Here is a 119,387-nt window from a genome sequence, read left to right as displayed (position 1 = left end):
AGCTCAGTAAGTGACAGCAGCACACAGCATGTGCAGTGAATCAACAGAAAAGAAGATGGGGAGCTACAGGATTATCTTTGTAGACACAGATCTTTACTGCTAAAGGACTGTGGTTGCCTTGGGCTGGTACAGAAGCACAAAACATAATGTACAACATTTCTAGTCTACTTCTTTAGTTAATCTTTAGTTCTTATTTAAAGAGAACTAAAGGTTCTCTTTAAATAAAGCCAAGTGTCCCTAAAGTCATACTTTTGTCTTATTATATAAATATTTTTTTTCTTTTAAATCTGGAATGTTAAACTGTACCTTGTACTTGAGGGTGATAAAGCTATGTTTACGTTTATGTAAATTTATGTTAGTGAGAAAAAAGGTTTTAATCTAAAGGACATGTAAAACCTGCACAAACAAAATTAATCAGTGAACAGCCTCTTTGAAATGTTTAAATACTGTACCTGCCACTGCAGTTGTTAAAAGGCTAATAGGAAGGCTGCAGCAACCACTTAATAAATTAGGATTTCTTTTCCTTTACCCAGCCATCGTGACTCTCTGCTCTGATCCCAGCCAAAGCCACTCCCACTCTGCTACTTACATCACTGTTAAAAATGTAAGATGGGATTGCGTTGCACAACAACAGAGCAGGGCCCGATAGCTGGTTTGAAAGAAGATGGCAGGGCCAACAGGGTTGGGGCCAACTGGGATTTTTTCTGGTGAGTTAGTTCAGCCCTGGATTGTAAGCTCTTTGGGATAAGGAACTTGACCCAATGGTGTATTGGAACACCTTAGCACTTAAGCATAGATTTATTTCTTTTTAATAATTTTTATAACTATACCCCTGTTTCTGTTTATTCCTTGTAAAGCACTATGCACATTTATGGTGCTATATAAATAAATACATGCATACATTTCAGACATCTGTCCCCATGTGCTGCATTTGTTACACAAAACTTTCATTGTTTGCACATACTGCAATTCACTTGCTGGGTAAACTGGAATAGAATATTACTAAGTCTATGCAGGTTTTCATCGATCATGTGCCTCTTATGAATGCCATTCATTGTTCGCTCGTCTCATAGCCTGCTTGCTTGGTAAAGCTTCTTAGTGTCTCCATTGGCATGCAGTGATAGAAGGATGCTACAAGGTATAGTAAATTGCAAATATTAAAAGAATCATAGACACCTCACATCTTCCCCTCTAGAGCCCCCCTAAACTTTTGCTCATCATAATTTCTCCCAGCAAATTTGCCCTTGCTTCACCCCCCCCCCCTGGCAGGTTCAAAGTGCAACAATTTCACAGAATCAAGTGCTGCGTGAATGAGCATTACTGCAGATAGTTGTCTATCATGTATACAGGGTCTAATTATGCATTAGACTTCAGTTTCTCATTAAACAGTGCTATCCATTTTTCATATCTATTCATCTAATGTATACAACTATTGGTTTTACACATTCAGATATTTGGAGGCATTGCTAAATGCAGTACCTTTTATATATTTCTTTCTTTGAACTTATGTCCAAATCTTGTTATGTGAGCGAAGTTGCCCTACAAAAAGAAAATTATTTATTATAATGTGATTTTCCTGGCAGACTGCATTAACTCCTCTGACAACCTCAAAAAGAACACTCCACCCAAATAAAAATGCCCCACCCAAGCAGCTGTGTCACATACCATGGCAATGTAGGCGGAGTATAATGAAGGCTTGGGGTGGTTCCTCAAAAACAGGCAAACTGTCATATGAAAGAGAATTCTCTCACAATTTCACCTACCTCCTCGGCCGGGAAAGCAAGTTAGCTAACATGTTTTCGAGGAAGAGACAATCACAGTAAGTATGAAGTAATTTTCTTTCTTTCATCTGACACTTCCATGGCAGCTGAAACCATGGGACTTCTATTTCTAAGTGAGCAAGAGAATTAAGATCATTTTTAAACTATTATATGCTCAACAAGTCAACAAAATGTATGTGGCTTCTAAAATCTGATGCGGCAACTCTTCTACTAAATGGCAGAGGAGGAGTCATTGTCAGATAAAAAAGTGATTACTAGATTTCTGTTCTGTGTACTGTCAGGACACTATAGTAGAGTGACTGCCTTATCCCATGAAATCCCATGATTTCATGCCTCTATTATAAGAGACTGAAGCTATCATCGGACTGCAAGAGAAAAGTTGGCTTTTATCTGAATTTTTGCTCTGAGGGGTGTTCATTTTAGAATTAATTTTTGACTTTAAATAGCAGTTTAAATTTCAGTATGATGTCGGAAAAGGGCACATGAAGGAGCACACCCTTAAAATGTTGTGTGTCATTTTTTACATAATAAAACAGAGAGGCTTGAACCTTTTGGGAAAGGCCTTTGTGTGCAATTAATCCTTGTATAACTACATATTAGGAGGGGGGCACTGGGTGAAAGGAACTGAGGCCTGGGTGTAAATTTGGGATATTCTGAAAATGGCAGACTTTCAGATTGTCTCAGAATATCAGTTGTCTACATCACACTAAAATTAAATTCTTCTTTATATATATTAAAACTGAGCACTGAGCATATGAGTTGACATACATGTGCAACCCTCTATGGAAGTTTCTGAGCTGCAGCATCATGGGAAAGCACTGCTAAATTGTTGTCCAGGAGCAAAATTCTCTGGTTGCATCGGCTGATTCTGTACAGAGATTTTCATTGCTTGATGTCAGGGGAGAGATTCTATAAGAGTGACTGTCCTGTAGTGACTAGACGCAGTGATCCCCAACCAGTAGCTTGTGAGCAATATGTTGCTCTCCAACCCCTTGGATGTTGCTCCCAGGTGCTTATTTTCAGGCCCGGACTGGCAATCTGTGGGTTCTGGCAAATGCCAGAGGGGCTGCTATAAGGTCCCATAGAAAGTCAGTATTTAGTGGGCTGGTGGGAGCTGTTTGGGCCTCTTTGTGGGCTGATTGGGCTTCTGTGTACCTGAAATGCCAGGGCCTATTTTAATTCTCAGTCCAGACCTGCTTATTTTTGAATTCCAGGCTTAGAGGCAAGTTTTGGTTGCATAAAAACCAGGTGTACTGCCACACAGAGCCTCAATGTAGGTTGACAATCCACATAGGGGCTACTAAATGGCCAATGACAGCCCTTATTTGGCACCTCAGAAACATTTTTCGTGTTGATCCCCAGCTCCTTTTACTTCTTACTTCTGAATGTTGCTCATGGGTTCTAAAGGTTGGAGATATCTGGACTAGAGAATAGAGTGGGCAAGTACAAGAACATTCTGCAGCAACGGGGGGGGCTTCTGGGACAGCGGTAAGGTTGAAGAATTTTTTGTATGTGAGGGTCAATGTGCTGAGTATACTTGGTAATGTGCACATCATAGGGCTGACAGTAGTGCCCTGCAGAGCAATGAGTATACTGAGTCCTTTACAGGGCATTGGGGTGACAACGCAGTATATTGGGTAATATGCATAAATATTAGCCTGGCAGTAGTTCTCTGCAGAGCACCAAGTATATTGGGTACTATGCAGAGCATTGGCCTGAAAGTGGTTCCCTGTAATGCACTGAGCATATGAGATACTGTTAGCCTTCCATTGGTGCCCAGCAGAGTACCGAGAATTAGCCCATGGCAGGCGGCAGGGGGTGCTGGGAGTTGTAGTGTAAGCATAGATGAATGGCTGTGGGCAGCTCAGAGGTTGCGAATTTGCGATGGTGCAAGGCGGAGTACAGAGGTTTTTGGGCGGGGCAGCACAAGACATCCCAGCAGACATATGAATATATTTATTAAATGTAAATAAAACACCACTGCTAAACAGGCTCTACATTTGTTAACCACTATGAAAACCAACTTTTGTTGAAAGGAGGAGAATCCCTGGCTTCTGATTGAGCGGCCCCCTACGTGATGATGAATTAACTAGACGCGAGAGTCAGCTGCTCTCCAATGGGTCACTCTTTCGGTGGGTCTTCCTTAGCAACGCAGCCTCCTCCTTAGCAACAGCTTCAGCAGCTGCCGGAAGCAGTGCCCGGATGTTTGGGACCGCCCCTCCAGGTACAGAGGAGGAGAGGGACTGGTAATGTCCTGTTAGTGGGGTCATGCGGATCCTCTAGCTGCGTGTGTGTGTGTACGTGAAGCGCAGGTCTGTGTAGGCCTGGAAGTGGGAACTGTAGCTTGTTTGGCAGTCGGCAGTGGAAAGACTCGAGGGAGGATGCAGCATTTAGCCCCCAGGGAATGGAAGCTGTTTCCGGCATCTGAGCTCAGGTAGGAGAGTGGAGGAGATGAGTCAGTGGTGTAGGGTTGGTTATTGGGATACTAATCATATGGGATACTAATCATATGGGATACTAATCATATGGGATACTAAAATCATATGGGATACTAATCATATGGGATACTACACTTGTGCGCAGCACAGAGTTCAGTCTTGCTTGCAAAGTGTATTTATCAGATACATTCCCACATTAGAGCTGTTTAGCAGTTGGGATGGAAGCCTTGTCTGAGACTATTCAGCTGTAGTCAAACTACATCTCGCAGCACCCCTTACAATCTGTACAGTGTGCACTACATCTATTCAACTTGCTGCCTTTTATTGGTACCAAATTATGGCTGTACAGCAGGCCTGGATTCTGAATCTGTGGGTTCTGGCAAATGCAGAGAGGCTGCAGTAAGATGCCATAAACAGTCACTATTTATTGTGCTGATCGGGGGAGGTTTTGGCATCTGCATACCTGGAATGCCAGGGCCTATTTTGATTCCCAGTCCGGGACAGCTGTACAGAGAAAAAAAAATGACACCTTAGTTAAATAGTAGGGAGGCGCGTAACGTTTTGTGAATGAGATAACCATACAGGTGTATGTGCCACCCTATTGCACATGTGAATGCTAGGACTGTATAGCAAACACAGCCATATGATTGATATACCTATCCTGCCTTTGTCTCTTGTGTCCAAATATATATATATATATCTATATATATATATATATATATATATATATATATATATATATATATATATATATATATTCTGCCATTCCCTCTAAATGGTACATGACACTATCATTCAATCTACTAGATGAGATGTTGCCTATTCCACCCTGATTGTCTCAAAAAATCCCATGTACTAAGCCTGGAAAATGCATAATAAGGATTTCATTTCCCTCCAACGACTTCAAGAGATAAAAGCAAAACCTGAAGTGCTTTTTTAAATGATTGTGTAGCCGATTTCTATTTTTCCAAGTCCTAACGAATTAGTAAGAGCAATAGACAGCACACACAGTACTTAAAATATCCATGCTCATACCCTTTACGTTGAAGAATTCATGGCGAGGGTGTTTGCAGAATACATTTATGCCCAAATCAGATCAGATGTGGAATTATTTTTATTTATTATTTAACTGCACATTCTCAGGATGTTTGAATAAAAGTGATATGGTTTCTGATGAATAGCTGATTTGATTCTTGGGGTTATAGTTTGCCCAGGAGCTGTAACTCATAGCAAACAATCAGCAGGTAGATTTTACTGGTCACCTGTTTAAAACAAACATCTTGTTGGTTGTTATGAATTACTGCTCCTGGGCAAATGTAATGCCTTTTATTACATATGGGAATTAGTCATTCTGCTTGCAATATTACTGTGTGCATTTATTGATTTTTTTAAACCTCCCCCCCCATGGAAAACAAAAAAAAAAAGCAGCAGTCATATATGAGTTCCACTGGTGGCATTGGGTCATTGTAACAGATAGGAAGACTTGCTCTATATCAGTGCTGTCCAATTTATATGGTACAGAGGGACGGAATTTTTCTAATCTACATGGTGGAGGGCCGATAATGGAAACCAGTGTTAGCCACTCCCTGTTTTTAGACCACACCACCTTTAAACCACACCCATGTTACCACAAGAGCATGCCGACATTAATAGCACACCAAAAAAACAGATGGTTGGTGCTCACTGCTGGGATCAGGGCCGGAACTAGGTGTAGGCAGAGTAGGCGGCTGTCTAGGACGCCATCATTGAGGGGTGCACTTTTAATGGGGTTTTTTTTCATTTTATTTAATAATTTGTTTCAGTAATCATGGTCACTCAGGCGGGTGTAATCTCCCTCCTTCACCTTCTCCCCAGCAAGTAATAGTAATAATGGGTGACAGAGAGAGGCAGAGAGCTGGCGGCCTGCTTGGTGTGGCTCGCGCTGCTCTCAGCCTTGCACAGTTGCACTGAACTGAAGACATTCTTTCTATTACTGTGAAAGTGTGAAGCTTCCTGCTAGCACAGCCAGATACAGATTTGGGCCTGGGCCCATATGTTTGCTGTTGCTTCTGGGCCCTGGCACAGGTACATAAATACTTGGGGGAGATATGATGTGATCTTTTTGGCTGCTGCTGGCACAGGTAAAGATTGGGTCAATATGATGGCTGCTGGAGGGCTGTATGATGGATGTCTGCTGAGCTTGCTGGTACAGGTATGGGGGCAGTATAATGGATGGCTACTGGTACAGGTATGGGGGCAGTATAATGGATGGCTACTGGCACAGGTATGGGGGGGCTGTATAATGGATGGCTACTGGCACAGGTATGGGGGGAGCAGTAAAATGATGGCTACTGGCACAGGTAAGGGGGGCTGTATTATGGATGGCTGCTGGGCCTGCTGGTACAGGTACAATGGGCAGTAATATAAATAAAAAAAGGGTTGTACATTTTCTTTGCTTTCTTTGTTTAAAAACCATCATGGTAAGGAGGGAAATGGTAATGCAGGACAGGGGGCGCTGATTGAAGCAGGGTGCAAAACTACCTTGGCCTGGCACCAGCAGGGATGCCACTCATATGTGAAAAAAGTTGTCATATTAAGACATACCCTTAAATCCATATGCCTCCTCCTCCCCTGTGTATGATACAGTACCCCAACATATAATTAAACACCTTAGGGGCCACTAACAATTATTTTCAAATGCTAACAAACCCCCAGAACAAATACCAGGCGTATGTTCCATAGAGATCATAGGTCAGGAAAAGTATGACACACGCAGGGAGCATAGGGAAGGCAGAACAGAGCAGGAGACAGAAAAATCAGGACCACTCTAATATGTGGTCCTGAGTGCCACAGTGCTGGTGCCCCATTAGCATTTTGAATAAGGTGTGAACTGTGGGCAGTTTCAGTCTGCCATATCCTTTTTTCAATTTCCACCATTGCTAGACAGCTGCTTGTTTATATGAACTATAGTAGTGTTCTGAAAAAAACATCCGTTTTACCAGTGCAGGACAACACTACATGATACATTGATGACTTTAAAACACTTTCATTTTTTGGTCTTACTGTTCCTTTAAGGCATGATGCCACATCATTCAATTATCCCTTATCCAGAGTCCAGGTCCCAAGCATTCTAAATAATAGATCTGGGCTGTCTGTACTTATTTCGTCAATATTTAGTACATATACACATACACTATATACATATAGATTTTTTTTCCATAACAGTGTGAAATCTAACTTGACATAAATGACACATCTCCATGCTGTGGATGACAATTGTGCCACTATGCTATTTGTACGTAGGAATTAATTGCAGAACATATATTTTGTTCGTAAAATTAATAAACATGAAAAGACCGTTATAAATTCATGAAAGCCTGTGCTCATTCATATGATCTGGAGCACATGTCTGAGTGTGTCATATGACTAAGAGAAAGCTTCTTTTTTTTTTTTTCCTTCTTTCCGCCCTCTCTGTATATATCTGTTAAAATTTGAGGCAATTTTTTTTTTTATTAAAAGCAGAGCAGGTTAAATCACAGTAAGGATTAAGAGGAAATCTCTTCTGGAAATGCTTTGCAGGATGCTTGTATGTGGTGCATTAATATGAAGAATTAAGCCAACGTGTTATGAGAAATAGTTATGAAACTGTGTTTAAATGTGTTACGAAAAAAAGAGTGCAGTATTTATACTTTTTTCCTATTTTTTCAAGTGTCTGTAATAATTGAAACCAGTATCTCTCATGAATGAGATTTAGTTAATATGAGAATAGTTGGACAAATGTAATTAACCCTTTTTTCCACCAACTTTTTATTTGATAGATTGACACTTTATGGCAGTTATTGTGACTGACAGCTAGAAGGGAGATCTGGCAGCTAGAAGGGAGATCTGACCGCTAGAAAGGAGGTCTGACCGCTAGAAGGGAGGTCTGACCGCTAGAAGGGAGGTCTGACCGCTAGAAGGGAGGTCTGACCGCTAGAAGGGAGGTCTGACAGGTAGAACTAAAGGCTAAAGGCTAATGTCACATGTTTGGTGTTATGTAATAAAAGGCCCATAACCCCAAAGTCTGCCCTGTTCTAGGTACCTGTCATTATTAACCGGTGAGAAGGTTAAAAAACCTATGGACCACTGTGCCTGAACAAACTTGTGACTTTTATTATGTATGGGTGAAAGTGATTTCTTTGTTGGTAGAGAAAGTGCCAATACCATCCTTTACCGCCCCATGCTTGCCCTAAGTTACATCAGTAGCATCAGCTTGTTTCTGTGAATTCTGTCTGCTGTCACAAACAGGCGCCATTAATGTCACTTACTGCAGACATAGGACACTTTTGCCCAATTAGAGTACTTGGTATTCAAAAGAGACATTTTGTTCTCCAGAAGGGCCATTGTCAAGACAAGAGTGGACATAAACATCCTCAGCAACACAGAGTTAATGTTGCTGGGGAAAGGCAGGCACATTTGTGCCATAACACAGGTTATACAGTAAGAAAAATGACTATTGAACCCAACAAAGTAATTCCATTTAGCAATTTGGCAAATAAGAAATGTTAAAGGGGTGAACCACCTTTACATTAACTTCACAATTGGTCTTCATAATTTATTCTTTTTGAATTATTTGCCTTTTTCAAGCTTTCAAATGGGGGTTGTCACTGACCCCAGAAGCCAAAAAAACAAACGATCTGTGATGTTACAATTTTTTCAGTGTCTCTCCTTTTCACATTTCAGTCTCTCATTCAAATCACTGCCTGGTTAGGGTAAAAAAGACCTAAATAACTGAAAACCACAAAAGAATTAAAAATGAGGACCATTTGTAAATTGTCTCAGACTAAAAGTGAATTTAAAGGTGAACTATTTTTAAGGGCTTCACAGGTCCTTTGTATACTCATTGTTGGAATATCTTGTACTATAGCCAGTGACAACGTTGTTAAATTTACATTTAGGTAGTTTGGCAGCTAAATGGAGTCTGAGCAGCTGTTTCAGAGGAGCTATTATCGCAACAGTTACAACAGTATTACTAGTGCAAGCAGTGACGAGGAGCTCTTGGATGGAGCTGGTGGCATGATGGACTTCCATACGCTGGAAGATGACAGTTTGTTGGATGGTGATGCATCTATCGGTGAGTCTTTTGATATGTTCATATAAAAGCAATTTTTTGTGTGGTTGAAAACTTGGTGTCTCGTGTTTTGCCTCAGGATTTTCCACTCATACACTATGCTGCATGTCTTTTCTTACAAGTTACTATTTTCAGATTCAGCTTGGAAAGCAGCTGGTTGGGAACTAGATACTTTAACCCTTCTGTGTACATGTACATATTTTACTTTGGAAGTTAGTGACTCTCTGATCTTATTAAGCACCCTGTTTTTAAAGGGGACCGGTCACCCAAAAAAAAAAAGATTCAAAATCCTATTTTATCACATTAGTCAAGCAAAATGAACTTGAATTACACAAAATAAATATAAATTACTTGAATCTTGCTTCCTTCAGTCTGGGAGTTCAAAATTATAGCAAGCAGGCAGGAGCCATTTTGTACACACTGTTATTCAGGCAAGCCTTGCATCATCTCAGAATCTTTTTTGTGCACCACAATTGCGGACCCAATGTCCATCCCCATGCCCTGGCTACACAATTAAAGGAACAGTAACGTCAAAAAATAAGTGTTTTAAAGTAATGAAAATATAATGCTGTGTTGCCTTTCACTGGTAAAACTGGTGTGTTTGCTTAAGAAACACTACTATTGTTAATATAAATAAGCTGCTGTGTAGCAAAGGGGCAGCCATTCAAATGAGAAAGGGCTTGGGTTCCACAGCAGATAGCAAATAAGCTCTGTCTGTCTATTGGTGTTATCCATTAGTTAACCTGTGCCATGTAGCCGTTTTTCAATTTCCGCCATTGCTCCACAGCAGCTTGTTTATATGAACTATAGTAGTGTTTCTGAAGCAAACAGATCAGTTTTACCAGTGCAGGGCAACAGTACATGATATTTTCATTACTTTAAAACACTTACTTTTTTTGGTGTTACTGTTCCATTAAACGGTGAAGAGAATGGGGGAATGTGTGGAGAGCAGTGACATCAAGGAAGTGCCCAGGGCATAGAGGAGGGGCAGACAATATTTGATTGACAGCTGAGATTTTTAAATGATCTTACAACAGCTATGAATGCTTTAATAAAAAATAGAAATTGGATTTCATGTTTTATTTGAAAGGGACTTTTATTATAGAGATTTTTGTGTCTGGGTGACAGATCCACTTTAAGGTGTCCTCCACCCAAAAAACTGTATTTGCATAATGAAAGAAAAAATAACCATTTAAATATAAAAGAAATAATAATAGTTTGAAAGCAGTATCTGATTGTGTGCACTTATGACTCCTGAACTTACTTGCTACATTGTATCAGTAGTCTGAACTCGAGAAAAGAAAGGTATAAACAAATTCTAATTTACTTACAAATTTACTTTACAAGTATTTTTTGTAAATTACCTCCTATGCATATTTATATAAACTGGTTGGCTTGAAATAGATTTCATTATAAGCTAAGGGGTATAACAAACAAGGGAACGTTAAACAGGAGCAGTGACCAGCTCCTTGTTGTTGCTCCCACCCTTCCCAGCTATAGTCAGGTGATCCCACTGGTGTCTAATAAAAGGGCAGCCAAGTTTGGGAGTTTTACTTTGAAAGCAGCTAGTAAGTTGCAGGTAAAACTTAGTCCCTTTGTAAAATGTATAATGAAGCAATAGAATTCTTAATGAATCAGATGAAAATTGAGCGTAGGACTGGCCAGATATGGAATGACTTTGACGTAATTGGCCAACTTAAATATATTGCAATATATGGACAAACAATCCCTGTTTTGTTTAAAGGGTAAGGCATTTTTTAGTAGCAGTATGCACAAAATGTCTCTGTCTTAAATATATTTATAATGGGTTGAGTGCAGAGGACCTCTTGTATTAAGCTATGGGGTAATCACATGGACTACAAACAGTAGTATGGTTTACTTGTTAGGACATAAAGTATAAATCCAAGTACAGGTATGAGTCCACTTATCCAGAAACCCTTTATCCAGAAATCTCCAAATTACTGAAAGGCTATCTCCCATATAGTTCATTTTAAGCAAATAATTCAAATTTTTAAAGATGATTATTTTATTCTGTAATAATACAACCGTATATTGTCCTTGATCCTAACAGAGCTGCATAGCTCCATATTGTGGCAAAACAATCCTATTGGATTTATTTAATGTTTAAATGATTTTTATCAGAGTTAAGTTATACAGATCCAAAATACAGAAAGATCTCTTATTCATAAAACCCCAGATAATAGATCCCATACCTGTATTATCAAATAGCATTCACACCAATATGCAACATGCTATCATTGTGAATATTTATTTGGAGATCTTACCTGAAGATGCTGTATTTCTATGTTGCCAGGATGCTAAGATCTCCAAAGAAATATTCACTAGTGTTGCACGTTGCATACATTTCTTATCTTTGTCCCTGCTGAGCAGAATCTCTGAGGCAGCTATTTAGGCCCCATACACGGGCAGATAAAAATAAGACAGATTAAGTCGGCAGTTTATAGGGCAGTGTGTGGGTCCCTCTGACTGGCTTCCCCAATCGATATCTGGCTGAAAGTCAGCCAGATGTCGATCGGGCGGGTCTAAAAATCCTGTCTGATTGAGGACCCCAACGGTTCGTTGATATGGCCCTCCAATTCTTGCTGGGAAACACATCAACTAATGTAGCTAATTGTAACATTATAGTTTACTAGGCTGCTAGTCTGTAACAGTAGGGGGTAGATAATCTATAAATTAACTTTTAGTATGTAATAGAATGTTCTATAATTCTTTGAGACTTGATCTTCTGTTTTTATTTATAGTTTTTTAATTATTTTCCTTAACCTTTTTTCCAGCTTCAAAAGGGGTTTACTGACTCAGAGAGCCAGAACAAGCATTGTTTTGTGAGGCTATAATTTTATTTTCAATATGTTTTATTACTTACTATTCAGGTCCTTTCCTTTTAATTTTACAGTCTCTCTTTTCCCAACCAGTGCATGGTTGCTACAGTGAATGGGACCCTAGAAACTCAATAAACTGCTTAAAATCCAAACAGAGAGCCATTGTACAAAAGGCTAAATAATTGAAATCTATAAAAATAAGAAATAAGGACCGATTACAGATTGTCTAAAGTATAACACACATCATACTAAAAGTTAATTTAAAAGTTGAACTACTCTTTTAATATCTCTTTAACCTAATTTCATTAAAGGATATGTAAGCCTTTCAAAAAAATGAATGTAAAATTGCTCAGGGTGCTTTTCGAAGCATTTTTGCAATTTACATGGTTTCCTTTCAAAGCCTTTGAGAAGTTTAAAAACTGTTAATATAATGAATTTTGTAACAACATCGCCATCTTCTGGTCAGTTTTTCCGACTGTACAGTCGATGAGACTATGTTCAGAAGGAAAACAGAAAACTTCTGGTATTGCTCAGGACATTTAGTTTTGTGATCCTTTCCTGAGCAAATCAACATCAGAAGAATTCTTTGTTTCCATTCTAAGCATATTTACTGACCAATAGGTGGCACTGAAGTTAAAAAAAAAATCAATATATTAGCAGTTTACATACAGCTTAAAGTGGTGGTTCATCTTTAAGTTAACATTTAGTATGTTATAGAATGGCTAATTCTAAGCAACTTTTCAATTGGCCTTCATTTTTTTTTCTATAGTGTTTGAATTATTTGCCTTCTCCTTCTTACTCTTTCCAGCCTTAAAGGAACAGTTCACTATAAAAATAAACTAGGTAAATAGATTGTTGCTGTGCAAAATAAAAAAAATGTTTCTAATATAGCTAGTTAGGCAAAAATGTATTGTATAAAGACTGTAGCTCCTAGGCTTTAGTGGTCAAATTTGAATTAGGTTTATAGATGTCTAGTCATTACTGTTAATTGCTTCATATTGCCTTTACACTAGAATTTGTAAATGATTCAACTAAAGTGATTAATCCTGCAGTTTCTTTATCCTATTGTACAGACACTTAGATTCAGTTGTTATTATGATGCAGAAGACAAAAGTGGGGGGTCATCAGGGTGGTTATCTATGACAAACAATGAGATGTCTGCATTCATTGTTTTACTTTCAGTCTGTTACACAAACCTGATTTCTATGGTTTATGGCCCAGCAAATTTCCCCAGGGTTAGAAAGTGAAACCCGCAAGATAGAGTCCATGAAGTAGTGGCAGTTGCTGCTTTGCGTGTAGAGCGAGGAATCCACTCTGTACTTGCCAGAACTGCATGTATGCCTCAGAAGTAAGACCAATCTCCATTAGAGGAGTACTGCCCTAGATTCCACCATTGTCCTATTTTTTATAATCCTCCCAATGTTCAGCCAAAGCCCAAATGTGTGCAGCAAAATGAACCCTTGCCCTAAATTTGCTCATAGACGAGTTTTCTACTGCTTGTGCAGGCTAAGCATAGTTATGCACAACATTTATCGGAAACGTGACTTGTTTTGTGCCCATTTGTTTTAAGAAATGGTATTAGACTTCCTATAATAACTTTACCTTTAAAATCACATTTTAAGTTCAAAGTTGAAAACAGACGTGAAGAAACTAGGACAGTTACGTTTATTTTAAACTTTGAGCATAAAACAGGATTTAAAGGGGTTGTTCACCTTCCAAACACTTTTTCAGTTCAGTTGTTCACCAGAAATAATGACTTTTTTCAATTGCTTTCCATTCTTTTTATTTTTTACCATTTAGTTCCAAAATCTAAGTTTAATGTTCCTGTCTCAGGTGTTTCAGTCTGGCAGCCGAGTGATCCAGGTAAGTGATGTGCGGGCCGGGCCGATACACGCGAGTTGTGGGCGGGTGCAGGTTTAGCTCTTCTGACTGCTCTCCCAGCTCGCGACCTTACGAATGCTGACTTCCGGGTTGAACTTTTATAGATGCACGCCTACGCGCCCTGCCCCTTTTATGACTTCATCTGCGTGGTGGCGCAGGTCTATAAAAGGAACCCAGAAGTCAGGCACGGGTGGCGGCTGGGTGCAAGTCAGGAAAAACCCGACCCGCACGTCACTAATCCAGGTGCAGATTCTGAACTGTTAAAATTTTGCAACATTTAGTTGATACATTTCTCAACAGCCTCTCTGGAGTATTAGCAACTATTGTATCAATTCTAACAGCTGCCTCTAATGAATCTCAGGGATTCTACTTAGCAGGGACAAAGATAAGAAATACATTAACTAAATGTATCAATTTAGAACGGTTTTGAAGGTCAGCGACCCCCCCCCAGCAGCTTTAGAAAGTAGAAAAATTAGACTTACACTTCAATATAAGAAAACCAGCTACACAAAGAAAATAGAAAGTAATTTGAAAAAGTCTTTATTTATGTGAACTATCTGAAAAACACCTGAACTGGAAAAAAGTGTTGGATAGTGAACAACCCCTTTAAAGGTAAAGTTACTGTGGGAAGTCTAATATGTGTCCATATGTTCTATATAAAGTATACAGTTATGATGGTAAATCTTTTCGAGATTGTTGACGTAGACGAAAACAAGTCAACTAAATGCCACGTTGCATTTACCTGTGTATATCCTTGATCCAGAGATGATGGTTAGGTCATTGCCTTTGTTGCCTGAGTGCTGCTTCTTGTAGGCAGTGTTTAAGTGCAAAGTGTTTATGTATTCTGGTGTGAGGCCAAAATCTCAGAGTGCTTAGTCACTGTTCAGTCTTTCATTTCAGACACGTTTCTTATGAGGTAAGCTCAATGTGTGCCATTTGTCCGGAGTCCAGAGGTTGATGAATAATGACTTTCCTGTTGGAAGGCTTTGCTTATCTTTAGTAAGGGTCTTGCATCAGCTAATTGGGCAGATCTCGTATCAGATTGGACATGCTAATCATAATTCAGATTGGACACGTTTCATTATTTTACCAACATTTCAATGATCAAAACTAAGCTTCGATTGTCTGCTATAGATTTCTGCATGGGTGCCCAATTGCCCAGTGTAAATTAGCCTCACTACTTTGTACCAGAGTCACATTATCCTGTGTTTTAATACAATAATCCTAGGTATCTCTTCTGTAAGATATCGGGGCAAATATGATATCTCTTTTGTGATGCAGCTCCATGTACATTAACAATTTAGCACTGCATCCGACATGTACTGCAGCTTTGTCCGTGAAATGCCAGCAGTGCTGTTCAGTTGTTTCCATGTAGTGGGCAGGTCCGGACTGAGAATTAAAATAGGCCCTGGCATTTCAGGTACCCAGAGGCCCAATCAGCCCACACAGAGGCCCAAACAGTCCCCACCAGCCCACTAAATAGTGACGTTCTATGGCACCTTATAGCAGCCCCTCTGGCATTTGCCAGAACCCACAGATTGCCAGTCCGGGCCTGGTAGTGGGTGCATTTTTTAGCTCAGTGTGTGTGTGTGTGTTTGTAGGCCAGATTATATTTAAAAAAAAAAATCACTTTGCTCATCTTTATTTAGATGTCCCCCTTTTGAAAGGCACCCCAATGTTGGTGAAAAGAATTTGAAACATTGGCCTATTGGGTAAAGGAAATTAAAAGTTCAGTGTATTAATGGGAGGACAGTTTATTTTAGTTTTCAGTAGTTCATGCTGCTATTTCTAGTCAGTGCACTGGTTTTGCTATTTTTTACATTATTCCAGTTAGACAAAAGAGATGGGACACTAATGAGCTTGTTATTCACTGATTAAGTATATTGTAGTAAAGAGCAGGTGAACATTGTTTTATATACTGTATTGAACTGGAGAATTCGATGATGTCCCAACAGTATGCATTGTATCAAACTTATTAACACTTTACTTATTGTGAAGAATATCTTTAAATATTTGGCTTATCAACAGCTATATCCATGTCTCTGAAATATTATGACCTATCTGAAGCACACCAGCCTTAAAGTGCACAAACTTTATTATGTGACATATCTGTGCTAAAACTTCACCTTCAGACACTATATTCAGATATTATATTAAAATGACACTTGCTTCCTTATATACCTGTATGTATATTGCCGTTATACTACTACCACCTAATGGTAAACATCCAACATTGGTGATATAAATAAAAATACCTTTACATATAAAAATTCTGACATATGCAACAGCAAAATATAAGGCACCTATAGTAATTTTCTAAAGCTGTCCATAAACTGGCAGATTTAAAGGGGTTGTTCACCTTCCAACACTTTTTTCGGTTCAGTTGGTTTCAGATTGTTCTCCAGAAATAAAGACTTTTTCCAAATTCTATGTGTGACTGTTTTTCTAATATTGATGTGTAAAGTTAAATTTTTTTTTTACCTTCTTTTGTCTTTCTAAAGCAGCTCTGGGGGGGGGTCGCCAACCCTGTAAACTGTTCTAAATTGATACATTTAGTTGATACATTTCTTATCTTTGTCCCTGCTGAGCAGAATCCCTGAGTTTCATTAAAGGCGGCTGTTAGAAGTGATACAATAGTTGCTAATACTCTACAGATGCTGCTGAGAAATGTATCAACTAAAAAAGTGTAACAGTTCAGTATCTGCATGGGAATTAATGAGCTGCCAGATTGAAACACCAGAGACAGGAACATGAAACTTTAAACCTAGATTTTGGAAAAACTGTTTAAAATAAAAAATGGAAAACAATTGAAAAAAAATCTTTATTTCTGGTGAACAATCTGAAAACAAGTAAACAGAAAAAGTGGTTTGAAGGTGAGCAACCCCTTTAAGTTGCCAATTTGGCTCTTTCAGATGGAGTCAGTATCTAATCTAAAGTATCTCTGCTTATAGGCCTGCATAGGCCTCAGTTATGATCTGTTTATTGGCCTGGAGCATATATAATGCAAGTTGGGCAAAGACCTGCTCGACTTCTCTAAATGAGCAGATCTTTATGCTTATCTTACTATCTAGTGCTCTGGGCCTCTTGTCAAGAGGAAGCTCCTGGTGCATGTTTCCAGGTTGTGGCCCATGTACTGCATAGTGAACAAGTGTCCCAAAGTGAATGCATGTGACTTAAATTGACCATCACGTTCCCCAATCCTGCATCGTATGCATGCGAGTGAGTTGTGGCACTTGTTCATTATGTGCATGTATTTTTTCCCCCAACTTGGCCATCTGTACTGGGAGCCAGACTACCTGATATGGGTTTTTTTTCTGTTACTATGCTTATATTTATATGGGTTTATTTTATAATACATAGAAATGTGAGTGATACATTTCTGGCCACACAGGGTGCTGTCTTATAGTAAACTATGGAATATGGCACATATTTTGCCCAGGTACAGTAACCCACAGCAGGCCTGGACTGGCAATCTGTGGGTTCTGGCAAATGCCAGAGGGGCTGCTATAAGATGAAAGTCAATATTTAGTGGTCTGGTGGCGGCTGGGTGGGCCTCTGTGTCGGCTTATTGGGCCTCTGTGTACCTGAAATGCCAGGGCCTATTTTAATTCTCAGTTCCGGACCTGACCCACATTTACTAATAAGATATATGTTTTTAACATGTGACCAGTAAATGCTACAAATTAAGTGGTTTCTATAGGTGAGTAGACCTTTTATTACATTACTCCACAGGCTATGCCATCCTAATGCTGTCTGGGAAGAATGTAAATCGATGAAAAAAAATCTACATTGTTTACATCTGTTGTGATACTTTGTATATCACTTAACCTTTTGTTTGCAGTTGTTTAGTGGCACTGGGGGAACTAATGGAGCTCCCATTGGCTTCATCCATTGCAAAAGGAAATCAGAGCATCAGCCAAGGTATGCACCCAGCTTTCTACATTGTCAGTCTCAAGGGTGATTCTGGCCCCTTATACTCCCCGAGGCAGCCATCCCAATGCCGCCCCATCTCCTCATCCATGCTTAAATTTCTTTGTGCTCTTACAAGGGCAGGATACCGCACAGAATTTCCAGTTTTAATATTGGAATTCTAGCTTTTAAAGTTAGCAGGAGTGGCTTTTTGCAGCCCCTGGTTACCTGAGATTTGAAGGAACCTTGTTTTATGGCAGGAGCACCCCTGGTCAGTCTCATTGCTGTTGTCATTTGTCTCTCTTAAGATGTGTCATTGGTGTCTCTTAAAGAAAACTATACCCCCAATGAATACTTGAGCAACAGATTTTATATAAAATTAAGTGGCATATTAAAGAATCTTATCAAACTGGAATATATATTTAAGTAAATATTGCCCTTTTACATCTCTTGCCTTGAACCACCATTTCGTGATGGTCTGTGTGCTGCCTCAGGGATCACCTGACCAGAAATACTACAACTCTAACTGTAACAGGAAGAAGTGTGGAAGCAAAAGACAGAACTCTGTTAAGTTGGCCATACACAGGGAGATCTGCTCGTTTGGTGATGTCGCCAAACGAGCGGATCTCTCCCCGATATGCCCATATTGAGGTGGTCAATATCGGCTGATCCGATCGTGGGCCCAATGGAGGCCAATAAAGGTGGTCTGATCATGGGACAGCATCAACAAAAAGATGCGGCCGCAATCCAACAGGATTTTTTACCCTGCCCGATCGGGATCTGGCCAACTTTTGGCCAGATATCGATCGGGGACGGCCATCAATAAACTGCGGACTCGGTCTGTCGATAGCTTTTATCATCCCGTGTATGGGGGCCTTTAATTGGCTTATGTATAATTTGTTTGGTATGTTTGAGTGCACCGTGAATCCTAGGATCCCAAAACGGCAATTTTCTATTTATGATTACCCAATGGCATATACTACGAAAAAAGTATATTATTATGAAAATGGTTTATTTATATGAATCAGGGTTATATACAACATATATATACACATATATATATATATATATATATATATATATATATATATATATATATATGTGTATATATATGTTGCTTTATGCAATATATTTTTATAGAGACCTACATTGTTTGAGGGGTATAGTTTTGATGATAGATGTACATGGCCAGGCAGCATGCATAGATATATACAAAGTTCAGATGCTGTCCATTATCTGAGAGGGATCACCCAACCTGATGGCGCTGGTTAGTGATGCAGCCAAAAACTTGACTCCCTGTTGAAAGGGATGAACTCATATAAAATAATTCAGTATTCCTATAAATGAAGCTACCACTGTATCTTAGCAACAGCAAGCAGTTCAAGAATGTATTGGTGGAATATACCCCCCCCCCCCTTTGGCACACATGGGTGCTCAGAGGCTGCACCCAAGTCCTTTTACTTGGATCCAATTTAATTCATGGTTGACTAGTCAAGTACAAATAGGATGAACTCTAATTATGTAAAAGTGTGACCCCCGTCCCTTAACGGGTTAATTCCGCTTGCCTAGCTATTTATAGGAGCCAGTCTCTTTATTGCTGAAGCAGTATATATCAGGGAAAAGGGATTACTTGTGCAATCGGCTTATGTAGGCTCTGCAGCAGTAGCATTCCCTGCAGAAGGAAGGGAACGGTGCTGTTTTGCTCAGTCACAGCTAGTCGGTAGCCACGAGCAACACAACTGCCTTCATTTCCCTCTGATGATGTCACTGAGTGTGGCAAGTGAAGGCAGTCCCTGCAAGGAGGCAGCATTCTCTCTCTCAGTGCTGATCAAACATGGCAGCTTCCCAGGCTGCTGCTCATACATGAGCTGCATGATTTGCTTTATTTGAGTTCAGTTTCTCCATTTCTGCTCGAAAATGGATATATCTTCAGATCCTTACCTGCCTTATGATGGAGGTGGAGACAATATTCCTCTCCGGGATCTGCATAAAAGAGGTAGGTTTACTGATTTCAATCTGCTCCTCCAGGTGTTTCCTCAAGGTTTTCCTTCACATTATAAACACACACACACATATAGTTTGATTTTGCTTCCCTGATTCAGTGTTAGAGAGACCTTAAAATAACAATGGCTACTGTTTATTTGCAGCTGCCTTTTTGTCTGTGGATTATAACGAATACTCTCCCATTAGCCTTGGGAATCCATTTTCATATAAAGCAGCAAGGCAATGTTTCTGTGCCCCTTCCCCCTCTGTTTCTCTCAATTGAATCTTCCAAATGCTTGTACTTTTATAGTCCCTGTTCCATTGCTTTAGCCCTGAGAAAATAGATTTTTTTAATGCAATGACCGGCATTAGCTAATAATGAAAATTTAAATTACGTTAAGTATGTGTTCTATTCAACGTTTATGCCAAACATATTTATCGTTTATAGGGTAAAATAAGTACAGGATCTATTGTACAGCTTTCTTGGGAGCTGCTATTTTCCAGACATGGGGGTTTCTTCCATAATTTGAGGCACTAAAAACATTTAGATATTTAAAAAAAAAAATCAGTATGGATTTATGCAGCTTAATTCAACTTGAGGATACAGGTATGGGATCCGTTATCCAGAAAGCTCAGAATTATGGAAAGACCGGCCTCCCATAGGCTCCATTTTATGCAAATACAAATTTTTAAAAATGATTTCCTTTTTTTCTGTAATAATAAAACTGTAGCTTGTACTTGATCCAAAATAAGATATAATTAATCCTTATTGGAAGCAAAACCAGCCTATTGGGTTTATTTAATGTTTACATGATTTTCTAGTAGTCTTAAGGTATGAAGATCCAAATTATGGTTCCATTATCCGGAAAACCCCAGGCCCCAAGCATTCTAGATAACAGTTCCCATATCTCATTATTAAAGCTGAATATCTGACTTGTTATGTAGGACTGCTTGGGAGATTAATGGATTTCTGGATAATAGATCCCATATCAACAATATCAGTTTTTTCAAGCTACTCCTGGGTATATTGGTACCTGCTGGGGTTGTCTGCCAGTCACAGGCTTAATGATGTAAATGACTCAGGAACGTCATGGTTTCTGTGCTTACGCTCTGCATTTAGTATTGGATGTTGCAAATGTGATGATGGCTGATCCTGACAACACCCCGAGACCAACTAGGATTGCAGTATTCAATGCTCCTACTTAACACTGCTGTATTTCAATCAGAAACATGTTGTTTCTTTCTTAAAGTGGCAGTTTTTATTGTGTATATTCAGATATAATGTGCGATAATGTAAATTCCACCTTTGTCCTTAAACAAGGAAACCAGAATCTCAACCTTGCTGCAACTGGGAACTGCTACTTTCAGATTTCCCTCCAGCTCCAACAACTGATGGGATTATTATATAGCCTATAGTAAACGGAGTATAGTAAACTACACCATGGTGTAGTTCACCTTTTTTTTCTTTTAAGATCCATCATAACTGTACAGATTAGCACAAGAGTGTGTGTTTAATGTAAGTAGAATAAGAATGAGGGAGTGGAGTGTGTGTTTGAAGGGTTTTGGAGAGATAGTAAGGAGGTACAATGAGGGTTTGGAAAAGGGGTAGGGCAGAATAGATAGAAAGATAACGAGAGAGCAGAGCGGGGTAGGTTGAGTACAGAACATTTACAATATTTGCTGTTAGCAGAATGTAGAATAAAAAGGTGTGGGGCTAGGTGTTACAAAGGGCAGAAATGTGTATCTGCCACAAAGTGTGCTGGTCATTGAGCAGGTTTCACACTAAGACAAAAAGACTGGCAACAAGATATGCGAGATTAGCTTGTTATCTAAATTCAACCGACTTTTCCTGTATTCTAATCATACATAGTTTTATAATGTATTCCTGCTGACAAGTCAGTGTGTGATCTTTGGTTTTATTGTGAAATTTTGTGGTAGTCCAATAATTGTGCTCAGTCCAGTTTACCTGGTTTTTTTTTTTATCACACTTGCTTAGTGGCTGAGAAACTGGTATCTTATTAGCTCATTAGCACTACTTGCTTTACACTGCGTTGTTCTATTATTCTCTCTAGTAATTCTCTTTTTAGTAAATAATAAACTAAACTAAAATTTTGTTCTCTGTGATACTTTTATTCTAAATCTCTAAACCACTGGGAGGGAGGAGGTTATTTTCCAGGGAAAAAAAAGATTTTTCTAGATTTATTATGCCCAAAGCCCAAATCCGAAAATACTCCAGCTAAAACCTGTTGGTCATGTAGAAGCCAACCATTTGAAGATGGATTTTGCCTTCATGATTTTTACGTTTTTTTTTTCAGTGGTTTGTGCTTGAAAATTCGAGCTATTCTAGCTTTTGTTCGCCAATAACTCTTATCAAGTTTTTCCCCCCAATTGCATTCATTCAAGTTTTTTTACATAAATAAGCCAACATTCGAATTGTGAGTTTATTCGAGGTTGAAAAAACCTCACAAACTCAACCTTTGATCAATAACCCTCTTAATGTCACATTGTTTTATCTTATAAAAATGTTTAACAATTATGTTTTGTACATAAGTCACCAATTCACACCCTTTAATATTCTGTACAACCACTTTTGGTGGCAATAACAGCGTTGTCATTTACGATAAGTACTGTATGTACCAAAATAAGACAGAGTGGCTCTCTTGAATTTTAAGACAAACATGTTACTATATTTCAGAGAACACAATTTCTGTGTATGTAGTGAATAAAGTACCCCTCTTGTAAAATATAAGGATATTATAAGTCACCGAGGAGTTTCATGACCACATAGAAGCACAAGGCCGAATTATTTTATACAGGTCATGGAACTCCAAGGTTACTTCTAATATCCTCATATTTTATAAGAGGGGGTACTACACAAGTTTTAGTGAGTCATTAAGTTCTTAGACTATGGATTACTGCTCCTGGGCAAACATAATGCCTTTTATTACATAACACCCTTGGAATCTAAACTTAGCTTCTTTGTGTAACGTTACTCTCTTGTGATATGAAATATATTAGTGTTTGTACTGTTCTTACTTTGCCTTATCACATATGACTAACAATGCTGCTTTTTTATATATATATATATATATATATATATATATATATATATATATATATATATATATATATATAGATATATATATATATCGCCATGACATTAGCCCATCTAGTAGATTTTTTCACTGCCCATTCATAGTATTCATGTAAAAGGGCAATTAATGTGAATATATAGACTTACTGTAAGGCTGGTCACATAAATTGTTTGTATTGATGCATTCAATTTGGCCAAGTACTTGCATGACCAAATGGATATGATTCAGGCAGGCACTTAGGCTGCAGGGTGAATGAGTAATCTCTGTTAAGCAGGACCCTAGCTACCTTCTGTAGCAATTAGTACCTGTATTTGTAAATTGGTATGTTTTATTATTATAATTAATAATAATAATAGTTATTATTATATGGACTTTTTTTTATAAAGATAATGCTGGATAACTAGAAAAATTAAATAGAAAAAGTAACTAGTTACTAGGATACTGAAATAGAAAAAAATAGAAATCTATTTTATAGAATTCACAGAGTTGATCATTGAGTCATATTTTACAGATTAACATAGTTAAAGTAAACACCTGCATTTTAAAACCAATCCAGTTTTGTTTAGCTGTGTCTAAAGCATTGTTGGATTTTGTATTGGCCATAAGAGATGTTATCCACCCCCAAGTGACTTAAAAGCACACTGAGGGCAGTGGCACATGTGGTGCCCAAAAATACCTTCTCATTGCCCGAATGTAAACTTTCACATGTCTTGTCAATCAAATTGCTTAAGAAGATACCTGGCAATACAGGATAGGGGCCTGCCTCCTTGCTTCTACAGATATGGGATCCGTTATCCGGAAACCCATTATCCAGAAAGCTCAGAATTACGAAAAGGCCATCTGCCATAGACATTTTATCCAAATAATCCAAATTTTAAAAATGATTTCATTTTTCTCTGCAATAACAAAACAGTATAAGAAAAAAATACCCCAAAGCTGCAGCTAGAGGTGCAACATTCATATATTTACCCAGGATATTTTATGGGAAAGTTCACCCAGAGCTCCCCCCCAAAGTAAAGTTAAAACACATTTAAGAAGAAAAGAATCTGTATAGCGGAGAATTACTTAAACAGGGGGTCTCCCTACTGGGAATATATTAGTTAAAACACACTTTATTCCAAATGTATGTGTATTTTAAATTTGGAATAAATAAAGTGTGTTTTACCTAATATATTCCCATTCGATAATCGAAGAACTGTCTCTTTAAAAAAACTTCGATTTCAATACATCGCCAAAATAAACCTGCCGAAGTGCTATGTTAGCCTATGGGGACCTTCTAGAGCATTTTTCTAAGTTTTTGGAAGTCAAAGTAAAATCGTTCGATCGATCCCTGAAATAGTTTGATTCGAAGGATTTTATTTCGACCGCAAATGGCCAAATCTGATGTAAAAAATTCGACTTCGATATTCGAACTCAAAGTATTTTAATTCGATGGTCGAATTTCAAAGTATTTTTATCTTCGAAATTCAACCCTTGATAAATCTGCCCCTTAACGTTCTATTTAAAATATGTACATCTTAAAAATGAATTTGTTTATTTCTCTACCTTCTGTTTCTCAGAAGCTTTCATTTGTTTTTTGCCTGACGAAGGGGCCTGTGTGCTCCAAAATCTTGCATTTTTTACTTATACAGTTAGCCAATAAAAGGTATCACCAAACTTTGCATTTTCAGAAGCTTAAAGAAATTGAAAATAAAAACTGGGTAAATAGGCTGTGCAAAATAAAAAATGTTTAGTTAGGCAAAAATGTAATGTATAAAGGCTGAAGTGACTGGTGACCAGGCAGTAACCAATCAGTGACATGAGGGGGGGCACATGGGACATAACTGTTGCTTTTGAATCTGAGCTGAATGCTGAGGATCAATTGCAAACTCACTGAACAGTTATGTCCCATGTGGCCCCCCTTCAAGTCGCTGACTAAAGGTGCAGATTAAAGCTGCCGATAATGGTCTTTTAAACCGATCGGCAGCTTATCTGCCCGTGTGTGGGGGCTCCCGATGGGTCCCCCCTATCAATATCAGGCCAAAAATCGGCCAGATATCGATCGGGCAAGTTTGATCCAGGACCACAATGGCTAGTTAATGTGGTCCTGCGACCTGTCTGCACCCGTTCGCAGCATTGTAATCCGGCCCCAGGGCCGAATGTTCGGCTTAACTCAATATCTCCCATCTGTCGGTGGGCATATCGGGTTAAGATCTGCTCGTTTGTCGAATAGTGTATGGCCACATTAACTCAGATTTACAGAGCTGAAAAGCAGAAAGTAGTGTTCTGGCTAATATATTACACTCCAGCCTTTATACATTACATTTTTGTCTAACTAACTATATCAGAAACATTTTTTATTTTGCACAGCCTATCTATTTACCCAGTTTTTATTTTTATACTGAACAATTCCTTTAATGTTTGCAATTCTTGAGATGGTACCTTCACGAAGGGAGGTTTCACAAGTTGACTGGAGTTCTTATAACTTACTATTGACAGCATAAGGCAAGACACATACATTATGTAAAACATGAGCGGTGTTAAAGCATACAGTATGTAGTGAAAAGCGTCCGCTTCTATATTAGACCATTCTATTAGGCAGCAAAGCATATTCTGTCACGAATGGAAGAGAGAGGCTAATCATTGTCCTATAGCAACATTGTTGTTTTTCTAGACACAAACTGTGTTGCTAGTAAAAGCATATCAGTGAAACTAGAGCTGAGCTTTGCGGCTGAGTGTATTGTTACAACATGTGACTATTACACAGTATAGCATTGTATGTGTGTGTGTGACAGTACAGCCAAGGGAGTCTGTACAGAGGGCACAGTGATAAGGAGCCACGTACATACTGTGTTATAGCAGAAACAATACTACCTTCAGACATGGCAGGTTTTGTGTAAATGTGTTTTCAGTCTTAAAATAATTATCTTTTTATGTTTTGGTGGAATATTGAAATTGTTCTTTTATTTGTCTCATTATATAGTTTCAACATCGATCCCATGTTAGCAAATGTCCGCAGGTTAATGCAGGGATGCTGCTTTTTAGTGTCCCTCATACTCCATCAAACAAACCCTTTTATCCTGAGCTTGCCCATAAAAACCTGCTTTGGGTGGGAAGTCCTTCACCCACTTTTGCCTTTAGATTGCATTTTGGAGCTTCTTGGTGCAGCTCTGCCTATACCAGCTTATACTTCGCATCTGACCGGATAGGGCGCTATTCAGCCAAATTGCATGGTAAGCATGGGCCTGTTAGCAAAAAGAGAATTTCAGATTTTTAACTAAATACAAGTTTGAAAAGTTTTGAAATTCTCTTTTAGCCAATCATAGGGTAAGCTTTGCTTGCCATAAAACCAGTCATTCCCCTGTTACAGAGATTTGTCCACCAACCCTGTGTTGCTAATCTGCCAAAAGACTCCACTTCTGGAGTACAGAGAAGTCACAGAGTGCACCAATCAGGTGCTGAGGCTGTGCAATGTATAAAATATACCAGACTTCCCAACATTATAGAAATAGAGAGAGGAAAATAAATATTTTGACTATACATATTTTTTTGACCACACCCTAATTACCATGTCCCTTTTACAAAATTTGTCAGGTTATGAAAGTTTGAACACATTTCTGTGTTTTTAATGTGTTATTACAGTTTTCATATGAAGGTGAATTGCCCTTTAAGCTGCAAGTCACAGTTTCCCCAAGAGACCTGCTTATCTTAAATTGTTACAATTGTTTCTTTGCTTATCTTAAATGGTTACAAAAGTATCTATAAGCACCTGCCACATATTCTTGGCCAAAAGCCAATTAAGTTTAAGAAACTTTGTATATTTTTCTGGCTGTTCATTGCAGGAGATCAAAGAGAAAGTGGGACATTAAAGTGACAATCCAGGACTTTGGGTTGAGCTGTTAAAATTGGAACTGTCCCGTGAAAAACGGGACAGTTGGGAGGTATGGTGTAAAACACAAAGTAGAGAAGGTCGGCTTTTAACCTGTAACACCTAAAAACTTATTCATTCCCTATGAAGAAATTGAGTGTATTATTGCAAATGCATGTTAAGAACTAGTGCTTTATACCCTGTATACAGTATGCAAACCTGACTATGCTCCAGTGTACTTTCTTAGTCTGCCAACTAAATGAATGAAAAGCAGCTAGGCAGGCTGTATTATAAAGATATTTTCTGCAATCATTGGAAGTTGTATAGTTTGTGAGTTTATATAAATATAGAAGTTTTATCCCTACATCTCATAGCTGTGGTACAACACAAGCCTTCAGACTTGGGCTGATTATCTGCTGTTCAAACGACATAAACTACAAAACACTTTGGGCTAGTAATGACTGTGTAAGAGCAAACTGAATTCACAGAAGATGGGAAGTGTTATTTTAAGTGTGTTTGTATTGCAACACAGTGGGGCTCATTTATAAACACTGGGCAAATTTGCACATGGGCAGTAACCCATAGCGGTGACTGGCTTTTTTGACATTTGGTTGCCATGGGTTACTGCCCAGGTGCAAATTTACCCAGTGTAAATGAGCCCCAATGCATGTGTTTTACTGCCCCCAGCAGTGTGACCATGTTACCATGTTGAAGCCCCAAACAAGGAGCAGTGCTATGGCAGCTCTGTTGAAAAGCCCTTAGTTAAATATGTTAAAAAATGTTTTTTTTTGTTTTTAAAACAAGATTTTTATAACCAGTTACTTAGCAAAGATAGATTGGAAAAAATATAATCTTAGACAGATGTACATAAAAACTATGATGGTTTTATGGGGCTTTTAAACTATTGGTCACCAGGTAGTTTGATGATAACTTTCCAATACAATTTTTTTCTTAAATTAAAATGTATTTTGCTTTGGTTTTGTTTCCACACTTGTATAAATGTCAAACAAAATCCAATGTGGCCCCAGTCTGAGGGATTAGATGTTGAAAAGGGCATCATTTGTTTAAGAGGCCTCTGATTATTATTATTATTTTCTCAAGCTAATCTCCCTCAGTCTGATTCCAAGAACTTTGCACTGTTTGCAAGTCTAGGTAATGATTAGACTTTTTCGATTTTATTGCCTATATCAAAGATTCTTGTTACCAGATATGAAGATAATCTTGTTCTCTTTTCTGACAAACTGCACACTTCTAATATTTCCACATAGCTCTACACAGCTGTGCCTATAAAGAGGCTTATCTGGATACTTTTAACCTGTGACCACTTTATATGTATTCATTTATACTCTGGCCTTCTTTTCATGCAGAATAATTAGCATATTTATTGTATATGCATGAAGACGTTCTGTTAATACACACAGTTTTTTTTTTTGTGCGTCACTCTGATCTCCCCTCCCCATTTCCCTTACCCAGTATCCCTCCACTACAGCACAGTAAACTCTTCACTCCATTTTGTACCTAAATTCAAGGTAAATCACCACCATTGATTGGAGGGAAGATGGAATGTAAATTTTCACTACATAAATAAAATTTGAAAGAGTTTAAGGGACAGATTTATTAAAGGGGTTGTTCGCCTTTTAACAACTAGTTGTTTTCCGATAGATCACCAGAAATAACGACTTTTTCCAATTACTTTCTATTTTCTATGTGTCGCTGTTTTTCTAATATTGAAGTGTAAAGTGTCATTTTTCACCTTCTAAAGCAGATCTGGGGAGGGGGGTCGCGACCCTGTAAACTGTTCTAAATTGATACATTTAGTTGACACATTTCTTATCTTTGTCCCTGCTGAGCAGAATCTCTGGGTTTCATTACAGGCAGCTATTAGACTTGATGCAGTAGTTGCTAATACTCCAGAGATGCTGCTGAGAAATCTATCAACTAAATGTTGCAAAATTGTAGAGATGCTGCTGAGAAATGTATCAACTAAATGTTGCAAAATTGTAGCAGTTTCGAATCTGCACCTGATTTACTGAGCTGACAGACTTAAATACCAGAGACAGGAACATTCAACTTTAAACTTAGATTTTGGAAAAACAGTAAAAAATAAATAATGGAAAATAATTGAAAAAGGTATTTTTTTCTGGGGAACAATCTGAAAACAACTGAACTGAAAAATTTGTTTGGAAGGTGAACAACCCCTTTAAGGGTCGAATTGAAAATTAGAATTTTTGAAAAATTATTATGGTCAAAACTGTCATTCGACTAGGGAATTATCCAAACCTGATTCGAGTTTTTTTTTTTTTTTTTTAAAAACTTGAATTTGATTTTCGAATTTGAATATTCGCCACCAAAAAACTGTTTAAGTCAATGGGAGAGGTCCAGAGATAATTTTTTTACAGAGAAAACACTCAAATCAAGTTTGATTGAATTTGACAAGAGTTTTCCGATAATTTAAATTTGTCAGAGTTTTAATAATTCTATTTTATTATTAAATTTCGCCAAGTTGAATTTAGAATTTATTCAAATTCAAGGGAGTTTAAACAAATTCGAAATTCGACCCTTGATAAATGTGCTTCTAAATCTCCTTTTAAGCTTCCATGCTTTGTATATTTCAAGGACTAAATAAATACGTTTACATTTGGTGGAATTTCAGTATTGGGTACTGGAAGGTTCCAACTCAGTGAGTATTTCTTCACAATGGGCACCACAATATACCTGTGCTCGACAATCATACAATCATAAACTGATTCTGTATACCTTCCAGCTGACTCTTTGTTTTTAAAAGGTATTGCTACCGAGTCCTTTGAATTTATGGGAAAATTGTATTTTTGCCTTTGATTGTAATAGGAAGTAAAAAGTGTCAGTTGCAGTGCAAAACCTTGCAGATCCAGTAATTTGTAATTTAAACATTTGAAAATGTGAATGATGGGATCCCAGATGAATTATTTGCTTTGAGTCATTGTCATGGGAAGCACACTATCCAAATGTAGTTCTAGCTAGCACACATTGGGCCTTATTGTGAGTCTTTCCTTCTAGAAGTAGTCTGTGGTTACCTATGGTAAATGCACCAGCAGTAGGGAGCTGTGGTTATTAGTAAACTAATATATGCAGTAAGCTGTACTCTTTGTATAGTTTTGGAACTAGGCATAGACTACAATATGAAATGGGTGTGTTTTCTTTATTTATTGCTTTACTTTCCAGGTACACATTACACAGTGACAAATGGAGGTGCAATTAGTAGCACTACTCACCTACTGGATCTCCTAGATGAACCTATCCCAGGAGTGGGGACCTATGATGATTTTCATACCATAGACTGGGTGCGGGAAAAATGCAAAGACAGAGAACGACACAGGCGGGTAAGTCACCAGACTGCAGTGTTTTCATATTACACAGTGTAGGTCAGGGATTCTCCAACCCGTGAGCCACATTCAAAAATAAAAAGAGTTGGGGAGCAACACAGACATGCAAAAAGTTCCTGGGGTGCCAAATAAGGGCTGTGATTGGCTATTTGATAGCCCCTATGTGGACTGGCAGCCTACAAGAGACTTTATTTGGCAGTACACCTGATTTTTATGCAACCAAAACTTGCCTCCAAGCCTGGAATTCAAAAATAAGCACTTGCTTTGAGGCAACTGAGAGCAACATCCAAGGGGTTGAGGAGCAACATGTTGCTCACGGGCTACTGGTTGGGGATCACCGGTGTAGGTAAAACAGGTACAATTTGCCTGCACAGTGTTGTTTCCTGTAGTAGGTGGATTAAGATTTGGCAAACGGCACGTGCTGCCATTTATTACACGTACATCCACAAAAAAGTGTATTGAGTAATGCATGCTTTCACTGGCTTCATGCTTTGTTGTTAATATCTCCTTGGGAAGTGCCTATGACCAGAACATTGCTAAGCCACTGTATGCACATCAGGGTGAACTGCATATGGCAGTCCTGTCTATTTTATATATTTTTCTTTGGCTGGCATCGCCTGTCTTGTTGCATGACTCCGCAATGTAATGACTGATCATCTGCTTCCTTAGGTTTTTATTGGGCAAAAAATGTTATGGTGTTATGTAATGTTAACGTTGACTATTGGCAGATATAGATTTACCAAGAATGTTGCTATTTAATGTTATCCCATGATCGCATCTTGATTTCAGTGTATCCTAAATTCTTATGTGGATGGTTCATCTTTCTGTTAACTTTTAGTATGTTATATGGCCCATTCGAAGTAATTTTTCAATTGGTCTTCATTATTTATTTTCTATCGTTTTTTAATTATTTGTCTTTTTCTTCTGACTCTTTCCAGCTTTCAAATGGGGGGTCACTGACCCCATCTAAAAACAAATGCTCCAGAAGACTACAAATTTAATGTTGTTGCTACTTTTTATTACTTGTCTTTCTAGTCAAGCCCTCTCTTGTCCATTTTCCAGTCTCTTATTCAAATCAGTGCATGGTTGCTAGGATAATGTGCACCCTAGCAGCCAGATTGCTGAAAATGCAAACTGGAGAGTTGCTGGATAAAAAGCTAAATAACTCAAAAACAACAAATAATTAAAAATGAAAACCAATTGCAAATTGTCAGAATGTCACTCTCTACATCATACCAAAAGTTAATTTGCAGATGAACAGCCCCTTGGAATTCTTTGAACATTTAAAGTTTATGGGTAACTTGAAACAGAAGGAATGAAACGGTTATGCTTCCATATTGCCTTAATATATTTTTGGTATGTTTTTGTACAGGGCAGACATATCTGTAAAGCACTTTTACATCAGTCTCTGTTCCAGTGAAGCTTACAGTGTAAGCTCTATAGCACATAAAAACACACACACGGGGTCAGAAGAATCCCCTGCAGACACAGGGAGAAGAAACGTGTTCCATACACATAGGGGTTATTTATCAAAGACCGAATTTATCTCAATATTTTCTGCTACAAATTCCGATCAAATCTGCTCTGGTTTTTTACACTTATTTATTATTACATTTTCCCGAAAATTGCTTTGCAAGTAAAAATCCAATTTTTAGGAGTTTAGTTTAGGAAATAACCCCCTTAGTCCCTTTATAAAAATCTGACTCACTAGCTAGTTTTGAAAAGCAGCAATGTTAAAGATTGCATCACAATTTAAATGCTGATGTGGTTTTCTATTGCTTAGCATATTTCACCGATTCTTATGTTCACCACTCAGCAGTTTACTAGGCTACTTTTTATCATTTGCAAATACTTGCTTCAATGGCTTGTCAAGTACTGTTTAATCAAGTCTCTATTGCATTTTAGTTGTAGTATAATCAAATCACTATATTCTGTTATCTCTCCAGATAAACAGCAAGAAGAAAGAATCGGCATGGGAACTAGCAAAAAGTCTGTACGATGCCTGGTCTGGATGGCTGGTAGTCACTCTTACTGGTTTAGCATCAGGTAACGAGGGATCTATATAATCTTGTAACTTGGAATGGTATAGAAGCTCTATAAACTCATACAGTATATCAGTGTTTGGAATGGCTCCAATGGGCTTTTAATAATTTGAAATAATGGTATCATGCTTCACTGATAAGACTTTTAATTACAGTAAGCCCTGTTTTTGCTTATAGGTGCCCTCGCAGGCTTTATAGACATTGCTGCAGACTGGATGGCAGATTTAAAAGAAGGTATTTGTATGACGGCATTTTGGTTTAACCATGAACAGTGCTGCTGGGACTCCAAAGAGGCAACATTTGAAGAGAGAGACAAGTGCCCTCAGTGGCAGACATGGGCAGATCTAATAATTGGCCAAGCAGAAGTAAGTCTTATCCAGAACGAGGGAGAAATTTGTTTGCTCTGTTTTCATTTTTAACTATCAATTTAGAGTGTGGGTTGTGTTACTAACATTGGAGATAAATTACCAATTTTTACTTTTTTGTTTAAATAGTGTAATTTCCAACTGTTTGTGCCAGGAGACCTCTGTAGATTCATCAGAGTGAAGTTAGAGATCACCGCAGTCCACTAGAGTGAAATCCCGCCACTATCCATTCATTTCTGTGGGATTTTTAAAGGCGTATTTATCAAAGGGTGAACTTTGACTTTCACCCATTGATAAATACTCTTTTAAAAATGGACTGCGGTGATCTCTAACTTCACTCTTTGATAAATATGCCCCTTTGTTTCTTGTAGGAAAGCACTGAATCCAGTTTTTTGGATTTGGCCCAATACCGAATATTCGACAAAGGATTTGGCCAAATTTAAACCATATCCACACTCTATTTTGTATACACAAATAAGTGAAATCCCGAAAGATAGTAAGTGTGGGCAATAAAAATTGTCACCTTCTACTGTCGTCATACGTTCTATATTTACGTGATTTTAAGGCTTCACACTCCAGAAACTGAATTCTGCTGAAAAAACCTCGGGTTCAAACGAATCCAAGATTTGGTGCATCGCTAGTTTCTTGGTGGTGTGGTTTTTATTCTTACAGGACACCTGTAGCCATATAATTCGTTGTTAGGCGGTTCAACGCATGTATGTTTTAATGGCTAGATTTTATTGAAAAGTTATGAGTAGGTAAATGAAAGGTTGAGCTTTGAGTTAGGAGTTATAGGAGTTAAAGCGCAACTAAAGGCCCAATTAAACAGTGGCTCGACTAGTCCTATACCACATAAATTGGATCATGCCACCTGAACTTCTGTGGTCCTTCAGTGCGGTGGTATAAACCTCCCCTTCTCATACATTAAAGGAAAACTATACCCCTCAAACAATGTAGGTCTCTATAAAAAGATATTGCATAAATATGCTCATATGTAAAACCCTGCTTTGTGTAAATAAACCATTTTCATAATAATATACTTTTTTAGAAGTATATGCCATTGGGTAATCATAAATAGAAAACTGCCATTACAAAAAATAAGGCCTGCCCCCTGGGATCCTAGGATTCACGGTGCACTCAAACATACCAGACAAACTATACATGTTAGGTCACATGAGCCAAATAACAGACAAAGTCTGTATTTTGCTTTCTCACTTCTTCCTGTTCCAGTTAGAGCTGCAGTACTTCTGGTCAGGTGATCTCTGAGGCAGCACACAGACCATCACAAAATGGTGGTTCAAGGCAAGAGATATAAAAGGACAATATTTACTTTTATTTATTTATATATATATATATATATATATATATATATATATATATATATATATATATATATATATATATATATAAAATATACCAGTTTGATAAGATTCTTTAATATGTCACTTAATTTGATATACACTATCTGTTGCTCAAGTATTCATTTTGGGGGTATAGTTTTCCTTTAAGCATTGCACAAAGCACTCTTGTGGCACAAGCTGCAGGTTAGTTGATGTGCACTGGTACATTGCACCCCTGGGGGCACAGTGTACATAATTAACATTCCACACAACATTAGGAGGATATTGCCAAAGGATTGTGGAAAGTAATATGTTTGCACTGGGGCTGCTGTCTATGAGAAAAGCAAACATAAGACTATGAAATATGGTTAATTAAATTTCTCCTGTATGGTTTATTGCAACTACAGCTTCTTACATTATCTCCCTAATTTTGCATGCCTGTGAATGCAGAGAATACCGCACATGCCCAGCAAATACACAGGCTGAACTTCACAAGAAAGTGTACATTTACAACCTACAAGCAGTCCTCTCACCCAACACTGCTATAGCAATGAAACACATTGCAATGCTAAATCTCCTGTAATAGAGAGGGTGCTTACGGCTCATTTTCAAAGTGAAGTCTGTGTAACCTTACTATGAAAATGCTGTTTACACACTTCTCAGCATTTCCTGAGCTTGTCCGAATTTGCTGAGTGTGCCACATTCACTAATACTAAGGTAGGATCCAGTAGCTGCCCAAAGATATTTAAAGGGGAACTATTGTGAAAATGAAAATGTAATACTGAAGTAAGAAACTTTCTAAATACAATCAATTAAAAACTAGGCATTGTTTCTGAAATAATTAAGTTTCAAGTCACTATTCCTCTCTCAGCAGATGTTCCTCTTCATTCTTCATGCAGCAGTTGGGTGTCAGATGAATGATCCAATATCTTATAGAGGGAGGCTTCCTCTCCTAGCAGATGTATTAAAGCTCACTCAAATAACAAAATCTAACAAAATAACTGCCTTTTGCACAAATTCTGCATGTACAGAGACATGATTAGAGTGAGCTCTAATACATCTTCTAGGCAAAAGGAGCCCCCTTATAAGATATATTGGATCATTCATCTGACACTCAACTCCTGAATTAAGACAGAATGAGGAGAAACAGATGCTGAGAGAGGAATAGTGAAGATAAACCTGAGTATTTCAGAAACCGTAAATAATTTTTATTTGATTGTATTTAGAAAGTTTCTTATTTCAGTATGCTGAAACTAATATTACATTTTCATTTTCGCAATAGTGTCCCTTTAACAATCAAAGATATTTTGAACAACCCTTAATAAATATTGGCTGTCCCAGATAAAGATACGTTTTCAGCAAGGTACATATCTGGCCAAGGTGCCGATATGCTTAGAAGGAAGCGATCAGCATAGTATATTTTCCTTGTGCAGAGGTAACTCAGATATATTCCATATGTTGAAGGGAGCAAATAAACAACAAGAACAAGTTATAGCACATTATGTGACACTCTCCAGTGTTTGTAACACAGAGGCTCCTATGGCAATAAAGGCTCTTATGTGGCAGTTTTTTTTTTGTCAAAACCAGTGCCCTCCAGCATCACATATAGTCTACTATAAACAAACCTGTCCTCCACTTTACCTTTTTCTCTTGGTTTTTCTAGTGTTCTTATTACCATCCCTGATAACATTTACCCCCCATAAGTAATAAAAGGCACAAAGTTTGTCCAGCTGCAGTAACCCATAGCAACCTTAATCAGTTGTACTGGCAGAAACATTAGATAGCTTTAAGAACGGGTTGGATGGCTTTTTAGCAAGTGAGGGTTATGGTAGAGAGCTCATAGTACAAGTTGATCCAGGGACTAGTCCGATTGCCATCTTGGAGTCAGGAAGGAATTTTTCCCCCTCCGATGCAAATTGGAGAGGCTTCAAATGGGCTTTTTAGCCTTCCTCTGTATCAACTAGCAGTTAGGCAGGTTAAAATAGACTTAAAAGGTTGAACTTGATGGACGTGTGTCTTTTTTCAACCGAACTTACTATGTTACTATGTAAAGGTGGCCATACATGGATAGATCCGCTCGTTTGGCGATGTCGCCAAACGAGCGGATCTCCCTCCGATATGCCCACCTTGAGGTGGGCAATATCGGGCTGATCCGATCGTGGGCACTAGGGCCCAACGATCGGATCCTAGCGAACACAAACGGGCGGTCGGATCGCGGGACCGCATCAATGAACAGATGCGGCCGCGATCCGACGGGATTTTTAATCCCATCCTATCGAGATCTGGCCGACTTTTGGACAGATCTCGATCAGGGAAGCCCGTCGGGGGCCCCCATACACGGGCCAATAAGCTGCCGACTCGGTCTGTCGGCAGCTTTTATCGGCCCGTGTATGGTCCCCTTTACCTGCTAATTGGTTGCTATAGGTAGCTAGACCTGTAGCAAATATTGCACCTTTTATTGCATAGCCCCAATATACTTTGTGGTACGGTAAACTAGAATCCAAGTTTCATATTGTACTTGCCCTGTCTTCAATATAAAACATTTGTCATGTTGGTGTTTAAGTTCCAGGTATCACATGGGTGTTGACTAATCAACTAAATCAGTGTTTTCTGTTTCTAGGGTCCTGGATCTTATATAATGAATTATATCATGTACATTTTTTGGGCACTCAGTTTTGCCTTTCTTGCTGTGTGTCTTGTGAAAGTATTTGCCCCTTATGCTTGTGGTTCAGGAATTCCAGAGGTAAGTAATTTATGTGAATGGAGGAATGCATTCCTTTTGCACCAGAGGAGGCGCTATATCAGTTGTGGCAGGCAATTTTGCAAACCGAATTACCCCCAGTTCATTCCTTAACAACTACAATTTGCTACTCTTATTGAAACGTTATCCCCCCCTCATAGTGGCTGACATACCACAAAATGAGATGGGCAGTAAGAAAAACTCCTAAAGCCTGTAATTTCCATCTAGCACACTAGTGTCAGAAGTGTTCAAGCAGGACCAATCTAGTCATAAAATCTCCTCCTTTTATAAAGCCTTATAGGACACCAATCTACAAATTGGTGAAAATTGATTGAAATCCAGAGAACACTGGTAGGCTGACATAACACCACTCACAGATAAGTAGTGGGATCAAGTGCTTCAAACCCCTCTAATGATCTCCCTTATTTACAAGTATAGAATTCTGCAACTATACTTGGTGCATATAGCTTATTACTCAAGAACCTTGCTGCAAATTAAATCCAGAAATACCACCCACATGCTTGAGATGTAAGTTAGAGGAGGGTATGATAATGCATTCTTTTTGGTCTTGCAACAAAATACAACCATATTGGTTAGCTATACAAGCTTGCATTACAAAACTATTAGGGTTAGAACTAACACTAGACCCTAAGTGATAATAATAATATGTTACACTAGACCCTAAGTGATAATTAATAATATGTTACTACAGTTTATTCAAGCTAGTTACGTAAATAAAACAATAAGAAATGTCGTGGTAAATCCGCTGTTAATGCATCTGATGGTAAGTTAAAATGGATATTTACCTAATCTGCGAATTGGGAACAAGTTTGCCTATGCTTTTATATACTCTGATGATTTGTGACTTCAAAACCTCACTTGAACCAAAAAAAATAAAAATATTCATATTGAACTCGGAGGCCACCAATCTATGCATTATTTATACAGAGCTTATATGAAGGTTAATGACACCCACCCCACTTTTAGGTTCTAGCAAGCCAAATCATGTTACCTGTATCTTATTAAGATGGAATACTTAACATGTAAAGACACATGAACTCTAGTTTGAGAGCGATGGAGGCATTGTTGTCTACTGTAGAAGAATGTCTACTGTAGACTTATTTTCAGCTTAGCTATTAAGTTTTATTGAAATACCAAACATGCTAAAGCTTTCAGCACAACAATAGCCACTATTGCGAGATTTATTATTCAGAGCTGTACAATGCTCCCATTCTTTGAAGCACCAGTCGTAGGAGTTCTACCATTTCATGTGCTACTGAGATCTGGCTAACTGGTTTCTCCTTTTTATTCTGGTGTTTATTTATTAAGAACATGTAGTCTGTTTAGAGCACTGAAGCTACAACACCAGGAGCATGGCTCATCGATCCCCCTCCTTTAAAGTAAATCAATCAGTTAATTAAATCAGTGTTGAATGGGATCATTGTGGGCACCAGCCTAGAACTTACCATGATTGTGTATGTTATGCAATCACACCAGTAAGATATTATCTGTCAGCCATAAGTGTATTTGTTCTGTAATAAGCACATATAATTTCCAGGGCCAGCATGCCATTTAAGTTCCTTAAAGGTATACTGTCATAGTCATGTTTTTTTCAAAATGCATCAGTTAATAGTGCTGCTCCAGCAGACTTCTGCACTGAAATCTTTTTTATTGTCAGTTTCCCTGATAAATTTCATTCACTTTTTACTGCTGTACTGCAAGTTGGAGTGATATCTTCCCCCCCCCCCAGCAGCCTTACAACAGCACAATGGGAAGGTAACCAGATAACCGCTCCCTGGTAGATCTATGAACAGCACCCAATAGTAGAAATCCAGGTCCCACTGTGATACATTCAGTTACATTGAGTAGGAGAAACAGCAGCCTGCCAGAAAGCAGTTCCATTCTAAAGTGGCTTTTTCTGAGATCACATGACCAGGCAAAATGACCTGAGATGGCTGCCTACACACCAATATTATAAATTAATAAAATACTTTCTGGTTCAGGAATGAAATTTTATATTGTAGAGTGAAATATTGGCAGTGTAAACAGTGTTATTTAGAAATAAAATGACACCATAAAAATTGTGACAGAATCCCTTTAAAGTGCTGTGTACCATTCCTCAGTGGTATGTGCTGTAACTAGGGTTGCCACCTTTTCTGGGAAAAAATACCGGCCTTCCTATATATTTATCTTTTTTCCCTATTAATAACATTGGAATTAGCCATAATTTTTACCGGCCAGGCCGGTAAAATACCGGCCAGGTGGCAACCCTAGCTGTAACCTGATGGCGCTTTCTGGAAGAGATGCAGCAAGCAGCTTTTTTCTCAGTAAATGATACACAGTTATTTTATGTCATCTACAGCAGTTAGGACCATGCAGACTGCCCTTGTTTCTTGGAAACCATTACCTTTATAAATATATATTTTTATAGCAGTGATGGTAGCTATACGGGATATTGCAGGATTTGGTGGTTGATTTATGGTTCAGTATACTATTATAGAATTAAATGCTGTCTCATAATACTTTATTGGCTTTCTGGAAAGACCTGTAGTCAATAATATGTATATCATGGTGGCACATGTTTGTTACTGGTCCTTTAAAGCCTGGTATGTCTGTAAGCAGAGGGTGTCGTTAAAAGCAACTACTTCTGTTGCTGTGGTTCATTGGAGCGGAACCGTAAGAAGTGGTGCTGCTACTGTAACTAACTAACTAACTCCTCCAGCTTTGCTGAGCTTGAGGCAGAAGATATTAACTTTAGTGAATCCAGTCCTGTCCACGAATGGTACCAGTGCCTTCTTTTCCTGTTTTATGTACTAAAAGGGTTAGATTTTGTTCAGTTTTTTTCCACATCCTTGTTTCAGTTTCTAAAATAACTGCATTTGTATAACTGATTTGCATTTGTTGAACTCATTGGCAAGGAGCCTGAAGGGGCAGCTGTAATGTGTCTTAACCCCCTGAAACAAGGTCATTTGAGTAGCAAAGCAGTAAAGCTCACTGGGGGTCATTTATCAACACTGGGCACATTTGCCCATGAGCAGTAACCCATGGTAACCAATCAAATTGCTGCATTCACTGTTCTGCTTGCAGCTGGTTTCAAAAAGCTAATCACTGATTGGTTGCTATAGGTAACTGCCCATGGGCAAATTTGCCCAGTGTTGATAAATGAGCCCCACTACTGTGTTTCCCTGCCATGTACAGATATGCAGTATCGCTCTGTATCAGTAACCAGCCACATGGGCATCTAGATTACCCAGCATAGCCCTTATCTAAACAAGCTATATCAGTGCTCCAGTAGAGAACAAGGGAATCCTATTCTTAAATACTTTAATAGTATTATTAATTTGTCAGGGAGACTGATCTGTGCTAGGGTCTTCTGGTTCAGGTTTAAAAGGTGTCTTGGGGTAAGGTCACACTGTGAGATTCGGGGAGATTTAGTCGCCCAGCGACTAATCACCTTTTCTTTGGGGCGCATAATCTCCCGGAACTGCTTCTCCCTGTATTCCGCCTACGGCATGGCACTCGCGGCTCTTCGTTTTCCGAAGTTGCCCGAAGTTTCCTCGCCAGCGCCAGATGACTAAATCTCCCCGAATCTCACAGTGTGACCTTACCCTTAGGGTGGTGGCACACAGAGATTTAGTCAGCAAGAATGCGAATCGCCGGTGGGATGTCATAAGCCTCGCTTCAGAAACCAGATCAAATATAATAATGGGTGCAACTGGTGCAGAACTTATTTAATAAAAGCTATTGTCCATACAACCTTTTTCTCTGGACAAAAGTTGTATGTGTTGCCATTTAAGAAACTTACTTTTCCAGAATATAATATATTCCAGAGGATGCCTTGTAAATATTATAAAAGGTGAACAGTGTAGTTGCTTTTAAATGGCATTTAAAGCCAACAAACAAAAATAATCAATGATGGCAGGTTATTGTGTGCGGAGTAAATGTACACACTGGTCAGTTACTGTGAATTCACTGCCTCCAATCTGACCCCCCCCCCCCCCCATAACGCTGACCCTGGGTAGAATCCTCTGCTTAAACAGCTTAAATTCTTGAAAGTGTTGCTTCCTCTTGTGCAGCGTTTGTCTTGTGGTACGGACTTCCTGTATGTTCTTTCCTGGATCTATGATTAAAAAGTATTTTTACAAGAGGACACAGCCTAGTTTTATTTTTATACCATAAAAATATATTGTAACTTAATTTGGGACACTGATCAGAAAACAATAAAGCCACTGGAAGCTTTCTGCTACTTTTTCTGCAGTAACCATTTATTTTTTTTGTTCCTAGATTAAAACTATTTTAAGTGGATTCATCATCCGAGGATACCTGGGAAAGTGGACATTAATGATAAAAACTGTCACACTGGTTCTTGCTGTGGCCTCAGGTTTAAGTTTAGGGAAAGAAGGACCATTAGTACATGTTGCATGCTGTTGTGGCAACATATTTTCCTACCTGTTTCCCAAGTACAGCACTAATGAGGCAAAGAAAAGAGAGGTAAGTCCATCTTTGGTACACACTTAAATGGCATAAATTCTTATGTACCCCTTGCTATTAAATATTAGGATAGTAGAAGTCAAGGGAGTCTCCTGACATTTATACAGATCATAGAACCGTATATTGACTTCATATATCCTTATATTTTGGAGAAAAGGGTGCATTATTCATTATAATACATAATGAGATGTATATGTTGAATAGTGGACTGAGATACGAGGAGCTGTTTATAGGCCTGCCTGTCATTCCCAAACTAGCTATATAAAGAAAAAGATGAAAGGTACACAGGCATATTTAAGATGCCGATTCACCCCCTTCAGACCGATTCAACAGCATATCTGCCTCTGTATGTAGCCCTTCAACGGGCTTACTCAACCGATATCTGGTCAAAAAGGGGACATATGTTGAGCAGGCAGGTTTGATTTTCCTGTTAGATGTAGGACCGCATCTTCACTTTGATGTGGTCCTCGATCCGACAGCTGGCATAGTGGAAATTGTAATCCAAGAGCCAAAAGATCAGATCAGTCTAATATTGCCCACCTCAAACTGGTCATATTGGTGAAATAACCTCTAGTTTTGCCAGTTTTACTCCTAGTCACTAGTTTGTGATCTGTTTATAGGTAAATAAACATCCAAACATTTGGCTACAGTGTTTGTATTATTCATTGTCGAACACTGTATAATTGCTATTATCTTCTACACTGCAGCCACTGGTGTCACATCACTGCATGTTCTGCATAAGGGGATTACCTGATCAGTCCATAAATTTAAGCATAGCTTCATCAGCAAAGTTTGTGAGGGGGGAAATGCAGCAGTAATTTGTATCTGTATATGTGTTGCTCTCTAACCTTACCCAGAGGCAAATAAAGGATACATTTATTGCTTGTAATGCTCATGCATTATGAAGGCCTAGGCAAGCGATCAAATAAAATACTGTCCTTAAAGCATAATGATTGCCTATAGATTTCTGTAAGTTGTTCCACTTTTAATTCACAGGTTCTATTTTATTCTTTCCACAGGTTTTGTCAGCAGCATCAGCTGCTGGTGTTTCTGTTGCTTTTGGAGCTCCCATAGGTGGTGTACTTTTTAGCCTGGAAGAGGTAAAATATAGTAATGTTTTTTTTTGGAAAATAGTTCAGATTTCATCCAGTCCAGTAGTAATATAGTATTACATTTCCTGGAGCAGATTGGTTAAATCTAATTCCTGACTGTCCCAGTGTTACTCACATGTTTTTGTAATTACTCCCACATTCCTGAAAAAACAAAAATAAAATAAAATAATAAATAATTAAAAAATAAATTAATAATAATAATAATAATAAAATATATATATATATATATATATATATATATATATATATATATACATACATACACACACACACACTCACAGGATTTGTACAAAAGCAGGATAAAAAAGAAAAAAAAAAGGTTTATGTGTATGGACGAATTGTACAAAGCCTGTGGATGCCATCACTTTATACGTTCTTACGTTCTACTAATTATTTACGCATGAGCAACTGTTTTCAGGTTGTGCAGCCCACACACGCTGTTATATATATATATATATATATATATATATATATATATATATATATATATACAGTATATATGTGTGTGTGTATATATATATATATATATATATATATATATATATACAAAAAAATTGTAGAACGCCTCCTGCACTCACTTATCTGGGTTTGTTGCCCTGGTGCTAACAGAATATATGTATAAAAATCGAATGAATGCTGTTGCACAACAGGGTCTTGCAAAAAAAGTAATTATTTATTGTTGCACAGATCGACGTTTCGACCCTCACTGGGGCCTTTGTCAAGATCTTGACAAAGGCCCCAGTGAGGGTCGAAACGTCGATCTGTGCAACAATAAATAATTACTTTTTTTTTTTTTTTTGCAAGACCCTGTTGTGCAACAGCATTCATTCGATTTTTATATATATATATATATATATATATATATATATATATATATATATATATATATATATATATATATATATATATATATATATATATATATATATATTGAATAACATTTGTCTTGTTTTAGCTGCTCTATCTCCAAAGTATCAAAGAGGTACCAACACTGGGCTGTATGTTTTAGTATATATATATTTAATTGAAGCTTTGTTGTTTTTCTGCTTATTACAGGTAAGCTACTACTTCCCTTTAAAGACATTGTGGAGATCATTCTTTGCAGCCTTAGTAGCAGCATTTGTTCTAAGGTCAATCAACCCTTTCGGGAACAGCCGTCTTGTCCTTTTCTATGTAGAGTATCACACCCCATGGTATTTGTTTGAACTCATCCCATTTATCCTATTGGGTGTATTTGGAGGACTTTGGGGAGCGTTCTTTATCCGTGCAAACATTGCCTGGTGCAGGAGGCGCAAAACAACCAGGTTTGGGAAGTATCCAGTATTGGAGGTTATCATCGTGGCAGCCATCACAGCAGTTATTGCTTTTCCCAATCCGTACACACGTTTTAACACCAGCCAGCTGATAAAGGAGTTATTCACAGATTGTGGGCCTCTAGAATCCTCTTCTTTGTGTGACTATAAAAACGATATGAACAGCAGCAAAATTGTGGACGATATACCTGACCGCCCTGCAGGGACTGGGGTGTACTCGGCAATCTGGCAGTTGTGCTTGGCTCTGGTGTTCAAGATTATTATGACCGTCTTCACTTTTGGCATTAAGGTAAATAATGTGTGAGTGGTTAATATCCTAATGCACACAGGTATTAAAACATTTCACATCATTACTCATTGCTAGCCACATAAAATGAATATGAATTAATTGTAAAGAATCTAGATACATGTTACCTCCATAATAAATTGACCCCAGGCAACAATATAGATTAGAAAAAGCCATAATACAGAGCACTTTAGCATATTTACTTTATCAAAGAGAAACACACATTAATAAATCCAACTGCTAGTGATAAACTGAAATCGAATCCAACTTTCATACAACTATTAGCGCAGCTGGTTGGATCAGACAGTGCCACAAGTGCCACAAGCCATTAACTTTATGTTTAGACAAATAAGAAAAATATGGATTTTTTTTTCAATTAAACAGACAGAATACATTTCTAATATGTTGTATTTATTTTGCTCAAACTAAACAGAGCTTATATGGGTATATACTGCACACAGATCGTGTGGTAAATACTGTGTATATATTTGACACTTGTAGTTGAATAGAGTAGATAAACCAAGCTGTAGGACTAGTACTGAAATGCTAATGTGATTAAATAGGAAGGTGGAGGATTAAACATTCCTTGCTGAGGACAATAGAGACTTGCGACCTGAATAATCATTTTGTAGACTTTATTGTTCTTCTTTTTTTCAAATAAATAAAATCTTGAGTGTAACACGTCATAGTGGCAAGCACTTGTGATTAGGTCAGTGAGCTGTTCTAGTGTTCTAGTGCTTATTAGGAAAGAAAACAGGGTAAAAAAATGGCACTTCAATTAAAACCATAACCTTTATTACTCAAATGAATACAGTGTTTAAAATAAAAAACCTTAGGGGGCACATTTACTAAGGGTCGAATATCCAGGGTTAATTAACCCTGGAAAGTAAAATCCTTCGACTTTGATATTTTGATATACCGCATTTACTTCAATCGAACGATTAAATCCTTCTAAACAACTAATCGAAAGGATTTTCCTTCGATCAGAAATTACTCAGAAAGCTTATGGGGAAGGTCCCCATAGGCTAACATTGGTGCTCGGTAGGTTGTAGGTGGCGAAGTTGGTAATCAAAGTTTTTTTTAAAGAGACAGTACTTCGACTATCGAATGGTCGAATAGTCCAACGTGTTTTAGTTTGAATCGTTCGATTCGAAGTCGAAGTAGCCAATTTGATGGTCGAAGTAGCCAAAAAAAACTTCGAAATTCTACTTTATTCATTCTATACTTCACTCGAGCTTAGTAAATGTGCCCCTAAGTATGTATGACATGGTTATGTGTATAGCCTAATGTACATAGTAGACTACATTCAGAGTTATAGTTTAAGTTTAAAATACAGTCATTCCATGTCTGTCTGCATCTAACCTTTAGACAAAATGCAACTCCTCTCTTACTATGTTCCATGAAGTGTTGGAATTTGGGGCTTAAAGTGCCTCTGCTTTCTGTAGTAGGTGGTGCACAGGTTGTCTCCAAACCAGAGTGACTTTAAGTGTATTGCCACCAGGACTGTGGAGTCGGTACATAAATCCTTCAATTCTGACTCTACAGTTTATGGTACATCCAACTCCTGTGTTTTTAAAGGAAAACTAAAAACCCCAAAAACTGAAAGTGTAAAAAAGCAATTAAAATATAATGTACTGTTGCTCTGCACTGGTAAAACGGGTGTGTTGCTTCAGAAAGACTACTATAGTTTATATAAATAAGCTGCTGTGTAGCCATGGGGGCAGCCATTCAAGCTGGAAAAAAAGGCACAGGTTATATAGCACATAACAGATAAGCCCTGTCCAGTACAATGGTGTTTTATCTGTTATGTGCTATGTAACCTGTGGCTTTTTTCCCAGCTTGAATGGCTGCCCCCATGGCTACACAGCAGCTTGTTTATAAACTATAGTAGTCTTTATGAAGCAAACGCACAGCTTTTGCCAGTGTATGCTAACAGCACATATATGTTAATTATTTAAAAAAAAACTTTCATTTGCTGGTAATTTTGTTCCTTTATTATACTAATATAATGTCCATGTTGATTGAAAGAAGTTAATTACACAACATGCAAGGCATTTTATCACTGCTAAAGCTCAAAAATATAAACCATATCCTTTGGTAATTCTAAACCAAAATCAAAGTTAAACTACAAAAACCAAAAACTATTGGAAAACCTAAAACAACTTATACTGTATATCAATTGAACCTGGCATATAGCTGTAGAATAGCTGCTAAATACAATCCAAAATGAAGTATTGTTCTTAAGGTGGCCATAGACTCAAAGATCCGCTCGTTTGGCGACATCGCCAAATGAGCGGATCTTTCCCCGATATGCCACTAACTGCATGGCTATATCGGGGGGTAATTCGAACGTTCGGCCGTACGGCCGAACGATCGAATTACGATGCGCCAAGGGGCTCCGACGGGTCGGTCAGGTAAAAATCCAACCTTCCAGATCGATATCGTGGCCAGATATCAATCGGGAAGACCTGTCGGAAGCCCCCATACACGTGCAGATAAGCTGTCAAATCGGCAGCTTTATCTGCCCGTGTATGGCCACCATTAGAAACAGAATTGCTTCTGCCATATCGTCCTTCATAGAAGCTCTTAAACCTGAGTTGATTATTTTCAGGGCTTGTATTAAAGTTATTAGGAGTTGAAGTTGGTACGTTTTTGGTGACTCCCAACTCCACAGCTTTGACTGCCACACCAACTGATGTTCAATTCAAGCAGTGCACAAAAATTTTTAGGCCAGGGTACACTACAAATTTTGGTATTTTGTGAGAAAATACATAATTTTGTACTATCTGCCCCCAAAGATTGTGCTCAAAGGGTATTGGTATTGGTATCTGGAATACACAGTATAGATATTCCGTTCAAAATAACGCAAGGAACTTGTAGGGTTCTTAGAGCACACAGCAGGCAATCCTTCTTTAATTTTACATAATTTTGCTCTGTTTTAGGTCCCTTCAGGCCTGTTTATCCCAAGCATGGCGATTGGTGCCATAGCAGGGCGTATTGTGGGAATTGCAGTGGAACAACTGGCTTATTATCATCATGACTGGTTCAAGGAGTGGTGTGAAGTGGGAGCTGACTGTATAACTCCTGGGCTATATGCTATGGTTGGTGCTGCTGCATGTCTAGGTATGTAATTCACCCGAAAACAGTGCAATACACTTTACCTATTAATATAATACATAGGCAATTCATTATATTTGTATAAACTCTCTTTCTCTTTATAAATATCCATCAATATCTGCATCTTGTGCTCTTCAGCACTGATCTGAATCCTATTTGTCAGTGATGTCTTGCCATGATTCTGGTATATGTTGCCATTATTCTATTATGTGTTGCCCTAGCCTGTTATGTATTCCTACAGGCAACTTCTGTTAACTTCTGCTTACAGTGTTTGGAGTGCCACAATCCACTTGAAGCATAATATAGGAACAGTAACATCAAAAAATGAAAGTGTTTTAGGGCAGAGACACACGTTCAGATTCGTGGAGTTTAGTCGCCCAGCGACAAATCTCCTCTTCTTTGGGGCGACTAATCTCTGACTGAACTGCTTCCGCTGCCTTCCCGCCGGCTAGAATGTAAATCGCCCGCCGGATGACACTCGTATCGATACGTTTTCCAAAGTCGCCCGAAGTTGCCTCTTCGGACAACTTCGGAAAACGAAGCAATCCAAGTTTCATCCCACCGGTGATTTACATTCAAGCCGACGGGAAGGCAGTTCGGGAGATTAGTCGACCCGAAGAAGAGGGGATTTGTCACCCGGCGACTAATCTCCCTGAATCTAACCGTGTGTCTCTCTGCCCTAAAAATAATAAAAATATAATGCAGTGTTGCCCTGCACTGGTAAAACTGTTGTGTTTGTTTCAGAAACACTACTATAGTTCATATAAACAAGCTGCTGTGTAGCAATAGGGGCAGCCATTCAAAGGAGAAAAGGCTCAGGTTACATAGCAGATTGCAGATAAACTCTGTAGAACATAATGGTGTTATCTATTATCCACTAATGCCATATAGCCTTTTTTCAATTTCCGACCATTGCTACAGAGCAGCTTATTGATATGAACTATAGTAGTGTTTCTGCAGCAAACACATGCATGTTTTACCAGTGCAGGGCTAGAGTACTTGATATGTTCAATAATTTAAAACACTTTTTAGGTGTTACTGTTCCTTTGTGGGTGAAGACACAGAGCTACTAGTAGCAGCTACTGATGGCTACAAAATAGACAATAGTAATAATTGACTTTAATAAGACAATAGATTGTATTCTAGCAGAGGCAATTCTTAGTATTGTCTATGGCAGGGTATTTTGTAGCCACAAAAATTAGCTGCTACTAGTATCTCTATACTCAGGAGACCAGCCTTAAAACATTGGTCATATGTGATTAAATTAAAGTATGCGATAGGTTAAATTTAAATACATACAAAATCTATCCTTTTTATTTTATTAGTAATTAAACTCAGCACTTACCCTAAGGTGCCTTGAGCCTTTCCCCTAGAGAAGGGGATATCCTTCCCCCTCCCCCACCATGAAATGCAGATATTTGCAGCAGTAAAAATCTTCAATAAGGACAGCTGCTGCGCATTCCTGAACACTATCCAGCAGCCAATAGGACCAATCCTGTGTAAGTAAAGGATTGTGGCCCATAATTGCTCCTTAGTGCATAAAACCAGTGCTATTCTTACTTGTTACAGATCTCTGCAATTATGCTTCACCAAAAGATCAGGTGAGTGCTGAGTTTAATTATTAATAAAATTAATTGGATTGATTACCGCTACATGAATCTAGTGTGTAGCAATTTTGGTGGAACTGGGCAAAAGGTGAACATCTCCTTTAACTTTGGATTTCTTCCTTTACCGCTCTGTCGTTTTATTTATTACTATTCCACTGATTTTTGTACCTCATTAGAATGGCATATACCACATGACATACCATAGATGTGTACCAGGCACATACCTATTCATCAGTTTTTTAGTACGGTAGGTCTTCTTAAAACAGGCTCAGCATTTCAGCTTTAGATATCCCCCAGTAGTTTTTATGTGTTCTGATTTTAAAACATATATCAATGGGAAATTGATATATTTATACCTTATACAATATTTTTCCCTTTAGGTGGTGTGACACGGATGACAGTCTCTCTTGTAGTCATAGTATTTGAGCTAACTGGGGGCCTTGAATATATTGTCCCCCTTATGGCGGCAGTGATGACCAGTAAGTGGGTTGGGGATGCCTTTGGAAGGGAAGGTATATATGAAGCTCATATACGGCTCAATGGATATCCATTTTTGGATGCCAAGGAGGAATTCACACATACAACTCTGGCTCGTGATGTGATGAGACCAAGAAGAACCGATCCTCCATTGGCTGTTCTAACTCAAGATAATATGACGGTTGATGATGTTGAAAGTCTCATCAATGACACCAGCTACAATGGCTTCCCTGTCATCATGTCTAAGGAGTCACAGCGCCTCGTGGGATTTGCTCTGAGAAGAGATTTGACATTAGCCATAGGTAAGGATGATTTTTTGTGAGCACATCGTACTGTGAATAGTTTTTTCTTAGTTCCTAAAAACTACTACTACTACTACAACTAACAACACAGATTTGCACCTGTAAGACCCTAGGTCTGTTAAAGAGAAACTGCAATTCACTGCTTATATTAGAATTAAATAAAACATCTTCACTTATCACAGTGTTTTGTAACATGTTTGTCAGATGACCAGTTATGTGCCTCGTTTTAATGTAAAACTATACCCCCCGAACAAAGTAAGCCTCTATAAAAATACATTGGATAAATCAGTCCATATGTGAAACCCTGTTTCATGTAAATAAACCATTTTCATAATAACAGGTATGGAATCCATTATCCAGAAACCCATTATCCGGAAAGCTCCTCATTACAGAAAGGCCTTCTCCCATAGACTCCATTTAATTCAGATAATCCAAATTTTTAAAAATGATTTCCTTTCCTTTGTGTAATGATAAAACAGTACTTTGTACTTTATCCAAACTAAGATCTAATTAATCTTTATTGGAAGCAAAACCAGCCTATTGAGTTTATTTAATGTCTATATGATTTTCTAGTAGACTTACGGTATGAATTTTGATGCACACTTTATCACTTGCACACTTAACACATGCAGTGGTGAGTATTTTCAAGCTGTGCACCCGCAGGGATGATTTAGTGGCCTCTTCACCACAGTCAAAAAAGATCCTGAGGTAAAACTGGAAATTAGTTATATAAAATATTTCTAAGGCTGTCCCTTTTGGCATCTGCGCACAGCTTTGATTACTATAAATATATGTGCATTCTTTGGTTAAAGGGAACAATTGCGAAAATGAAAATTTAATATAAGCTTCAGCATAATTAAATAGGAAACTTTCTAAATACAATCAATTAAAAATTCTGTCGTGTTTCTGAAATAATCAATTTTATGTTCACTATTCCTCTCTCAGCATCTGTTTCTCTTCATTCTCTCTTCATGCAGCAGTTGGTGTCAAATATTCTTAGACAGTTAGATCTTATAGGGGGGGGGGGCTCCTTTTGCCTAGAAGATGTATTAGAGCTCACTCTATTAAAATCACCAGAAATCCTGTCTGTCTACATGCAGAAGGCAATTATTTTTTTAGTTTTTGTTTGCACTGGAATCAGTTATTTGAATGAGCTTGAATACATCTGCTAGGAAAGGGAGCCTCCATATAAGATATATTAACTCTAACTGGCAATGGCTATCTGACACCCAACTGTTGCAAGAAGACAGAATGAAGAGAAACAGATGCTGAGAGAGGGATAGTGAACATAAATTTTCGTGATAGTTCCCCTTTAAGAAAAAATAGCTATAACTCCTTTTTCTTTCTTCCTTTACACTTCTCTTTTATTTAAGAAAATGCAAGAAAAAAGCAAGAAGGTATCGTTGGTAGCTCTCGAGTGTGCTTTGCCCAGCACACCCCATCCCTTCCTGCAGAAAGCCCTCGCCCGCTTAAGCTACGCAGCATCCTAGACATGAGTCCTTTCACCGTGACTGACCAGACACCAATGGAAATAGTGGTGGACCTATTCCGTAAGCTGGGGCTCAGACAGTGCCTTGTGACGCACAATGGGTGAGTTACTAAACACTTTCTTCTTGTTTAGACTTCACTGTTTTGGAAGCATCTTTATTGTAAATGGGCAGATATGATTATTGTCAAAAACTCACCTAAAGGCATATGTAATGAAATAATGAGCTCCCTTCCTTCCTGCACTGAAGGTCGGCATTTAAGCCAATGATTAGGCATGCACACCATGGGTCAGTCAGCACTTGCCCTTAAGCAGAGTTTCTGCTACTTTCTCCACCTAATAGTGTGTGCAAGTAGTATCATGGAGTTACCTTAGCAGAATTATGCGCATGGTCCTTGCCATATATTAGCTGTAACTACAGAATCCCTTGAGATTTTACACTATAAATCTTGTATTTAGAGAGATTCAGTCCACATGCCATCTGTCTTGCAAGCATCTAATTACAGGAGATTGCTGGACTGAATGCAGTGGCCTCCTGGAGGCATAATTGTCCCAGCTTTTTCAGCAGCCATAAAAATAGAATGTTTATTTCTCATTTTGTTTTCTTATGAAGCTTCCAAATATATGCTGCTGTTGTTGTTGTTATACAATCCCATGCTATTAATATTATGCAGTAAAGGCTTAATCAGGCAAAGTAATTTGCACAGCAGTTGTTGAAGAACTGAACCCCTTCAGGATATTTTTGCTTAGCAACAGCTGGCTGGCAAATTGCTGCCTATCTCTTGGTGAAAATCATTGGTTGTTTTTTCATACATCAGTAGACCCTCAAGACATCGCATGGCTTGTTTGCTTCTGCTTGCTTTACCAGCATTTCCAGGGGCTTAATCAGATCTAAATGAAGATGTTGCTGTGACTAACAAGCAAACTGTGCCCCATTTTATGCAGCATGCACTCTTCTGCTCTTCTGTAATATATGAATTCTTGAACACACTGCACATATACTCTACGAAATGTTCCTTATTTTAAAAACTTGTTCTCTCGCAAACATTTTAGTTTAGAATAGCAATCTCCTAACGTTATTAAAAGAATTAGTATCAAATTAAATTTAGTTTTATTTTTAAACATGAACCGCATTAAGTAGCTATAAAGTTGAAATCTTGTTTTGGAAACCTGCCCTCAGGACCACCTCACACAGGAACACTGGTGGCTCAGAAGGTGGTTTGTCAATTCCAACATTCTGTGTTCCTTATAAACCCAGTTGTATGTTTGTTCAAAATACTCGTTATTGGATACTAAGAATATGGCAGGTCTTGCCTAAGCAGTAGTTTTAGACTAAAGAGAGTTCGGCGTAAAAATAAAAACTGTGTAAATAGGCTGTGCAAAATAAAAAAATTTCAATATAATTATATTAAAACATAAAACATTATCTACATTACTTCCTGCATTTCAGTTCTTTAACTCTGAGTTAGTCAGCGACTTGAAGGGGGGCCACATGGTACATATCTGTTCAGTAAGTTTGCAATTGATTCTTAACATTAAGCTCAGATTCAAACAGTTGTGTCCCACCCCTCAAGTCACTGATTGGTTACTGCCTGGTAACCAATCAGTGAAAGCCAAGAGAGTGTAAAGCAGGAAGTAGTGTTCAGGCTATTATGTTAGACATCCACTCACTCCAGCCTTTATACATTACATTTTTGGCTAACTAACTATATTAGAAACATTTTATACTTTACACAGCCTATCTATTTACCCAGTTTTTATTTTTATACTGAACTGTTCCTTTAAGGAGTAAGTGGGAACTTTCCAAGGAGGCCCTGTGCTATTGAAACCTGACCTACCAGTTTGTTTATTTTATAGGTTTGGCCTGTGCTGAATTTTTTAGGCAAGTTTATTTACAATGACCAGACTGGTGTCATATCATATTATGCAGGAAAATATTGAAAAATATGTAGTGCTGTTATTTGCAACACAATGGCAAACAAAACAAGAACTGTTTTCTTCACATCACTTTAGGCAGCTTATATGAGAGTGACATTGTATAGATATCTTTAGGTCAATTACAGATTAATGCAAGACTATGAAAAGCAAGGTTCATTTTATGTCATAGGAAGAAGTAACAAATAGCAAAGCCCTAACAACTGGATAGGGCGCATGATCAGAAATGTCTGACACCCGAAGAACCTAATAAAAGCTTGCTTCAGCCAAAAAAAAAACCTTGTAAAGGTTTGTATAGAGGACCAAGTAAACAAGTAGCTGCTCTGTAAAACATTAGTTGCCCTTAAAGGAACAGTTCAGTATGAAAATAAAACCTGTGTAAATAGATAGGCTGTGCAAAATACAACATGTTTCTAATATAGTTAGTTAGCCAAAAATGTTATGTGTAAAGGCTGGAGTGACTGGATGTCTAATATAATAGCCAGAACACTACTTCCTGCTTTTCAGCTCTCTAACTTTGAGTTAGTCAGTGACTTGAAGGGGGGCCACTTGGGACATATCTGTTCAGTGAGTTTGCAATTGATCCTCAGCATTCAGCTCAGATTCAAAAGCAACAGATATGACCCATGTGGCCTCCCCTCAAGTCTCTGATTGGTTACTGCCTGGTAACCAGGGTATCCAGTCAGTGTAAACCAAGAGAGCTGAGAAGCAGGAAGTATTCTGGTGTTCTGGCTATTTTGTTAGACATCCAGTCACTCCAGCCTTTATACATTACATTTTTGCCTAACTAACTATATTAGAAACATAATTAATTTAGCACAGCCTATCTATTTACCCAGTTTTTATTTTTACACTAAACAATTCCTTTAATGTAGTCTCAGACCAAATAATGTGTGCTGTCACTTTAAAAGTTAGCAAATGGTCCCTAATGTGATAAGGTCTAGAGAGAGTACCCAGATCAGTACAGAGTAAACTCGGAAGCCTTTAGGCCCTTCTTGGAAAGAGGGCTTCTTGTGAAGCCATGAGATGAGGAAACTGCCTTCCAACAACTTTTGGAAGGCAGTCTAGTACCAGCCTGATTTTGTTTTGAATATCAAATATGGCAACTGACAGGAAAGGCAGCCACGCTTTGTGCAGAGATGAGAGGAGGACAGATGTTGATAAGTGAGCTGCCACCATCTCCAATTCTGACAGTCTGGACCAGCCTTCTTTTGCAAACTGTTACGTTCTCCCAAATTTGAAGAGTGCCTTTTCCAATGGCATTTTTTAGATCTTTTTTTTAGCATTTAACCATTGCTGGGTGCTCAGGAACATTGTCCTGATGGAGGATCCATGATCTGCAGATGAGTCCAGCTTTTTGACACAGAGTTGAATATTGAGCTCCAAAAACTGTTGGACCTTGTGTCCAAATGTCAGCTGAATCTGTCTGGCAGTTTATTCTGGCAGAGATGATGCATTAAAAAAAGGGCAAAGATTTCGGTATTTTTTATGCCGTAATTACATCTTTGTATGTTACAAGTAGTCTACAGCTGGCCATGCACTGAAAGATCCACGCGTGTAGCAAAAAAAGAAGATCTTATTTGGTCACAGAGGTTTTATACAGACCTGTAAGTGACAAGATCCTTACCAATTGGATTTCAAACTGGTCAATAGATACCTGGAAGGTTCCCTGAATCAATATCCGTTGGGCAGGCTGTTGTTTTGGTCTCATATATGGGCCAACTCTGTCTGGAGTGACCACACCAGTAGTAAATATTTGCCAATGTATTGGCATCTTAATATGTAACCTGTTGTTGTATTTGCTTCTGTTTAATAATTCCTTACATTAAATTTGCTGATGTCTACTTTGGTCAGCAGAGTTTAGTGGGGGGGGGGGGGTATTATGCACAGTGTGTTGCTGAGCATTCTTACCCTTGTTAATTGTGACATCCCATTACACTAAACATGCTAGGCTTTTTTTTTTCCTACTTAGCTAATTTTGGGGGCTAAACTATCTGTTGTTCCAATCATTATCATCATTTCATCCACTTCCACATTGTCATTATTTTCTGTTGTGTCACTGTTTTTTTTTTTTCCATTTGTAGTTCAAACTCAGTTATTAGCATAACATAATCTGTTTCAGGACTGTCTTGGGGATCATCACAAAGAAGAACATATTAGAACTTCTCGAGCACCTAAAGCAGCACGTGGAACCCTTGGTGATTAGACAAACCACATTTAATCTATAGACACTATTTAGAGGGCAGGAAGCATGAAACTTGGAAACTGTTATTAGAGATGGCAAAGTCAGCTGAGCTGTGGCACCCTCTATCATTAAAAGCTTAGTCTTTCTATATTCTAAATGTTAAAACATTTCCATTACTTCCTACTAATAGAAACACATATTGCATTGACTGTCCGGGTACCTGGACTATAGGAAGAGCTGGTAGGCAGCAGGATTTAGCTTTATTCAAGGTTATGATTGCCTCTTTCACTTGCATCTTCTCAGTCTGTCATTTCAAGTATATATTTCCTTAGCTGAACCAAACTCTTCCATCTTTGGCCACTTTGCTGTTGCAGCCTCAGTATATGGATATGTACTAATGGATGCTGGAAGTAGAAATATAAAGTACCATGAGCTTTATTATAGTAAACCACAATCTTTCTGCAATCATCTGTTAGTAGGGACACTTGATTGTACTTTAATGTTAAGTATCTTTCCCCAATAAATACCCTCTATAACGGCACCCGTAAAACACATGATGAGCCTTTCAATGGTGAGCCAACATTTTCCCTATAATGCAGCGATGGGCTTGGTGCTTTATGCAATGTCCAGCTTGTGACCACCCAGCAGCTTTCTAACAGAACCTCCCAGGGTCCTGAGAGTTGAAGTTGGTTTTCTGTGCCATTGAATGGGGGAATGCTAGTCATATAGGTCCAAAGTAAGGTAATCGCCTGCTTCAAAATGATATTCTTGATGGCTTCCCTCTGGCAGCCTGCTATTCTTTCCAGTATCACAGCCCTACTGCTGTAGGGTTTATGCCCTTTGTATAAAGCAGAGCTAGTGGTTAGTGTAATGGCACCTCATAGTGTATCTGGAATAACTGCTTATATGGGTACGGGGCACCCAGCCTTCTATAACCGCTGCAGTAGCAATTAGGCTAGGGCAAGAGGGGGCAGAAATCAGCCTACTGAAATCTATCCGCACCTGACCGCTAGCCGAATCTTGTCCAAACGCAAAGTCTCTCCGCTGAGTCGGACGAGAGCAGACAAGAAGATTTGACTAGCAGTCGTTAGCTGAAATTAGCCGGTTTTCGGCAGGCTGCTTTCTGCCCCATCTCGCCCTAGCCTTAGCTGTTCTCCACAGGTCGAGAACCAGATGCCCGCTTCTGTTCTGCTCCTGCTCTGCCTGCACCTGGAAGCATTGTTTACGCTCGGGTGCATGAAGGCACGGCGGATTTCGGCACCGAAACGCAACATTTTGCATTTTGTGTTAAAATCGTCCCACAGTTGTAAAAGGCAAGTAGGGCAGTGGATTCACCGCCTTTTGGAGGTTCTACAGTGTTAACATTGTCTGGCCCTAGCCTAACACAGCAGCTATCACATTGGCTCAGTACCTTCCAGATGAGCGAATGCTGTCATGCATCTTTCTGATCAGATAAAGCTTATACTGGGACCCAAATTCATTACCATCAGATATAGTGCCATTCAGCCATATACTTATGGATATACTGTATATTTCAATGTAAACATAAATAGAAAGTTCTCATAATGGTGCTCAGCGTTAGGCAGAGCTTTGCAAATGTAGTTCTAAACATTCAGGCTAGTTTTGGTTGAGGCAGATCAGTATAAGCAGTGTAGCATGGTGCCCTAAATCCACTACCCACTATGGAAATCACACCACCACTTAAGGACTAGGCACACATATCTATCTTTGAAAGCTGTGATACAATTACCCTTTTACACACAAAAGTGAAAGGAGCTTCAGTAACTAGCAGGCCACGGCCACCCAAAAACATGCAAATTGTTTTTATAGTTTCTCTTAAATGCTACGTGCCCCACTACACTAACAGATACCCGCCAATTGTAACTGCTTCTAGTTGGAGAGATGATCCATGCACTCTACTGAAGGGGAAACAAACATAGTGACAATAGGTGTGCATATAAATAACATTTTAGATCCAATAAATTAGTAGAGATCAAGTTGTAGATGCAAGCAATGGATGAATTTCACTTGCTGTAAAAGTATACATTTTTTTATGCATAAAAACCCTTTTCTAATATTTTGCTCCACATCTCGTCACTAATAATCAAATGAAGAGCACATAGGTTAATGGACTGGTTGCCGCAGCTTGCAGCACATAATGGCTACAGGCCAGGATTAACAACATTGCGCTTACTCTGCTCTGTGCTTAGAATCCACAAGACCTTCATGCTTCCTCTCGAAGAATAACAGTACTAACCAAGTAACAAGGGCATCTGCTCGATTCGTTCCACTTTGTGATATTCTCCTGGTTAGCATTCATGCTTTCGGCAACATGGGGAATGGAGATTTCCTTGATTTCTTTGGGAAACGTTGAAATATAAAATTGCAAATATTCCAAACTTTCCCCCCTTTGAACCCTCAAATATTTACACTAAACTGCAGGCATAGCACTTATATTGTCCAACTCTAAATCCCATTACATACATAGCACAAGACAATGCATAAAAGGGGCATTGGAAGAATTGCTGATCTGGAATTCCATTAACCATGTCGAGCAGGAAAATATCACTCACTGTTAATCACAACCTAGTCTCTCTCTCTAGCTCCTTATTGTACCCCCAACCCCTTCCTTCCCTCTCTTACATCTTTTTTTCGGGCACAAAACGTTCATCTCGGAACTGGATTGAAACGCACTGTTATTATTTTTAACACTGGAAGAAATGGCACATGTACAGATGTTCCATTTTCCACACTTGGGGAATTGGCTAAGAAATATTTCGTTCCAGGTCAGGCTTCTGGCTTGCAAATTGATCTTTACAATCTGTGTTTTCTTTGCAATTCTTTGTAGCATTCAACAGTATGTTCTTTATTATTCTGTTTTCCTCACCTTTTATTTGGGTGCCTCTCTGGCTGCTAGGGCCTGGAGCTTTTCTGCAATAAATATACTAAACTTGTTATTCATGGTGGTGGTGGGCTGCTCTTATCATTAAAAGGGAACTATCATGAAAATGAAGATTTAATATAAGCTCCAGCATTCTGAAATAAGCTTTATAAATTCAATAAACTTTATAAATCCAATCACATTTATGTTTACTATCCCTCTCTCAGCAACTGTTTCTCTTCATTCTGTCTTCTTGCAGCAGTTGGGTTGGGTGTCAGATATTCAATTGACAGTTAGATCCAATATATCTTATAGGGGGCTCCCTTTCCTAGCAGATGTATTAGAGCTCACTCAAAGAACTGATTCCAGTACAAACAAAATTAGCAAAATCACTGCCTTTTGCACAAATTCTGCATGTAGAGAGACATGATTTCTGGTGATTTTAATAGAGTGAGCTCTAATACATCTTCTAGGCAAAAGGAGCTCCCTATAAGATATATTGGATCTAACTGTCAATGATTATCTGACACCCAACCGCTGCATGAAGACAGAATGAAAAGAAACAGATGCTGAGAGAGGGATAGTGAACATAAACTTGATTATTTCATAAACAGTACAGAATTTTTAATTGATTATATTTAGAAAGTTTCTTATTTCAGTATGCTGAAGCTTATATTATACTATAATTTGCGTGATAGTTCCCCTTTAAGTGGCCAACTAGCTGTGCAGAAACATTTCAACCCATTGAGTTTTTGTCTTTTCTTCCCAGGCGCCTCCTTGGTATTATCACAAAAAAAGATATCCTTCGTCACATGGCCCAAATGGCAAATCACGATCCCGAGTCGATCATGTTCAACTGAACAACATCTCCGAGGAAGACAGGGAAGAAAGTGAAGAGGAGGTATCTTTGCTAAAGAACTCAATGCCCTGAGCAGAGGGTAACCTGGATTGTTGAATAAATTCAAAAGGAAGGTGTTTGGCAACATTGTTGCACTCCTTTTCTGCTTTCAGGAGAAACAGAGCCCTTATCTCTGCTACATGTGACAATGATAAAGCCCATGTCCCAGAGGGGAGTGTAATAGCCCGATTGTATGTAGCAGCTGACTGGGCCGTGCACAGGAGTATTTAAGGCTCATCGTTGTTAATGGGGATTACACTGAGTCTGAGCCATCTTTATTTAAGACTTAGTACCCTTTTTATCACCAGAACATAATGTTTCAACCGTCAGTTGTCGTTTATTACACTTTGATTATTTTGTACATTCCTAAACAGGCAGACTCTCTCCTCCCTTCTTCCTACCCACAATTCCTCAGTAAATTCCCAGAGTAGACTTTTAGAACAGTATTGTCTCATATTGAGAGAGACTGTACATTTTCCGAAGCAGCATCAAACACAAGAATATGCTTTGTTGTGCCATATACAGTAGCAGTGAGCTTGTGCCAGATGCAGGGCATAGAAGTCTTTAGTCCAGCAGCTTACAACCATGGCGTGGCTTCAGATCATCCACGTGTGCTCTGTCCAATGATGTGAAGTGGTTTACGCAATTTTATTTTTGTATTGCTGGAACCCCTTGACTCTGCATATGTTTTGCATTTCCCTGAGCCACATCGAAGGCACAATTTGCACAGGAGCCGCAATGAAAATTGTCAAATGTAAAAATGTTCTAATGCTATCCATGGCTGTAATGTAAACGATGGCAGATCCACGTTCTGCAAACTCTCGTCTTGCGAAACTTAAGGAGAATTCTTTTCTCAACAAGGTTTTATATTTCGAATTGAAGAAAAATAATGGGCAACTCATACCTATATGATAGTAGAAACATATTCTAACACTGGACGTAGGTGTTTAATTGTATTCTACTTGAAGTTCAATGAGTCGGGAATTTTCAGGGAAATTGCTAATCCTAACACTAGAACACGATTTAGAATTTGCACTAAAATGGTCATCTCAGAACAGTATGTTACCACTGGATAATGTTGAAACGGCTACGGAAATGAAGATTATGTGTATTTAATCAGTTTATTGTGAATCTGTAATATGATTAAAAAACAAATTTTAAGTGGGTGAAGGTGGCAGCAGTTTTTTTCTCTCCTCTTTGCCACAGAAGAATAGTAAGCGCAGCGGCATTCTGGGTGATTTTTAAATGAACCTCAAGGATGATTATCTGAAAATTGACATTGCTGCTTTTTAAGCGATTTTACTGATGAAACATGGCGTGCAAAAAGTCTGAAATTGCAGTGTGCTGTTGCTATAATAACAATGGCACATATTCTGAGCATTTTGCTGCCTGAGTGTTTAGTAACTATACTTCTGTGCTAGTGGGTGGCATTAAAGGACATGTAAAGCATACATTTTCGTACCATGTATATAAGTTGGGCACATCTCCCCCGCCCAAATGGCATCATTTGTACTGCATACATCCCCTTCATTTGTTGTCAAGTCCTGCTGGGATTGAGCAGTGTAATGGTTACTCTAAGCTCAGGAGAGGGGTTAGGATTTAAAAATAGGATCAGACAGCTAGAGCCGAGTTTCCATGGGAACAAGCAATGCCATCTCTTCATTGGCTGTTAGACTGAGGGTGTTTAATAATCTGAGTTGGGAAGAACTGAGCATGCTCATGAGCCAACAGCCAAAGGAAATTCCAGAGGGAGGGGGCTGAGTTGGTTAGAGGAGTAGAAGGAACCTTAAGTGATTAAGAGGATGCTGCAGCCTTACTATTAACCTTTGAATAACCAGAGTGGCAGGAATACAGAGATTTCAAAGAGGCTCTTCGGTAATTATATTTTTGCGTGGGGGGGTTTACATGTCCTTTAAAAGCAGTCACTTTTTCTCTGTTGCAGGTCAGGTATAGCACGAAAATACAGTTGTCAGTATTTTTGGGTGACAGTTGCAGACCTATGACTGTGCCACATGGGTCCAAGTGATTTCCACTGAGTTGTACAGATAAAGATTCTGGGCATTTTATTACAAACAAGTGACACTACTAAACACTCTGGGGCTCATGTATAAACAATGGGCAGATTTGCACCTGGCCAGTACCCCTAGCAACAAATCAGTAATTTTTTTCCCAGACAGTTGCAGGTTAAAATCAAAACAAAATGTTGTTGTCATGGGTTACTGACAAATGACAACTTCTGTGTTATTGCCCTAATGCATCTTAACATCTGAAATCCAGGGCTATTTTATGAAGAAACATTTGTAATTAGTACAGGTTTAGCTACCAACTCATTTGCTTTGTTTTATTCTCACGCACCATATGCATTGCACAAGAGGAGACTTCCCAGTGGTGATTGTGGTTACAATCATTGGTGAGTGTTTCTATAAAGGCGCAGTATTCAGGCAGAAAAACCAACATATTTGCCAGAGAACCCAATAGATCTTCAGCATATGATCTCAAACCGGCATTACTTTTGAAGATTTCCACATAGAAGAAACAGAAGACCTTGATTGCTAACAACTCAATATATTTCCCTTGGTTTGTTTAATCCCATGGTAACCAAGTTTATTAAATTTGTCTCTGTATAATGCGAGTGTGGAAGTGATTTGCTACTGACAGTTACAAGAGGGCCACGTACTGCTGAGATAGCCATATTATTCATGTCTCTCTTCCCCTACTCGTTCTAAATTAGCTTAGTGGAATATGATTTCCTAAGGCTTCCACGGGTAAAAACAAGAAAGAAATGGGGGCAGCCTAATATCTGGAAGGAAAGAGTAAAGGCAGAAAACCTCAAAGTACTTTCACAATGTATCATTTCAGTGTCCTGCAGCACATATTTATTACATCAAAGCATAACTGTGAAATGAATGGAATTAAGGTAACCTCCACTGTACAAACAGTATATACAACAATAGGTAATAATGGGCAGGCAGCCTTAATTCCTTTTATCAGGGTGATTTTATAATTCTATCCAAAAGACATTTACTGGATTAAACAAACATATTATGTAATCACTTGGAGTCACCCACAACTCTTATTTAATACTGAACTTTGTTTGATTCATACTAATATAAAAGCTACATTTTACATACTGATAACTGTAACATTGGAATATGCAGATATTAAAGTCATGTATGATAACGCTTGTATTCGACTTGTCATTCTAAAGAAAGAGATGCTCATGTTGCCTTTGCATGAAACTTGCATGGAATTGTGGGCTGGAGCCTGTGGTGGAGCATCCACCCCAAAACATTGCAGCGCAAGTCTGTAACAGGGTCAATGGTAAAGAACTGAAGCTGCAAAGACAGAACAGGCAGAGGAGCCGGAATACTAGAGAGCTGCAGGCAGAGGAGCCGGAATACTAGAGAGCTGCAGGCAGAGGAGCCGGAATACTAGAGAGCTGCAGGCAGAGGAGCCGGAATACTAGAGAGCTGCAGGCAGAGGAGCCGGAATACTAGAGAGCTCAGGCAGAGGAGCCGGAATACTAGAGAGCTGCAGGCAGAGGAGCCGGAATACTAGAGAGCTCAGGCAGAGGAGCCGGAATACTAGAGAGCTGCAGGCAGAGGAGCCGGAATACTAGAGAGCTGCATGCAGAGGAGCCGGAATACTAGAGAGCTGCATGCAGAGGAGCCGGAATACTAGAGAGCTCAGGCAGAGGAGCCGGAATACTAGAGAGCTGCAGGCAGAGGAGCCGGAATACTAGAGAGCTGCAGGCAGAGGAGCCGGAATACTAGAGAGCTGCAGGCAGAGGAGCCGGAATACTAGAGCTGCAGGCAGAGGAGCCGGAATACTAGAGAGCTGCAGGCAGAGGAGCCGGAATACTAGAGCTGCAGGCAGAGGAGCCGGAATACTAGAGAGCTGCAGGCAGAGGAGCCGGAATACTAGAGAGCTGCAGGCAGAGGAGCCGGAATACTAGAGAGCTGCAGGCAGAGGAGCCGGAATACTAGAGAGCTGCAGGCAGAGGGGAGATCAAACAGATGAAGCCAACTAATTAAATAACAAGGAAAATGTCATAAGACCGCTACAGATAGTCACTGTGTTGCATAATTGAATGGATACCAATAAGAGGAATGCTAGCTGAAGGAGTGTGCAACTTTATATTGCAATACATCTGATTGGTGTCCAGGGAAAAAAATATACTAGTATAGAACATGGGGTTTTCCAGATAAAGTGTCTTTCTTTAATTTGGATCACCAAACCTTAAGTCTACTAAAAAAAAAAAGTAATTTAAACGTGGCCAAACTGTAATACAGCGCTTTCTGGATAACAGGTTTCCAGAAAATGGATCCTGTACTTAGGATTAAAACTCAGAGTGGGAGAATGTGCACAGAGCAAGGCAAGAAACACAGGGGCTCATGTATAAACACTGGACACATGTGCACCTGGGCAGTAACTAATGGCAGTCAATTAAATGTTTCATTTTATTAAACTTACAACACGTCAGGAGAGGAACAAATCATCACACTAATGTGGTCCTCGTCCAATAGCATTTTCTAACTTGACTTATAGATATCTGCCGAATTTTCAGCCAGGTATCCATTGGGAATGCCAGATACTTGATCCAGTATGTTGCCAACCCGATCTGGAGGGGATGTTCACTAAATTAACTTTTGGCATGATGTAAAGGGTCATATTCTCAGGCAATTTGGTTTCATTTTTAATTATTTGGGGTTTTTGAGGTATATAGCTTTTTATTCAGCAGCCAGGCATTGAGTTAGATGAGAGACAGAAAAACAAATAGGAGAATAGAAAGAAGAGTAATAAAAAGTAGCAGTAACAATAAAATTGTAGCCTAACAGGGCATTTGATTTTTAGATATAGGCGTAAGTGAATTCCATCTGAAAGCTGCAAAGAGTCAGAAGTAAAAGGCAAATAATTCAAAGACAATACAAAACAAAGCCCAATTGGAAAAGTTGCTTAGAATTAGTCATTCTACAGCATACATAAGGGCATATTTATCAAGGGTTGAATTTCGAATTGAAAAAAAACAAAATTCGAATTCAAAAAGACCAACCGAAATTAAGTCGAAGTTTGTTTTTTTTTGGTAGAATAGGTCCATATTCGGCCACATTCAAATCGTATGAATCAAAGGAATAGCGGGCCGTATTCGATCGAAGTTTTTCCCAAAAAAAACTTAGATTTTTCAAAGTGCACCAATTGACTCCAAATAGGTTCTAAGAGGTCCCCCATAGGCTAAAACAGCAATTTTTAGATTTTAGCAGGTTTTAGATTGCGAATGGTCAAACTCGAATTTTTAAAGAGACAGAACATGATAAATTTTGATATTCATAGTTAGAACAATGTAATATTATTTGTACTTTTGCACAAGGACATTTATGCAGTTTTATTTTATTTTGTACTACAATATAGACCATCAAAAATAAAAATATTTCCCCTTATATTTTAAACTGGAACCTACAGCCCCTCGAATAGAAGAGTTTCCCAGTAAGGAAAAAGACTAAAAGGCACGCACTCCTGTGACACACCGAATTCATTAAAATTTGTATCTTTATTCCATGGATAAAATCAAAACCGTCCTGATGCATTTTGTATCAAAAGATACGTAGTTGGGTTTCCAGGGGTATCTAGAGACCTATTCGTCTTTTTCCTTGCGTCTCACCCCAAGCTACGGGTTCGGGACGCTGCACCCGGGCCACCTTTCATCATTGGTGAGTGTGATTATTATTTATGCTGAATACAACTATTTTCAGAGAACGCTACACCCATAAGAGAGGGACTTGGGGGCAATGCACCCAGGTCAATTCTAATGCTGGGTGGAGCTTTTGTTTGATTTTTAATTGTAATTGAGCAATTCGCTTTTTTGGATAGAGCCGCCGGTGTTTTTTCTTTCCCAATAAGTATTAGCATAGAGAAGTTTTAGCATATATGGGTACCATAGCAATAATTCTATATAAGAGACTGAGAACCCAAATGTGGTGTTTATCAGACTTAGTCAGGCAATGGAAAGTTAATGATGTCCGACCCCATGCCTTTTCACCACTGCTGCTCGATTTGGCCACTTGCAAACTTTTATTGCCAGACAGTTTTTTTGAACATTTAGGGGCAGATTTATCAAAGTGTGAGATTAGAACTCACCACAGAAAAACGCCCCCACTTTCTTTTCATTTGTATGGGATTTTTAAAAGCATATTTATCAAATATTGATAAATAAGATTCTAAAAATCCCATAGGAATGCATAGAAAGTGAGTGAGTTTTTCTGTGGAGAGTTCTAATCTCACACTTTGATAAATCTGCCCCTTGGAACGCTTTTACTATAGGGACCTTTCCTGGAGGGGACTTTACCCAGGAAAACTATAGATCGATTTTTTCAGAACAATCCAAACTTTTACATTATGCTAGAATTTTGATGCAAGTCCACTTCTGTAATAAGTTATTGGCTTCTTATTGTCAAAAAAAAATCATATTCCATAATAAGCAGATATAGTAGAAACATTTTATTTTATGCATGAATAAAAAATATACCGATTTGGAAAGGCCCATGTCTCCAGAAAACGCCAATACCAAATCTGTATAGTTTTATGGAGACTTCTGATTTGTATAGGTGAAAAACTCCCAGCAGTACACTACATTTCCAAAGCGCTGCTCCAGAAACCGGTTATCTTCTGATTTTTAAGGCCAAACATTCCACTAAAAATTATACATTTAGAAAGAACAGATTCTGACGGATACAAAATAAGTAAATATGACTTTCTATTTCTTACTCAGCCACAACGCTTTCCTAAAGTTACCAGTTTTTATAAAAATGTTCTGACATGTTTGACAAATGGCTTCCAATTTGCAGCATCCTATATCCCACATACTATTAGGTATCAAGATAAATCACCCCAAATATGAAGGCCAGGGGTCCACTGAACAGTTTGATGCCCAATGTGCACAGGTTTACCCAAGTATGTGGCCTCTAGGGGCCCCAAAAGGAAGACACCCCATATGATCCATCATCCTCTGTCATCTCAGCAATTGCAAAAGCAACACATTTACTGCATTTTATGTGGGATAAAGCTCCAAAAATGTGTGCTAACCCCAGAAAGTCATATTTTTGTAAAGCAAACATTCCTCCGAATCCAAAATAGCTAAATATGTCTTTCTACTCCAAAGAACTAAACTGCAAAGCATTGGAGATTTTGATGAAATTTCAGAAAATGACCGATAGGATTACCAATGGAGTTGCATGACACATTGGATAATCCTATCACAGTAACTACACAGAATCTACACCTCTGTGAATTTCTTCAGATGTCACCTCTTTGAAGAGTTACAATGGGCCATTGAGATTGGATTAGTGGAAGATTTTATATGACGAAAACTTCCCACACCAGTCAGTTGAACTGAAGAAGCTGCTCAGATGAGTAGTGAAACGTCTTCATTGATTACTCAGCAAGTCCAGTTGTTTATTTTTTAATTACTTGTATTAGATATACCATAGTCAGACATAGCCGGTCTTCTTAATTACATTAATTACATTCCATGCCTATTATACCTTGGTGTTGCATTCATGGCTAATCTGATGTACAAAATATACACTGCCCATGCAGAGACAGCAGCATTTACGTAAAGGGATCCGGTCATCAGAAAACATGTTTTTTTCAAAATGAATCAGTTAATAGTGCTACTCCAGCAGAATTCTGCACTGAAATCCATTTCTCAAAAGAGCAAACAGATTTTTTTTATATTCAATTTTGAAATCTGACATGGGGCTAGACATTTTGTCTATTTCCCAGCTGCCCCTGGTCATGTGACTTGTGCCTGCACTTTAGGAGAGAAATGCTTTCTGGCAGGCTGCTGTTTTTCCTTCTCAATGTAACTGAATGTGTCTCAGTGGGACATGGGATTTTACTATTGAGTGTTGTTCTTAGATCTTCCAGGCAGCTGTTATCTTGTGTTAGGGAGCTGCTATCTGGTTACCTTCCCATTGTTCTTTTGTTTGGCTGCTAGGGGGGAAAAGGGAGGGGGTGATATCACTCCAACTTGCAGTATAGCAGTAAAGAGTGATTAAAGTTTATCAGAGCACAAGTCACATGACTTGGGGCAGCTGGAACATTCACAATATGTCTATCCCCATGTCAGATTTCAAAATTTAATATAAAAAAAATCTGTTTGCTCTTTTGAGAAATGGATTTAGGTGCAGAATTCTGCTGGGGCAGCACTATTAACTGATTCATTTTGAAAAAAAAAATGTTTTTTCCCATGACAGTATCCCTTTAATATTAGGTTCCTATGTGTCCCTTTTTCCCAGGGACAGGCCATGTTTTAGTCAGGTGGAAACCCACTAAGCCTCACCTGCATGGTTTAGCTTCCTTGACATTTTTAACAGAGGAATTCAACTTAAAGGGACTGTTCATCTTTACATTAAATTTTAGTATGCTGTAGAAAGTAATATTCTGAAACAAACTGAAATTGGCTTTAATTTTCTTTATTTGTAATTTTTTGAGTTATTCAGCAACTCACCGGTTTGTACTTTCTGCAGTCTGGTTGCTTGGATCTAAATTACCCTAGCAACCATGCATTGATATGAATCTGGACTGGAATATGTATAGGAGAGGGTCTGAATAGAAAGAGGAGTAATAAAAAGTAGCCATAAACATAAATTTGTAGCCTTACAGAGCATTTGTTTTTTATATGGGGTCAGTGAACCCCCCATTTGAACGCAGAAAAGAGATGAAAATGGGTAATTAAAAACCTATAAAAAAAATACATAATGAAGACCAATTAAAAAGTTGCTTACAATCCGCCATTCTATAACATACTAAAATTTGACTTAAAGGTGAACCACCCCTTTAAAAGGGGAACTATCGTGAAAATGAAAATTTTAAATAAACTTCAGCATACAAAAATCAGAAACTTTCTAAATACAATTTCTGCATCATTTCTAAAATAATCAACTTAATCTTCACTATCCCCCTCTCAGCATCTGTTTATATCCAATATATCTTATAGGGGGCTCGTTTTGCCTAGATGTATTAGAGCTCACTAGACATCACGTCTCTCTACATGCAGAATTTGTGCAAAAGGCAGTTATTTTGTTAAATTTTGTTTGTTTAGGTACTGGAATCAGTTATTTGAGTGAGTTTTAATATAGGTGCTAGGAAAGGGAGCCCCCTATAAGATATATTGGATCATTCATCTGACACCCAACTGCTGCATGAAGAGAGAATGAAGAGAAACAGATGCCGAGAGAGGGATAGTGAACATAAACTTGATTATTTCAGAAACAATGCAGAATATTTAATTGATTGTATTTAGAAAGTTTATTTTCTTATTTCAGTATGATGAAGCTTATATTGGCATGGAGCAGATCCACTTCTCTCAGCCTGAAAAAAAAAAATGCAGACTGGGAACAGCGGAGCCAACGCTCTGTCTGCCCTTTGCCTTAACATGATTGACCAGTTTTAAATGAATTAAATAGGCTGGTCTCTTATGTGATTTTACTAGAGGTTGAATAGATACTTGCTTTACAAACAAGCAGCATTTACCTCCATATGACCTGCAGGCAATTTGTGCTCACGTTACAGCCACATTTCAGGCAAGAAACACCAGCCATTATTTATTACCAGTTTATTATGAATATTACCATGATTAAACCGAAATTATAAAAATTATTCTAATATTATTTTCAGTTCCATGGGGATTGTTACTCCTTGGACCACATTATCTAATATAAGTTTGACTTCTGTATAACATTTAGCATTCACGTTCGAGGCATCATTTAATCATATTTTTCACATTCTGCTGACTCCTCCAGCAAGGTACCATCCAAAAATACAGAAATAACTCAAGAAACGGTTACATTTTATTACAAAAATTTACTTTATACACAATAACAGGAAACAAATATAAATCACAGAGGACAGAGTGTGGGCACAGCTTGCTATGTTACCAGTTGGTTAATATTCTCTTTCTTTCTGTTTGCCAGGTGAGACTCAATTATTTCAGCAAATAGGTTTCTCTTCAAGAGCTTGTAAGCCAAGGGCAAAAGCTGCCCCGCCACTTTGTGAAAATACTGCAAAGAAGCCAAATAAAGAAATACATGTTAGTAAGTACAAACAAAAACCACTATTCTTTAGGGATGCACCGAATCCACTATTTGGGATTTGACTGAATAACGAACCAAATCCTAATTTGCATATGCAAATTAGGGACAGGAATTGAAAAAGTGGAAGAAAAACTTGTGATGAAAAGTCACGTGATTTCCCTACCCGCCCCTAAGTTACATATGCAAATTAGGATTCAGTCCGGCCAGGCACAAGGATTCGGGATCCTGAATTCAGTGCATCCCTACTATTCCTGTTCACTATTGATACAAAATATAATAGGGATGAGGAAGATGGTCTAAAGGACATATAGGCACATTTTGATGAAGAATAAAGTTCTGCCAAGACCTGAGAAGTATCACTATCACTTTAAAGTAAAGTCTCTGTAACTGTGACCGATTTACTTACATGGGATCCATAACAGAAGAGGTCCATTCCAAGTTCATATCCCATACCATAATCGCATTCATCATTTGCAAACTGAACGTAAGTCATTATCTCTTGGATTGGAGCAAAAGCTTTCATTCTTTTCTCATCATTTGGAGCTTCCACGATGTTCTTGCAAATTTTTTTCAGGTTTCCTAAAATCAGAGGATTTCGTAGATTCAGTAAAATGTACACAGAAACCTTATATTGGGAATCCATCCGCTTCACTGTATATTGGAAAACTGCTTAGGATAAAAGTAGCTTTCTTTCAATAGACCAATATAAAGTGTGCAACTTACCATCTGTCTCTGGAAGCTCCCTATACCCAACATCATTCTTATCCACTGGCACCACAAGACCTGCACCATGGAAGGACTTTGTTACCACCTAAATAAGAAATACAGAGTGGTTTAAGACACTTGCATTATCACTCCCTTTTCTAATGTGCAGACACTGAATGAGTATTCAGATTGTAGATGAAACCAAACATACTTTCTTCTGACGTTGTTTCATTGTGACAGACTTTTGCTCCAATGAGTAACCCAAATTTTCAGCTTCTGCGGTCAGCTTCTCTATCAGATCTTTAATTGCGCCACATTGAATTCTATCTTTAACTTCCTTAAGCTTGTTGGAAGCATATTGCCTGGAGGACAGAATATATATACACATTTAAAGGGCACCATTCATAACAAATCATTTCACTATGTGAAAGTTCAAGAAATCAGATTTTAAAAACAGAATTGTTTGTATAATGTAAATCATCAGCTCACTTTTCCTTCTTCAAGATCTCCCCCATCTTCCACTGCAGTTCTAGCTGAGGCAGGCATCTTGGATTTCACTGGCTCCTCCTACCTATATCTTCCCAGCCAACTGCAGCTCTGAAATCTCACACATGCTCAGTTGAAATTCCTTGCTTGCTTATCAACCCTTCTAAGCTATTTTCAAATCAGCCAAACCTGTGTGTTAGCTGCTGTTCAGTAGTGCTGCCACCTGCTGGAAGTTAGTGTGTGCCCTTCATTTAGATTATAACATCACCAGCCGGGGACAAGATAGGGAAATTTTGTGATCCTTCTAGTGGAGGCGTTCTGAGCATGCTCCTGAAATTTGCATGTTATAGTCTCTGTTATACACAAAGATGGAGTGCTCATCTCAGGCAATATATCCTTTCGGATCAGGTGCTTCTAGCAGTATTCGATCACACCTGCCACGGATCAAACAATCAATTGTAGAAATCCAATATACTGCAGCACACTGTAATTTGTGTAAAATTCAGAAGTGTACTTTATTGGCTCAATAAAGTACACTTCTGAATTTTACACAAATTACAGTGTGCTGCAGTATATTGGATTTCTACAATAGTCTCTGTTATAGTCACAGTATGGACTCCCTCAGTGAAAGAACCCATTTGACAAAGTAAGGGATTTTTTTAAAACCTGCATATTTTTTTTTCAAAAAACTATATAACTAGTTTGATAACGTGTTTCGGCTCTACTAGTCAGATTGTTAACATGTTTTTGGGAGCATCACCAGTTGCAAAAGCTGTGTGTCATTAAATATTGCTGTAAAAAAAAAAACAGCTACACGGGTCACTTGTGACTGACAGCAGCAGTTTGGAGAGCATCTGAGCACTGCGAATGAATGGCCTCTTTATTTACCAAAGTTGAACAAACCATTGAACCAGTTTAAACAAGGTCATTTTACTCTAAGAATGTAAAAAACTTGTTACTCATATTTCATGGTTTTACAGAAGGACATTGGGGCTGATTCTGTGCTCAGCAATATGAAAGAAACTTACTTGACCGCAGAAAATACATTATCTCCAAGCTGAGTAATTAGACATCCTTTTGAGGCTTCATTGGCTCCAACAAAGACAGGGAAGTCTTCAGGAGAGTCCCTGAATAAAGGGAAAGAAAATAAGCATTTGGATAGCTGATTAGTAGTACGAATGGTGAAGATTTTGTAGTTAAAGTTAGCCAATGTCTATAATAAATTAAAGTATAACTCCACCCAAAGTGTTTTTTTTTGTGAGAATGCAATGCTAGGTCACTAATCTAGTCATTTTAAGAACTCACATACTGAAGGGGATCTGGTCTAAGGGGTAGATATATTAAAACGTGAGTTTAGAGCTTAATACATAAAACCCAACACCAATTCTAATCATTCCTATGGATTTTTAGAAGTGTGTTTATCAAACGGTGAATTCTAACTTTCACTCATTGATGAAGACAATTCTAAAAACACCATAGGAATTAAATTCAAAATTTTAAATCTGCCACTAAGCGTATGCATTAATTGTAGATAAAGTTGTCTGAACAATAAATTGCTTTTAGTTAGCAGTGCATAATAACACAAAAAGAGCTTGCTGGGAGTCAGATATTGGCTAGGACATACTGTACTTGCGTGACATCACACTGAATACAGTAAGCGACTGTTGATATACCTTTAGCTAAATACAGGAGATTTTTTTTAGATATTGGTTTAATGCGAGTAAACACCTGCTTACCTGTAATACCCCATATGGAACTGGGTTTTGCTATCCCCTACAAGGATGGTCTGAAATTCAGGTGGATCATAAAAGAACCTCCAGTGCAAATTGTAGTTAATCACCGATTCCTTTTTGGTTATCTTGTGTTTGCCGGAAAGTATATCATATGGGCCAACAAGCTGCAATCCAAGGCTTGACTGCAGAACATCTAAAAACAGCAACAAATCTCTTCATTACTGATACATAGGAAGAAGATAACAAGGATAATACACAAACAGCACCACCCTAACAAACAATATCAGCTATCTTACATATACTGTGCACATGATTTTACGCATTTGGGTCTGCACATCCAAGTTCAAAATACTTGCTATAGCCTTTGATTGTGTAATTGTATAATTGATTTATTTCCTGGTATTTACAGAGCTCAGAATCATTTCTGCAGTGCTTTACAGACACTATACAATACATCATCACATTAGTCACTGCCCCCATGCAACTTACAATCTAAGGAAGGTCCCAAAAACATTCACACAGCAGCAAGTTAACCTGCCTGTATGTTTTTTAGAGTGTGGGAAAAACGTGGATTACCTGGAGGAAACCCAAGCAGGCACAGGATGAATATACAAACTCCTTGCAGGTAATGCCCACACTGGAATAGAACTCAGGACCCCAGTACTGCAAGGCAAAAGTGAGCTGCCATAACTGTATAGCTTGACTAACTTATATAACACTGTTTTTCTGTGTAGAGGCTTAGTCTTTCTAATGATTTCTATATATGGTTTATTTTCGGTGTCTCAGCACAAGCTGTTCTCTCATCAAGTCTAATGGCACGTGTACCATCTGATCAGCTGCCTGACATTGACTTGAATGATCATCACTTGGATTGATTTTTGTCTGGCCCTTAATAAAAAAAAATACTCATTTGAGCAGTTTTGGATGAAAGCTACTTGTCAGGCAGTTGACAATCAATTTAATGTTAGACAGCAGATATAATAACTTGCATTTCTCCATTGGAAAACCATTGCATGTCATGAACCTAATAGACCAAGAACTTCAGAGACAGCAGAGATGTCAGAATATTTAAATTCAAAGACTACAATCAAATGTTTTCCTCAAACTGACACATAGCAGTCTGCCTTCATAGACCAATTCATTGACCTGTTCTGCTGATCCTCCCAAGCTCCACCCGCAAGCCCTGCACATTTGCAATTCTCATTTTCACTTCTCTTGGGGCCCTCTCTGCAAAGGAAACCCTTACTGGAGTACGGGCCGTATCTGCGTGTGTTTATAAATGTGCTTTAAGTATAAAACTGGAGAAGTCAGAGGAATATAATTTACCACTGGGTGCTTCTTTGTCAATATCTGCACAGAAAGACCAAAACTGGTAGAAATCCTCAGGCATGGTGAGACGATACAGAGTCTCTACCTCTTGTCGCACATCCTTTGGTGTCTCTGACCTCCCTGAGTGCCTCTTTTTGGCATCCTTTTGTGCTTCTTCATACTGTAAAGGGGAACATATTAAACATCTATGTCAAGAATTTTAGTTACTCAACTGAAATCCTGCAAAATGACTTCATAGTGTTCTTGGACAGTGACATTCTAGAATTTTCTCTAGGCATTTATACTTTATTTCACATGAACATGGGTTGGATTTGATTACATTGACATCATGCAGAGCTCTAAAGAGAGAATGGCAAGGCCATAAAATATCTGGAAGGGCCATGTATCGCCTGCAAACCTCTAGTCTTGTTATAGCAGATAAGCTGGAAGGGATAAGTGATTGATATGTGGAAGTGTGCAAATACTGAGCTTAATCTGTAACCTGATATTTTAAGTCTAAAGGTGGCCATAAAGATTGACGGCACTCCGGTCAAACAGAAAGCAGGTGTATTGTATACTTCGGCAAGGATCTTATGCCTTTACATCTAGGCGCAAGATCCTTGCAGGAGTATGCAATAAACCTGCTTTCTGTTTGACCGAAGTGCTGTCCATCTTTTCGGCTTTTGATGCGGATTTGAGCAGTGGGGACGCTGCAGACTGAGCTCCCGACAAGGAGTAAAAGGAACAGCTTATGGGAAGGTGAGCTTGAAGTGGTCCTTTTGGGTTCAGTAAAGGTGGCCATACGCAGGGAGATCCACTCGTTTGGCGGTGTCGTCAAATGAGCAGATCTCTCCCTAGGCCCACATTGAAGTGGCCCATCTTGGGCCCTAGGTAGGGTTGCCATCTGGCCGGTATTTTATCGTCCTGGCCAGTAACAATGGTTGATCCCAATGTTATTAAAAGGGAAAAAAGATAAATATATAGGAAGGCCTACGAAAACGACGAAAAGATGTGGCCGTGATCCAACAGAATTTTGCAACCTGCCCGATCTGCATCTGGCCGACTTTCGCCCAGATATAGATAAGGAAAGCCCGTCGGGGGGCTCTACACACGGCCGATAAGTTGCCGACTTGGTTTGTACGGGGGCCTTAAGAATAAACCCCAGGATAGATCTCAAGTCATATTATAGGAGATGCTAACACCCTCCCCAAAATGAATTGATATAACCTTAGTCAGGGTGATTTTCTGAGCACATTTGCAATTGAAATATTTTTTCTATTTTACAAGATATTAGCAGCTTCAGTCACTTATAGCAGCCTTAGCTCAACTGCTCTTTTTGTACGGCTCAGTGTCAGTGACTCCCTGCGTTCCCTCATACACACACTGAGAATGTAAGTTCTGTGGGGCAGGGATTCCTTCCTACTTTGTCTCTTACCACTCTGTATGTTTATATTCGCTTGCCGCCAATTGCTTGTGTCTGTTTTTGAGCACTATGTAGTTGGTGTATAGTCAATAAGTCATATGCAAAGTGCTGCGCGACCAGGGACGCCTCTCGCCTGAGCCTCTCACAGAAAGACTGTACATATTATACATTCACCCTGCTTCTGTGGTTCCACAAGTCCCAGCATGTTCTACTATCCACAGATACTATCCACATTCAATAAAAATACCACTCTCCTCTACCCTTTGCCCTGGATGAAGCACAGCCGATAGCTCATCACACAACATGCTGCACGGATCTTTCCCCTTGTGGGACAAGCCAGGGCTTATACGACAAAGCTGCTTTTCCTACAGCGAACCAGGCATTTACCCCGAGCTCTCACCTGCTGATCAGCCGGCTTTTTCCTTTTCCCGCCACCCGCCATGACAGGTTGCCTGCCTCTTCCGCGCACTCGTAGTGACGTCATCACCCAGTTCCCTTCGTCTTCCGCTTCGGACAGTTCTGTGAGAAGGTCGCGGCTAGTTCGTCTTATCCACTGAATGAACCTGGATCACAAGACGGTCACGTGACCAAATCATGTGACCGCCCTGTGAAACATAAACTGCAGTTGACTGGGGGATTCGCTGTTTCACTGGAGGCTGCGGGTGGGGATTCACAGTCTGTGCCTCTGGATTGTAAATCTGATTCTATGATGTCATTAACAGGTTGTGATGCAATCATGCAGATTCCTTGAATAAAGTCTGCACTAACCAAGCTTTCTGTAATTGGAATATTCTAACTAAGGGGTGGTTCAGTGGGACATGGGTTTTTACTATTGAGTGTTGTTCTTAGATCTACCAGGCAGATGTTATCTTGTGTTAGGGAGCTGCTATCTGGTTACCTTCCCATTGTTCTTTTGTTTGACATATTGTCTTTTTCCCAGGTGCCCCCAGTCATGTGACTCAAACAGTCATAAGCTCTGATAAACTTCACTCTTTACTGCAACACTGCAAGTTGAAGCGATATCATCCCCTCCTCCCCTTCCCTCCCCAGCAGCTAGGGTTGCCACCAGGCCGGTATTTTACCGGCCTAGCCGGTAAAACACCTGCCAAGGCTGGGCCCGGTATTACAAATTTACCGGCAATGTAGTTGCTGGTAAATTTGTTATACCCTTAACAAAAGCCCTTGGCCCTTCGCTGGAAACTTAAGGTGGCCATAGACGTCCCCATCTCCAGACCTGCCACTAACCATTCCGATCAAATAAAGTAGTAAAATAACAGATCAGACGATGTTCTGCCCCTGACAGCAATCCCACAAAAGATTATGTCCGACAAAAGCTGGTGACAGTCTCCCACTGAAAATCGTACGATCGGCAATACATGCAGAGATATTATCGGCAGCCGACAGAAATTTTCTAACCTGTCCGATCAACTGAACTACCGATCACCATGGCACGAAAAATGTCGGGACACTCCGCACATAGTATTCGTATGATTATATCTGTATGTCTATGCCCAGCTTTACCCAGCCCCCTTTTGTGTCATGGCCCACCACCAGCCGGTAAAAAATTTCTGAAAATGTGGCAACTCTACCAGCAGCCCATCAGACCATCAGCAGCCTATCAACTAAACAATGGGCAGCTAACCAGATAGCAGCTATCTGACACCTCTGCTGAAGGATTTGTTTGCATTACTAAAATTGCTCCCTAGTCCCACCTAGTGTTAGACATGAGAATAGCACCAAAGCAGAAAAAGCCCTGCTAGGGAGCACTGCAATCATGACACATGTTGTGGTATAACATAATGGGAAGGGGAGAAACACTAGCTGTATCAAACCAGTTCCATCCTAAAGTGTTGGCTCCTTCTCAAAGCTCAGGATCAGGCACAAAGCACTGAGATGACTGCCCCCACACTAATATTACAGCTAAAAACAAATACATTTGTTGTTTCAAGAATAACATTTTTAATGGTAGAGTGAATTATTGGCAATGTAAACAGTAGGGTTGCCACCTTAATGGCTGAGACCGGCGGGGGTGGGTCTGTGATGTCAGTGGGCGTGTCTGTGATGTCAGTGGGTGGACCTGTGACATCAGTGGGTGGGGCTATGATGCAGTGATCATTGATTGGCCGATCACCGTGTCAATCAAGGGAATTCCGCCCGGTTTTCCTTATTTGGAAAACCGGGCAGGAAGTATAGACCCGGGCAGCCCCTCAAAATACCGGGCTGTCTGGGTCAAAACCGGACAGGTGGCAACCCTAGTAAACAGTGTAATTTAGAAATAAAAAGTAAATCATGACAAAATCCCTTTTATGCCTCTTATTCGTAGGGATGTATCAAATACTGGATTCTTTTCAGTATTCAGCCAGGATTCTGCCTTTTTCAGCAGGATTCAGCCGAATCCTCATGCCTGGCCGAACCTAATCCTTAAAATCATGTTACTTTTCATCACAAAACAAGGAAGTAAAAAATGCTTAGTCTCTTTTTCTCTCCCCTCCCTGATTTGCATATTCAAATTAGGGCTCGGTTTGGTGTTACGCCGAATCTTTCATGAAGGATTTGGGGGTTCAGCCAAATCCAAAATAGTGGATTTAGGGCATTCCTACTTATTCATAATTATTTGCCCTCTGTTCTATAACTGCAAATGTACTCTAGTGCTGCCTGAAGGTAAATCAGGGAAAGAGATACTATATAGTCTATAAATATATTCTCAACATATTGACTTTGCATAAATCCTAAAGGCAGCAGCTTGTTTTCCACCCTGCTTAAACAATTGGCATGTTCTTATGTTATAAATAACTCTTGTATCATAGAGGAATGAACCAATCTCAGTAAGTGCTGCCTTTGAGAATGAGGGAAAGGGGATTTACAGTGAGTAAAAAATCCAGTATTTTCCTATTTTATAGCTGCTTTATGAATGCCAGCTTCCAGACTTTCCTTTTAGCTCCATCTTTTTTCTAATTTTTTGAAATACTGTCTTGTTTTTTACATTGTACTGCCAAGAATGAAAGAGCTACTAATTGAAGGACAAGAAAAGCAGTAAAGCAAATATACGTTATGCACATTCATGAAATCAAGGCCATGAATACCATTCAGCCTTGTCAGTGAGGGGAGTAAAACTGTTTATGTGCAAAAACACTGCAGGCAGAGGGAAATCAGGTCAGAGAAAAAATATGGTACTCACATTAGTGAAAGACCTAATAAATTTGTACCTCTCAGGACTTTGGTACGGCAGATCTGAGATGTTTGACTTTTTTCAATCCTCTGGGTGTAATAAATCTTTTTCCACTAAAAATTCAGGTTTTATAGTAAAAAAAAATATAGCTAAAATTTTTTCAGTTTTTGGAATTCATACTTTAATAAATAACCCCCCACAGTGGGCTACATTCCTCGTACTAACTTCTCCTGCTAAAGCCTGGCTCCACCGCAGGCTCTCCAGCACCACCACCCTCTCCAAGTATGAGATTTCGCATATAGTGACCCCCCATTTAAAGAATAGGAAAAACATACACCCTTACTACGGAACTGCAAGGACATATATATATGGTCACTGGTTGAAGCAAAGGTGAGCAAAACCTTTACCCTTGTACATAATTTTTGTGAGGAATGATTCGGCTCCATGCAAATCAGGGAAAAAAGAATAAACCTTTACAACAAACCAAGACTCCTTTCAGCAAGTGTTAATTGCATTTAGACACACACATACTGGGAGTATTCATGTTGAGAGGTGCTGTTCTTTAATGGTGGTAGTGTAGAAAAAAGGATTAAAGGATAAGTAAAACACTTCTCAGTTTACCTTCTGAAAGTTTATCTCTCTATACAGTGAGAAGAATGGACCAGCAGGTGGCGATGTTGTTATAAAATTGATTAATAAAATCTTAAATTGCTCTGAAATGGAAAATAATAAATACTTCATGTAAGTTGCAAAAGTGCTTATAGAAGCACCCTAAGGAATTTTACATCAAGGTTTACTTTTCCTTAAAGGGGTTGTTTACCTTTGAGTTAACTTTTAGTATGATGTAGATTGTAGAGAGTGATATACGGAGACAATTTGCAATTGGTTTTCATTTTTTATTATTTGTGGGTTTTGAGTTATTTACATTTTTATTCAGAAGCTTTCCAGTTTGCATTTTCAGCAATCTGGTTGCTAGGCTTCAACTTATCCTAGCAACCATGCATTGATCTGAATAAGAGACTGAAATATGAATAGGAGAGGACCTGAATAGAAGGATGAGTGATAAAAAGTAGCAATAACAATACATTTGTAGCATTAGGGCTAGTCCACACGAGGAGATTCGGGGAGATTTTGTCGCCTGGCGACTAATCGCCTAGTCTTTTGCGCGACTATCTCCCCGAACTGCCTCTGCGTTTTTCCCCATAGGCTACAATGCAAAGTCGCCTGCGCTAATGAGCACGCGGCGATGCTTTTCAATAGTCGCCCAAAGTTGCAACTTCGGGCGACTATAGAAAACGCATCGCCGCGTGTGCATTAGCGCAGGCGACTTTGCATTGTAGCCTATGGGGAAAAACGCCGAGGCAGTTTGGGGAGATAGTCGCGCAAAAGACTAGGTGATTAGTCGCCAGGCGACAAAATCTCCCCGAATCTCCTCGTGTGGACTAGCCCTTAGGGGCTAGTCTTAGGGGGTTATTTATCAAGCTCTGAATATCTGAACCTCTAAAGATTCATAGTTTTCTAAACAAAAAAAAAACCTAGGAATTTTTCAAGATTTATTAAAGTCCAATGGTCTAAAAAACTCTGAATCCGAAACCCCGTCATCTAAAAGCTCTCGAGGTCCTGTATAGGTCAATGGGGAAGGTCCCAGTGTCTGATGTCTGTACCTATATCCAATGATTTTGGATTTTTGCTGGAAAACTCCGAACAATTCTGAGTTTTCGGGGAAAGCTCAGAAGTTTGCCCGACACTATTTTTTCGGTCTATTGTTTTCATAAATAAGGTCCATTCGTGAATTCGGAGTTGCTTGGAGTTGGATATTAGAAATACTGAGATAAATTCGGAGCTTGATCAATAACCCCCTACATTACAATTATAATGTGTTTCTGTGAACCAAAATCTTGCAACACTGCTGAGCATCTAATTTTTGAAAAAACATTTGTAAATATGCATAAACTTGTATCCTTCCCCTTCCAGAAGGTCTTTTTAGCACTTGATTAAAAAAAATGCTGCACAGTTCATGATAGAGTATTTCAAATGTTTTAGGTTCAAATAAAATAAAAGGTGATTGCCTCATATTAGGAATTCAGTTGGAAGATTTGCAGTACAGGGTTAAATTAAGATTGATCTAATTTCACAAAATGTTAGACTTTTTGCAAGACATTGCACCAATATATGTGATCTTTTCATTAACTGAAGTGACTGTCTTTTTTCTCAGGGAATGTCGGTGCTGTGTTTGTTAGCTGTTGAGAGGTGCAGTGGGACCGGGCAGCAGATTGTATTTATAGAATGGAACACACAGCAGGAGATTCTGGGGCCCAGGAGAGCACTGGTAATTAATTTTACATCAAGGAAAAATCCTGCTCACAGTTTACATAGAATTTCGAACATTGAACATTTAGAGGCCCATTTATTATAGGTTGAATTTAGTGGTATTAGAGCTGTTTGAAACCATGATTAAACTCATTTTGTCTAAAACCATGAATTCCATGAAGGTTATGAAAAGATCTGAATTAAACAAGTATGAACAGAAAAAACACGCTAAAAAATGCACAAACAAATACAATTACATCTATACTTCTATAGGACCTTGACTGATTTTACCTGCCGAAGTTTTGTGCTCGCGTTTTTTATGGTTTTTAAATGTCATAAATCTTTTAGTTTTTAATGTTACCCCACTGTTTAGAGAAATTAAAAACAACCATGAATTTTTAGAGATAAAATACGATTTGTGAAAAAAAAAAGAAATTCCGAATGTTAATAAATAAGTCTCTAATTTTGAACTGTAGACAATCAGTATCATTTCTCATTCTAAATTATCATATATTGAACACAGGACATTTGGTTGAACCATTGCATTCCGTTTTGGGTGTCAGCACCATGTGACTGTGAAAGTTGCTTTATTTCCTTGCTCCTGACTGCCATATTTATCTCTCAATAGTTAATTATACTCTCATGGGTAAGCATCCTCTGTGTCGGGACAATTCTTTGTATTTAATTGGAATGTGTAGATTGTATGGCAGGGGCAGGGCCGGAGCTCGGTGCATGCAGAAGAGGGACCTGCCTAGGGCACAATTATAGGGGGGGGCACGGGGCAGCAACCTATTAATCTGTCTTCTGCCTACGCCTAGTCGCTCCCTTCTGGGGCTCTCCCCTCCCTCCCCTCTGCCACTCTCCCCTCTGTCACTCTCCCTCCCTCCACTCTGCCACTCTCTCCTCCCTCCCTAATGTCACTCCCTCCGCTCTGTCACTCCCCGCTCTCCCCACCCTCCTCTCTGTCACTCCCCCTCCCTCCTCTCTGCTGCTCTCTCCTCCCTTTCCTCTGCTGCTCTCCCCTCCCTCCCCTGTCACTCCCCCTCCCTCCCCTCTGCTGCTCTCCCATCCCTCCCCTTTGTCACGCCCTCTTCCTCCCCTCTGCCGCTTTCCGCTCCCTCCTCTCTGTCACTCCTCCTTCCCCCCTCTGCTGCCCTCCCCTCCCTCCCCTCTGCTGCTCTCCCCTTCCTCCTATCTGTCGCCCTCCCTCCCCTCTGCCCCTCTGTCACTCCCCCTCCCCCACCCCTCTGCCACTCTCTCTCCCTCCCCTTAGTCACTCCCTCCCCTCTGCCACTCTCTCCCACCCCTTAGTCACTCCCTCCCCTCTGTCACTCCCCCTCCCTCCCCTCTGCAGCTCTCCCCTCTGTCACTCCCCCTCCCCTCTGCCACTCTCTCTCCCTCCCCATAGTCACTCCCTCCCCTCTGCCGCTCTCCCGTCTGTCACATACCCCCTCCCTCCCCTCTGCCGCTCTCCCCTCCGTAACTTTTTTTTAAAAAGAATAGGAAAACCATGAATTTTTAGACATTTGTGGAAAAAAATTTAATTTGTTATTAAATGGGCCCCATAATGCATGGAGAGAGCAGAAAACCCCAGGTCCTAAGCATTGTGAATAACAGGTCCCATGTCTGTATTTGGAACTGTGATACCTTTAACAGGGATAGCAAGTTCAGTACAGCCTCATCAGTCACACTCCTATTACCAGGACCATTTTCCAAGGATATGTCTCTAATATAAAGCTCTAACACAACATTATCTGCGTTTATATATTTTTACAAATACACAGATGACAAACAAGAGCCAACAGAACCCTATTTAAAATCTCCCAGCTGCTGCAGTTTTGCAGGTGTTTCCAGCATTGTGTTTCTAACACTTTAAAAGTTCTATTTTGAAGTATTCAGATGAATATGGAAGATGAAGCCAATAACTATCTCCTTTCTTCTAAGAGTCTTAATGATATTAGGTAAAGCATATGGTGCAATGAGGGAATATAAAATGAGGCAGAGCACAAATTGAATAATCTGGCATGAATGTAAAGATATGAATAAGAGAAAAACAGTGGACTGTTAATTTACTGCTGAATTGTACATAATTTACATGTTTATGTTTATTGTGTCTCTCTGTACAGGTTATGAACATGTAATGAATATTTATTGCAAAGTTGCTTAGAATTATGTTTTCTTTTATCAGGCAAAAAAAAAAATTCTTTGGGTTGACATTCCCTTTAAAAGGGCTGTTCACCTCTAAATTAACTTTTAGTATGATGTAAAGGGAGTGACATTTTAAGACAATTTGCAATTTGTTTTCATTTGTTACTATTTGTGGTTTTTGAGTTATTTAGCTTTTTATTCAGCAGCTCTCCAGTTTGCAAATCTGCTGAATAAAACTCTAAACAAAGCTAAATAAATACAAAAACATGAATGAAAACCAATTGCAGAATATCACTCTCTACATCATACAAACATTAAGAATAGGTTGTAAGAATTGGACCCTATAGAACAGGGATCCCCAACCTTTTTCACCCATGAGCAACATTCAGAAGAAAAAGGAGTTGGGGAGCAACACTAGCAAGAAAAATGTTCTTGGGGTGCCAAATAAGGGCTGTGATTGGCCATTTGGTTGCCCCTATGTGGATTGTCAACCTACACTGAGACTCTGTTTGTCTGTACACCTGGTTTTTATGCAACCAAACTTGCCTCCAAGCCTGGAATTCAGAAATAAGCACCTGCTTTGAGGCCACTGGGAGCAACATCCAAGTGGTTGGAGAGCAACATGTTGCTCACAAGCTACTGGTTGGGGATCACTGCTGTAGAAATAGCACTTCTGTATTTCTAAGCTTTTTTGGAAAATGGGATTCTGGACAATAGATCCAATTCCTGTATAAACAGTGACTGTGATTGCAGTGTTAGATTAGGGCTGTTGAGTAAATGATAAAACTCATGGTTCATATTGCTTCTCTCCACTGGCATATTTCAGCTCAAGATTGCTCCTTCTATATTTTTTTTTACTTTGACTGCATCAGGCAGGTCCTTTTACAGGAGCGCCAAGAACCCATCTGACAGCTCAGACACTTGAGGCAGCAAGAATGCAAATAGCATATAAATATAAGTATAATGTTTATTTACACAACCACCATGCATTATTCTGCATCACCCCCCAGTACTAACACTGAGCTTTATTAAGTACACATCCTTCCATTACTGAATTCTTTTTGCTATTTCAGTGGTTGATAACAGGACAAGCCCAATATAAACTGCATTCTTCTCTCATGATTAAACTGCAGAGCAACAGATTACAGCCACTCCAGTTATTTCTGGATTTAGACTGGTACATTCTACCCATTCTTCTGTGATACAAGTTAAATTCCAGCAATGCGTGCCTTGACAGGCTAAAGATTTGAGAAACCCAAAATACAAGACTTGCAAGGCAGTTAGATAATGGTAATGATAATGATTGCTGGTGGAGATTATTGTTGTTACACAATGTTCATTTGCTGTTTCTTTATAGAAAAGACCAGTCCAGCCACAGGTTGGGAGGTTTTAACTATGTAATTAAGAAATACAGGGATGGGATCTGTTACCAGGAAACCTGTTATCCAGAAAGTTCCAAATTATGGGAAGGCCATCTCCATTTTAATCAAATAATTCTCATTTTTTAAAAAAAAAAATCCTTTTTCTCTGTAATAATAAAACAGAACCTTGTACTTGATGCCAACTAAGATATAATTTATATTGGAGGAAAAGCAATCCTTTTGGGTTTTTAATGCTTAAATGACTTATGAAGATCCAAGTTATGGAAAGATCCCTCATCTGAAAAAAATCCAGCTCCCAAGCATTCCAGATAACAGGTTCTATAGTAGTATTACACAATATAATCCACATGATGAGCCAAAAAAGAAATTGTGGAAGATTAGATATGTAAAAAATTATTCGATTCAGCACAGTGATTTCCTGAATATTTACAAGCAACACCTGGTTGGGAAATCAAAGCTGAAGAGCAAAAGATAGTTTACTGGCAAAAACACTTTTATCGCCAACCCCAACAGTTTACCTGAGGTTTGAGGATTATAGCCTAATCAAAAATAATGCCAACCTGAAATTCAACATTTAAATGTAGGTTGGTGGTCAAAGATGGGACATCTCATAAATACTGTGTTGAATATCCACAATCACGTTTCCAAAAAACCTCCTGTGGTTTCCCACATCACAGCTGGGTTACTCTTGTGCTGTTTGGTTGTAAAAGCATAAAAATGTTTTCAGCCTCCCACTTCCCCCCAGAATCTTGGGTGGCCTGTGATGTATGCACAAAACATTTGGTCACTGTTATTCCGAGCTCTTGATATGGTTGAACAACACCTACAAATGAGTATGGTGGTGGTAGAAACATGTTTTTCACCAGCATCTTGTAAAACAGAAGTACAAAATATGGAAATGCTGCAAGAGACTGCTAAAAAAACCTGAAGCTTAAAGGGATACTGTCATGGGAAAAAAAATGTTTTCAAAATGAATCAGTTAATAGTGCTGCCCCAGCAGAATTCTGCACTGAAATCCATTTCTCAAAAGAGCAAACAGATTTTTTTATATTCAATTTTGAAATCTGACATGGGGCTAGACATTTTGTCAATTTCCCAGCTGCCCCTGGTCATGTGACTTGTGCCTGCACTTTAGGAGAGAAATGCTTTCTGGCAGGTTGCTGTTTTTCCTTCTCAATGTAACTGAATGTGTCTCAGTGGGACATGGGTTTTTACTATTAAGTGCTGTTCTTAGATCTACCAGGCAGCTATTATCTTGTGTTAGGGAGCTGTTATCTGGTTACCTGACCATTGTTCTTTTGTTTGGCTGCTGGGGAAGGAAAGGGAGGGGGTGATATCACTCCAACTTGCAGTACAGCAGTAAAGAGTGATTGAAGTTTATCAGAGCACAAGTCACATGACTTGGGGCAGCTGGGAAATTGACAAAATGTCTAGCCCCATGTCAGATTTCAAAATTGAATATAAAAAAATCTGTTTGCTCTTTTGAGAAATGGATTTCAGTGCAGAATTCTGCTGGAGCAGCAATATTAACTGATTCATTTTGAGAAAATGTTTTTTTCTCATGACAGTATCCCTTTAAGTTTCAGTTTATCCCAAAAATGAGGCAAAGTAACATTGGAGGCTCAGGAACAAAAAGGTGAATATCCTACAACAGCCCAATCAAATCTCTGAGCTCAAACCAGCTGAAAATATATACGGCAACGTGTGCTCAAGCATCATCTGACTGAGCTGAACAACCTGGGGTAAATCTGCCAGGAAGAATGGGGTGAATTGCTCTCAAACACTGTACAAAGTCGGTACATACTTACCTTTAAAGACTTAAAAGGGACGTAAAGGCAAAAAAATAAAATCCCATTTTTACTTTCTTTAATCAAAAATAAACCTATCTCCAATATACTTTAATTAAAAAATGTGTACCATTTTTATAATAAACCTGACTGTATGCAGTGAAGTTCCCCCCTTCGTTTTACTTGCTCTGACTCGAAATGGTCCCTAACTGCTCTGCAGGGAAACGATCATACTTTCAAACGGCAGGGGGGAGGCTCCCCACCTTACTTCCCAGAACTGGAGCAGCTTTGTTTGTTTCCCTGTAGAGCAGCCAGTGACTGTGTAGAGATTTGTATCCACAGACCCAGTGCAGTCTGCCTATTGCTGTATCAGCTTCTATGGCAGATATTATTTGACTTGTGCTGAATTTATGACGATCACTAAGCTTAACCTTCCAACAGCAGCCCAGATCACACTGAGCATGTGCATGGTCTTGGTCTTGCAAACATAGTTACAAGATGGTGACCCCCTGTGGCCAACTTTGAAAACATAAATCATTTGTTTAATTAGGCTTCTGGTGCAGTGAGTTCATGTTTAGCATTCCAAAATACAGCTTTTCTAACATTACTCTATTTTAGACTTTAGTTCCCCTTTAAAACTGGGATTGCTATGCTATGCTATGGTAATACAAAATATGAATATGCAGGGAATACAGTAATCAGAAATCAATATGGCATAGCCATACTATATTCTCCTCATACATGTATTTTACATCCCCTCTTTTATTAAATACTGTTTCTATAATCCTGTACAGATATCTGGATTGCCTGAGGATTGCCCCCATGCACAGTGTCCCCTGCCCCAAATGCAACATAAATCCATGGGATCCCTGTACCTCATGCAGAAGCACTCGGCAGTCCCACAGGTGATTACCAACCAAGTGCACTGAAAGTTAGGACAAGGTTGGATAGCAGTGCATATTATCCTGGAAGCAGTGCAGCCAAACATGGTAGTTGCCAATCCCGCTACATAAGTCTGTGCCTGGCAGGAGACACCAGGGCCCCAGACCCAGTATTCCATTGAGCACAACAATCTCTGTTCAGTACAGTCTTTTTCATCATTTCTTAAATGGCCAAAGCAAAGAATAACTAACGCACGGGGAAACTAAATCAATATGTGTGCCCCTGGGAAAAATCCTTTTAATTACACAGAAACTTGAAAACGTTTCCAAATAAATCCCTTTGGATCGTCTTACTTAATTGGCTCTTAGGAGTTTTATAAAAGATTCATCAGAGGTGCTGCGAATGGATCTGTATCTATAGTTCTCTTCCCAAGCATAACGTAGAGTGGTGTTCACACGTTCTCAACACAGGGGACCAATCAGCATGTGCAGTGGAGTAATTTTGAAGGTATTTCTTGATCAATTAATAAAAAAGTTTTATAAGAAGGTTATTTTTGTGCATATGAAGCAGCTAAAATGAGTCATGTGAAAGTGACTCTACGACAAATGGCAGGATTTCTTCTGGAAAGTCAGCAGGGCTGGAGTTCGGTTATGGGCACCTGGTTAATGAAGATAAGTTGGGGCTTCAGGCATGCACATCCATCAGTTTTTATTAAACGACAATACCCTGTAGCGTTGACAGCCTTTTAAATTGGTTTGCAAAAGTAATAGGACCCTGCAACCATTCTCTCATTTTAAAGAATAAGAGATCCTTTATCCTGATGTTTTTATTTTCAAATAAATTGATATTCTGTATAGTGACCTGCTGCAGCAATAACAGCTTTAAGTCTATTTGGTTTGATATGGACCACCTTGGAACACTACATGGGAGAGATTTGGCCTATTCTTCCAGGCATTACTCTAGGTTGTTCAGATTAGTCAGATCACATGTGATCTTCAGTTTTCAGTCCGATTTTCACCAGTGCTTTTGAGGGACATTATAGGATATTCATCATTAGAGGATATTTTGTATTTGAGCCACTTCAATGTTTTGTGTTTGGATTATTGTCTGATGTCTCTTCCAGCATATTCCTGTGTTATTTAAAATACAACATACATACAACGTTTTGGGGGGGGGGTTTAACCCTCCCTTTGTCAAGATACAGGCATTAGTGCTAACACAGCATTTAAAGCATACAAAGTACGTACAAAGTCCTGCCCCTTTCACCCATCATCCCTTCAAAAGACCATTTTAAACCAGGAAACAGTTCCATTTGTTCCATTTGTTGTATATATATATATATATATATATATATATATATATATATATATATATATATATTTTTTTTTTTTTTTTTTCAGCACTAACAAATGATTGAAAGTTTTTGGTAGGCACCAAAATGTTAAGGGGCAGATTTATCAAGAGTCGAATTTCGAAGTAAAAAATACTTTGAAATTCGACCATCGAATTAAAATACTTCGACTTCGAATATCGAAGTCGCAGGATTTTTTTTTACCGAATTTGATTGAAGTAAAATCGTTCGATCGTATGATTAAATCGTTCAATACAAGCGATTAGAACGATTTCAGTGATCGATCGAAGGATTTTCCTTCGACCTCTAATGACTTAGAAAACTGCTCTAGAAGGTCCCCATAGGCTAACATAGCACTTCGGCAGGTTTAATTTGGTGAAGTATTGAAGTCGAAGTTTTTTTTAAAGAGACGGTACTTCGATAATCGAATATTCGAATGATTTTTACTTCGAATCAAAGTCGAAGTAAATTTGAAGTCGTAGTATCCTATTCGATGGTTAAAGTATCCAAAAAATTACTTTGAATTTTTTTACTTCGAAAAATTCCCTCGAATTCACTTCGACCCTTGATAAATCTGCCCCTAAATATTTTGAAAACCTTTTAGGCATTTTACTGTCCCTTTTTATATTTTATTTGCTTCCCTGAGAACACAAAGTCCAGTGTCCAGTCCAAAATGAGGCTCCGCACTCAAGTTCATAATGAGGCAAAGGGCCCATTGTCCAAATCAATAGACCAATTCAGTGGGATCCATAAATAAATGTGTTACATTATTTGCCTAATGTCCAATGCCCAATGTCTGTATCTTGACAAAGGGAGGGTTGAACCCCCTGAAAGATGATGCACAGGTGGTCACAATAAAAGGAGTAAGCTCTCCACCTGCAGTGCATATGGTGTTTGTGCGACTCTCTTAAAACTCTACTCATATTGTTCTGTTGAGTTATTCTGTAGCTTTAGAGAACTTACGTCATACGGTTTTGTAGCTTTGCCCGTGCAGTGGCATCCCGCCTACTGGACTCCGCTCCAGCCCTAGTCAGTCACGTTCAATAGAGGAGGAGATGAACGGGAGCCTCACAAAGCCACGGGTGAAAATCAAAAAACTTTATTGCCAAGTTTACATTAAAAACATGAACAGGTATTCATCATGAGACCTTTAGCTAAACTATCACATGTTTAGTCAACTCACCTGCCATTCTGGCATTTAAAGGAAAACTATACCAAAATGAATACTTAAGCAACAGTTTATATCAAATTGAATGACATATTAAAGAATCTTACCAAACTGGAATATATATTTACATAAATATTGCCATTTTACATCTCTTGCCTTGAACCACCATTTCTTGACTCTATCTGTGCTGCCTCAGAGATCACCTGACCAGAAATACTACAACACTAAGGGGCCGATTCACTAACTTCGAGTGAAGGATTCGAAGGTAAAAAACTTCGAATTTCGAAGTTTTTTTTGGGCTACTTCGACCATCGAATGGGCTACTTCGACCTTCGACTACGACTTCGAATCGAAGGATTCGAACTAAAAATCGTTCGACTATTCGACCATTCGATAGTTTCTTTAAAAAAAACTTCGACCCCCTAGTTCGCCATCTAAAAGCTACCAAAGTCAATGTTAGCCTATGGGGAAGGTCCCCATAGGCTTGGCTAACTTTTTTTGATCGAAGGATATTCCTTCGATCGTTGGATTTAAATCCTTCGAATCGTACGATCGCACTATTTGCGCTAAATACTTCGACTTTGATATTCGAAGTCGAAGGATTTCAATTCCCAGTCGAAGATCGAGGGTTAATTAACCCTCGATATTCGGCCCTTAGTGAATCAGCCCCTAACTGTAACAGGAAGAAGTGAGGAAGCAAAAGTTAGAACTCTGTCTGTTAATTGGCTCATGTGACCTTACATGTGGTTTGTATGTGAGTACAGTGAATCATATGATCTCAGGGGGCGGCCCTTATTTTTTAAAATGGCAATTTTCTATTTATGATTACCCAATGGCACATACTACTAAAAAAGTATATTATTATGATAATGGTTCATTTACATGAAGCAGGGTTTTACACATGAGCTGTTTTACTCAGTATCTTTTAATAGAGACCTACATTGTTTGGGGGTATAGTTTTCCTTTAAATTCAGGATGGAGGCCCTGGCCACCAATATTTTGTTTTTAAAAGCTTTTATGGGGGGAAGCCTGTTCACTATTTTTTTTGTTTAACTTGTAGGGAGACCTTGGCCACCAAATGGCTCTTAATTATACATTAGAAATGCAAATTCTAAAACTAAGTGCAATTTATGTCTGTGTGGCTTTTGTGGTGCGGAGTCTGTGGTGGGGTGCTTGGGGCCCAGAGCATGTTGTCATACAGGCCCCATAATTAGCAGCCCTGGGTGCCAATCAAAGAACCTGTTCCGGTGTGCTATAAACTGGAGCTTGGGAGATCAACACCTTTGTCTGTGTCATTGACTCAAGATGGTTTCTCCTCCTCAGGGCCCACACATTGTAATTTGCCCTGCATTAATATACTGTATAAGGAGAAGGATAGTGTGCCATATGGAAGTGAAAAAGTTAAACTAAGAACAGGGGCTACATTTGACCATCATGGAAGAACATTACTATTGTGCTTTAGGCTATTCAGCTCTTGTGTTTTTGTTCAGCGCAGCATCTATAGCATTAATCCAACCCTTTATTTTCACCAGCATTTATCTCATCTTTTTTTCCGCCTGCAGTACATCACATACTGTTACCATGGTAAAAGCTACATTTCTATTATGATAAAAGAAAGATTTGTCAGGAAGATAGCATTAAAGGGGGCGTAGAATTTCCACAGCAGACAGTTAGTAGGTGTTATTTAATTGGCTTGTTATACATTTCTGTAGAGAAAAGACAGAATGGTGCTTTGTATTCATGTCAAGTCAATTAGGTATTTCTTCATATAAGGATCCATCTGTTATTATATTAGTCTTACTGTCTGTAGAGTTCTGTTTTTTGTCTTTGATAATTTATGAAAATGTATTAAAGTGGTTTTTCTTAGCATGGAAACAAGTCAGCGGTGGGAAGTTTAGTTCTGTTATTAATATTAAAACAACTGGAATGCAATAATACGTTTTGTTACTTGCAAATGATTATGGAGGAAACAATGGTTCTTTAAGGAGACACAGCCTCATTTACAAAAATAGTGCAAAGTGCAAACTGCGACTTAGGGTAGGACTACACTGACTTTTTGCGGCGATCCGACTCTATGCGACAAAATACATACGACAAATCACATGTAATGGAAATAAGGTAAGAGATAGAAATGTTGGATGAAGTCGCAGAGTCCGACGCAACACGACTGTCGGATGCAGATGATGCACACTATTATGTCGGATCGCGCCGAAAACGTCCGTGTAGTCCTACCGTTGAATGCAGCATTTCCAGTGCAATTGCAGTTGTATGCTAAACTAATTAAAGGAACAGTAGTATCAAAAAATTTAATTAAATATAATGCAGTGTTGCCCTGCACTGGTAAGGGTGGTGGCACATGTGCAGATTCACTGAGATTAGTCGACCAGTGACAAATTCAGCCATTCAAAGGAGAAAAGGCTCAGGTTACACAGCAGATAAACTCTGTAGAACATAATGGTGTTGTCTGTTATCCACTATTTAACCTGTGCCATATAGCCTTTTTTTAAATTTCCGCCATTGCTACACAGCAGCTTGTTTATATGAACTATAGTAGTGTTTCTGAAGCATTTACCAATGCAGGGTAACAAAACATTATATTTTCATTACTTTAAAACACTTTCATTTTTTAGTATTACTTACCTTTCTGAATAGATTCAGTGCATGGGCTGATAAGCTTCTGACTCCATCTGAAGGGACCAAAACTGTAGCTTAACCCAATTTTGCTCTTTTGTTCTGTGGATATTAAAGTTCAAGGACACAAGGTTTCTGAGTGACTGATCCAAAGCTACAAGAGGCGATTTGTTGCCGGGTGACTAAAGGTGGCCATACACAGGCTGATAAAAGCTGCCAACAGACCGTGTCGGCAGCTTATTGGCCCATGTATGGGGACCCCCGACGGGCTTCATTGATCAAGATCTGGCCGAAAGTCGTCCAGATCTCGATCGGATGGGACGAAAAATCCTATCCATCTATTCGTTGATGCGGTCCTGCGATCCGACCGCCCATTACTATTCGTTAGGATCCGATCGTTGGGCCCTAGGGCCCATGATCGGATCAGCCCGATATTGCCCACCTCAAGGTGGGCATATCGGGGAGAGATCCGCTCATTTTGCGACATCGCTAAACGAGCGGATCTCTCAGTTTATGGCCACCTTAAATCTACCTGAATCTTAGCGTGTGTCCTTAAGCTGGCCATAGTTGTTGAGATTTTTAAAAGATCCGATCCTCATCGTGAAACCACGATTTTCTCGGAAATTTGCCAGGAAAACAAACGGTAGCTGCCTGCTTGGCCCTGCAAACATAGATAGATTGTACTGGGACCGACAAAGATTTTTTAACCCGGCCCATCAATTTCCTGACAGATGTCGGCCGAAGAACGATCGTTTGAATCCCACTAACCGCACGATAATTTCGAAGGATTGGTCGCGTTTATGGGGAGCTTAACCCTAACACCAAAAAATAAAAGTATTTTAAAGCAGAAGATTACCATAGTTTATATAAACAAGCTGCTGTGTAGCTACAAGGGGTAGCCATTTAATTTGAAATTGAGTTAAATATAAGATAGCAGATAAGCTCCACTGAATACGATGGGTCTAGTCCCCACACAGAAATCTCAACCCATTGTATTCTACTGAGTTTATCTGCTATGTAAACTGTGCCTTTCCCTTTTTTTCAAACTGAATAACTACCCCCCACCCCCCCATGGCTACACAACAACTTATTGAAATAAACCCCAGTTTCACCAGTGCAGGGCAACATTACACTATATTTTCATTACTTTAAAACGCTTTCAGTTTTTGGTGTTACTGTTCTTTTAATATTGCTAATGATTGATATAGTAAATCATGGTAAGTGCTTCTCAGGGCTGAATTTACATAGTGGCGCCCCTAGGCCCACTGCCGTTCATCGCCCCTGTCCCCTCCCTTTTATTCGTGCAAATTTTCATCATCTGGACCAAAGCAATGGGGATTGGCTCATGGGAAATTTAAAAAATAATTGTATCTCCAGCATATCCCCACTGTTTTTGAACCAATGTGGGTGTGGTTGGGCAGCATGCCGTCCCCCTAAAATCCTGCCGCCCTAGGCCCAGGCCTAGGTGGCCTTTCCACAAGTCCAGGCCTGGTGCTTCTGTTATATGTTATGTGAGGTGCAGTTTCCAGTTTCCAGATATAGACACATTCCCCTGCCATGTAGCTAGAAGCAGTTACAGACTGTGGGGATTTTCCAGTGACAGTTATTCTTTTTTTACAAGTTTTGTGGATCTGAATGACACCCAGTCTGATCTGGCAGTTGTATACACACACATACACTTCCATTCACTGTTTGTTTTATATACCCGAGTCTGCCCCATGTCCGGTAACGTTAATAACAATGGGTTGGGCGCTGCTTTATAAGAGAATGCAGTAGGATGATTCAGGCTGAGTTGGGAGAGGGCGCACTAGTAGGGTGAACATGAAGCCCTGGCTTGCCCAAAGGTACCCAGTCCAATACTGGTGTCTGCTTTTATAATTAGTAGTGACTTTTATATTGTGCTGTCATCATTGTGACATTCAGAACTTGTTTGATTCCTCTGGAGTATTCTTAAAACTCAAATGTTTGCAAAGCTTTTTTTTTTTTTTTTTATTATGCAGCATTCAATGGATCGGAGGTTGTGCCAAGTCAAGTCTTGACATGTTTTAGGAAAAGCGATGCTCATCTGTTTGCTTTTCTGCAGTAACTTGCAGACTTTCCCTGCTGTATTCTGCTGAAGGCAGTGTAGTTATATAAAGGGGTAAAGTAAAAATGACAAAATAATTTCATTTATACATGGATTATTCATGCTTTTCCTTAAACACGTTGCTATTAGAAACATCATGTTTCAAACTGTAACTGCTATGATAGAATCGAAAGCAAATGTTTTTGTTGCAAGTTCGGTTATTTAAAGAGATAAAAAAGAAAAACAAAGTGCAAACATTCTTATTTCTAAGACCAGGTACACTTTTGTAAACTACATTCAGAGGTTATGGGGAGAGAGAATGTGAAAATCTTGTTTTGCTGCACCATGTAATGTACCCCCATCCTACTTCTCCATAGGGACAGCCCAGCATGTGCTTTTCTTAAATCTGATGTCCTTCATGTATTAGATCCCTATTCCCTTTGTGACGCCAGCTTAATCCCATACGTACCCCTCTGGGGTAGCTTTGTCACCTCTGGTGTCAACCACTGTCTTCTTAATAATTTATTCCTTTAAACCCATGACTGATTTAATAAATAACAAAGAAAGATAATTGTTTTAATGTAAAGCAGGGCTGACCAACTGGGCATTTGAGGTATGCATGTATGTATGTATGTATGTATGTATGTATGTATGTATGTATGTGTAGGGATGTGAAAATTTAGACACCCTTACCCATTATTGACAAGCACATCCCTAGTAATATGGATGCCTAAGTGGGTCCTTATGGGGACCTTGTGCTTATGTAACCCCTGTAGTTCTCACAGTGGATGCTAGATGGCACTGTGGCATAGTATAAAAGGCTTGAAAACCATGTGGTCAGCGTCCATTGCTGCTGAACCTTTCCTCTGTTAAGCAGCAGAGGTTAGGGGTGGTGGAACACAGTCTGCGTATAGTAAAGTGATAGTTATACCCTTTAATACAGGGATCCCCAACGTTTAGAACCCGTGAACAACATTCAGAAGTAAAAGGAGTTGGGGAGCAACACAAGCATGAAAAAAGTTCCTGGATGCCAAATAAGGGTTGTGATTGGCCATTTAGTAGCCCCTATGTGGATTGTCAACCTATATTGAGGCTCTGTTTGGCAGTGCACCTGATTTTTATACAACTAAAACTTGCCTGGAATTCAAAAATAATCACCTGCTTTGAGGCCACTGGGAGCAAAATCCATGGGGTTGGAGAGCAACATGTTGCTCGCGAGCTACTGGTTGGGGATCACTGCTTTAATAGATCACTCTAGGGGTGATAGATAGGGTATGTAGTTGAGCAGCTCAAAGCTCCGACTAGGATATTAGAGGGATTAAAGCAACAGTAACGTCAAAAAATAAAAGTGTTTTAAAGTAATAAAAATATAATGCAATGTTGCCCTGCACTGGTAAAACTGCTGTGTTTGCTTCAAAAACACTACTATTGTTTATATAAATAAGCTGCTGTGTAGCAATGGGGGCAGCCATTCAACGGAGAAAAGGCTCAGGTTACACAGCAGACAGCAAATAAGCTCTGTCTGTCTAATGGTGTTATCTGTTATCCACTATTTAACCTGTGCCATATAGCCATTTTTCAATTTCTGCCATTGCTCCACAGCAGCTTGTTTATATGATCTATAGTAGTGTTTCTGAGGCAAACACAGAAGTTTTACCAGTGCAGAGCAACAGTACATGATATTTTCATTACTTTAAAGCACTTTCATTTTTTGGTGTTACTGTTGTTTTAAGATCCCGGTATTACTGACCCCATAGCAGGGACTAAGTGTTAGACTCAGGGAAGTACGTAGACTTCTGGGTTCCACCTTCTCGCAAGCTGCATAAATCTCTGCTGTGTATTCCCTGATCTGCAGGGAGTCATTCTATATTTGGTACTGTGAGTATACATTGTTCTGTTGGTTGATCTATGTTTTATCCTATGTTCCATACTCCGATGTGAATTCTGGTTTTGGTCAATGAACCCAGTTTATGGTTGAGCAAAATAAAACCACTGGCGCCCGAACTCTTGTGCATTGCACATGGTTACAGTTACACTACACCCTGCCTCCACCTCGCTGCGAGGGCTTACCCCTGAGTAAAGAGGGTCTCATTTGTGGTCTTACTCCACACAGAAAGTATCTCATATACACCCATGTGGTGTCAGTTTATTATAGCACTACATATGTATACCTCAAATGTATTTATATAGTGCTACTTATAACGGCATCGTTGTACAGTAAAACAATACATTGACAAGACAAACAGGGGGTCAATACAGTGATAAAATATATATAAATACAGAAACAGTTACATTCAGGATTAAGTGCTAAGTGTTAAAGACACAAGAGGAAGGATGCCCCTGTCCCAAGAGCTTACAATCCCCCATGTACCATTTTATGGTTCCAAGCTTGCACAAGGCACCACTGACTTCTTTGTATAACTTTAATAAAGACTGACCTGCAAAAATCCTGTATATTGGATTATTGACCCTGTATATGGATAAACCAGGACAAAACTAGCATAGAAAATCAAAAGAAATGTGCCCTTCTATACAGAACACTGTTACTTTGGGGGCTCGGTCCTCCTCAACCACTTGTGTACACCAATTATCCCACGCCCCCTTGGTCACTGACCACGCCCCTGTTTGGGTATCAGGCTCCTATTTGTACAAGTAGATCTTTGATCAGGTTTGTAAAGGAAACCTAGTCATAAAAAATGTAAAATAAGAAAAAAAAAACCCATACAAATGAAAGTCAAAAATTGAAGGACCCAACCTCTACAAAATCCCACATCACCCCAGGTGCTTTAGGTTGGGAAAATGGGGGTTCCTCCATCAAAAATGCAGGCAAGGATATAGGTTTTGATTCTATTGGGGGTCATTTACAGAGACTCTGAGGAAGTGCCGGTATTGTTGGCACGAAACGCGTTAGTTTAACTACTCACCCACTGCCAATGTTTGTCAATTACGTGTTCAAATTAAAGCCGTTTTGCTAAACAATACAGTAGCGACTCCGTTGAATTTTGAAGTTGCCGGATTCCCGCGAGAGCTGCGGCCGACAGGGAGACGCTACACTACACAAGGGTGAGCTCTGCTTTTCTACACATTCTTAATTATTGTGGGTCATTTACAGAGACCCCCAAATGCAAATGCAAGAGCACTAAAGGGTACAAAAACCCTTGTGAACAGGGTCTGGCTACACATAATAATATATAATGGTGGTTCTGTATAAAAGAGTGGCTTGAGTTAGTTTCTCTTTATACAGAACAACAATCTTTGAAGAACACCGACATGTTCAGATCACTGTGTATTAGAAACTCACAAACCTATTAGCAATGTTTGCTTTCATTTAAGCTTACAGTATTCAATTTACATGAATTAAAGGGTAAGCAGCGCTAGAGCATGCACAAGCACTTGGTTCAATATTTAGAGGAAGACCAAATAGCAAATGTATGTAAATATGGAAGCCGCAGTGAATTCTGTTTGGGAATCACTCACTGCAACTGGACTTTAGAAATCCTGTGCAATAAATATTCATTTAAAAATGATAATGAATAGAATATCTGATTGTTTCAGAGTAATTTGGGATTTGCAAAAATGTGACCCACGTTCCTTATTCATTTTGTATTGAAGATTTTCAGAAGGGTTTAGAATTACGTAAAGCCTGTTATGTTAATTGTCTGCCTTGGAGCACTATTTATTAGGCTTAATGGAAATGAGTTAAAGCCTTGCTCTAGTGCCTCCTGATGTGCTTGGCATTCATCTTTCAGTGAGCACACAACAGACTTGGCACTAGGAATAGAGCTTGTACTGAGTCTGTGCCAGGATGAATGGCTACATTACTGTTTGGCACAATAATGAAACTCTGTCAGATCTGGAGCACAGAACGTCTTGTCTGTTGGCCATTCACTCACACAACTTCTCCTTCCACAGCTAATCACTTTGCATAAATACACAGCCGGCGCTGAAGGGGTTGCAATCCAAATGATCTGTCTCAAACACTCCTGCCATCTAATGTCACACACTGCTTCTGATTTCATGATAAGAAAAATAAAAAATCTTAAAATTAAAACAAATATTAATGTACCATTATAGGATCCGTTATCCAGAAACCCTTTCGCCAGAAAGTTCAAAATTATGGAAAGCCCATCTCATATAGACTCCATTTTAATCTAATATACAGGTATGGGACATGTTATCCAGAATGCTCGGGACCTGGGGTTTTTTCGGATTTTACATAATTTGAATCTTCGATCCTTAAGTGTACTAGACAATCATGTAAATATTAATTAAACCCAATAGGCTGGTTTTGCCTCCAATAAAGATTAATTATTAGGGATGCACCGAATTCACTATTTTGGATTCAGCCGAACCCCCGAATCCATCGCGAAAAATTTGTCAGAATACCGAACCAAATCCTAATTTGCATTTGTAAATTTGGGGTGGTAAGGGGAAATAAAATGTTACTTCCTTGTTTTATGACAAAAAGTCACACAATCTCCCTCTCTGCAGCTCTGCCCCTATGCATATGCAAATTAGGATTTGAATTCGGTTTGGCTGGACAGAAGGATTTGGCCAAATACGAATCCTGTTGAAAAAGGCCTAATCCTGAACCAAATCCTGGATTTGATGCATCCCTATTAATTATATCTTAGTTTGGACCAAGTACAAGCTTCTGTTTTATTATAACAGAGATAAAGGAAATAATTTTTAAAAATTTGGATTACTTGGATAAAATGGAGTCTATGGGAGATGGGCATTTCGTAGTTCTAAACTTTTTTGGATAACCGGTTTCCAGATAACTGATCCCATACTAAAATGGTAGCTTGTACTTGAGTCAAACTAAGATATAATTAATCCTTATTAGAGGCAACAGCCCTATTGGGTTTTTTTCAGGTTGAATTGATTTCTTAAGTAGACATAAGGCATGGAGATCCAAATTACGGAAAGACCCCTTATCTGGAAAATCCCAGGACCTGAGCATACCTGTATTAGGGTGCTTTCTCCACAGCCTATAATAAACCAATTAAGCAATGGAGTACATGTACCTATACATGGGGCATATATTGCATGCAAATTCATCCTTTTATGTCTATTGACCTGATCTACTTTCCCATTCAGTATCTGATCAGGTGCTATTGGATCGGAAATCATTTAGTGGAGGAAATTCTAGCAGCTCAGGACTGAATTGTGTGCATCCAATGATACAGCAGAGACCCTCCATGTAATCTGTATCCTAGGCCTGAGTGACAGCCTTCCATGTTCCTATATGTCGCGTGCACACCATGGGACCTTTATGTTGGATATTTTGGGATCAAGTACAAGGTATTGTTTTATTATTACAGAGAAAAAGGAAAAAAATTCAAAAAAAAAAAAGCCGGATAGCAAAAGGTCAAAAAAGCTTACGTTTAATTTTCCAAAAATTAAGAACCAAGACTTGACGCGTTTTATGTCTACCAAGGACACTTAGTCATAGGCTGAGGTTTCCGTTTGGGCGCTGCAAGGAGTTTGCCTGGGTCTCCTCCCAAAACATACCGGCAGGTTAATTGACTTCTGATAGTGTGTGTGAATGTAATAGGGGCGTTAGATTGTAAGCTCCACTAGGAGAGCGACTAATGTGAATGATATAGAAAAGTATAAATATTAGTATCACTCAGCAGAGGGGCAGCATGGATACACATTCAGGAAATTCCACACATCTAATTAACAGAGCTCATGACTGCTTCTATTTATCCATTACGTGAGCTCATATAGTTTGCAGTGCAGAAATAAAGCCAAGCCTTTGCACATTTAATTGGATGTGTGGACTTCTGCCATTTTCAAAATTAAAAAAAAAACGTTTTCTCTTCGCCTGGCTTCCTGTATCAGTTACGGGGTTGGAGGGACTTGAACTTCCAGTTATCTCGCCTCTGCCAGGAAACACTTTAAATGAATTGCTTAAAATGGGGGAATATAACCCAAAGTACAGTGCAGAGCATACTTAGAGTGGATGAGGTTTCTTTGATGTGGTAGCAGTTAATGCTCTAAAAGAGGGGTTATCAGACTTTTAATGCCCCCCCCGAGTTAATAAGAAGGTCACAGATATATGAAAACATGAGCCAAAGGTCCTGCAATAAAAATATATATATATATATATATATATATATATACCATTCTATTTGATACTAAGCTTCAGGAATATCTAGAAGAGCAAATAAAGCCCTAACTGTCCCCCAGCTACTGAACGAGATCCCACGGGAACTATTATTCTAATGGGTTGCCACCTTTTTAAAAAAAAGGAGGCAGGCAGTGACATAAAAAGGAGGTGCAGTGATGTCACAGGATGTAGTTCTGACATCAAAGGGGGGAATAGCCAGATCGGCAAGGATTTAAACAAGATGGGATTTGGTGAGTGTGAGAGTAAAATGGTCAGATTGGAGTTACATTGCTGGTGAATTTTTAATACGGGCCCTGGCCTTGACTGGTATTTTACCGGCTAGGCTAGGAACATTCTGGCCAGATGGCAACCCTAAGGGCTCATACACATGGGTGTTTTTTTGCCTGAAAAGCCCAAAATAGTTGGATTTTTGGGCTAATTCCAGTGCAGACCACAGAAACTTCCAAATAGTATAGGGACCTCTACCATTGTCTTATATACAAATTCAGCAGGTTTGAGATGCCCGATTTTAGATCCAGACTTTTTCCATCTTCTGGGTAAGATAAATCTTGAAAAATGTGAGTCTTTTTTCCACTACAAATTCAAATTTTATAGTTCGGACTTTAATAAATAACCCACTTGATGTCTGTCCCCTAAATTCTTGTACAAGCACAGTGCTGTGTTGAGCCCAATAACCAGAGTTCCATGGCTGCTTTGTGTCACATTAAGCCATCGGGTTTCTAATTTGCAACATCCACAAGGGACTATGATTATCCTACTTGCTCCTTGTAAACCTGTATATTACGTGTGGTTCTGGCCTGTAATTATGAGCATTCTGTGTAGTTTCCATTAATAAGGACTGTTCAGTCTCACAGACAACTGTAACTCTTGTGCAGCTCTAAACTTGCTTGCACTGAGTTAACTGCATATAATAATACTAATGGCAGGAAGTACGTCTATATTTAGTTTAATAACTGGCTGCTAGGGTGTGACTTGTGAAGAATAAATTAACCATTGCAAGTTGGTTATAATGTCACGGCTAAGGCAGGGTTGCTGTAAAGATATATTAAGGTCATTTTGACTTCAGTAACAGCCAAACTCCTACAAGCAAAGCCACTGTACAACACACAGGAACTCTAGTAGGAGCAAGCAGCAATAAAGCATGTGATCACACAAAATCAGCTGCTGCTTATGTTCTCTTCATTGTTTTAATGTTCTATCTCAGGCATTGCTGTATTCTATGGTGCAAATTTACTAAGTGGCGAAAATTCGCCACCGACGGCTTCGCAGGCAGCGTAACACTTTGCCAGGTGAAAATTCGCCCCGACAACGCTAATTCACTAACATGTGCCCAGGGTGCTGATCGCTGACGAAGTTGTGCTAGAGTTAATTTGGCAAGCAGAGAGAAGTTTGCTAGCGTTGGTTAATTTGCATACGGCGGGAAGTTAAAGTTGAATGGACATATATGTTGCAGCAAATTACACAAGTCCAGGGAACCTAAATAAAATAGAGTTTCTAAAATGCCCTAGACATGAGCCCAGTGTATAGTTTAGGTGCCATATGTTAGGAAATGTAGGGGGGAAGCCGAGTACCCCAAAAAAATTTTACGCTCTTTTGCAGCCTATCACCCTGAAAAAAAGGAAAAGACGCCAGCGTTTTTTGGTACTTAGAAAAATTTTCAACTATTTTTTGAGGAAGTCCTATCTACTCTATTGCACTTTGCCTGGTCTGAGGTGGCGAAGGCATGTCTGGCGCAAGAGGTAACGTTCAGTAAAATCCAGATCTTAGTGAATTTGCGCAGTTACGTCCCTTCACCAGAGCGCAACATCGCCTGCCGATTGAGTGAGTGATTTTCACCAGCGCTAGTCACTTTGCCCTTTAGTAAATTTCCCCCTATGTGTTCCATTTGCCTGTGACACAACTGGAGAAATAGCCATGTAGAATTTTAATGCAACCTTGAAATGAAGCAAAATTAGGACGCCCAATGCACTGCCACATAGGTAACCAAGTAGCAGCAAAGTCGCATTTGCTTGTACAGGTAGGTGACCGGTTATCCAGAATGCTTGGGACCTAGGGGTTTCCGAATAAGGGATCTTTCCGTAATGTGGATCTTCGTTCCTTAAGTCTCCTAGAAAATCATGTAAACATTAAATGCACCCAATAGGCTGGTTTTGCTTTTAATAAGGATTAATTACATCTTAGTTTGGATCAAGTACAAGGCACTGTTTTATTATTACAGAGAAAAAGGTAATTATTTTTAAAAGTTAAATTATTTGGATAAAATGGAGTCTATAGGAGTCGGTCTTTCCGTAAATCAGGGCTTTTTGGATAATGGTTTTCCGGATAACCAATCCCATACCTGTACCAAACTTTGTCCCCTCACAGGAAGGAAAGGTCCTTGATTCATCCCAATGGGAGGCGCAGTCTATTCAGATGTGCTGGTAGTAACTTGTTGGGATTGCCAGGTAAACCCAGCAGTACTGGCGACATCAAAAGGGGTTTACACCCTCCCTAATCTTTGTTTATATAAAGTGTGGGAATGGTGTGCTGTTTGCTGGTTTCTTTGGCCACTAAGCTTGCTGGGAGCAGACTCAAACCAATGTAATTATTCTGCTAATAGTTTTGAGGCTTTCAATGTGGCCTTGGGAAGTCAGTGCTGTTCTTATTAATATATTCAATTTATTCTCTACCACCCAAACTCCTTCTACGAGGACACTGAAGATACACCATCAATAATCCAAATATATAATACACTATTATAAGCAGTATAAGCTGTAAATATAACCTTATAAATGGTGCTCACATGAATCACTGTTAAAACATCCAGGCCATTTCAGTCTTATGTTTTAATACAGTAATGGAACTCACCAGTGACCAGTGAATAAACTTGAAGTTTCCTATATCTACTATATGTGAAAATAAAAAGCATTTCCCACTGTTAATACTAAATCTTAAACTTCAGGGGTGTCCGACCTGTGTTACCCCAGTAGTTCTTCAGCTATTAGAAGAGCTTGAGAACAACCATAAACTAAGGGCACATAAATGCCTACAGCTGCCTAATGCTGGTGAAATGCCCAGTCATTTAATGAATAGTGAAGTTCTGCAGACTAACACACCATAGCGCAGAGTGGAGGTCAAAGCACACATTCTGAAAAACTGATCAAACTAGTAAATGCAATAAAGGCAATAAATAAAGGCAATAAAGTCAACAAGCATAGGGCTGCAGTACATGAATATATACGGTGGTATAATAAGTGAGGGAATATACAGCAAATAGTAATGGTTCCAAGTGCACATGGACTGTACAAAGCATAATATGACATCAATAATACAAATGGCACTCCCATTATCATCAATTTGCAATACGGTACTTTTTATTAAGATCTCAGAAAACATTTCAGAGGCAACCTCCTTCTTCACCTTCAAGTGTTCTTCTGTCTATAAGCAGACCTTTTTGTTAGACAGGTATGGGACCTGATATTCAGAATGCTCGCAACTTGGTGTTTTCCGGATACGGGATCTTTCTGTAATTTGGATCTCCATAACTTAAAGGAAAATTGTCATGGAAAACACTTTTTTCCCCCCAAACCGCATTAGTTAATAGTTCTGCTCCAGCATACTTCTGCACTGAAATCCGTTTCTCAAAAGAGCAAACAGATTTTTTTTTAAATTTTGAAATCTGACATGGGGCTAGACATATTGTCAGTTTCCCAGCTGCCCCCAGTCATGTGATTAAAACTTCAGTCACTCTTTACTGCAAGTTGGAGTGATATTGCCCCCCCCCCACAGCAGCCTAACAACAGAACAATGGGAAGGTAACCAGATAACATCTCCCTAACACAAGGTAACAGCTGCCTGGTAGATGTAAGAACAGCACTCAATAGTAAAATCCAGGTCCCACTGCGACACATTCAGTTACATTGAGTAGGAGAAACAACAGCCAGCCAGAAAGCAGTTCCATCCTAAAGTGCTGGCTCTTTCTGAAATCACAGTGTAAACAGTAATTTAATTTAGAAATAAAAACGACACCATAAAAATCGTGACAGAATCCCTTTAAGTCTACTAAAAATCATTTAAACATTATGATTGTTCTTTCTCCAGTAAGGATTAATTATATCTTAGTTTGGATCAAGTACAAGGTACTGTTTTATTTTTTACAGAGAAAAATAAATAATTTTTAAAAATTTGATTTATTAGATTTGAGTCTATGCGAAATGTACTTCTCGTAATTTGGAGCTTTCTGGATTAACAGGTTTCTGGATAACAGATCCCATACCTGTAATATTATTACAAAGATGCTTAACTTGCTATCACTATATGTGTTTCTTTATCCTTAGGAATATACTGAATAGAGCAGATCTGTGAGTGAACTGTTACTGAGCTGTAGCCTGAACTGTCAGTTTGTTCCACGAAACATATGAATCGACTGTATGGAAGTTGCTATGTAAATATTATTTGAATGGTTACCTTGTTGCATATAGAATACACGTGAACTATCCTAGTGTTGTTGCGGATGATAAGGCTCCTGAATGCGGATCTACACATCCAAACTTGTACATGATGATACCTGTTTAAAGAAACAACTCCCCCTCTTTCACGTGAATGAATAAATTCTGCTCTTAAAAGATGTCAAATATGTAAGGCAAGCCAGCCCACAGTATGTTTCCCAAATTCATGCTGGAGGAGGCTTCTCAGGAAGAGCGTGGGCTGCAAATCCTATTGCTTTGTTACCAAATCCTTCTCTATATTTTCATATAACCCTTGTTGCCTTTATTAACCACTTCATATCCACAGCTTCATGCAGCCTTAAATGGACCCTGAGACTCATTGAGATGCTTTTTGCAATTTAAAATCGGCACCAATAAAGACAATGAATCTGTGTATGTCTGAATGCAGTCGAATATGTGCTGTTATAACTGCACAGACATTGATACTGTTCTCCCATTTCTTTGCTTGTTTTGTTACATTGTCCCCGATATCCTGCTTAGTATTACTGTGTTTCAGGATATAAAAAGACAATGTTGTGTTATGTAACCAAACTAGTTCCTTAAACCTACCAGACTCCCTCTCCATAGCAGCTGGTTGGGCATGCCAGGACTTCGTGGGATTATTAGCAAGCTTGATGGTGAAACTAAAAAAAAATGCAAGAACAGCATGAGAGAGAAAATAATTGCTGTCTATGTATTAGAGTCTTATGTACAGAGAAGCTTATACTAATTACAGTGGAATAAGTGAGCACAAGTACTGCGCTATCCTTAAACCTTAAAGGGCCAGTGACATAAAAAAATGTTTTAAAACAAAAAAAAACCCACCAAGACACGTTTAACTTTACAGTCTTTATTAAGAAATAACTTAACGATTCCCTGCTTGCGCGCCTCTTCAGAAACGGCGACAGGGAGTCGATCCATTGTGCCATGCTTGATTTCTCCTCCCTGGCTATCTCCTATAGAAGGCAGGGAGGAGAAATCGAGCGACGCACGATGGATCATCGCCATCACAGTTTCTGAAGAGGAGCGCCATCGGAGAATCGGTAAGTTATTTCTTAATAAAGACTTTGTGAATTTAAAGGTATCTTGGTGGTTTTTTTTCGTTATGTAGAAACAAATTTTAAGAATTTTTTTTTCTTCATGTTACTGGTCTTTTAAGGACAAACAAGTAATCTGGAATGTGCTATGTTTGTGACTGGTGCTCCCAGGACTGGACTGGGATTCAAAATAGGCTCTGGCATTCCTAGTACACAGAGGCCCAAACAGCCGTCACCAGTAGAGATGTCGCGAACTGTTCGCCGGCGAACTTGTTCGCGCGAACATCGGGTGTTCGCGCTCGCCGGAAGTTCGCGAACGTCGCGCGACGTTCGCCATTTTGGGTTCGCCATTGTTGGCGCTTTTTTTTGCCCTCTCACCCCAGACCAGCAGGTACATGGCAGCCAATCAGGAAGCTCTCCCCTGGACCACTCCCCTTCCCTATAAAAACCGAAGCCCTGCAGCGTTTTTTCACTCTGCCTGTGTGTGCTGAAGAGATAGTGTAGGGAGAGAGCTGCTGCCTGTTAGTGATTTCAGGGACAGTTGAAAGTTTGCTGGCTAGTAATCGTTTTGATACTGCTCTGTTATTGGAGGGACAGAAGTCTGCAGGGGTTTGAGGGACATTTAAGCTTAGGTAGCTTTGCTGGCTAGTAATCTACCTTCTACTGCAGTGCTCTGTATGTAGCTGCAGTGGGCAGCTGTCCTGCTTCTGATCTCATCTGCTGACTGCTGCAATAACAGTAGTCCTTGTAAGGACTGCTTTTATTTATTTTTTTGTTGTTTTACTACTACTACTACTACTACTACTATAAGAGCCCAGTGCTATTAGTCTAGCAGTGTTGGGGAGTGGGACTGGTGTGCTAATCTGCTGCTCCTAGTAGTTCAGCAGCACCAACTTTAATTTTTTTTTTTAATATTCATTTTTTTTTTATTTTACTTTTTTTTATTTTACTACCGCTGTAGTAGTGTATAAGTTGACCTTTTAGGCATTATTTGCCCTGTAGGCATTATTTGCACACTGTTTTCTTCAACCCGCCATCGAGCTGTGTGACCTTGTTCACATTCTGTCTAAATATCCATAATATTACCGTCTCCAGAAAAAACACCGGAGTCACTTTTTTCAAGCAGCCATAATATATTTTACGTAATCCGTATCCACCGCTGTAGTAGTGTATACGTTGGCCTTGTAGGCATTATTTGCACACTGTTTTCTTCAACCCGCCATCGAGCTGTGTGACCTTGTTCCCATTCTGTCTAAATATCCATAATATTACCGTCTCCAGAAAAAACACCGGAGTCACTTTTTTCAAGCAGCATTCATATATTTTACGTAATCCGTATCCACCGCTGTAGTAGTGTATACGTTGGCCTTGTAGGCATTATTTGCACACTGTTTTCTTCAACCCGCCATCGAGCTGTGTGACCTTGTTCCCATTCTGTCTAAATATCCATAATATTACCGTCTCCAGAAAAAACACCGGAGTCACTTTTTTCAAGCAGCATTCATATATTTTACGTAATCCGTATCCACCGCTGTAGTAGTGTATACGTTGGCCTTGTAGGCATTATTTGCACACTGTTTTCTTCAACCCGCCATCGAGCTGTGTGACCTTGTTCCCATTCTGTCTAAATATCCATAATATTACCGTCTCCAGAAAAAACACCGGAGTCACTTTTTTCAAGCAGCATTCATATATTTTACGTAATCCGTATCCACCGCTGTAGTAGTGTATACGTTGGCCTTGTAGGCATTATTTGCACAGTGTTTTCTTCAACCCGCCATCGAGCTGTGTGAGCTTGTTCACATTTTGTCTAAATATTGATAATATTATCGTCTCTAGAAAAACCACTTGAGTTACTTTTTTTCAAGCAGCATTCATATATTTTACGTAATCCGTATCCACCGCTGTAGTAGTGTATACGTTGACCTTGTAGGCATTATTTGCACACTGTTTTCTTCAACCCGCCATCGAGCTGTGTGACCTTGTTCACATTTTGTCTAAATATTGATAATATTATCGTCTCTAGAAAAACCACTTGAGTTACTTTTTTCAAGCAGCATTCATATATTTTACGTAATCCGTATCCACCGCTGTAGTAGTGTATACGTTGGCCTTGTAGGCATTATTTGCACACTGTTTTCTTCAACCCGCCATCGAGCTGTGTGACCTTGTTCCCATTCTGTCTAAATATCCATAATATTACCGTCTCCAGAAAAAACACCGGAGTCACTTTTTTCAAGCAGCATTCATATATTTTACGTAATCCGTATCCACCGCTGTAGTAGTGTATACGTTGGCCTTGTAGGCATTATTTGCACAGTGTTTTCTTCAACCCGCCATCGAGCTGTGTGAGCTTGTTCACATTTTGTCTAAATATTGATAATATTATCGTCTCTAGAAAAACCACTTGAGTTACTTTTTTTCAAGCAGCATTCATATATTTTACGTAATCCGTATCCACCGCTGTAGTAGTGTATACGTTGACCTTGTAGGCATTATTTGCACACTGTTTTCTTCAACCCGCCATCTAGCTGTGTGTATTATCGTTTCCAGAAAAACCAACTGAGTTTTTGTTGTTGTTGTTGTTTTTTTAAAAATAATGCCAGGCAAAGGCAGGCCGCCACGCAGAGGCCGTGCTAGGGGCCGTGCTGCTATGCAATCCTGTGGCCCTAGCAAATTGCCCAGTTTTAAAAAGCCAATGACCCTGAACTCCCAAAATGCTGAAGAGGTAGTTGACTGGCTTACACAGCACACCCCATCCTCTACCGTTTCTAACTTTACCACAACATCCTCCTCATCCTCCACTGCTATGGCCACCCCACGTAACACTTCCTCCACCACCGGTGCCCCTTCTTCACTGGGGTCAGAGGAGTTATTTTCCAATGAGTTTCTTGAACTGAGTAATGCGCAACCATTATTGCCAGAAGAAGATGAAGGAGATGAGGACCTTACACCAGATTTAATTCTGGCAGAGAACACGATAGAGATGGACATAATGAGTGATGAGGAGGAGGTCCCCGCTGCTGCTTCCTTCTGTGATGTGTCAGAAGAAATTGATGCATCTGAGGAGAATGATGATGAGGAGATTGATGTTTTGTGGGTGCCTAGTAGAAGAGAGCAAGAGGAGGGTAGTTCAGATGGAGAGACGGAGAGTCAGAGAGGCAGTAGGAGAATAAGACTTAGAAGAAGCAGGGAGGACAGCCCGCAGGGATCAGCAGGGCAACAACATGTATCGGCACCTGTGTTCAGCCGGCCAACGCACCCGCCATTGCCGCCAATACCGCCAACTCCGCCAACTTCTACTGTTACCGCCAGATCGCACACTTCCAAAAAGTCAGCAGTGTGGGATTTTTTTAATGTGTGTGCCTCTGACAAAAGCATTGTAATTTGCAATGAGTGCAGTCAGAAACTGAGCCTTGGTAAGCCCAACAGCCACATAGGTACAACTTCTATGCGAAGGCACATGAGCGGCAAGCACAAAGCACTTTGGGAGCAACACCTCAAAGGCAACAGGCAAACTAAAAGCCACACTCCTTCTGGTCCAGCATCTTACTGCTCTACCTCTGCTCTCCTTGACCCGTCTGAACCACCCTCCACTCCGCCTTCCACCTTGACCACCTGTTCCCATTCCCAGTCATCTGCCACCAGCCAAGTTTCTGTGAAGGCCATGTTTGAGCGTAAGAAGCCAATGTCTGACTGTCACCCCCTTGCCCGGCGTCTGACAGCTGGCTTGTCTGCACTCTTAGCCCGCCAGCTTTTACCATACCAGCTGGTGGACTCTGAGGCCTTCCGCAAATTTGTAGCAATTGGGACACCGCAGTGGAAGGTACCCAGCCGCAATTTTTTTTCTAAAAAGGGAATACCACACCTGTACCAACATGTGCAGAGCCAAGTTACCGCATCTCTGTCACTTAGTGTTGGGCCAAAGGTCCATATGACTACTGACGCATGGTCCTCCAAGCATGGTCAGGGCAGGTATGTCACCTACACTGCCCACTGGGTGAACTTGGTAATGGCTGGGAAGCAGGGAATGGGTAGCTCAACAACAACAGTGGAGTTGGTGTCACCGCCACGGATTGCACGCGGTTCTGCCACCACCTCTACTCCTCCATCGCTCTCTACCTCGTCTTCTTCTTCTTCTTACTCTGCTGCTGGGTCCTCCTTCTCCTCCTCCACACCTGTGCACCCCCAGCTCCCCCTAGGCTATTCGACGTGCCAGGTACGCCGTTGTCACGCTGTCTTGGGGATGACGTGCCTGGAAAGCAAAAACCATACCGGATCTGTACTCCTGTCATCTCTGCAGTCACAGGCCGATCGGTGGCTGACCCCACACCAACTGCAGATCGGAAAAGTGGTGTGTGACAATGGAAGCAATCTGTTGGCAGCGTTGAGACTAGGCAATTTAACACATGTGCCCTGCATGGCACATGTGTTAAATTTAATAGTCCAACGTTTTGTCTCCAAGTACCCAGGATTCCAGGACGTTCTCACCCAGTCCAGAAAGGTGTCGGCCCATTTCAGACGTTCCTACACAGCCATGGCACGCCTTGCTGACATTCAGCAGCGCTACAACATGCCAGTCAGGCGTTTGATTTCTGACAGCCAGACTCGCTGGAATTCAACGCTCCTTATGTTGGAACGTCTGCTGCAACAACAAAGGGCCGTCAACGAGTACCTTTTTGAACTGGGTGGTAGGACTGGATCTGCACAGCTGGGGATTTTTTTCCCCCGTTACTGGGTGCTTATGCGCGATGCCTGCAGGCTCATGCGACCTTTTGAAGAGGTGACAAATATGGTCAGTCGCACCGAAGGCACCATCAGCGACCTAATACCCTTCGCTTTCTTCCTGGAGCGTGCCGTGCGACGAGTGACAGATGAGGCTGTAGACCAGCGTGACGAGGAGCTGGAAGCGCACGATTTCTGGTCGGAATCACCAGAACGAACCCAGGCACCTGCTGCAACGCAGGGAGAGGTGCCAGAAGTGGAGTCAGAGGAGGAAGGTGGCTTTGTGGAGGAGGAGGACCAACAGGAGCAGGCTTCCCAGGGGGCTAGTGGTGACCTTTTGGGGACCCCTGGTCTTGTACGTGGCTGGGGGAGGAGACCGTGGATGATGCAGTCCTTGATAATGAGGAAGCGGAGATGGATAGCTCTGCATCCAACCTTGTGAGAATGGGGTCTTTCATGCTGTCATGCCTGTTGAAGGACCCCCGTATCAAGAGGCTTAAGGAGAAGGACCTGTACTGGGTCGCAACGCTACTAGACCCTCGGTACAAGCATAAAGTGTCAGAAATGTTACCAACATACCACAAGTCCGAAAAGATGCGGCATTTACAAACCAGCCTGCAAAACATGTTGTACAATGCTTTTAAGGGTGATGTCACTTCAGGAACTCATCAACATTCCAGGGGCAGAGGTGCCAGTAATCCTGCCACGAGCACACCTGCAAGGACAAAGCCCTTTGGCCAGTCTGTAACGTCAGACATGCAAATGTTTTTCTGTCCAAGGCAGCGCCACAACCCTTCTGGATCCACCCTCAAAGAACGCCTCGACCGGCAGGTAGCGGACTACCTGGCATTAACTGCAGATATCGACACTCTGAGGAGCGATGAACCCCTGGACTACTGGGTGCGCAGGCTTGATCTGTGGCCAGAGCTGTCACAATTTGCCATGAACCTCTTGTCTTGCCCAGCCTCAAGTGTGCTCTCAGAAAGGACCTTCAGTGCAGCAGGAGGGATTGTAACTGAGAAGAGAACTCGCCTAGGTCACAAAAGTGTCGATTACCTGACCTTTATTAAAATGAATGAGGGGTGGATCTCGGAGGGTTACTGCACGCCGGAAGACTTGTTCTGACTTCTATGCAGCTGTCCTTCTCTTCAAGCCTCATGACTCCACACACAGCTGTCCTTTAGCGTCCTCCTCCTCCCTCCGCCACCGTTACAAACTAGGGTGCAAACCCTACTGGTTTAATTTTTTCTGGCCTCTGTGCTTCAGTGGCTGCAACCAAAAAAACTGGGCAAACAATGTCTACAAGGTCAACGTATGGCAAAAAATGACTATTTTCAGCATTTATATGGCATATTTTTTCTGGCAACTGTGCTTCAGTGGCTGCATCCAAAAAAATGCATATTTTCTGCATTTATATGGCATAATTTTTCTGGCCTCTGTGCTTCAGTGGCTGCAACCAAAAAAATGCATATTTTCTGCATTTATATGGCATAATTTTTCTGGCCTCTGTGCTTCAGTGGCTGCAACCAAAAAAATTTATATTTTCAGCATTTATATGGCATAATTTTTCTGGCAACTGTGCTTCAGTGGCTGCGACCAAAAAAATGACTATTTTCAGCATTTATATGGCATATTTTTTCTGGCCTCTGTGCTTCAGTGGCTGCGGCCAAAAAAACTGGGCAAACAATGCCTACAAGGTCAACGACGTTGACCTTGTAGGCATTGTTTGCCCAGTTTTTTTGGCCGCAGCCACTGAAGCACAGAGGCCAGAAAAAATATGCCATATAAATGCTGAAAATAGTCATTTTTTGCCATACGTTGACTCAACGTATATGGCAAAAAATGACTATTTTCAGCATTTATATGGCATATTTTTTCTGGCAACTGTGCTTCAGTGGCTGCGACCAAAAAAATGCATATTTTCTGCATTTATATGGCATAATTTTTCTGGCCTCTGTGCTTCAGTGGCTGCAACCAAAAAAATTTATATTTTCAGCATTTATATGGCATAATTTTTCTGTCAACTGTGCTTCAGTGGCTGCGACCAAAAAAATGCATGTTTTCTGCATTTATATGGCATAATTTTTCTGGCCTCTGTGCTTCAGTGGCTGCAACCAAAAAAGTTTATATTTTCAGCATTTATATGGCATAATTTTTCTGTCAACTGTGCTTCAGTGGCTGCGACCAAAAAAATGCATATTTTCTGCATTTATATGGCATAATTTTTCTGGCCTCTGTGCTTCAGTGGCTGCAACCAAAAAAATTTATATTTTCAGCATTTATATGGCATAATTTTTCTGGCAACTGTGCTTCAGTGGCTGCGTCCAAAAAAACTGGGCAAACAATGTCTACAAGGTCAACGTATGGCGAAAAATGACTATTTTCAGCATTTATATGGCATATTTTTTCTGGCAACTGTGCTTCAGTGGCTGCGTCCAAAAAAACTGGGCAAACAATGCCTACAAGGTCAACGTATGGCAGTTGTTTAAAGAGAACAGTAGATTACTAGCCAGCAAAGCTACCTAAGCTAAAATGTCCCTCAAATCCCTGCAGACTTCTGTCCCTCCAATACAGAGCAGTATCAAGCAGATTACTAGCCAGCAAACTTACTATCATCTGTCCCTGAAATCACTAACAGCTCTCCCCCTACACTATCTCTTCCAAGCACACACAGGCAGATTTTTCAGATACATTTTTGCCCTTGATCCCCCTCTGGCATGCCACTGTCCAGGTCGTTGCACCCTTTAAACAACTTTAAAATCATTTTTCTGGCCAGAAATGTCTTTTCTAGATGTTAAAGTTCGCCTTCCCATTGAAGTCTATGGGGTTCGCGAACCGTTTGCGAACCGCTCGCGTTTTTGCGCAAGTTCGCGAATATGTTCGCGAACTTTTTTTCCGACGTTCGCTACATCCCTAGTCACCAGCCCACTTAATAGTCACTTTCTATGGCATCTTACAGCAGCCCCTCTGGCATTTGCCAGAACCCACAGTTTGCCAGTCTGGGCCTGGGTGCTCCCATGAATGTGGTTCCTAGAGAACAGATGACAAAACTGGAATTCTTTTAGGATCACAAACGTATTATTTGAGATGACATTATATAGGTTCAAAATCTCTTTAAGCCTTGGCCAAACTGAAATGCGTACATGTTCCTGTGTGGCAGAAGCATTAAGAGGATCGATCCCATGATACCACCTATAATATTTTGTAAATGGTTTTTTTCAAACTGTAAATAATACATATGTCCCAATGAATGTTTGTTTTGGAAATGGATTATCCTCTCCTAAAAGTAAAAAAACAAAAAAGCAAGGATATGATTATTCCTGTGACACAGGAATTCAATGAATTCAGGAAAGGATATATTTTAACAATGGTCCAGTGGAAAGAAATAGAAACATTTAGCATTGTCCTTTGCCTATAGCCTTGTAATAGACACACATATACACATTTCTCAATACTGAATTGCAGTTTCTGAAGCAACACACAGACATTTATAGGCAAAATGGAACACATTTAACAGAACAGGAGAAGTGCAAGATCATAATAAATCATACGGGGGAATGTAATTAAAGTAGGGATGCACCGAATATCCAGGATTCGGTTCGGGATTCGGCCTTTTTCAGCAGGATTCGGATTCGGCCGAATCCTTCTGCCCGGCCGAACCGAATCCTAATTTACATATGCAAATTAGGGACGGGGAGGAAAATTGTGTGACTTTTTGTCAGAAAACAAGGAATTAAAAATGTTTTCCCCTTCCCACCCCTAATTTACATATGCAAATTAGGGTTCGGATTCGGTTCGGTATTCGGCCGAATCCAAAATAGTGGATTCGGGGGTTTGGCCGAATCCAAAATAGTGGATTCGGTGCATCCCTAAATTAAAGTCACAAAGAGCAAAACAATTAGCGCCAATGAGACTAAAAATCCACATCTCGCAATGTAATATTGTTCCTTAAACTGTTATTGCATTGCGAATTATAAGAAGTGCTTGAAGGTCGTAATCTTTTGGAGCAAACATAACGACCTTTTCAGTAAGAAGTTTTATTACATTGACTGCGCATTGGCGCAAACTATAAAATTCGCAAACGGTCTTCCACTGTCGTAAGTGGTCGCTAAACAGTTTCCGGGTACGCAAAAGCTTTTTGAAATTCGCGCAAAGCTAAATTTGTTCGCGCAAAGGCCTAACTTTTCACATTGCGAATAGTTTTTCCGTTAGCGACTTTTATTACATTCCCCCATTTCTCTTTCATTGTAAGTTTGTTCTCCAAAATGTACCAAATTTCAGGCCAAAATCCAGTGGCAGAAAGTGCGATTATAATATTAAAAGCAGAAAAAAGGGAAATTTGTAAGGCACACCTCCTCATAAAGTATAACCACTGTTTATCATAACATTAAAAAATGCACACAGGTGGCTGCTGTGGAATAAACGCCTAACGCATTTTCGGGAACACCCCTTAAAGGAGAAGGAAGGTCATTTGCCACTTGGGGGTGCCAAATGTTAGGCACCCGCAAGTGATTGTATTTACTTACCTGACACTCCGGGGCGGTGCTCCTATCAGCAGAAAACTGCAACATGGAGCGATTCTTTTCCTGCTTCTTCTTTCAGCTCACAGCTGCGCATGCACAGTAGAACGGAAAGCTGAACTTTAACGGAAAAGCCGACTATTTTGTTCTACTGCACATGCGTCTGTCCCGGGAAATTTGAAGAAAGAAGAAGCCGGAAGAGGATTGCTCTGTTATGCTTACTGGAAGAATCCCAAGCCGGTGGAGTTTTCTGCTGATAGGAGCACCAGCCTGGGGTGTCAGGTAAGTAAATACAATTACTTGGGGATGCCCCACATTTGGCACCCAGTGGCAAATGACTTTCCTTCTCCTTTAATCATAGACTTGTATGAGCCTATTATTATTTTTCTGTTTGAATGGCCACAGCTTGAGGAGTTCTGCATGAATGTAAGCATGCTAGTTACTCTTTGCAGTCCACTTCTGATACTTTGCAGAAGGAGTAAAGGTGAGAACTATTATGCTGAGTTACTTTGATTATATTATTACCCTTGAGGTTTAGCATGGCTACTGAGCTGTTAAGAGATGGTACATTCTTCTAGAAAGGCTAAATGGAAGATTTCAATTATCCTCTCACTAAGGTGCTTGGAGTGTCTTCAGTGATATGCATAGATTACTGAGTAAGCTTAAACATGGCTTTCATAAACGATGCACGTGTTAGTGGCATCTGATGGAGGCGGATCTGTTTCACTAGTCTGTGCAAATGTTTTCGACACACCTTCTTCTTCTTCTTTCAAGTTGGTCTGTGCACTGTCCTGAGACTGGGTGTCTAAACACTGTTTCTTGGCCAGCGGGTGTACAGAGACTGTTATGGCAATTTGGCAAGAAGGCTCATGAAGAGATGATGCGTCTGAATCTGCTGTTGGGGACTCACTCCTTTGCAAAGAATTAGGGATGGTAAAGACGTCGTCTTCCTCACCAACGTCTTGGCCAACTGCCCCCTGCCTTACAAATGTATGTCCGGGTTCTTCCAAACCCACAACCTCCATGATCTCTTCCATAATAGTTCTGCAATTTATGATAAGAGGTGGTAGGGGAACACTTCTGGCAAGTTCCTCAATGTACCGGGCAAACTCCATGGTCTTAAACTGTGTGACTTTGGCAAGTTCAAGTGTTTTGGCAGATGTAATAATAGGAATCCTCTTTGCAATCTCGAATGCCTTTTGCAATTTCTCAGCTCCTTCTGTCCGGAAGAATTCATTTATAGCCTTCTCAGTTTTCTTGAGATGGCTGCTCATCATACAGAGCCTGGTGATGTTCAGGACCATCACAACGGTAAAGGCGACAAGGCAGACGATCACGTAATATATGCCCATATTATCAGAGGTGAATATCACTCTCAGAGTAACTGTATTATTGACACTTCCATGGGAATTTGTAGCAGCGCATGTGTATTTTCCTCTGTCATTGAACGATACACTTGTGATATTTAAAAGTCCATTTTCAAGAATCCACAGCTTTCCATCTAAAAGAAAAAAATATACAGATATTAGCTATTTTACCATAACTGTACCTGTAATTTTTGTTAATTAGATGTTATTGTAACATTGCTCTAATAGGACTATTTAACCTATTGTTTCTGCATTAGACGTTTACTAAACAAGCAGTTAAACTGCACAGGAAGCAGATGACAAATGTGACTCCTGTCACTTTAAGGTCACACAGTGTCCAATGAGCACGCGCAAACACACACACACTCTTTTCAGACGACTTCGGAAAACGAAGGGCCGCGCGTGCCTTCCTCCAGGCGATTTTCATTTTAGCCGGCGGAGGCAGTTCGGGGACATTGTCGCTGGGGCGACTAATCTCCCAGAATCTGCTCTTGTGGCCTGACCCTAAAGGGGTTGTTCACCTTTAAACTAACTTTTAGTATGAAGTAGAGAGTGATATTCTGAGACAATTTGCAATTGTTTTCATTTTCTCATTATTTCTGTTTTTTGAGTTATTTCGCCTTTAATTCAGCAGCTCTCCAGTTTGCAATTTCAGAAATCTGGTTGCTAGGGTTCAAATGACCCTAGCAACCATGCATTGCTTTGAATAAGAGACTGGAATATGAATAGGAGGGGGGTCTGAATAGAAAGATGAGTGCTAAGAAGTAGCAATAACAATACATTTGTAGCCTTACAGAGCATTTTTTTTAGATGGGGTCAGTGACCCCCATTTGAAAGCTGGAAAAAGTCAGAAGAAGAAGGCAGATAATTAAAAAATGATTAACAATAAATAATAAAGACCAATTGAAAAGGGGTGAACCACCCATTTAAAGGGAATGTAAAGGTAAAAAAATAAAATCCCATTTTTACTTTCTTTAATGAAAAAGAAACCTATTTAATTAAAAAAGGTCTACCGTTTTTATAAGCAACCTGACTGTATTCAGTGAAATTCTCCCTTTATTTACTCGCTCTGACTGCTGCAGATAGGAAACTATCTCCCTAACTGCTCTGCAGGGAAACAATCATACTTTCAAGTGGCGGGGGGGGGGGGAAGCCCTTCTTCCCAGACCTCGAGCAGCTTTGTTTGTTTTCCTGTAGAGCGACTGTGTTGAGATTTGTATCCTCAGACCCAGTGTAGTCTGCATATTTTGATTATTAATCAGTCTTGCTGTACTGGCTTTTGCCAGATATTATTTGACTTATATTGTCTTAATAATTTATGACGATCTCTAAGCTTAACCTCCCAACTGAAGCCCAGACCACACTGAGCATGTGCGTAGTCTTGGTATTGCTTGTTTAATTACAAGTTACATTTGTTTAATTAGGCTTCTGGTGCAGTTAGTTCATGTTTATATTTAGTATACAAAATACAGCATTTCTAGCATTATTCTATTTTAGACTTTAGTTCCCCTTTTAAGCCATTTGGATGATCAGATTTTCAGTTCCAGGAGCCCATATGCACATCAATTTGCATGGGAATGACTAGTCCTGTATATGGCCAGCACTACACAGATACTTTTGAATAATTTAAGTGGGTCTTCACTATAAAGCAATTTCTACTTTAGCTTTTATGTCCTATATCATGCACTATTGCAACTGTTGCTGTGTTTCTGCTGAAATTCTGGGGAAAAAATCCATTGCGCTGTGGGTGGAAAACATAGCAATTTGCACCTGAAAGTTGCAAAACTGCACTTTTGTACCATGTGCCTTTTGTAAATGAGCCTTCATATGTAGCAGATCTCTACGCTGGAAATATTCAGATAATATAAGTGTGTGGTATTAGCAGTGAACACTAGTGCGTCAGTCCAGGGAAGTACACAACATTTTTATATAGAATGAAGTTGAAATATTTCATGACATAACTGAAAAAACTTAATTGAAGCCAGTAGCATTGGATGGACCATTTAAGACACAGTGGGGCTCATTTGATAAGCGCAGCAGGGGTCACAAAACTTTTGCCGCAATTGTTGTGTGAATCAACACCATTTAAAAAAGCCACTAAAGCTCCTCCTTGCACCTGTGTGTTTCGGCTTGATCTGGTAATGTGATGTGCACAGGTTAACCCGGGAGCTATCACACCTCAATGGAAGCAGTAGCTCTAGGGTTCCCACAACAGCCTGCATCAATAAACTTTCAGAAGAAGAAGATTTTCAGTGCAATTGTTTAAGTGCAATGCACATGTTTTCATGCACTGGGTGCAACTGCTCCAAGTGCAACACCGCCTTCTGCACGCTATTATGCAAAAAATGCTGCATTGTGGGTAAATACCATGCAGATTTGTGCTCAAAACTGCACTTTACCCGCTGCACTTGCACTTTGCAGCTTTGATTACAGGAGGAAACAGTTCAACAGCAAGGAGCAGTGTTAATTATTAAACACTTAAGGGCCATTAGTGATCATAGACTGCATTACAGGAAAATACCGGCCTTCTCATTGTGTAAAAGCCCTTTGACATTACTCTCTATTCCACATCAAACCCTTCCTGTACCCAGCTAGAACAATTAGAACACAATCCAGGACACAGCATGCTATTTGGGGTTTCTTTCAGAACAGTACCACTGGTGTAATTTCCTGCACATGGATCTTATCTGAAAAGCAGGAAACACCATTGCCCTGGGATAACACACAGTTTTACAGCTCACAGGCCTTGCTTTTCACGTCTTTGTTAGCCAGGCATCAGAACAGAGAAAATATCACAGAAACCATCCATTTCACACAGTGTTGGACTGGCCCACCAGGAAACCAGGAAAACTCCCGGTGGGCCCAGGTGTCAGTGGGCCCTCATGATGCTAAACTTTTGACCATTCTCTTTTTCTTTGAGAACAAAGAGGCTAAACTGATGGAATAATTGATTATAGTACAGTATGTAAAAAACAGACTAGGAGAATAGAGGTTGATTGAGGAGATGAAGAATATTATTACTGAGAGTGGACCCCTGGTCTAAGGTTTTTGGGTGGGCCCCTGGTGTCCCAGTCCAAAACTGATTTCACATCACACTTCAGTGCAGAGATTTGATCCCCTCAGTGTTGTAGCTATACAAACTGCCAAACAGAAAACAGTATTTTGTTTAGGTACATAATAATATAGAAATTATGATGATAATGCTTATTTGACACAATGGGGGTTATTTATTAAACTCAGAATGCCAAAACCCCAAAATTTTTTGGTGGAAACCCCCCCCAAATTTGTTAGGGATTTATTATACCCCGACGTTGCATATAAATCAATGGGAGAAGTCCTGAAGATATCTTAATCTGCGCTGGGTTTTGTGCAATAATCCAAAGATTTTGTGATTTTCGGGCAGAAATCCTAAAAAAAAAATCGGAGTTTTCGGGTGGAAAATCCAAAAGAATCATACGACTTGTTTTTTTTCACAATTTATTTCAGATTTCTTCCCGCACAGGAAATTTTTGGCAAAATGTATCGATAAATAAGGGGAAAAAAATAAATAGGGACTTTGATAAATGGCCTCTTACATGTAAACATTCGGTTTCCTGCGCATCAGTGGAAGGCATCTTATGTCACTCTGTCCTGATGTGGCTTGGATCTCCCCAGGCGGTGCTCACACAGACAGAATTTGTCCGACCCTATCAGAG

General features: G+C 39.5%; 3 protein-coding genes across 10 annotated transcripts in view; 1 reads left to right on the top strand and 2 right to left on the bottom strand.

The window, feature by feature from the left end:
* Nucleotides 1-1,676: 1,676 nt before the first annotated feature.
* On the top strand, nt 1,677-59,966 carry clcn3.L (chloride channel, voltage-sensitive 3 L homeolog). Of its 7 annotated transcripts, none has more exons than XM_018230846.2 (14): nt 1,677-1,819; nt 9,136-9,311; nt 30,065-30,222; nt 32,172-32,271; nt 32,445-32,632; nt 36,593-36,715; nt 40,997-41,203; nt 42,223-42,303; nt 43,372-43,917; nt 46,857-47,037; nt 49,019-49,417; nt 50,791-51,007; nt 54,961-55,036; nt 58,674-59,966. In XM_018230846.2, the coding sequence occupies exons 2-14, from the start codon at nt 9,152-9,154 to the stop codon at nt 58,833-58,835; spliced, it is 2,598 nt and encodes an 865-aa protein (XP_018086335.1). In that variant the 5' UTR covers nt 1,677-1,819; nt 9,136-9,151; the 3' UTR covers nt 58,836-59,966. The 7 variants fall into 7 exon arrangements, with proteins under 7 accessions (XP_018086335.1, XP_018086339.1, XP_018086357.1 ...); XM_018230850.2 differs by lacking the exon at nt 1,677-1,819 and adding an exon at nt 3,888-4,005; XM_018230842.2 differs by lacking the exon at nt 1,677-1,819 and adding an exon at nt 4,012-4,215 and having other exon boundaries at nt 9,140-9,311.
* Nucleotides 59,967-68,632: 8,666 nt separating this feature from the next.
* On the bottom strand, nt 68,633-75,126 carry hpf1.L (histone PARylation factor 1 L homeolog). The gene is made up of 8 exons (XM_018230825.2): nt 74,949-75,126; nt 73,144-73,306; nt 71,821-72,010; nt 71,113-71,211; nt 69,810-69,960; nt 69,617-69,704; nt 69,300-69,472; nt 68,633-68,860 (listed from the first exon to the last, which is right to left on the bottom strand). Exons 1-8 carry the CDS (start codon nt 75,030-75,032, stop codon nt 68,729-68,731), a joined length of 1,080 nt encoding a protein of 359 aa, XP_018086314.1. The 5' UTR covers nt 75,033-75,126; the 3' UTR covers nt 68,633-68,728.
* A 39,302-nt stretch (nt 75,127-114,428) lies between these two features.
* Nucleotides 114,429-119,387, bottom strand: part of mfap3l.L (microfibril associated protein 3 like L homeolog) — a 26,158-nt gene continuing 21,199 nt past the window's right edge. The window contains exon 3 of one of the 2 annotated variants that reach the window (XM_041589184.1): nt 114,429-115,826. In XM_041589184.1, coding sequence (XP_041445118.1) covers nt 114,988-115,826 — 839 coding nt within the window. In that variant the 3' untranslated portion in view covers nt 114,429-114,987. The remainder of the gene's footprint in view (nt 115,827-119,387) is intronic. The other variant, XM_018230816.2, reaches the window with a different exon arrangement.

This window comes from Xenopus laevis, chromosome 1L (genome assembly GCF_017654675.1).
Source record: "Xenopus laevis strain J_2021 chromosome 1L, Xenopus_laevis_v10.1, whole genome shotgun sequence".
NCBI lineage: Eukaryota > Metazoa > Chordata > Amphibia > Anura > Pipidae > Xenopus > Xenopus laevis.
The sequence above is the reverse complement of the archived record's forward strand: the minus strand, read 5'-3'. Positions and strand labels throughout refer to the sequence as shown.

Excerpts from the sequence above, each read along its gene's own strand:
- clcn3.L (XM_018230846.2), top strand. The coding sequence starts at position 9,152 with ATGGAGTCTGAGCAGCTGTTTCAGAGGAGCTATTATCGCAACAGTTAC. Across the intron at positions 36,716-40,996 it reads GTGGTTCAGGAATTCCAGAG|ATTAAAACTATTTTAAGTGG; the intron begins GTAAGTAATTTA and ends TTTTGTTCCTAG. Across the intron at positions 41,204-42,222 it reads ATGAGGCAAAGAAAAGAGAG|GTTTTGTCAGCAGCATCAGC; the intron begins GTAAGTCCATCT and ends TTCTTTCCACAG.
- hpf1.L (XM_018230825.2), bottom strand. The coding sequence starts at position 75,032 with ATGACGTCACTACGAGTGCGCGGAAGAGGCAGGCAACCTGTCATGGCG. Across the intron at positions 73,307-74,948 it reads AAAAGCCGGCTGATCAGCAG|TATGAAGAAGCACAAAAGGA; the intron begins GTGAGAGCTCGG and ends TCCCCTTTACAG. Across the intron at positions 69,473-69,616 it reads GGAGCTTCCAGAGACAGATG|GAAACCTGAAAAAAATTTGC; the intron begins GTAAGTTGCACA and ends CTCTGATTTTAG.